Here is a 144,179-nt window from a genome sequence, read left to right as displayed (position 1 = left end):
ATTAAGAAGTGTACTACCTTATATTATACCCTGACATTAGTGTGTATAACCATACAATTGGTGGTATTGTATTTATTTCTATGTAGCTACAAAGTGGGCCCCAAGAATGATTTTCTTTGGTAGGCCCAGGGTGCTCCAGTCCGATGCTTGCTGGAAGTGTAGGTAGATAGTGAGAGAACATTTCACATGGAGGGCAGGTAAAGAGTGAGAGACAGACCCCGCACTTCACAGAGGGCAGGTAGAGAGTGAAAGAACCCTGCAGTACACATGGAGGTCATGTAGGGAGTGACAGAACTCCACAGTACACATGGATGGTCAGGTAGGGACTGACAGACCCCACACTACACATGGAGGGCAGGTAAAGAGTGAGAGACAGACCCCGCACTTCACAGAGGGCAGGTAGAGAGTGAAAGAACCCTGCATTATACATGGAGGTCATGTAGGGAGTGACAGAACCCCACAGTACATATGGATGGTCAGGTAGGGACTGACAGACCCCACACTACACATGGAGGGGAGGTAAATAGTGACAGACCCCTGTACTACATATGGAAGGCAGAAAGGTAGTGACAGACCCAACAATACACATAGACAGCAGGTAGGGAGTGACAGACCTCAACCTACACTTGGAGGTCAGGTAGGGAGTGACAGACCACATACTACACATGGAGGGCAAGTAGGGAGTGACCGACCACCGCACTACACATGGATGACAAGTAGGAAGTAACAGACCGCTGCACTACACATAGTGGGCAGGTAGAGAGTGACAGACCGCTGCACTACACAAGGAGGGCAGGTAGAGAGTGACAGAACCCCACAGTACACATAGAGGGCAGGTAGAGAGTGACAGACCCCATACTACACATGGAGGGCAGGTAGATAGTGACAGACCCAACAATACACATAGACAGCAGGTAGGAAGTGACAGACCCCAACCTACACTTGGAGGGCTGTAGTGCGAATATAAAAATGGCTATTTTGAGTCCATATTGAAATATATAGAATGAATTCTGTATATGACAGAGCTGCATTTACATAGTAACACAGTAACATAGTTTTGAAGGCTGAAGGAAGACCTTATGTCCATCTAGTTCAGCCTATTTTTAGTGCAGCTGTTCTGTACTGTTGATCCTGGGGAAGGCAAAAAACCCACAGAGTAAAAGCCAATTTTCTCCATAGGGAAAAAAATTCCTTCCCCTAAGCTGGGTCAACCATCTACCTATAATATTCTGTTATTCGTAACCTTCTATACTGTTACTCACAAGAAAAGCATCCATTCCTTTCTTAAATTCATTCAGTGAGTTGGCCATCACCACTTCCTCAGGAAGAGAATTCCAGAGCCTCACTGCTCTTACCGTGAAGAACCCTCTTCTATGCTGGTGCAGAACTTGTCTTTCCTCCAAATGAAGAGAATGCCCCCTTGCTCTTGTCACAGTCCTTGGTACAAACAGTTCATTGGAGAGATCTCTGTATTGCCCTCTGATATACTTGTACATACATATTAGGTCTCCTCTAAGTCTTCTCTTTTCTAGAGTAAATAGACCTAATTTTGATAACCTTTCTGGGTATTGTAGCGAACCAACTCCATTTATCATTTTAGTAGCCTGCCTTTGAACCCTTTCAAGTTCAGTAATGTCTTTCTTGAGCACCGGCGTCCAAAATTGCACACAATATTCCAAGTGTGGTCTGACGAGTGATTTGTACTGAGGGAGAATTATATTTTCATCTCGTGTCCCCAGACCTCTTCAAATACATCCCATGACCCTATTTGCTTTGGTGGCAGCTGCCTGACACTGGGCACTCCAATTTAGCTTCTTATTGACTAAGATGCCTAAGTCTTTTTGCATGTCTGATTTCCCCAGCAGTTTCCCGTTTAGTAAGTAATTATAGCATTTGTTTCTCCTTCCCATGTGCATAACCTTACACTTATCTGTGTTAAACCTCATTTGCCATTTTTCAGCCCAATTCTCCAATTTACTCAAATCTGTCTGTAGTTGCAAACTGTCCTCCTTTGTGTTAACTACCTTACATAGTTTTGTATCATCTGCAAATACTGATATTTTACTGTGTAAGCCATCCACTAGATCATTAATAAATATATTAAATAGTAGGGGGCCCAATATAGAACCCTGTGGTACCCCACTAGTAACCCTGGCCCAATGTGAGTATGCACCATTAATAACCATTCTTTGTTTTCTATCACTAAGCCAGCTACCTACCCATCTACACACATTTTCCCCTAGCCCAAGCTTTCTCATCTTACTTACCAATCTTTTATGTGGGACAGTGTCAAATGCTTTAGAGAAGTCGAGATAAATGACATCCAATGATTCTCCTTGGTCTATTTGAGAGCTTACATCCTCATAGAAGCTGATCAGGTTAGTTTGACAGGAGCGATCCTTCATAAATCCATGTTGATATTCAGTTAAACATTTATTAACATTGAGATATTCCATAATGGTATCCCTTAGAAACCCTTCAAAAATTTTACCCACAACAGATGATAAACTTACCGGCCTATAGTTTCCAGGTTCCCTTTTACACCCCTTTTTGAATATTGGTACCACATTTGCTTGCCGCCAATCAAAAAGAACAGACCCTGTTTCTATAGCGTCTTTAAATATAAGGAATAGAGGCCTGTTTATCACATTACTTAACTCCCTTAATACCCGAGGGTGAATGCCATCAGGGCCTGGTGATTTGTCAATTTTAATCTTACTAAGGCGGTTCTGCACTTCTTCCTGGGTAAGGCAGGTAATACTTAATTGGGAGTTTACATTATCACTCTGCATTTCCCCTGGCAAATCCTTTTCCTGTGTGAACACTGTTGAGAAAAAAGTATTTTAAACATTTGCTTTTCCCACATCGCTCTCTATGATTTCACCCTCATTGTTCTTTAAAGGGCCGACACCATCAATTTTAATCTTTTTACTGTTTATATAATTAACCCCTTCCTGACATCCGACGGTATATCCCGTCCATGGGACCTGGGCCCCTATACCCATGGACGGGATAGTACGTCGGGCGCGATCAGCGGCGCCCACGTGGTGAGCGCCGCTGATCGCGGCCGGGTGTCAGCTGATTATCACAGCTGACACCCGGCACAATGTGTCAGGGGCGGTCATGGACCGCCCCCGACACGTTAACCCCTTGCACACCGCGATCAAACATGATCGCGGTGTACCGGGAGTTAAAGGGAAGCATCGGCAGGGAGGGGGCTCCCTCCGTGCTTCCCTGAGCCCCCCACGGCAGCGCAATGTGCAGCGCTGCTGCGGGGGACTCCTTTCCTCCAGGCCCCCGAATCCAAGATGGCGACGGGGGCCTTCGGGGGCCTGAGGAAGCTGGCTTCCTCAGTGCCTGCAAAGCGCAGGCATGAGGAAGCCTTCTGCAGTGCCTGTGTCAGATCGCTGATCTGTCACAGTGATCTGTGATGTGACAGATCAGCGATCTGTCACAGGACAGTGATGTCCCACCTGGGACTATTTAATAAAGTAAAAAAAATAAAAAAAAGTGTAAAAATAATTAAAAAAAAATCGCCAAATAAATTAGAAAAAAAAAAAAAATATTCCCCCAATAAATCCATTTCTTGGAAATAATAAAAAAAAAAAAAAGTACACATATTAGGTATCGCCGCGTCCGTAACGACCCGCCCTATAAAACTGTCCCATTAGTCAACCCCTTTAGCGAACCCCTTAAAAAATAAAAATAAAAAACGAAGCAAAAAATAATGATTTATTATCATACTGCCAAACAAAAAGTGTAATAACGCGCGATCAAAAAGACGCATATAAATATCCATGGTACCGCTGAAAACGTCATCTTGTCCCGCAAAAAACGAGCTGCCACACAGCATCATCAGCAAAAAAATAAAAAAGTTATAGCTCGCAGAATAAAGCGATGCAAAAATAATTATTTTTTATATAAAATAGTTTTCATTGCATAAAACCAACAAAAACATAAAAAAAGACCTAAATGAGGTATCGCTGTAACCGTACTGACCCGAAGAATAAAACCGCTTTATCAATTTTACCGCACGCGGAACGGTGTAAACGCACCCCCCCAAAAGAAAATCATGAAACGCTGGTTTTTCTTCATTCTGCGTCCCAAAAATCGGAATAAAAAGCGATCAAAAAATTTCACGTGCCCGAAAATGGTACCAATAAAAACGTCAACTCGTCCCGCAAAAAATAAGACCTCACATGACCCGGTGGGTCAAAATACGGAAAAATTATAGCTCTCAATATGTGGTGATGCAAAAACTATTTTTACAATAAAAAGCGTCTTTTAGCGTGCGACAGCTGCCAAAAATAAAAACCGCCATAAATAGTAAATCAAACCCCCCGTTATCACCCCCTTAGTTAGGGAAAAATAATACAATAAAAAAAATGTATTTATTTCCATTTTTCCATTAGGGTTAGGGCTAGGGGTGTGTTGGGGTAGGGTTAGGGCTATGGTTAGGGTAGGGTTAGAGTTAGGGCTAGGGTTAGGGTTAGGGTTAGGGCTAGGGTTAGGGCTAGGGTTAGGGTTAGGGCTAGGGGCATGTTGGGGTTCGGGTTGGAGTTAGAATTGGGGGTTTCCACTGTTTGGGCACATCAGGGGCTCTCCAAATGCAACATGGCGTCTGATCTCAATTCCAGCCAATTCTGAGTTGAAAAAGTCAAATGGTGCTCCTTCCCTTCCAAGCTCTGCCATGCGCCCAAACAGTGTTTTACCCCCACATGTAGGGTATCAGCCTACTCAGGACAAATTGCAAAACAATTTTTGGGGTCCAATTTCTCCTGTTACCCTTAGGAAAATAAAAAATTGGGGGCAAAAATAACATTTTTGTGGAAAAAAATGATTTTTTTATTTTCACGTCCAAGCGTTATAAACTTCTGTGAAGCACTTGGGGGTTCAAAGTGCTCACCACACATCTAGATAAGTTCCGTGGGGGGTCTAGTGTCCAAAATGGGGTCACTTGTGGGGAGTTTCAATAGTTTAGGTACATCAGGGGCTCTCCAAACGCACATGACACCCGCAGACCATTCCATCAAAGTCTGCATTCCAAAACGTCACTGCTTCCCTTCCGAGCCCCGACGTGTACCCATACAGTAGTTTTCTCCCACATATGGGGTGTCAGCGTACTCAGGACAAATTGGACAACAACTTTTGGGGGTCCAATTTCTCCTGGTACCCTTGGGAAAATAAAAAAATGGTGACTAAAAGATCATGTTTGTGGAAAAAATACAAATTTTTTATTTTCACGCCCGGGCGTTATAAACTTCTGTGAAGCACTGGGGGGTTCAAAGTGCTCACCACACATCTAGATAAGTTCCTTGGGGGGTCTAGTTTACAAAATGGTGTCATTTGTGGGGGGTTTCCACTATTTAGGTACATTAGGGGCTCTCCAAAGGCAACATGACACCCGCAGACCATTCCATCAAAGTCTGCATTCCAAAACGTCACTACTTCCCTTCCGAGCCCCGATGTGTGCCCATACAGTAGTTTTCTCCCACATATGGGGTGTCAGCATACTCAGGACAAATTGGACAACAACTTTTAAGGTCCAATTTCTCCTGGTACCCTTGGGAAAATAAAAAAATGGTGACTAAAAGATCATGTTTGTGGAAAAAATACGAATTTTTTATTTTCACGCCCGGGCGTTATAAACTTCTGTGAAGCATTGGGGGGTTCAAAGTGCTCACCACACATCTAGATAAGTTCCTTGGGGGGTCTAGTTTACAAAATGGTGTCATTTGTGGTGGGTTTCCACTGGTTAGGTACATTAGGGGCTCTCCAAAGGCAACATGACACCCGCAGACCATTCCATCAAAGTCTGCATTCCAAAACGTCACTACTTCCCTTCCGAGCCCCGATGTGTGCCCATACAGTAGTTTTCTCCCACATATGGGGTATCAGCATACTCAGGACAAATTGGACAACAACTTTTATGGTCCAATTTCTCCTGGTACCCTTGGGAAAATAAAAAAATGGTGACTAAAAGATCATGTTTGTGGAAAAAATACGAATTTTTTATTTTCACGCCCGGCGTTATAAACTTCTGTGAAGCACTGGGGGGGTTCAAAGTGCTCACCACACATCTAGATAAGTTCCTTGGGGGGTCTAGTTTACAAAATGGTGTCATTTGTGGGGGGTTTCCACTGTTTAGGTACATTAGGGGCTCTCCAAAGGCAACATGACACCCGCAGACCATTCCATCAAAGTCTGCATTCCAAAACGTCACTACTTCCCTTCCGAGCCCCGACGTGTGCCCATACAGTAGTTTTCTCCCACATATGGGGTATCAGCATACTCAGGACAAATTGGACAACAACTTTTGGGGTCCAATTTCTCCTGGTACCCTTGGGAAAATAAAAAAATGGTGACTAAAAGATCATGTTTGTGGAAAAAATACGAATTTTTTATTTTCACGCCCGGGCGTTATAAACTTCTGTGAAGCACTGGGGGGGTCAAAGTGCTCACCACACATCTAGATAAGTTCCTTAGGGGGTCTAGTTTCCAAAATGGTGTCATTTGTGGGGGGTTTCCACTGTTTTGGTACATCAGGAGTTTTCCAAACGCGACATGGTGTCCGATCTCAATTCCAGCCAAAAACGTCAAATGGCGCTGCTTCCCTTCCGAGCTCTGCCATGCGCCCAAATAGTGGTTTTTCCCCTCATGTGGGGTATCAGCATACTCAGGACAAATTGCACAATAACTTTTAGGGTCCTGTTACCCTTGGAAAAATAAGAATTGAGGGTGAAAAGATCATTTTTGTGGAAAAAATATGATTTTTTAATTGTATGGCTTTATGTTATAAACTTCTGTGAAGCCCATGGGGGTTCAAAGTTCTCACCACACATCTAGATAAGTTCCTTAGGGGGTCTAGTTTCCAAAATGGTGTCATTTGTGGGGGGTTTCCACTGTTTTGGTACATCAGGGGTTTTCCAAACGCGACATGGTGTCCGATCTCAATTCCAGCCAAAAACGTCAAATGGCGCTGCTTCCCTTCCGAGCTCTGCCATGCGCCCAAATAGTGGTTTACCCCCACATGTGGGGTATCAGCGTACTCAGGACAAATTGCACAATAACTTTTAGGGTCCTGTTACCCTTGGAAAAATAAGAATTGAGGGTGAAAAGATCATTTTTGTGGAAAAAATATGATTTTTTAATTGTATGGCTTTATGTTATAAACTTCTGTGAAGCCCATGGGGGTTCAAAGTTCTCACCACACATCTAGATAAGTTCCTTAGGGAGTCTAGTTTCCAAAATGGTGTCATTTGTGGGGGGTTTCCACTGTTTTGGTACATCAGGGGTTTTCCAAACGCGACATGGTGTCCGATCTCAATTCCAGCCAAAAACGTCAAATGGCGCTGCTTCCCTTCCGAGCTCTGCCATGCACCCAAATAGTGGTTTACCCCCACATGTGGGGTATCAGCGTACTCAGGACAAATTGCACAATAACTTTTAGGGTCCTGTTACCCTTGGGAAAATAAAAATTGGGGTGAAAAGATCATTTTTGTGGAAAAAATGTGATTTTTTAATTGTACCGCTGTACGTTATAAACTTTTGTAAAGCCCTTGTGGGTTCAAAGTTCTCACCACATATCTAGATAAGTTCCTTGGGGGGTCTAGTTTCCAAAATCGGGTCACTTGTAGGGGGTTTCCACTGTTTAGGTACATCAGGGACTCTCCAAACGTGACATGGCGTCCAATCTGAATTCCAGCCAATTTTGCATTGAAAAAGTCAAACGTCGCTCCTTCCATTCTGAGCTCTGCAATGCGCCGAAACAGTCATTCCCCCCCACATATCAGGTATCTGCGTACTCAGGACAAATTGCACAATAACTTTTGCAGTCCAATTTCTCCTGTTACCCTTGGTAAAATAAAAAAAATTGAACCTGAATTATTTTTTTTATGAAAAAAAGTTAGATGTTCATTTTTTTTTAAATATTCAAAAAAATTCCTGTGACGCACCTAAAGGGTTAATAAACTTCTTGAATGTGGTTTTGAGCACCTTAAGGGGTGCAGTTTTTAGAATGGTGTCACTTTTGGGTATTTTCTATCATATAGACCCCTCAAAGTGGCTTCAAATGTGATGTGGTCCTAAAAATAAAATGGTGTTGTAAAAATGAGAAATCGCTGGTCAACTTTTAACCCTTATAACTTCCTAACAAAAAAAAATTTTGGTTCCAAAATTGTGCTGATGTAAAGTAAACATGTGGGAAATGTTAGTTATCAAGTTTTTTGTGTGCCGTATCTCTGTGATTTAAGGGCATAAAAATTCAAAGTTGGAAAATTGCGAAATTTTCAAAATTTTTGCCAAATTTCCGTTTTTCTCACAAATAAACGCAAGTTATTTGAATGAAATTTTACCACTAACATGAAGTACAATATGTCACGAGAAAACATTGTCAGAATCACCGGGATCCATGGAAGCGTTCCAGAGTTATGACCTCATAAAGGTACAGTGGTCAGAATTGTAAAAATTGGCCCGGTCATGAACGTGCAAACCAACCTTGGGGGTGAAGGGGTTAAAGAATAGTTTGGGGTTTGTTTTCCTTTCCTTAGCAATGAGTCTCTCAGTTTCCACTTTTGCTAAATGTATTTGTTTTTTACACATTTTATTTTTTTCTCTATAACTTTTTAATGCTTTTTCATTGCCTTCTTGTTTTAGCTTCCTAAATGCCTTGTTCTTGTTATTTATTGCCCTTTTTACATCCTTATTTAGCCACATTGGTGTTCTCCTGTTCCTAGCCCTTTTATTTCTGTACGGTATGGCTAGCTCGCAGTGGGTGTGTAAAACTGATTTAAATATTTCCCATTTATTTTCTGTGCTCCTATTTTTGAGGACATTGTCCAAATCAATTCGGCGAAGGTCCTCTCTAAGCTGATCAAACTTTGCTTTCCTGAAATTCAGCGTTTTCGTAACCCCCTTACAGGGCACCTGACTGAAGGACAAGTGGAATTGTATTATATTGTGGTCACTGTTCCCTAGGTGTCCATCGACTCGTACTTCTGTTATTCTATCTGGCCTGTTGCTTAAAATTAAGTCCAGAAGGGCTGTCCCTCCAGTTGGGCCCTGCACAAGTTGTGACAGATAATTATCTTTGGTTACTGACAGAAATTGGTTTACTTTCTAAGATACGCAGGTTTCAGTTTCCCAGTCTATGTCGGGGTAGTTGAAGTCCCCCATAATAATCACCTCATTGTGATTTGCTGCTTTGTCTATTTGTTGCAATAATACATTTTCAGTGGTTTCTGTTATGGCTTATAACAAACCCCTATGAGGATTTTATTACTTTTCTCTCCTTGTATCTCCACACAATAGAGACTCCACCTCTTCATTTCCCTCTTGTATATCTTCTCTTAGTGTGGGCTTTAAAGTGGACTTTATATATAGACAGACTCCACCCCCTTTCCTTTTTTTACGATCCCTCCTAAGCAAATCATATCCTTGCAAGTTACCCGCCCAGTCATAGCTTTCGTGTAACCATGTCTCAGTTATTCCTACTATGTCGTATTTTTCCTCATACATTACCAACTCCAGATCTTCAATCTTATTGGTCAGTCTTCTTGCATTGGTCAGCATGCAGGAAAGAAGTTTTGCTTCCTTTTTCTTAGCTTCCTTCTGAGTACCCTGTCTTGGGTCCTCTTTACCACGTCTAGTATCCTTGATTAGTTTGTCCTTCCGCTGCATGTTCTTGTCTGCTGTTTTCCTCCCATCCCCTCTTCTTCTAGTTTAAAGCCCTCCTGATGAGTGTGGCAAGTCTTCTGGCGAATGTGTGTTTCCCAGGTCTTGTGAGGTGTATCCCATCTCTTGCGTGAAGTCCATCGTAGAGGTAATTCACGCCATCGTCCAAGAATCCAAATCCTTGCTGCCTGCACCACCGTCGTAGCCAGTTGTTCACCTCTAGTATCCTATTCCATCTTCTGATGCCATGGCCATCGACTGGAAGGATTGATGAGAAAACAACCTGTACGTTCCGTTCCTTTATTTTCTTCCCCAGAATTTCAAAGTATTCGCAGATATTTGGTAGGTCATTTCTTGCCGTGTCGTTTGTGCCTACATGTATCAGTAGGAAAGGGTAGTCGTCCTTGGATTTGAGGATAGTTGGTTTCCTGTTGGCCACATCCTTGATTTTTGCTCCTGGGAAGCAGCATACTTCTCGAGCGGTTATGTCCGGCCTGCAGATAGTTGCCTCCGTGCCTCTTAGTAGTGAGTCGTCCACAACTACCATTCTTCTTTTCTTTCCGGACGCACTGCTTGTTGCTCGTGAGTGTTTTTGAGTGTCATTTGTTTCCGCTTTTGTTGACATAGTAACTTTTGTTGATACCAAACAGTCAAACAGTTACAGACAAGATAATGGTTATATTGACAATCTTGAGAATCTATGTTTGCTGTTTGTCATTGTAAAACATTAAGGTTTATTAACCTCCACCTGTGTTGATTTTATCTAAACCCATGTGGCTTTTATGTTGTTAGTGTTTATGACACATTGTCTGATGATGCCATGTTGTCTGTTTCATCCAACCTTGAAGGCCGGCCACTGGATGGGCTGGGTGAAGCTAGCTACATACTAGTGTAATTTATTATATAAGGCCAGAGAAACATGACTTAGACAGAAGCAAAAACTGGACACCTGTATGTGTACAGTGTTGATACCTGCATAAGTGGGGACGCCCGTGCAATGTTGTGAATCTTCCAGGGGTCTCTGTCTTAGTATTGCTTCTCTGATATTCCAGACGGATGATGTTTAAAAGCCTCTTGGTGATTGATGATGTGAGTATACTGTATATAGTTAATCTTCTTCTTCTTATTGTCTAATCATACCATTCCTTTAATTTTGTACCGTGTAATAAAATTGTGCTATATTGCAAGCAGTAGCCTTCTTTAAAGCCGTGTCCGAACCTTAGTGTTAAAAACTTGGCAATACAAGGGCAGGTAGGGAGTGACAGACCACCGCATTACACATGGAGGGGAGGAAGGGATTGACAAACCACACACTAGACATGGAGGGCAGGTAGGGAGTGATCGACCACCGCACTACACATGGAGGGCAGGTTGGAAGTAACAGGCCGCCGCACTACACATAGTGGGCAGATAGAGAGTGACAGACCACTGCACTACATAAGGAGGGCAGGTAGATAGTGACAGACCCCACACTACACATGTGGCGCCCCTGAGGTTCAGTCGCCACAGAGGTACTGCACCTCCTCCTGAGGTGTGGTGCCCCACCATCCAGGTAAGTTGGAGGCTCCTGACCACGCTCCAACACTCGCACCCCACACAACACAGTAGTTCAGCAAAGCCACATTGCGACTCCTTGCTTGGAGTGTAGCAGATCACCTTTGGTGGCTCCCTGCTTGGAACATGAAACATGCTGGGAGGCGGGTGGAGTTCAGAATACATAAAAGAGCGGGAATGTTTAGGATTACAGGTCAGTATGGGAGAGGAAGCCACTCAGAGAGGAGGAAAGAAGATCCCTGAGATAGGGATGGAGAAAGGAGGTGCTGCAGCAGACCACAGTGACCTGGGTCTGCTGGCATGGGAAAGGAAAGAAGGAGAAAGACATTGAACTGAAACCTGATCTTCCATAAGAGAGAGAGAGATTAGTACAGAACGAAGGAGTAAAAGGGAACAGAGGACATGCGTTAGAGGAAGAGCCCTGCCTAGAAGTTCAAGGCCGGGGCCCGGTCCCCGAGGTTGTATGGACACTAATGGTTCTGCAGCAGACACCGGTGGGGTAGTGGGCTGTAAATGCACTACTCCCATCTAAGACTTGGGCACAACAGCAACTTGGATAGTGAGCCGGGACTCAGGAGTGAGGACTCCCCGAAGCAGGCTACAGCTGTCTGCCGTACAAGTAGAGTTCTTGGGAACATCTGTCAGGAGGAACTCCAGTGTAACTCAGTACTAGGACATCTTCACTCTTAAAGGCGCTAAAAGAGGAGAAGTTCAGAAAGGTACATGTTGGCGGAGCGCTGGAAGAGAGCATTCCATCTGACCTGGAGGTTGATTGAGCCTCTGACCCGGAGAACACAGTACGGAGGCAGGCACCTGTGTGTACTACAGACCGTGAGTAAAGATTTGGAACTACAAGCCCTGGTGTCCTCCATTGATTCTTGCGTCAGCACACCCAGCACTGCAACATCTGGGTACCAGCTTCGACACTGCTTGTGCCTCTCCTCTAACTCCACATCTACACTGCCCTGGGGCTATAGTTTCACCTCTGGTGAGCTTCACTGTCTTGGCTGCAACACACCACCAGCTCCAGAGGATCTGCAAGCAGCGTCGGCTTAACATCTCACTTGCCGAACACCACAGGTGGCGTCACGAACTATTCCATTTACTACATTCTACCATTCAAACTCCCCCTATTAATTTGGCGCCCAGGGCCACAGACTGGGTCCCCGCTGCTGTGACACATCCCGACGACACCAGCCCGGTACCGAGTACCCCACAGCCCTGGGAGGGCGACCCACACATAGCGGGTTGGTAGAGAGTGACAGACCACTGCACTACACAAGGAGGGCAGGTAGAGAGTGACAGAACCCCACAGAAAACATAGAGAGCAGGTAGAGAGTGAGAGACCCCAAACTACACATGGAGAGCAGGTCCAGGGAGTGACAGCCTGCTGCACTACACATGGAGGGTAGGTAGGGCGTGAAAGACCCCGCACTACACAGAGGCAGGTAGAGAGTGAAAGAACCCTGCAATACAAATGGAGGGCAGGTAGGCAGTGACAAACCCCGCCTTACACATGGAGGGCAGGTAGAGAGTGACAGACCCCACACTACACATGGAGAGCAGGTAGGGAGTGACAGCCTGCTGCACTACACATGGAGGGCAGGTAGGGCGTGACAGACCCCGCACTACACAGAGGCAGGTAGAGAGTGACAGACACCTGCACTCCAGAAGGAGGGCAGGTTGACAGTGACAGACCACTGCACTATACATGGATGGCTGGTAGGGAGTGACAGACCCTGCACTACACATGGAGGGCAGATAGAGCGTGTCAGACCCCGAACTACACATGGAGGAAAGGTAGATAGTTACATATCCCGCACTACACATGGAAGGCACGTAGAGAGTGACAGACCTCTGCTTTACAGATGCAGGGCATGTAGACAGTGACAGACCCCTGCATTACACATGGAGGGCAGGTAGGGAGTGACAGACTCCACACAGAGGGCAGGTAGAGCATGATATAACCCACACTTGGCTAGGATGAGGGGTAGGCAGGGTAAGCACCTGCCTAGAGCACTTCCTCCTGCCTACCCAAGGGGTGCGCAGGCACAGAGGTGAGCAATGTCTGCCACTGTCACCACTCACCCCTCTCTCTGTCCCACGTAACGATCATCACCCCATTCATGTGCTGTATGTGCCGCATGGGACACGAGCAGAGGAACTGTCATCTCCCTTGCTCCGCCGGGATCTCCAGCAATACACAGGCCACATTTGGACTGCGCTTTGTTGGAGAATATGCACGCGCAGAGGACGTTGGTTGGCGCTGCGCAGTGTCATCGCGAGATCCAGCGTTCATTGATGCACGGAGAAGACGGTAGACCGGGAGCCTGGATTCTGTGAGTGTGAGCTTTTTTGTAATTCTTATATTACTGTTAAGAAGGGCATAAAATGGAGGGAGGTGCTGTGCAGAGGGGGGAATGAGCGGAGGGGCTGTGTGGATGGTGGGCGGTAAAATGATATAAAAGCTGTGCTGATGAGGGAATAAAATAAGTTGAGGGTCTGTGTAGATGGGGGAATAAAATGAAATGAGGGTCTGTGCTAATGAGGGGAATAAAATCAGTGTAGGGGCTGTGGTGATAGAGGGAATAAAATTAGGTGAGGGGCTGTGCTAATGAGGGAGAATAAAATTAGGTGAGGGGCTGTGCTAATGAGGGAGAATAAAATGAGGTGAGGAGCTGTGCTAATGAGGGGAATAAAATGAGGTGAGGAGCTGTGCAGATGGGGGAATAAACTGATGGGCTGTGTAGATGGGGTTTATAAACTGACTGGCTGTCCTCGAGCTACACACGGAACATAAGCATACAACAAAATGACATAACATTTAACCTGGGTATGGGTGAACAGTCCCAGTAACTGAGTTGAAGCGTGGATTACAGCCCAAAACCACTTCCAATTGTTTGGATCTTCCCTGAGTGCAGCTGCAGGGCACACAGACCATAATAGAAAATTCACTGCACTGGCTGTTTTAGATGGCTTCCTGCCAAGGCATGATGAACAGATTTTTCTTCTCAAGTTTAAGAGTCTTTTCAAGAGTTCTTGTAGTAGAAAATATATAACTACTGAAATCTCACATTAGTCCATGTGGGCACAATTTCTTTAACATTTTTAGTAACGTTACCTAAGACAAAGTTCAATGTAAGTACAACTCAAAACTTAATTATTAATCTTAGACTATTTACAAATAATTTCTGTAGGGAGAAGGGGTTTGGCCCTATGTGCTATGCTGTGATCTGCGCAAGATAGAAATACTAGATGACTTCCTACGACTCTTTAAACCTAACAATGGGTACAACAGGTTCACTGCTGACTATGGGCACGTTTTCTGATTCTGGTATTAGCGACTCGTCGCTTCCAGAACAATTTGGTGTCTCTGGTAAAGAACTACCACTGTGTTGTTAACTTGTAGCCAAGAACTAGGGAATTCACCTAGAACAGTGCAAATCTTTGTATCAGTCTTTTCTTTTAGCTGAGAGTCGTCCTAAGTACCTTGTCACACTAAGCGATATCGCTAGCAATATCGCTATAACTTGTGACGTTATAGCGATATTGCTAGCGATATCGCTGTGTCTGAAACTTACCTACGACCCGCTCCCCCGCTGCTTATTGCTGATCGCGCGAGAACAGGCTGGACCGTTTCTCGTCGTCAGCTTCCTGCGGAGCTTCCTGTGGAGAGACGAGCATGGAGTCGGGCGGGAGGACATCAGGATCGCCTAGTGTGACAGGTATGTAGCGACCCCCGTCCCCAGCGATGTCGCTGGTGAGATCTGCCTGTGTGGCAGCTCACTAGCGACCACTTAGCGATGTACCAGCAATCCTGACCGCGTCATATCGCTGGTCGGGATCGCTGGTGCATCGCTACGTGTGACAGTACCTTTATTCTCAACTCGTTCACGCAATTGTGCTGGACATACTTTCAGATTGTCTCTGGATACGGTGGTACACGTTTTTCCGCTGTCCTTGGAGATAGTACACACTTTGCTGTTGTCGTTGCTAGATGGTTGAATAGTGTAAGGCTGAGCATCCTATTGGTCATCTAACTTGTGGTTTCTTCTCTTTTTCTTCAGCACTTGTTCATCTGTTGGTAAGGGGGTTGCCACAGCATGTTTATTTAAGTTCCTTTCCTATTTTTGCCTAGCTTGAGTCAGACTTTCCTCTACACATTGCTGAACTTTTTGATACTGCAGTTGTCTTTCTGTATTCCAATCCGTGTCCAATTGGCTGGATATGGTTTCAGGAGTTAGGACTCCCATTTCCAGGTCGATGGGGAGTTTACCTGGCTGTGCACGTATCCAGTAAGCTGGGGCATATCCTGTTGCACTGGTTAGTATATCATTGTACATTTTGATCAAATCAGGCAATTTCTCAGGCCATTAGTTCCTTTCTTCTAGCGGTAAGATCTGCAATAAATTGATTACCAGATGGTTCAGTTTTTCGCAAAGACCTTTGCCTTGTGGATGGTGTGGTGTAGTTCTGATCTTTTTGCATCCGTAGAGGGAGCAAAATTCTTGAAAGACTTCTGCTTCGAAGACTGGACCTCTGTCTCTCAGCACTTGATCTGGGTAGCCATGGGGTCTGCAGAAATATTCTTGGAATACCTTTGCAGCTGTTCTTGCTGTTTGGTCTTTCACCGGAACGACCACTAGGAAACGGGAATAGTGATACACGGCATAGGTATACCCTGATCGACTTGGGGGTAGTTGCACGTGGTCTAAGGCCACCAGTTCCAAAAGTTATTTAGTGATGATGAGCTGCAAGGGGGCACTTTGATTTGCAGAATTCTTTCTTCTGAGACTACATGGGCCACCGCATTCCCTACACCACTGTTCAATAGACCGTCTCATACCTGTCCAGACGAAGCGGTCGCGGATGACTACTTCCAGCTTTATCCAACCAAAGTGTCCGCTTGATTGTGGTAAGCTTCCAAGACCATGGGCATGTCTTTTCTGGGGACCACGATCTGCCAGACCAGTTCATGCGTACGTGGGTTATTAGCTCTTCGGATCAACTTGTCTTCAAAAAAGAACAGCTTCTTTCTTTCCTCAACTGTTGGACATCTGCAGGCGCATCAGGAGCTGGAGATGAATTTGCTTCACCAAGGAGTTCTTTGACCATACATATAGCCAGGTCACAGCTCTGCATCTCTGCCCAACCTTGGTGAGGTAGTGGACTATGGGAAACTTCATGAACGGCTAGACTTCTCCCTGTCACATTGTTAGAGTCTTGGGAGGCACCATAGCGGTAGAATGCTGGCATCTCTATTTCTTCCAGGTCTTCGGGATCGTCTGCTGGGCTATATACCATGTGTGGCTGGGCTATATACCATGTGGTGCTGGGCTATATACCATGTGTGGCTGGGCTATATACCTTGTGGTGCTGGGCTATATACCATGTGATGCTGGCTGTATACCATGGTGCTGGGCTGTATACCATGTGTGGCTGTGCTATATACCATGTGTTGATGGGCTATATACCGTGTGTGGCTGTGCTATATACCATGTGGTGTTGGGCTATATTCCAAGCGTGACTGGGCTATATACCATGTGGTGCTGGGCTATATACCATGTGGTGCTGGGCTATATACTATGTGGTGCTGGGCTATATACTATGTGGTGCTGGGCTGTTTACCATGGGGTGATGGGCTATATACCATGTTTGGCTGTGCTATATACCATGTGGTGCTGGGCTACATACCATGTGGTGCTTGGCTATATACCATGTGTGGCTGTGCCATATACCATTTGGGCTGTGCTATATACCATGTGGTGCTGTGCTATATACCATGTGTGGCTGTGCTATATACCATGTGGTGCTGTACTACATACCATGAGGTGCTGTGCTGTATACCATGTGATGCTGTGCTATATTCCATATGGTGCTGGGCTATATTCTATGGTGGGCTGTACTATATACCATGTGGTGCTAGGGTATATACTATGTTGTGCTGGGCTATATACCATGTGGTGATGGGCAATATACCATGTGATGCTGTGCTATCTACCATGAGGGCTGGGCTATAATCCATGTGGGTCTGGGCTATATACTATGTGGTGCTGGGCTATATACTATGCGGCTGTGTTATATACCATGAAGAGTTACATTTAAATTATATTCTATGGGGGGGCTACATTATATTCTATGGGGAGGTGGGCTGTATTATATTCTATTTGGGGTTACATTATATTCTATGGGGGGGCTGTATTATATTTATTATATTCTATGGGGGGTGATTGCATCATACTCTATGAGGGGGCAACATTCTACTATAAGAGGAGGCTAAATTCTATACTATGGGAGGCTGCATTATATTCAATGGTGGGCTAGATTATATTGTATGAGGGCTTCATTATACTTTATGAGGTGGCTACATTATATTCTATGGGGGCTGCATTTTACTATATGAGGAGGGCTACATTGTATTCTATGGAGTGGCTATATTATACTATATAAGGGGTTGTATTATATTCTATGGGGGGTTACATTCTATTTTATGGTGGGGCTGCATTATACTATGTGGTGTGGCTGCATTATGCACTATGGGGTGGCTGCATTACATTCTATGGGGGTTACATTATATATTATGGCGGGGCTGCATTATGCGGTGGCTGCATTATACTTTAAGAAGGGGCTGCATTATATTGTATGGGGGGTTAAATTATATTGTATGGCGGGGCTGCATTATACTCTGTGGGGTGGCTGCATTATGCTCTGTGGGGTGGCTGCATTATACTATATGTGGGCTGCATTTTACTGTATCGAGGACTATGGGGAATACATTATATGAAGAACTAAGGGGTGCATTATACTATGGGAAGTGCATTGTACTACATCGATGACTATGGCGGTGCATTATACTATGGAGCACTATGAGGAGTGTATTATACTATATGGAGGACTGAGCAGTGTATTTTAATATATGGAGGACTGAGGAGAGTATTATACTTTATGAAGGACTATGGGGCACATTATATTATATTAAGGACTATGGGGTGTAAACTGTAGATGTGCTGCTGATAACATGATACTGTATCGTGATCTGTTAGTGATCCATTAGTGATGATCACTCTGTCCCCATCATTCTTTCTCAGACGGTGGATAGAGGCCGGGAAACAAGTGTTGAACGACTTCAATATTGTCGATGACACTCATATAGCGGCCTGAACTCAGCACATGTAACTACAACCGAAATTCTTCTGTGTGATGTGCAATATGGTAGCATTTGGGGCCCCACTTTGCCTAAAACCGGCCCTGGGGGAGGGATCGGAGTTGTGGCACTTGATGGCAGGGAGCTGATTTCCTGACAGATATTCTCTATTTTCTCTATAAAGTGGGAGGCCAGTTCATCAGCTCAGATGTCTGTGATAGGGCCTGTGTTTTTGGACTGAGGAGGGAGTGAAAAGTGTCAAAAATGTTTGGGGGGTTGTTAGACAGGAGATGAAGGTGGTGAGGTAAGTCTGTTTGGCAAGGAAAAGAGAGGGCAGCGTTATAGGTCCGTAACATAAATTTGTATTGGATAAAGTTATCTGGTGATCGAGCTTTCTTCCATAGGCGTGCGAAACTCCTAGAGCATCACTGGAGAAATCTAGTTTGCAATGTGAACCAGGGCTGTTTGAGGGGTGCCACTTGGTCCAGGCTGCTTCTGAGAGTGTCATTGTAGTGATGTACAGCCAGATCAGGACATGAAAAAGAGGATATTGGGGACAGTGATGAGTGTAGGCTTCTGAAAGTGTATGAGGGTTAATGGCTTGTAGATTTCTGAATCTGTCCCCATCATTCTTCGCCAGCTGGAGTACAGAGGCTGGGAAACAAGCATCGAATGACTTCAATATTGTTGATCAAGCTCGCTTAATGGCCTGAGCTCTGCGCATGTAAATGGTGATGGTGCAATATGTGAGCATTTAGTGCCCCACTTTAAACTTCTGCCCAGGGCCCCATTTTGTCTAAAACTTGCCCTGGTCCTAACTTACTGGCAATTGTGGGGTACATCTCATTCACCTGTAGACCGCAGACCAGTGCTTTCCCAAGATCTCCCTCCTCAGGAGATGCCACACATAACTAAGGGAACACGCAGTTCATTGTAACAAGCAATTTATTGGGCAGTTTAAGTTCATTAGACTGTAACACGCAGTTTCTGGTGCAACACTTATAATTGTTTCTTTAGAACAATATGTCTCCAGCATCACTCTACGTTACTCTTGCACTATCCTCACGTTATCGGATTTTCCAGGGATTTCCAGTCCAGTTCCTCAGTGCACAGGGCATCCTCTACCTTCTCTTAATGCAGTTTCACATGCTTTTCCTCCGTACACTAGAAGATAAGGCACTCTTGGCAGTATCTGTACCAAACCCTAGGCGCCGGATGTTGCAGGAATGTCCGCAAGAGATTCTAGTAAGGCATCCCACTGCTTTGAACGATAAGTGCCCTCCCACTGCAACTTGAACTTGACCTTGGGTACTGTACTTCCCTATCAGGAAGTAGTCCTCTTTTATTGGGGGGTCCCCCTCCCTCTATGGGCCAGTACTAAGCTTTAACTAAGTCTGTCCCTACAAACACAAAGTATTACATTTCCATATATTACACATACAGGCTTGGACTGGCTCACAGGAGAATCCTCCGGTGGGTCACTGTGCATTACGGGCCACCACCCTCTTATACAGCAGTACTTGGAAAAATAGCCTTTATTCACTATGTACTTACAGAAGCAGCATCTTATTCATGAAACAATCTTCCCAGTTCATTGTTATATAAATTTGTGATTGAGCATAATGTCACATTTGCAAGTAGCTGTAAAAGTGGGGCACTTAAGTTGGTTACTGGAGTTGGCAACTTGGGGGCCCTGGGCACCCCAGTCCAACACTGCTTGTGTCTCTTGTATTCTGCAGCTCTGTGTCCCCGTCTTCAGTCTTCTATCGGGTAGTTTTTTGTGTAGGACATATACTATTTTAGGGTACTGCTTCCATAACAATTTTAATGTAACTTGGAACAGGAGTAGACATTACGATACCACAATGGGTGAAGATTTATGTGGTCTACCTTCTGTAAATGGCACCCCCCCATAATTCCTGGTTCAACTTGTAGAGTACTGAGAGTAGTAATGATCACTCCCATCATTGCAACTGTGCAAAAATAAAGTGAACAGAAAAAAGATCCCATGAAACTTTTATTTTCTTTCTTATTTTTTTTTATTGGAATAGCAATAAGCAACACTGTAATAAAAATATTACGGGTCCTTTAAGAAATTAAACCATAATCACAATGACTCTCAGGTCAGTCCCTATACAGACCACAGAACTAGCTGTGGGCATTGAGGACCGGCTGAGAGCCACTGGACCATAAGATCCAGAGGAAGGCGAAGAAATCCCCCGGAGAGTTCTGCCTCAGGGGGGGAAAAAATTCCTTCCTGACCCCATTTGTGGCGATCGGATATTTCCCTGGATCACATCTGTCCTGCTGCATATTGCTGTATATCTGCACGTATTATAAGCTCAGGAGAGTCGATCTGGAAGGGAAAAGATAAATGCATCTTGCTTCTTGGAGCTAACAATCTAATATAAAATACACACCCTGCTCCTAGGAGCTTACACTCTAATATACAATAGACATATACCAATACTATACAATAGACATATACCAATACTATACAATACAAGAGACATATGCATATACTATACAATAGAGATATACCAATACTATACAATATACTTATACGAATACTATACAATAGAATTATACGAATACTGTACACTAAACATATACAAATACTATACAATAGATATATACTAATACTATACAATAGGCATATATGAATACTATACAATTTTCTTATACGAATACTAAACAATAGGCATATATGAATACTATACAATATACTTATACAAATACTATACAATAGATATATGCGAATACTATACAATAAACTTATACGAATACTATACAATAGACTTATACTAATGCTATACACTAAACATACAAATACTATACAATAGACATACGAATACTATACAATAGACATATATGACTACTATACAGTAGACATACACGATACAATAGACAAATACATATACTATACAATAGATATAGACAAATACTATACAATAGACATAGAAGAATACTATGCAACAGACATATACAAATGCTATGCAAGAGACATAGCCGTATGCTATGCAAGAGACATAGCCGTGTGCCATGCAACAGACAGACATATGCCATGCAACAGACATAGACGTATGCCATGCAACAGACATAGACGTATGCCATTCAGACATAGAAGTATGCTATGCAATAGACATACATGTATACTATACAATAGACAAACACATACTATACATATACTATACAATACATATACTATAAAATACATATACTATACATTACATATGCAATAAATGTATACATTTACTAAACAATACATATACAATACATTTACTGTACTATACACACACATACATAATAGAGTTGCAGACACCGATCAGGCTTTGATTAGAGTGTGATCAGAGTGGCATCAGTATTTCTTGGAGGTGGGGAGGGGGGGGGGGGGAAGTTTCTCCATTTTGTCAGTCTGTGAAAATCGAAGAGCATATATATGAGTGCATATGTATCAATAAATATATTTCTTTCTAAATATTTATTTCATTTCTATATATAGTATGTATACATAGCGCTGTGGAATTAATGGCACTATGTGAACGAGTAAAATAAATATATATGAGTTTGCTGTTCATGGTTTTGACGGATAGCACTCGTACCGATGATATTCTATGGGCCTGTGCAAATGTCAGATTTTTTGCTCGGACCCAGTGCTCCATGGAGAAAAAAAAAAAAAAAAAAAAATCGGAGACAAATCCGATTTTGATCCCAGTGTCAGATCAAAATCGGCAATGCAAGTCTTTGGGCCCATGAAAAAATTGGACTCCACTTGGATGACATCTAAGTGTGTCTGATTTTCACAGACTGACATAATTCAGAAGGTGGAGAAACCTTTTTTTCCCCCTCTCAACGCCCGAGAAAAACTGATGCAATTCTGATCTGTGCCTGATCGGAGTCTGCAACTCTTACGGCAGTTGCCGTTAAATCAATTCTGCTCATGATATCCTGTGGTTCCAGTTCTGGTCCTCCTGCTTCCTTCATGCTACTACGTTCTCCGTCGTTTCTGCTCAGCCTTCCTGCTGCACCAACGTCATGTGTCCGTTCTTCATTACAGCAGATCATTTGAACTAGATGAGACATAACACCTATCAGTACAAAAAAAGAGGATTAAATGGTAAGTTCTATTTAATGAATCATTCTAATGCACAAAAGAGTGAGATGTTTGCTGAGATTTTTTAGGGGTAAATAGTGCAGTTCTAAACTTCACAACAAACACCTCACAGCTACACAATGTGTGAATGGGGCCTTAGTGTTAATTGAGCAGCTACCTACTTGGACTTGTCGTCCTCAAAATGCTTCCGCTGGGGACACAAGGTGGTTCAGGATAATAACTTTATACATTCTGTACCAATTGTGATATGTATGATGTGATGTGTCCTGTGATCTCTATGATGTCATGTGCCCTGTGATGTCATGTGTCCTGTCGTAATAACTGCCACTGGTGTGTTGTGTATCAAGTTTCCAACATCAAGAGTAGAATTAATAAAGCAAACTCACAGGCCGCAAATAACCATCAGCCTCATTTTTTATTGAGTCATGACGCATATTAAAACCTAAGCATTTGCCCCCAATTTTTCTAGTCTGTATCACCTGCTTTTCTACGCACTAAAGGAAAAACACAGGACCCCATACTGCAATTCCTGACCACAATAAACCGTCAGTTCCTGGTCACCCCTGATCCAACAGGACCAAGAGAGCTGACAATGGAGAACTGTAGCAGTCTTCATTTAAATTTATGTTCTGATACCATTTTCACAGCATTAATGGCAAAGCTACCCAAAAATGGAACCAAGTGGAGTTGTCTCACTGCCCCACCCCTTCCTATATTCTTTTATTAGAGCACAAGGGTGTCATAGAGGGCAAAACCAGCCGATTGCTGAGGGTCTTCAAGACCAGTGACAATGATCAGTTGATCGCCAGCAAGTCCTCATTTAGGGAAGGGGTGGTCCAGAGTGGTAACTCCTGTTTGGCTGGGCTCACACTCGCTTAGAAAGAACCCAAATGTGCAGATTTTCCTTAGAAGCTGATCAATAGCATTTTTTTAAATCTTAGAATCATTATAAATTTCACAGGCTATAGCACTTTTTGATAAGATTTTCAGATGAATGATGCAGCTCTGAATCCCACTTTTAATCCCCCATCTAAACAATTTGTGAGTGGCGTCATAAGTGAAGAGTTCCCTACCTGGACTTGTTTCCTTCAAGCTGTCAGGCTCTAATGAAACAAGATGGCTCATGTGTTGCACTTTCCTCATTCTATGCCAATTGTGATGTCATATGATGTGTATGTGGTTTATGATGTCATCAAAGCTGACTGTTTAACCCCTGCCCACCCTATGACATACTTTGATATTGTGAACAGGTTATTTCAATGCTGTATGTATGAAACCAGAAGTTTACATACACTATATAAAAACACATATGCCTGTTTTTCTCAATATCTGACAAGAAATCAGAATAAATCTTTTCCGTTTTAGGTCAATTAGGATTACCATAATTATTAATATTTGCCAAATGCCAGAATAATGAGAGAATGCTTTAAGGCATTTTATTTATCTAATTTCAACTGTAGTATAATGCACCCCCCATAGGCAGACTCCGTATGGAATAATGCCCCCCCCATAGGCAGACTCTATACTATGTAATGAACCCCTGTAGGCAGACTCTAAATAGTATAATGCACCCCACATAGCCAGATACCATATTGTATAATGCACCACCCATAAGCAGACTCTATATTGTATAATGCACCCCCCATAGGAATATATACTATGATGCACTCCCCATAGGCCTCTATGGCATACTCTTTATGGTATACTGCACTCCCCATAGACAGACTCTATATTGTATAATGCACACCCCATAGGCAGATTCTATACTGTATAAAGCACCTACGTACGCAGACTTTATATTTTGTAATGCACTCCCCATAGGCAGACTCTATATGGTTAATAAGCACCAGGAGATCATTGAGTTTGTACCACAATATGGGTGCCAATCCTTAGCATATTATTAAGAAGTGTACTACCTTATATTATACCCTGACATTAGTGTGTATAACCATACAATTAGTGGTATTGTATTTATTTCTTTGTAGCTACAAAGTGGGCCCCAAGAATGATTTTCTTTGGTAGGCCCAGGGTGCTCCAGTCCGATGCTTGCTGGAAGTATAGGTAGATAGTGAGAGAACATTTCACATGGAGGGCAGGTAAAGAGAGAGACAGACCCCGCACTTCACAGAGGGCAGATAGAGAGTGAAAGAACCCTGCAGTACACACGGAGGTCATGTAGGGCAGGGTTCCCCAACTCCAGTCCTCAAGGCCCACCAGCAGATCATGTTTTCAGGATTTCCTTTATATTGTACAGGTGAAGCAATTATCACCTGAGCAATACTAAGGAAATCCTGAAAACATGACCTGTTGATGGGCCTTGAGGACTGGAGTTGGGGAACCCTGATGTAGGAAGTGACAGAAACCCACACTGCACATGGAAGGGAGGTAGATAGTGACAGACCCCTGTACTACATATGGAAGGCAGAAAGGTAGTGACAGACCCAACAATACACATAGACGGCAGGTAGGGAGTGACAGACCACCGCACTACACATGGATGACAAGTAGGAAGTAACAGACCTCTGCACTACACAAGGAGAGCAGGTAGAGAGTGACAGACCCCACACTACACATAGCGGGCAGGTAGAGAGTGACAGATCGCTGCACTACATAAGGAGGGCAGGTAGAGAGTGACAGAACCCCACAGTACACAGAGGGCAGGTAGAGAGTGACAGAACCCATACTACACATGGAGGGCAGGTAGATAGTGACAGACCCTGCACTTGGAGGGCTGTAGTGCGAATATAAAAATGGCTATTTTGAGTCCATATTGAAATATATAGAATGAATTCTGTATATGACAGAGCTGCATTTACATAGTAACACAGTAACATAGTTTTGAAGGCTGAAGGAAGACCTTATGTCCATCTAGTTCAGCCTATTTTTAGTGCAGCTGTTCTGTTCTGTTGATTCTGGGGAAGGCAAAAAACCCATAGAGTAGAAGCCAATTTTCTCCATAGGGAAAAAAATTCCTTCCCCTAAGCTGGGTCAACCATCTACCTATAATATTCTGTTATTCGTATCCTTCTATACTGTTACTCACAAGAAAAGCATCCATTCCTTTCTTAAATTCATTCAGTGAGTTGGCCATCACCACTTCCTCAGGAAGAGAATTCCAGAGCCTCACTGCTCTTACCGTTAAGAACCCTCTTCTATGCTGGTGCAGAACTTGTCTTTCCTCCAAACGAAGAGAATGCCCCCTTGTTCTTGTCACAGTCCTTGGTACAAACAGTTCATTGGAGAGATCTCTTTATTGCCCTCTGATATACTTGTACATATATATTAGGTCTCCTCTAAGTCTTCTCTTTTCTAGAGTAAATAGACCTAATTTTGATAACCTTTCTGGGTATTGTAGTGAACCAACTCCATTTATCATTTTAGTAGCCCGCCTTTGAACCCTTTCAAGTTCAGTAATGTCTTTCTTGAGCACCAGCGTCCAAAATTGCACACAATCCTCCAAGTGTGGTCTGACGAGTGATTTGTACAGAGGGAGAATTATGTTTTCATCTCGTGTCCCCAGACCTCTTCAAATACATCCCATGACCCTATTTGCTTTGGTGGCAGCTACCTGACACTGGGCACTCCAATTTAGCTTCTTATTGACTAAGATGCCTAAGTCTTTTTCCATTCTGATTTCCCCAGCAGTTTCCCGTTTAGTAATTATAGCATTTGTTTCTCCTTCCCATGTGCATAACCTTACACTTATCTGTGTTAAACCTCATTTGCCATTTTTCAGCCCAATTCTCCAATTTACTCAAATCTGTCTGTAGTTGCAAACTGTCCTCCTTTGTGTTAACTACCTTACATAGTTTTGTATCATCTGCAAATACCGATATTTTACTGTGTAAGCCATCCACTAGATCATTAATAAATATAATAGTAGGGGGCCCAATATAGAACCCTGTGGTACCCCACTAGTAACCCTGGCCCAATCTGAGTATGCACCATTAATAACCATTCTGTTTTCTATCACTAAGCCAGCTACCTACCCATCTACACACATTTTCCCCTAGCCCAAGCTTTCTCATCTTACTTACCAATCTTTTATGTGGGACAGTGTCAAATGCTTTAGAGAAGTCAAGATAAATGACATCCAATGATTCTCCTTGGTTCATTTGAGAGCTTACATCCTCATAGAAGCTGATCAGGTTAGTTTGACAGGAGCGATCCTTCATTAATCCATGTTGATATGGAGTTAAACATTTATTAACATTGAGATATTCCATAATGGTATCCCTTAGAAATCCTTCAAAAATTTTACCCACAACAGATGATAAGCTTACCGGCCTAGTTTCCAGGTTCCCTTTTACACCCCTTTTTGAATATTGGTACATTTGCTTGCTGCCAATCAAAAAGAACAGACCCTGTTTCTATAGCGTCTTTAAATATAAGGAATAGAGGCCTGTTTATCACATTACTTAACTCCCTTAATACCCGAGGGTGAATGCCATCAGGGCCTGGTGATTTGTCAATTTTAATCTTACTAAGGCGGTTCTGCACTTCTTCCTGGGTTAGGCAGGTAATACTTAATTGGGAGTTTACATTATCACTCTGCATTTCCCCTGGCAAATCCTTTTCCTGTGTGAACACTGTTGAGAAAAAAGAAGTATTTAAAACATTTGCTTTTCCCCACATCGCCCTCTACGATTTCACCCTCATTGTTCTTTAAAGGGCCGACACCATCAATTTTCATCTTTTTACTGTTTAATTATATAAAGAATAGTTTGGGGTTTGTTTTCCTTTCCTTAGCAATGAGTCTCTCAGTTTCCACTTTTGCTAAATGTATTGTGTAAAAAAAAAATAAAAATATTTTTTTCTCTATAGCTTTTTAATGCTTCTTCATTGCCTTCTTGTTTTAGCTTCCTAAATGCCTTGTTCTTGTTATTTATTGCCCTTTTTACATCCTTATTTAGCCACATTGGTGTTCTCCTGTTCCTAGCCCTTTTATTTCTGTACGGTATGGCTAGCCCGCAGTGGGTGCGTAAAACTGATTTAAAATATTTCCCATTTATTTTCTGTGCTCCTATTTTTGAGGACATTGTCGCAATCAATTCGGCGAAGGTCCTCTCTAAGCTGATCAAACTTTGCTTTCCTGAAATTCAGCTTTTTCGTAACCCCCTTCCAGGGCACCTGACTGAAGGACAAGAGGAATTGTATTATATTGTGGTCACTGTTCCCTAGGTGCACAACATAAAGAAGGATTTTTCCAGCGTCTCCAGGAGATAAAATAATTGCTTTATTGAGAAAATAAAATCTTCTTACCATCAGGTAAAAACGACATAAAGAGGCGTATGGAGGGGAGCAATTTCCTACGCGTTTCACCCTGAAAGGGCTTAATCATGGAATGCGTAAGAAAGGTCTCCAAGCAAATATTTAAACACAAGAAAACAGGTGAACCAATTAGATGAAAAACACACCCATTCGTTTAGCATGAAAAAACAAAACAAATTTAAATCAACTGTGCAAAGGATGGAGACCAACACAAAAAAAAATTTGTAATGACGAAAAAGATGAGGTAAAAATAACAAAAAAAAAAAAACACTAGTGTATAATGTAAACAGTTAAAAAAAAACAAAAAAAAAAAAAAAAAACACATTAATGTTATAAAGAAGCCATAGTATATTTTGATGGTGTTATAACAAGAGTCTTGCGATTCACAAACAATTTATGTACAATTTATTGTCAAAAAGGGAAAAAAAAAAAAAAAAAAAAATTAAAAAAATTACCATTTTTTTTTTCCTCTTTTTTCTCCCTGTTACTTCTTCCTGCTTTTGTTTCGCTCTTCCTACTTATATTCCCTTTTCTTTTGTTATGGGGAAAATAGAGTAACATGGAAGAGAAAGGGATGCCTAAGAATACTGCATGATTAGATCTCTCCTCTTATTCATACCATGCGGCACTCTAGTACCCAATTTGTAGATCCAGAAACACTCTCGATTGAGAATCTTTCTGCGGTGGTCCCCTCCCCTAGTTGGTTTGTAAACCAATGCCAATGAATGTAAGGGAATCCAGGCACCTATTATGAATAGTAATAAAGTGCCTCGAGACTGCAGAAACATTTACTGCGGAAGGATTTAGTGTATCAGACATATGTCTGCGTATCCGCTGTTTAACAGGACAAGTCGTACAACCTACATATTGAATTGAGCAAGAAGTACATTCAATAAGATAAACATTAGGGGTATTACAATTAATAAAATCCCTAATGTTGTAGGTTAAACCAGTAAACATAGAAGTGAATGATTTGCATTTCTTAACATGTTTACATGAAATGCAAAAATTATGCCCACAGCCAAAAAAGCCAGTACATGATAAAAGTAATTCCAAAAATTGGTTATTATTACTGACTACTAAACTAGGTGACAAAATATGGGCTAAATTGGGCGCCCTTTTTGCTACGAAATTAAATTTTATTTTTTTATAGAATATGGCAAAGTAAATTATCCTGTGATAAAATCGGTAAATGTTTTTGTATTATTTTTACAATATCCTTGAATTGCGGAGAAAAATTGGTAGAAAAAGATTATTGATGATGATTGATATTGTGTTTATTTTTGTGATGGTCTGAAAAGATCCGATCAATTTGATTCACTATCTTTTGGGCTCTGTTCAGACACCAGTTGGAACACCCCCTATGTTTAAGTTTGGTAATAGCTTTATTAGTTTCATGTGGGAGAAGATCAGACCTAGAACAATTACGTTTAAGTCTGATCAATTCTCCAATGGGGATATTTTTCACAGTATGTGGAGGGTGACATGAGCTGTCTAACAAAATGGAATTGGAGTCAGTTTCCTTATGGTAGGGAAGAATGTCAATTATGTTGTGGTTACCAAAAAGAGTCACATCCAAATAATTGATGGTATACGGATGGACTGAAAAAGTAAAATTTAAGGTTAAAAGAATTTTGATTGAGATGATTTATGAAGGAATGTGCTGTAGCAACATCTCCCTTCCAGATAAATAATAGATCAATATAACGTGTATAAAAAATTATATGTTCTGAAAAATCATCATCAAAAATATAAAATTCTTCAAAAATGGCAACCACAATGTTAGCAAGGGAGGGAGAAAAATTTCCCTCCCATGCTAACGCCACACTTCTGAAGAAAAAATTCCCCATCAAAAGAAAAATAATTGTGAGTCAACAAAAAATTAATAGCTGTGATAATGAAATTTTGAGTCTGTGGAGGATAAGGGCTATGTTTCCTGAGAAACACCTGAAGACAATCTATGGCTACATAGTGTGGTATAGACGGATATAGGCTGACAATATCACAAGTCAGCCACATATAGCCTGCTTGCCATGAGATAGAATTTAAATTGTTTATTAAAGATTTGGTGTCTCTCAGAAAGCCTGGCATGTCCCTAACTAAAGGTTGCAAAAAAAAAATATGATCTATCCAAGCACCCAGCTTTTCTCCAAGGGAACCTATGCCTGATATAATAGGCCTGAATGGTGGTGGAAAGATACCTTTATGGAGTTTGGGGAGAGCATGATGAATGGGGATAATAGGAAAATCCACTTTTAAATATTCATATATTTCCTGAGAAAAAAATGCCCCCCTCCAAACCATCCCGAAGTAATTTATCCATTTTACTTTTATAAAAATTAGTAGGGTCTCCCTGGAGATGTAGGTAGGTTTTCTCATCAGATAAATCATGATATTCTATTTTAAAATAAAGTGAAGAGTCCAGAACTACGACCCCTCCCCCCTTATCTGCTTCCCTAATAATTAAACCTGTGTTGGATTGCAGATCTTGCAGTGCCAGAATTTCTTGAGGATTAAGATTGTTTTTATCAATACTAGTATTTCTGTCCAGAACAACAAGATCTGCCTCCACCTTTTCCTGAAAGGTATCTAGGATAGATGGCCTAGACTGAACAGGGTAGAAAAAGGGGTTAGAGGTTGAAAAACTGTTCCCTAGGTGCCCATCGACTCGTACTTGTTATTCTATCTGGCCTGTTGCTTAAAATTAAGTCCAGAAGGGCTGTCCCTCTAGTTGGGCCCTGCACAAGTTGTGACAGATAATTATCCTTGGTTACTGACAGAAATTGGTTTCCTTTCTAAGATACGCAGGTTTCAGTTTCCCAGTCTATGTCGGGGTAGTTGAAGTACCCCATAATAATCACCTCATTGTGATTTGCTGCTTTGTCTATTTGTTGCAATAATACATTTTCAGTGGTTTCTGTTATGGCTTATAACATACCCCTATGAGGATTTTATTACTTTTCTCTCCTTGTATCTCCACACAATAGAGACTCCACCTCTTCATTTCCCTCTTGTATATCTTCTCTTAGTGTGGGCTTTAAAGTGGACTTTAAATATAGACAGACTCCACCCCCTCTCTTTTTTTTACGATCACTCCTAAGCAAATCATATCCTTGCAAGTTAGCCGCCCAGTCATAGCTGTCGTCTAACCATGTCTCAGTTATTCCTACTATGTCGTATTTTTCCTCATACATTACCAACTCCAGATCTTCAATCTTATTGGTCAGGCTTCTTGCATTGGTCAGCATGCAGGAAAGAAGTTTTGCTTCCTTTTTCTTAGCTTCCTTCTGAGTACCCTGTCTTGGGTCCTCTTTACCACGTCTAGTATCCTTGATTAGTTTGTCCTTCTGCTGCATGTTCTTGTCTGCTGTTTTTCCTCCCATCCCCTCTTCTTCTAGTTTAAAGCCCTCCTGATAAGTGTGGCAAGTCTTCTGGCGAATGTGTTTCCCAGGTTTTGTGAGGTGTATCCCATCTCTTGCGAGATGTCCATCGTAGAGGTAATTCACGCCATCGTCCAAGAATCCAAATCCTTGCTGCCTGCACCACCATCATAGCCAGTTGTTCACCTCTAGTATCCTATTCCATCTTCTGATGCCATGGCCATTGACTGGAAGGATTGATGAGAAAACAACCTGTACGTTCCGTTCCTTTATTTTCTTCCCCAGAATTTCAAAGTCTTCGCAGATAGTTGGTAGGTCATTTCTTGCCGTGTCGTTTGTGCCTACATGTATCAGTAGGAAAGGGTAGTCGTCCTTGGATTTGAGGATAGTTGGTATCCTGTTGGCCACATCCTTGATTTTTGCTCCTGGGAAGCAGCATACTTCTCGTGCGGCTATGTCCGGCCTGCAGCTAGTTGCCTCTGTGCCTCTTAGTAGTGAAATAAAAAAATAAATAAATAAAGATGCGCACTCGTGCTGTAGGAGGAGGTGCTGACTGAACGTGGATATAGCACAGGTAAAAGTCAACGGGTAGACAGTTGCACTCAAAATTGAATGTCACTTGCATCAGAGTCATTAAAGGAATTATGATTTTTATTTATTTTTTTTCCAATTAATCAAGAAAAGTGACAAAACACCGCAAACATGAGTATTACACGGTTACGTTTCGACCTATACCTAGGTCTCTCAAACCATACTGCAAGATAAAAATGCAAAGAAACACCAAGTTTACTTACCGGTAGCCGGTTTTTCCAGAGCCCATGACGGCACACATGAGAGAGGGGATCCGCCCAGTCAGGACAGGAACCCTACTGAAGATAAAAGGGGCGGTACCTCTCCCTCGCTTCAGTTGGTTTACAGAGCATGAGAGGCCCCCCGGGTTAGTACACATGGTAAAACTACCACATTATATCTAACTAAAAAAACACCCAAACTATAGTGCACACCAAAGGAGTAAAAAGGGGGGGGGGGGGAAATATACAGGTGCCGACATGGGCTCCGGAAAAACCGGCTACCGGTAAGTAACCTTGGTGTTTTCCCGTCTCCCATGACGGCACACGAGACTTTTGTAGAATAAGACACCTTAGGGAGGGACCACCGTTTGCAGCACCCTTCTACCAAAGGTTAGGTCAGTAGAGGAAGACAGATCAAGTCGGTAGTGCTTAAAAAAGGTCAAAGGTGAGGACCAAGTAGTGGCTTTACAAATTTGTTCAATTGATACCTCAGCCTTTTCTGCCCAGGAGGTAGCCATGGCTCTGGTGGAGTGAGCCTTGATGCCTTCTGGAACCGGAGCGCCACTTGCGGAGTAGGATAACAATGGCCTCCCTGATCCATCTGGCAATGGTACTCTTAGCTACCCCGTGCCCTTTTCTACTACCCTGAAAGGCTACAAAAAGGGACTGATCTTTCCTCCACTGACTAGTTACTGACATATTGTACTATGGCTCTTACATCTAATGTATGGAACTTTTGCTCCCCAGGGTTTCTAGGATTGTTACAGAACGATGGCAAGGAGATCTCCTGAGTCCTATGAAACTTTTGGACTACCTTGGGGAGATAGGCCGGGTCTGGTCTTAGAACCACTCGGTCCTCCAATATCTGTGTATATGGAGAACATATAGACAGAGCTTGAAGGTCGCGGACTCGTCGGGCTGATGTTAAGGCTACCAGTAAGACAGTTTTAAAGTGTAAGTAGCTTTGGTGACAGCTCTAGTAGTGGTTCTAAGGGGTCTTTGGGTAAGGCCTCTAAGACTAGGTTGAGGTCCCAGGGTGGTATCTTTGGGATAATGACCGGCCTTGACCTGCCACAGGACTTTATGAATCGGGACACACACCTATTGGTTGCCAAGTTGCAGTTATATAGGGCCCCAAAAGCTGAGACTTGAACTTTGAGTGTATTAGTGGCTAACCCCAGTTGTAGCCCCGACTGTAAGAACTCTAGGAAAGGTCCCACATCCCCCAAGGGTTCCCCCAGGAAGTCTAGCAACTTTTTCCACGTTCTACCGTAGATTTGGGATGTTATAAGTTTCCTACTTTTCAACAGGGTGGAGACTAACCCTGGAGAGAATCCCTGGCGACTCAGTAGCGCCCTCTCAAATTCCAGGCTGCTAGATGGAAGCCCTTCACCTGAGAGTGGACCACTGGTCCCTGGGAAAGCAGGTCTGGAATCTCCGGTAGTATCCATGGATCTGTCACTGACATGAGCCTCAGAAGGGAGAACCAAGGCCTCCTCAGCCAAAACGGAGCTATAAGAATTATTCTCGCTCGATCCTCCCTGATTTTCCTGACCACTACTGGGATCATTGTTATCGGGGGAAATGCATAGGCCAGGATGAACTTCCAGGGTATTTGTAGGGCATCTACTGCGAAGGGGTTTTCCCTTGGGTTTAGTGAGCAGAACTTTCTGACCTTCCGGTTCTGTGCGGTAGCAAACAGGTCTATTTCTGGTTTGCCCCAGGCCTGAACTATTTGATGGAAGACTTGGGGGTTTAGGGACCATTCCCCTTGTTTTAGGTGCCTGCAACTCAGGAAGTCTGCCTGTATATTTTCTGCCCCCTTTATGTGCAGTGCTGTGATGGATAACAGATGTTGTTCTGCTAGCTGGAAGAGTAGATCTGATATTTGCATGAGGCCCCGAGATCTTGTTCCCCCTTAGTGATTGATGTAGGCTACTACTGCTTGATTGTCAGTCATGACCCGGGTGTGGCGGCCCCGAAGTGAGGGAAGGAAATGTTTCATGGCTTTTTCCACTGCCCATAGTTCTTTTACATTTGAACCGTGATCCCTTTCTAGCGAGGACCAGGTCCCCTGTAGAGTGGGATCTCAGGTGTGCTCCCCATCCTGTGGCACTCGCGTCTGTTGTAATGATGTCCTCGACTGGTTTTTGCCATGGGACACCGGCTGTTAGATTCTTTTCTACAGTCCACCAGAGCAGGGAATCTATTACAGCCACTGAGAGACAGTTTGCCTTCTAAATGCCCTTTTAATTGTTTCTGTGCTGACAAAACTTCCCACTGTAGTTGGCTTACGTGGAACTGCGCCCATGCTACTGCGGGTATGCATGATGTCAGTGAGCCTAAAAGGGACACTGCGTTCCTCAGTGTCATATTTGGTCTTTGTATTGCTGTGCGAGCTAGGCCTCTTATCTTGGTCACTTTGCTCTCTGGTAGGAGGCAGCGTTGTTGCTCCGAGTCCAATATCAACCCTAGGAAGGATTGCCCTTTTGCTGGGGTTATCCTTGATTTGGGGATGTTTACTATCCATCCTAGTCCTACTAGAATTCCTATCACTTCCTTCACTTGATGTGTGCAGTGGGAATCCGACCTCCCTATTACCAGAAAGTCGTCTAGGTATGGGACGATCACTATGTCCCTGGAACGCAGAAAAGACATTACTTCGGCCATCACTTTGGTGAATACTCTGGGGGCTGTAGACAGGCCAAACGGAAGGGCTGCGTAGTGGTAGTGTTTCACCTGCCCCTGGACATGGAGCGCTACTCTCAAATATTTTTGATATTCCCGATGAATTGGGATATGATAGTAGGCATCTTTTAAGTCTATCACTGCCATGAGGCAATGCTGGAACAGAATCTTTGTGGCAGTGTTGATTGACTCCATTTTGAAGGAGCAATTGTCTACCCACTGATTGAGTCTCCTCAGGTTGACAATGGTTCTCCAAGAGCCGTCTGGTTTTTGTATTAAGAAGAGGGGGGAGTAGAACCCCCTTCTTTCTTCTTGCACTGGGACTTCCTGTAGGACTTGTTTTTTCACTAGTCCCAAGACTTCCGTCTCCAGGGCCAGTTGTTGCTCATGGGCTTTCCTTCTGGGTGTTATTATGAAGGTATGCCTGGGCAGACGGATGAATTTTATTTTTAAGCCGTCCTTGATTATACAGTCATGGCCAAGAGTTTTGAGAATGACACAAATTAATTTTTACAAAGTCTACTGCTTCATTTTTTCTAATGGCAATTTGCATATACTCCAGAATGTTATAAAGAGTGATCAGCTTAACAGCAATTACTTGCAAAGTCACTATTTGCCTAGAAAATGAACTTTATCCCCCAAAACACATTTCAACATCATTGCAGCCCTGCCTTAAAAGGACCAGCTAACATCGTTTCAGTGATGGCTCCATTAACACAGATGTGGGTTTGATGAGGACAGGGCTGGAGATCAATCTGTCATGATTAAGTAAGAATGACACCACTGGACACTTTAAAAGGAGGCTGGTGCTTGGCATCATTGTTTCTCTTCTGTTAACCATGGTTATCTCTAAAGAAACACATGCAGTCATCATTGCACTGCACAAAAATGGCCTAACAGGGAAGAGTATCGCAGCTAGAAAGATTGCACCTCAGTCAATCTATCGCATCATCAACTTCAAGGAGAGAGGTTCCCTTTTTGCCAAAAAGGCTCCAGGGCGCCCAAGAAAGACCAGCAAGCGCCAGGACCGTCTCTTAAAAGTGTTTCAGCTGCGGGATCGGGCTCCCAGCAGTGCAGAGCTTGCTCAGGAATGGCAGCAGGCAGGTGTGAGTGCATCTGCATGCACTGTGAGGCGGAGACTCTTGGAGCAAGGCCTGGTCTCAAGGAGGGCAGCAAAGAAGCCACTTCTCTCCAGGAAAAACATCATGGACAGACTGATATTCTGCAAGAGGTACAGGGAGTGGACTGCTGAGGACTGGGATAAAGTCATTTTCTCTGATGAATCCCCTTTTCGATTGTTTGGGATATCTGGAAAGCGGCTTATTCGGAGAAGACCAGGTGAGCGCTACCACCAGTCTTGTCTCATGCCAACTGTCAAGCATCCTGAAACCATTCATGTGTGGGGTTGCTTCTCAACCAAGGGAATGGGCTCTCTCTGTCTTGCCTAAAAACACAGCCATGAATAAAGAATGGTACCAGAATGTCCTCCAAGAGCAACTTCTCCCAACCGTCCAAGAGCAGTTTGGCGATCAACAATGCCTTTTTCAACATGATGGAGCACCTTGCCATAAAGCAAAGGTGATAAATGGCTCAGGGAACAAAACAGATTTTGGGACCATGGCCTGGAAACTCCCCAGATCTTAATCCCATTGAGAACTTGAGGTCAATCAAGAGACGGGTGGACAAACAAAAACCTTCAAATTCAGACAAAATAAAAAGCATTGATTTTGCAAGAATGGACTGCTATCAGTCAGGATTTGATCCAGAAGTTGATTGAGAGCATGCCAGGGAGAATTGCCGAGGTCCTGAAGAAGGGTCAACACTGCAAATATTGACTTGCTGCATTAACTCATTCTAACTGTCAATATAACCTTTTGCTACTCATAATATGATTGCAATTATATTTATCGGTCGTCCATGACAGCACCACCTGAGAGGGGATCCGCCCTTCAGGAACAGGAAACCTACAGATACAAAAGGGCGGCACCTCTCCCACGCATCAGTTGGTTTACTGTTCCTAGAGGACGGGACTTCCTTCAGATCATCCATCAGGGAGTCGCCGAGGGATTCCCAGGCCGGCTGACCGACCCAGGTAGCGAGGGGGTCTCCAAGCTCGGAGGCAGGAGGTGACGCTGCTGGGGTGCTTCTGAAGGCCAGGGATGGATACGACAGAAGCCCCCTTAGAGCAGCTGGACGAGGTGCAGGAGCACCCACAGAAACAGGCCACAGTGAAACCGCATGCGAGTGTCCAGCAGAAGAAACAGAAACGGACGGGCGAACAAAGCCACAGAAGTTCCTCCAGGCTAAAGGACCCTCCTGCCTCCCTCCATGATCCGGTACCTGCCTCATCTGCATGGGTAAGAGATCTCCGTGAATGTACCCTGATGCAGTGTTCCCTTATGTTTTGTTCGCAGGGGAGGAAAGCTACGGGAAAACAGGAGCACAGGGACGGCCACCCTAAAAAGTTGTGTCAGCCATGCGCAAGACAAACGGTAGGGGTGAAAGGGGACGTTGGCCCTGGGGTAGATTGACAGGCCCTTACACTCTCCCCCGTCCATACAGATAGCGGAAAAAACGCCGGACTTCACCACAAGCCTGAGGGACATCAGGACAGAGATAAAGGCCCTATCTAAAAAGGATTCCTCTAGGGGAAGAGAATGTAGTTTCTCAGGTTCAGAGTCCTCGACCACCCTAAGGATCGATGACTCTTCAGATTCCCCGGCCTCCACTTCATCTTCTGAGGAAGACTCGAGTCGATTCTGCTTCCCCTTAGACCAGATGGATAAGCTAGTTAAAGCAATAAAGGTCCACCATGGGGGTAGCAGACACAAAACCGGAACTTTCAGCTCAGGACGTGATGTTCGGGGGTCTAGATCCCAGGAAGCGGAAGGCCTTTCCATTAAACGATAAGGTCCAGAGCCTAATAGATAGGGAATGGAAGAGACCTGAAAAAAAGAGGCTCCTTACCTCCGGCCTTCAAACGGAGGTACCCGTTTGACGACCCAGTGGTAAAACATATGGGATAAAGCCCCTAAACTGGACGCGGCAGTAGCCAAAGCCTCCAAAAAAATCCTCCATTCCCTTCGACGACATGGCCTCCTTAAAAGAGCCGTTAGATAAGAAAGCAGACTCCTTTTTGAAGGGAACTTGGGAGATGTCAGCAGGTGCTCTAAGACCAGCGATAGCTGCCACATGTACGGCCAGATCCATGATGGTCTAGACCAATTGGATTCCCAACTAAAGGACGGAGTGTCAAGAGCTTCTATCAGGAAAACGCTGCCAATCATCCAAAGTGCGGCAGCTTTTTTGGCGGATGCTTCAGCGGACTCTGCGAGGATGGCAGCCAGAACTGCGAGTTTATCTAACGCAGCTCGAAGGGCCCTTTGGTTAAAATGCTGGCCGGGAGATATCCAGGCCAGATCACGGCTCTGAGGGCGAATATCTGTTTGGCCCAGTCTTGGATGAACTCTTAGAGAAAGCCGGGGATGATAAAAAGTTCCCCAGTCTACCGAATCCTTCCTACAGACGTCCCTTTACCAGGAAAGGCTATTTCCATAGAAGGCCGTCCAGAGATCAGGGCAGATGGGAGGACAGAAGGAGAGGTACAGGCTTCATGTTCGGAGGAGGGGGGCGTCAAGAAGGTCCAGCACGTGACACTAAAAAACCTCCCCAATGACTAGTTGCCCCGGTAGGGGGGAGACTAGCTGCCTTCTACCCAGCATGGTCCTTGATTTCCAATAGTAAATGGATACTGGGGGTGATAGCTGCGGGTCTACGCCTAGAATTCGCCCGGGTTCCCCAAGATCGATTTAAGGTCACCCCGCTCAGGTCTTCCACACCAGAACAAGCTGCCCTGGAGGCCGAGGTGCATGATCTCTGCCGTAAGGGGGTCCTGACGGTGGTCCCAGAGGGAGAAACGGGGAAAAGGTTATACTCCCCCCCCCCCCCCCCCCCCCCGTTCCTGGTCCGCAAACCAGACGGGTCCTTCAGAACTATAATAAACCTTAAATTCCTGGTCATACGCCCGTTTAAGATGGAGACAATTAAATCAACAATAAAATTACTGTTTCAAAACTGTTTTATGGTGGTCTTAGATTTAAAAGACGCTTACTACCATATTCCCATTCATGCAGCCCATCAGCGGTTTCTCAGAGTGGCGGTTCAGCTAGATGGGTCAGTACAACATTTTCAATATGCGGCCCTCCCCTTTGGGGTGGCAGTCGCTCCCCGTGTGTTTACTAAAGTTGTAGCGGAAGTTATGGCCCATCTACGTGAATCGGACATTCTTGTGATCCCCTACTTAGATGACTTCCTGATCGTAGGGAAAACAGCAAAACATTGTCTGGAACAACTACAAAGGGCAATGTCTGCCCTAGAGGGGTTAGGATGGCTGCTTAACATTAAATAGACTCGGTTACAGCCGGTGAGAGTCCAACAGTTCTTGGGCCTGATCCTAGACTCTGAGAAACAGGAATGCCATCTGCCCCCGGAGAAGCTTGTTCGCCTACACTATCAGGTCCTGAACGCTTGCAATAACCCTACCATGTCCCTCAGGAAAGCCATGTCCCTTCTGGGTTCCCTCTCGTCCTGTATCCCGGCAGTCCAGTGGGCACAGTTTCATACAAGAAAACTGCAGGGCGAGGTCTTAAGGCATCAAAGAGTCCTTGGGGGGTTACTTGGAGGGTCAGCTAACCTTGTCCCGAAACACAAGGGAGTCCCTAGAGTGGTGGCTAGTCAAGGATAATTTATCCAAAGGGGTCCCCTGGGAGTATGACATATCCCGCATAATCACCACAGATGCTAGCCCTTCCGGTTGGGGGGCTCATATGGGTGAGATTCTGGTACAGGGCCTATGGGAGCATCAGATAGAAATGTCATCTAATCTGAAAGAGTTGACAGCGGTAGAGCAGGCAGCTAAGGAGTTACTTGTGTATCTACAGGGCCATCATGTGCGAGTGTTCTCCGACAATCAGGTCACCGTGGCTTATATCAACCACCAAGGCGGGACTTGTTCCAAACCCCTGATGAATGTGGCAGAACAGTTATTCCGGCTAGCAGAGCAACATTTTCAATCTTTAACAGCTCTACATATAAAAGGGAAGGAAAATATCGCAGATTTCCTAAGCCGCAATCCACTAAAACAAGGAGAATGGTCCCTAAGCACCTCCATCTTTGACCTGATTGTCCCAATCTTTGTACAACCAGAGGTAGACCTCTTCGCTACCAGGGAAAACAGAAAATTAAAACAATTTTGCTCCCTAAATCCCAGAGAGAACCCCCTGGCGGTAGATGCCTTTCTGATAAAGTGGGACTTCGGGCTAGCATACGCCTTCCTTCCCCTATCGCTACTACCCCTGGTGATGAAGAAAATCAGGAGACAAAGCAAGGGTGATAGTTATCGCTCCATTTTGGCCCAGGAGGGCTTGGTTTTCTTGCCTCAGGACCATGTCAGTGTCCGACCCTTGGGTCCTTCCGGACATCCCAGATCTCCTATGCCAGGGCCCTGTGTTCCATCCTCAGGTGACTGGCCTACATCTGACGGCGTGGAGTTTGAACGGACACTACTGAAAGAAAAAGGCTTCTCCCCAGACCTGATAAGCACCCTACTTAAAAGTAGAAAAGTCATCACCACCAAAATGTGTCAGAATTTGGAAAAAATTCCTGCAGAACTCTGGAGTGGTTGCTGGCGCTTCAGCACCTGTAAACCAAATCTTAGAGTTTCTTCAGAAAGGTCTGGATATGGGGCTCTCCACTAGTACCCTTAAAGTACAAGTATCAGCCTTGGGGGCCCTCTTTAGCTGCAACATCACGGGTAATTACTGGATCAGTAGATTCATTAAGGCAGCAGGTAGATCCAGGCCAATAGCGAAGGATAGATTCATGCCGTGGGACTTGAACCTAGTCCTCATGGCTATGACAGAAGCCCCATTCGAACCCATTAGCTTCCATAAAAAACCTGTCCCTCAAAGTAGCCTTCCTGGTAGCTCTAACCTCAGCTCGTAGGGTAAGCGACATCCAGGCATTATCTAGACGTCCTCCTTATATACAGTTCAAGGACAATAGGGTAATACTCAGACCTGATCCGGCATATTTACCTAAGGTAGTTTCCAGCTTTCATAGGACACAGGAGATAGTCCTTCCATCTTTCCTCCCTAATCCAGCTAATGAGAAGGAAGAGAAGCTTCACACCTTGGATGTTAGGAAATGCCTCAGAATATCTGGCAGTTACCAATCCCTGGAAAAAAGATAATGCCCTGTTTGTCTCTCATCATGGCCCTAGGAAAGGTTGTAGAGCGTCAAAAAGTACACAAGCCAGGTGGGTTAGAGAAGCGATCTCAATAGCATACACCTCAAAAGGCAGGTCGCCACCCCGGAAGCTGAGGGCGCATTCCACCAGAGCCATGGCGACCTCGTGGGCCGAAAGGTCAGAAGTGTCCATTGACCAGATATGTAAGGCGGCTACTTGGTCCTCTTCGAGCACTTTTTATAGTCATTATAGGCTAGACTTGGGTGCTTCCACAGACCTCTCTTTTGGTATAAGGGTACTGCAGGCTGTAGTCCCTCCCTAAATAGTTTTACTCTCTGTAATTCTCTCAGGTGGTGCTGTCATGGACGACCGATAAAGTCTTAGTTACTCACCGGTTAACGGTGTTTTTCGGAGTCTATGACAGCACCCGTATATTCCCTCCCTTTAGTTTAAATTTGGGTGTGCACTTCTTCCTCTTGTATGTACACTGGTAAAGAATAGTTGTGTAAAGTACGGTATATAATTTTGCTATTAACCATTGTGGTCCTCTTGTGCTCTGTAATCCAACTGATGCGTGGGAGAGGTGCCGCCCTTTTGTATCTGTAGGTTTCCTGTTCCTGAAGGGCGGATCCCCTCTCTCAGGTGGTGCTGTCATGGACTCCGAAAAACATCGTTAACCGGCGAGTAACTAAGACTTTCTGTATGTGATAAAAACATCTGACAAACACACACATAAAAACCAGAGGCCAGCAGATCATGTGAAAATATAATATTTGTGTCATTCTCAAAACTTTTGGCCATGACTGTATTTAGGACCCATGTACTGGGGGAGATATTTGCCCAGGCGGAAAGGGAGAGAAAGCCTTCCCCCTACCTCCGGCCCAACGTCATTGGGGAGATTTTTTGGAGGAAGTGGAGGGCCCTTTAAACATAGCCCGATGCTCTTCTTTCTTTAAAGTCCCAGCTTTTTCTATCTCCCGGGGGACGACCCCTGTTAAATCTCCTCCTCCGAAAGGGCTGCTTTTTGGGTTCTCCCGGAAAAAGCTCTTCTTCCTATCCCCCGCATGATCCAAAATCTCTTCTAGTTTTTTCCCGAAAAGGAATTGGCCATCGCATGGAATGGAACCTAACCTATGCTTCGATTTTAAATCTCCGGGACACCCTTTAAGCCACAGGGCTCGTCTTGCCGCATTTGACAGACTTGCTGCTATAGCTGTCAACCTTGCAGTCTGCAGAGGAATCCGCTAGGAAAGCCGCTGCTCCGTACACCAGTGTCAAATTAGACAATTTCGTCCCTAGGAACTCTATCCTTGATCTGGTCCTCTATTTGTTGCAGCCAGACCATGAGGGCACAGGTACCAGCCATCGCTGGCTTCAATCCACCTGCTGAAGCTTCCCAGATGTGTTTTAGGAAACCGTCTGCTTTTTTATCAAGCGGGTCTTTCAACACGCCGGAATCCTCTAATGGTAGGGATACCTTTTGAGGATCTGGCTACGGCCCCATCAATTTTAGGGACTTTCTCCTAGGTTTCTGAATCCTTCTGCTCAAAAGGGTACCTCCTTTTTGATGTGGAAGGGAAGCCCCCTGACCTCTCCGGTTTTTTCCATTCCCTGTCAATTAGTGCTTTTATTTTATCATTTACAGGGAAGGTACGTTTTCGTTTTTCCTCCAAACATTACATCCTCTAATGATTTGGGAGCTTTTTCCTCTTTAAGGCCCATTGTAGCCCTAATAGCTTTGACCAGCTTTTCCACATCCTCCGCTAGAAAACATGGACGGCCGCCTATATCACTGTCCGAGGATTCTGGAGGACTGGGAGGAGGTGGAGGGGGAAAAGGGTCTATCCCGCCCCTTCTGCCTTGGCAAGGCCTCTGAATCAGAGCTCCTTCTACGGTTTCTCTTCTCTTTAAGGGCTGCCTTTAAGGAGCCTTTCACCTCCTGTTGTATTAACTCTTTAAGGCTAGCCACCAAATCAGGGGTCTCCTCCTGTATAGTTTTGTTTATACAGTCAGTGCAGAGGTCTTTCTGCCACTGATCTGCCAGTGGGTTTTTACATAGGGCGCATTCTCTATTTTTGGTTTTGCTGCTGGCTTTCCTTGACCCCTAGTGATCAAACAGAGAAAAAGGAACCCCGTTACCATAAGGGTGACATTCACGAAGATCACTCACCACCGCTGTCAATCAGGGGTACCGATCTCGGAGGCTCCTCAGATGCACTCGTGACGTTCCTCCTGGACGTTCCAGAGTCATGCCGATCGTGTTTACGACTGCCGCTTCCACCACTCAAGCAACTGCTCCTGGTATGCTGGCGGCTCGGCATCTGGCGAGTGCTCTTGCTGCTGCTGGTCTTGCCCCACTTCCATCCTGAAGCCTTGGGCATGAGTGCGTCTTCTGTGGTCATCCCCCTTATGTAAGGGGGATCCACTGCACTCTCCGCCTCCTCCGGTTACCCCACAGCCCCTCCCCCCCGCCATGCCGCCGGGATCTTCTTTCGCCGGCGTTGTTCTCCATGGGCGCTGCCATCTTGGATCGTCGGCACCGCCTCCCGACGTCACACGGGCACGCCCCTTCCCAGTGTGCCCTGCGCGTGACGTCAGAGGGGCGCGACCCGGAAGCGGCCGCCTCGTGCCGCTTCTGGGCCTGGCAGAGGGGGAGAGGGCGGCAGCCACGGCAGAGCCCCAGGATCCCAGCCGTGCTGCTTCTGCGCCCGCTCGGATGCTGAGCCCCCTGGGGACCCGCGGACAGCGCTTCCCCCTCCCAACGCGCAGCGCTCAGGAAAACCAGCCTGATATTCAACGCCGGCACGGGAGAGGGGCAGGTACGTGTGACCGCTGTCTTCAGCACACGGGTCCCTGTCAGGACAGGAAACCCAACTGAAGCGAGGGAGAGGTACCGCCCTTTTATCTTCAGTAGGGTTCCTGTCCTGACTGGGCGGATCCCCTCTCTCATGTGTGCCGTCATGGGAGACAGGGGAAAGAAAAAAAAAAAAAAAAATTACCACACTAAACAAAGTGATCAAGATAATGTACAAAAGGCTAGGGACATAGTGGACATAAATATATACAAAATTAATAAAATTTAAAAAGGGTGTATGCTGAAAAACCCTATAGATACAAAATGTATAAACATCTATATATGCACACATAGGACTACACATGGATCTGTGCAATAACAGGAATGCAGTGTAAGACAAGAAGATGGTCATAGGAGATATTGCAGACTATTGGCAAACAAATATACAATACTAATCATAATGTGCTTGGATAAATGGAAAAACGAAGCTGGGTGGTGGAGGAGAGCGGCTGGCTCAGGAAAGTATAGCAAACATGAGATACTAACCTCAATAGGAGTGTCAAGGTATATGCCACTACTTACCTGTCAGATGAGGCGATCCTGACGTCCTCCCGCCCGCGTCCACGCGTCACAGCAGGAAGCTGACGAGAAACGGTCCAGAACATTCTCGCACGATTAGCGATAACCAGCGGGGGAGTGGTCAGAGGTAAGTATCAGACATAGCGATATCGCTAGCATTATCACTATAACGTCACAAAACCAGTGATGTGATAGCACTTAGTGTGACGAGGCATTTACTCAGCCAAATCAAGAGGTTTCTCTGAATCAGATTCAAAGACTATACCAGCCAGGCTATTCCCACCTTGAAAATCCTACCCAAATGTGTAGTTGGTATAACTGAAGATACCTCCAATTAGAAATGTAATATAGTCCTAATAACCTATGAAGCTTACAGTGTGCAGGTCATGGCAGTAGCTCATTTTGTTATGGTTGCAACATGGAGTTGACATAACCATGGATACCCAAAGCTACTGCAATGGCATGCACATGGGGTAGGTGACAGATTGAGGAGCACTAGATTTCTAATTGGAGTAATTTCCCATTACACCTTGTGTATATTGAGATCCCATTGGCAAGATCATTTTAAGTGCATATGTGACTGAAGAGGTTTCCTAAGCCCCACTACATTAAAGTGGTTATCAAAATTATGAAATTTGATTTTTTTTTGGTGTCAATTTTCTTTATTAATACACAGTGAAAACAGATGAAGGGAAAGCAGATGAGTAAACAGGAACAAGACAGTCATTGTCTCACTTCAGCATTGTGGTTAGTCACAGTTCTGAAATAATGACTGGCAACATTCACATTAGTATTTGTAATCCAAAAATGCAGAAGTTGTGCATGCGTTTCTGCTGTACCTGCCCTCTGTTACTCTACTGGTGTGGGCTTATAAATAGTAATTTTAGGAATTTAACTTAAGGCCACATTCACACTATGAGCCTTGTTACTTACATTGTAGATTTTCTGTACCCATTATATTAGATTACTTGTGGTTGTATTGTCTTGTTACACTTTAAAAAAAAGCTGCTTTATTTGATACCAGGAGGTATTTTGAGAACAAGTTGCAGGTTTACCTGCATATAGTGCAGTTTTAAGGGGGAATATACATTCTCTTTAAACTGAGATGTAGATTTCCAACAGTGCAAGTTATTTTACACAGCAAACATCAGCAGGCATGAAATCTCTCTAAATCCCTTCCACTAGCTACGCAGTATGAAGAACAGCCTTTAAGGCAATGTCTTAGCTGAGGTAGTGACAACTGCATACAATATATTTTAAAGTTATGCGTTATAGGCCATTTTTTAATTAAAAAAAAAAACAAAAAAAAACCACACATTTGGCTTTTACAGACCATTTTCCCAATCAACGTCAGCTGAGGGAAGCTTACAAGAGGCAAAAAAGTTAAGCAGTCCCCACCACCAAAACAAAGAACCCATGCATTTAGGAGGTCCCAAAAGAGTGTACAACCTCCAAGATAAGCAGCTTCAGTTCCTATAAAGAGGACTTGGGGTGTTAAGATATATCTAGGCTAGGAGCAGTTACAAAGATACTTTAACATGACAACTTCCACTGTTGACTTTACAAAGCAAGTATATTAAATTCTTAGTTGGCTGCATGGCTATTAGCATGGGAGAAATCTTGCATTTCTTGAATGCCTGGGTTGTCATCAGTTTCTGAAGCAAAGTCATTGATGCTGAAGTCAGGTACCTAGGGAAAAAAAAAAAAAAAAAATAAAGCCATTATACCTAGATTTGTCAAACCAGACGATATGACTTACATCCAGCTGAAGGTTAGTGCTCATAAAACATTAAAGGATGATTTCACAAAAAAAATTACTTCAGGTTCAATTTTTTTTATTTTACCAAGTGTAACAGGAGAAATTGGACTGCAAAAATGATTGTGCAATTTGTCCTGAGCACGCCGATACCTGATATGTGGGGGGGAACCACTGTTTCGGCGCATGGCAGAGCTCAGAAGGGAAGGAGCGCCGTTTGACTTTTTCAATGCAAAATTGGCTGGAATTCTGATCGGACGCCATGTCGCGTTTGGAGAGCCCCTGATGTACCTAAACAGTGGAAACCCCCCACAAGTGACCCCATTTTTTAAACTAAACCCCCTAAGGAACTTATCTAGATATGTGGTGAGAACTTTGAACCCACAAGGGCTTCACAGAAGTTTATAATGCACAGCGGTACAATTAAAAAAAAAAAATCATATTTTCCACAAAATGATCTTTTCACCCCCAATTTTTATTTTCCCAAGGGTAACAGGACCCTAAAAGTTATTGTGCAATTTGTCCTGAGTACACTGATACCCCATATGTGGGTGTAAATGACTATTTGGGCACATGGCAGAGCTCGGAAGGCAAGCAGCGCCATTTGACTTTTTTGGCTGGAATTGAGATCAGACACCATGTCGCGTTTGGAAAGCCCCTGATGTACCAAAACAGTGGAAACCCCCCCCACAAATGACCCCATTTTGGAAACTAGACCCCCCCCAAGGAACTTATCTAGATGTGTGGTGAGAACTTTGAAGCCCCAAGTGCTTCACAGAAGTTTATAACGCCCAGGCGTGAAAATAAAATTTTTTTTTCCACAAAAATGATATTTTTGCCCCAAAATTTTTATTTTCCTAAGGGCAACAGGAGAAATAGGACCCCAAAAGTTGTTTTGCAAATTGTCCTGATTAGGCTGATACCCCATATGAGGGGGTAAAACACTGTTTGGGTGCATGGCAGGGCTTGGAAGGGAAGGAGCACCATTTGACTTTTTCAACGCAGAATTGGCTGGAATTGAGATCAGATGCCATGTTGCGTTTGGAGAGCACCTGATGTGCGCAAATAGTGGAAACCCCCAATTCTAGCCCTAGCCCTAACGGGAAAATGGAAATAAATTTTTTTTATTTTATTATTTTTCCCCAACTAAGGGGGTGATAACGGGGGGGGTTTGATTTACTATTTATGACGGTTTTTATGTTTGACAGCTGTTGCATGCTAAAAGATGCTTTTTATTGTAAAAATAGTTTTTGCATCACCACATAATGAGAGCTATAATTTTTCCATATTTTGACCCACCGAGTCATGTGAGGTCTTATTTTTTGCGGGACGAGTTGACGCTTTTATTGGTATCATGTTCGGGCATGTGACATTTTTTTGATCGCTTTTTATTTCGTTTTTTGCGACGCAGAATTTACAAAAACCAGCGTTTCATGAATTTCTTTTGGGTGGTGCGTTTACGCCGTTCTGGGTGCGGTAAAATTTATAAGGCAGTTTTATTCTTCGGGTCAGTACGGTTACAGCGATACCTCATTTAGGTGGTTTATGTTTTGGCGCTTTTATGCAATGAAAACAATTTTATATAAAAAAATTTTTGCACCACTTTATTCTGCGAGCTATAACTTTATTTTTTCGCTGATGATGCTGTATGGTGGCTCATTTTTTGCGGGACAAAATGACGTTTTCAGCGGTACCATGGATATTTATATGCGTCTTTTTGATCGCGCGTTATTGCACTTTGTTCAGCGGTATGAGAAATCATTTTTTGCTTCGTTTTTTTATTTTTATTTTTTAAGGGGTTCGCTTAAGGGGTTAACTATTGGGACAGTTTTATAGGGCGGGTCGTTACGGACGCGGCGATACCAAATGTGTACTTGTTTGTTTTTTTTATTTCCAAAAAATGAATTTATTGGGGAATATTTTTTTTTTTTAATTTGGCGATTTTTTTTTAATTATTTTTACACTTTTTATTTTTTTTTACTTTATTACAATGTCCCATGGGGGACATCACTGTCCTGTGACAGATCGCTGATCTGGCACTGAGGAAGCCAGCTTCCTGCAGGCCCCCGGAGGTGCCCGTCACCATATTGGATCCAGGGACCTGCAGGAAAGGAGTCCCCCGCAGCAGCGCTGCACATTGCGCTGCCGTGGGGGGCTTAGGGAAGCACGGAGGGAGCCCCCTCCCTGACGATGCTTCCCTTTAACCCCCGGTACACACCGCAATCGTGTTTGATTGCGGTGTGCAAGGGGTTAACGTGTCGGGGGCGGTCCATGACCGCCCCTGACACATTGTGCCGGGTGTCAGCTATGATAATTAGCTGACACTCGGCCACGATCAGCGGCGCTCACCACGTGGGCGCCGCTGATCACGATGACGTAATATTCCGTCCATGGTAATTAGGTCCATGGTCACATGGACGGAATATTACGTCAATTGTAGGTAAGGGGATAAAGTACGCCTGCGCAGGAGGACATCGTGTGAAGATGGAGGCGCCAAACCGTGACACCCATGGGACCAGACTGAGCCGAACACCAAGGTGAGTATAATCTGACTCTTGTCTTTCAGGTTACATCGGGGGCTTGTCTACAGCATTACAGAATGCTGTACATAAGCCCCTGAGGGCTGTGGCCATATAATATAGGCCAGATTCCCTTTAAATAAAGAACTTATACATGTTTGGTTCTTATGAACTAATGATGACCTGGAAAAATCATAATGGCAGGTCAGGTTTAGCTTTTAGGGATTGCACTTTTTTTGCAATTTCACTGCACTTGAAATTTTTTCCCCAGTACACAATGTTAAAGCCAATTGTGTCCTTCAAAAGTACAGCTTGTCCTGGAAAAAGAAAAAAAAAAAAAAAAAATACAGCAACACATCTGTGACTTTAATGGCCTTCAAGTAAGGCTAAGTGCACACGTACCGGAACTCCCGCGGAAATTACTGTGAGAATTCCGGAATTCCAGTCCGCGGGAAAAAAAAAAAAAAAAAAAAAAAACACGCATTTTAAATTCCCACGGTTTTCCCGTGGAAAAAATACAATTTTGCAAGCGTATTTAGCTTGCAAAATGCTAGCGTTTTCCAAGCGATCTGTAGCATCGCTTGGAGAACTGATTGACAGGTTGGTCACACTCGTCAAACACAGTGTTTGACGAGTGTGACCAACTTTTTACTACTGAGGCTGCCTATGCGGCATCAGTAGTAAAAGATAGAATGTAAAAAAAATATATATATATATATATATATATATATATATATATATATATATATATATATATATATATTTTCTCACCCTCCGACGTCCCACGCATCCGTTCCCAGTAATCCTTTGCGAAAATGCCCGCAATGACGTCAGTTCTCGCGGGATCGCGACGTCTCGCGGTCATTCGTGATGACATCGCGCGAATGACCGCGAGACTTTGCGATCCCGCGAGAAGGGACGTCATCACGAGCATTTTCGCAAAGGACTACTGGGAACGAGAGCGTGAAGAGAAGCAGGAAGGCTGCGCGGGACGTCAGAGGGTGAGAACAATAATATTTTTTAATTTTAAATTCTATTTTTTACAGGGATATGGTACCCAAAGCCTGGACAACAGTCTCCTCTCCTCCGGACCGTGGGTACCATCCGCAATTGTTCTGCTTACTTTCCGCATGGTGTGCACAGCCACATGTGGGAAGCAAGCGGAACAATGCATTCCTATGGGTGCGGGATCGCCGCGATTCCGCAAATTAATGAGCATGCTGCGGTTTTTACCGCAAAGCGATTCCGCTGCGGTAAATACCGCAGCATTAGCACAGCATTGCGGAATCCCATAGGAATGCATGGGATGCTTATTTTTCGTGGCAAAATCGCGTGGTTAAAACCGCCACGGAAACGCGAAAAAAAAACGCCATGTGTGAAAAAAGATAAAAATTGAGTTGGAAGCTTTAAGTGCTTTCCATGGTTACTCTGAAATCCCCAACATCTTCTTGCTCCCCACGTCGGCTACAAGCCAGTTTTGGATAGAAAGGACCTACCAGCCAATTAAGTGGAGTGTTGTTTATGAAGTAGTCCAGCACATCATCCATACCATCCTTTATTTTTGTGAACTTGTCCTTTGTGGTGGTTAAAAGGCTGTCAGACATTTCTCTGAATGAAGAGGCAGAGTGGAAGTTTTGGTAGACATCTGTAGCCATGGCGCTAACACTATGAACCTTGTTCTGAATGTTCTGTGGAAGACCGTGAACATTGGAGACCAGCGACAAGCATGTAGTCTGCAGGTGCTGAGTGAGATTTCGGGCAATAGTCAGGGTGCGGGATTCAGTTTGCTGTAATGAGAAATTGACAAGTTGTCTTTTCATTGTCCAGATGATGCCTAGAAAGCTTTGAGAGAGTAGTTACCTCTACACCCTCAGTGTCCCCACCAGCATCTGCTCCTGTGCCTCTTGTCCACTCCACCCACTTGTTGTATATCTTCTCCTGTGCATCATGGATCTTCTGATTTGCATCATTCATGTTCTTTCTTGCATATTCAATCTAAAAAAGTTATACATTTTACAGGAAACAGGTTGCATGCGACGTGTTAGTCCACACATCAGGGGTTATTTACTTCAATATGAAGTTAATGCTAAAACTGTCACATGAGATTATAAGGTAATCTGCCCCCATGATGGACTACTTAAGCAAAAGCAGGCAACATGAAATTCTTTAGGGCACCAAAGAAAAAAAAAAAAAAAAAAAAAAAAAAGTGTAATTGGGATCTTTAGAGTTAGGGTACCGTTACACCTAGCAATGTACCAGCGATCCCGGCTAGCGATATGACGCGGTCAGGATCGCTGGTGCACTGCTAGGTGGTCGCTAGTGGACGGGGATCGCTACTTACCTGTCAGACATGGCGATACTGCATCCTCCCGCCCGGCTCCATGCGTCGCTCGTCGTCACAGCAGGAAGCGCCGCAGGAAGTGGCCAACAAGGAATGATCCAGGAGCTTATCGCGCGACATGCAGCGATACTGCTAGCAATATCACTACTATGTCACAAAATCGGTGACTTTACAGCGATATTGCAGTGTGTAACGGGGGCTTTAGGCTAGTTTCACACTAGCGTTTATTCGACGCAGTGCACAGCGCCGCTAAGCCCCATCCGGTCATCGCCGCTTGCGATCTGCGCACCCCATCTTTAGCATAGGGTGCGCAGATCATGCGCTAGTAGGATTTTGGCATGCGCTGCGCACTTTTGAAGGTGTGCACCGAAATGCAACATTCTGCGTTTGGCACGCACCTTCAGAAGTGCGCAATGCACGTCAAAATCCTACTAGCACATGATCTGCGCACCCTATGATAAAAGATAGGGTGCGCAGATCGCAAGCATCCATGTGCGATAGTAGGCGGCAATGACCGGATGGGGCGGGGTTTAGTGGCACCGTGTCGAATAAACGCAAAGGTGAAACTAGCCTTACTTCCTACTTTGCATCCCCCGCTTTATTAAAGTCTAGCATTACAGAGACATGGTGGCTTTCCTTCAAGTACTGCACTACTTCTGTTCATGGGTTGTGTGTGACCTTGCAGCACATTTCAATTACAGTACCACAACCTGTAGAAAGGTCTTCTGGTGGCAGATTCAGTTAGACCACTTGACATGCAAACTGAATATAGATTTACACAGCAGCATTTAAAGTGAACCTGTCAGCAGTATTTTGCTCAGTAACATACAGTGTCAGTATACTAATTAACCCGTTCATGACCAGTGACGCCACAAAGGAGTCATGAAAACTGGTGCAAATCTGACCAGTGACGCCTATGTGGCGTCATGACTTTAAAGCCCCCCTGCGGGTCGGGTGACCTAGGTCACCTGACCTGCAGATACAGGGGGCTTTGTTCTTCACCATAGGGGGCGTGGCTTTGATCGCTCTGATTCACTTAACAGCCAGCGCGATAGTAATATTCCATCAATGAAAATTGATGAAATATTACAATCCAGCCATGTCCGATGCTGCTGTAGCGATTTTTTTTTTGAGGAAAATTTTTTTTTATTTTTACAGCTCTGCGTTATAAACTTCTGTGACGTGCTTGGGAGTTCAAGGTGCTCACCACACATCTAGATAAGTTCCTTGGGGGGGGGGGGGGGGGTTTCCACAGTTAAGGTACATCAGGGGCTCTGCAAATGTTAGATGATGCCCGCAGACCATTCCATCAAAGTCAGCATCTCAAAATGTCACTACTTCCCTTCCGAGCCACGGCGTGTGCCCAACAGTTGTTCCCCCCCCACATATGGGGTACCAGCGTACTCAGGACAAGCTTTAGGGGTCTAATTTATCCTGGTACCCTTGTGAAAAGAAAAAGAAAAATTGCGCACCAAAATATTTTGAGGAAAATTTTTTTTATTTTCACAGCTCTGAGTTATAAACTTTTGTTAAGCACTTGGGGGTTCAAAGTGCTCACTGCATCTAGATAAGTTCCTTAGGGGGTCTAGTTTCCAAAATGGGGTCATTTGTGGAGGAGCTCCAATGTTTAGGCACACAGGGGCTCTCCAAACACGACATGGTGTCCGCTAACGATTAGAAGTAATTTGCATTTCAAAAAGTCAAATGGCGCTCCTTCCCTTCTGAGCCCTGCCGTGTGCCCAAACAGTGGTTCCCTCCCACATGTGGGGTACCAGCGTACTCAGGACAACCTAGAAAACAACTTTTGTGGTCCAATTTCTCCTGTTAGCCTTGTGAAAATTGAAACTACTGTGCTAAAAATCATTTGAGGAAAGAAATGTTTTAATTCATTGCTCTGTTATAAACTTGTGAAGCACTTGGGGGTTCAAAGTGCTCACTACACATCTAGATATGTTCCTTAGGGGGTCTAGTTTCCAAAATGGGGGTCACTTGTGGGGGAGCTCCAATGTTTAGGCACACAGGGGCTCTCCAAACGCGACATGGTGTCCGCTAACGATTGGAGCTAATTTTCCATTCAAAAAGTCAAATGGTGCTCCTTCCCTTCTGGACCCTGCCGTGCGCTCAAACAGTGCTTTATGACCACATATGAGGTATCGGTGTACTCAGGAGAAATTGCCCAACAAATTTTAGGATCCATTTTATCCTGTTGCCCATGTGAAAATGAAGAAGTTTGTTGGAAAAATTAAAACGTCCATTTTTTCTTTCCACGTTGCTTTAGTCCCTGTGAAACACCTGAAGGGTTAATCTTCTTGAATGTAGTTTTGAGTAGCTTGAGGGGTGCAGTTTAGAATGGTGTCACTTTTGGGTATTTTCTGCATATAAACCCACAAGAGTGACTTCAAATGTGAGGTGGTCCCAAAAAAAAAAAAAAAAAAAAAAAAAAGCTGGTCAACTTTCAAACACTTAAAAAAAAAATTTGTTTCCAAAATTGTGCTGATGTAAAGTAGACATGTGGGAAATGTTATTTAGTAACTATGTTGGGTCACATAACTCTGGTTTACCAGAATAAAAATTCAAAATTTGAAAATTGTGAGATTTTCTAAATTTTTGCCAAATTTCTGATTTTTTTCACAGCTAATTGCAAAAATTATCTACCTAAATTAACATGAAGCCCAATATGTCACGGGTTATTACCTCATTACCTGGTCAGAATTGCAAAAGATGGCCAGGTCATTAAGGTCAAAATAGGCTGGGTCATGAAGGGGTTAAGATACCTTTGGGGATGAAATCTGTCTTGTGGTTGTTTAATCTTTATTTTCAGTTTAGAGTTTAATCTGCGTGCATGCATTGCTCTGATTAGGTATTCCATCTGTATGGCTTCTGACAGGTCACTGATCTGTGACCTGCCCCCTAGTTGTCAACATGTATATAACTAGAAATAGGCCCGATGCCACCACATTGGGAGTGGGGTGAAATTAACATCTGTGTATGCTTAGTGGTGCTGACAGGAGCAGCGGACATGTCTCACACCGTTTGCACTTTCCAACAAATCTGCTCTGGATCATTCCTCTATTTTTGGATTGTATGTGTTGGGTCATTTGACCCCTTTCACCCCTTGTGCACTGTATTTTGGCATCTGGTGTAGTGTTTCTTGAGCGGTGTTTCTCCTGTATGCTGTGTGTCTATTCACCCTATGTTGTCTCTTGTAAGCTGTTGTGACTATAATTGGAGGTGCTACAGTTTTATGCGATTGCCCGCTCCCAAAGTGGACAAAAAAAAAAAAAAAAAAGAGTGTATGTGGGGCTGGTGGAATTTACTGCTGACTGAGGTAATCCCCACGCAGGCACAGTTGACTGTTCCTTGCAGCCACAAACTGCAAGTGACATTGATGTCACCATTTCCACGCAGGCACAGCTGCATCGTTACTTCGCATGTGTGAGAATAGCGGTGACGTGAATGTCACTAGCGCAGGTAGTGGCCGCAAGGCTGTTCACGAACTGCAAGTGGGGCTGCAGTGGTGCCTCATGGGATTTAGTGACAGTGGCCAACTGGTGATTATATGTAGATTGATTAAATAAACCTCTTCTGCAGCAAGGTGGTGCCACTGGCGCAGTAGCCACTATCGGATCACTTCTATATACAGTACAGACCAAGAGTTTGAACACACCTTCTCAAAGTTTTCTTTATTTTCATGACTTTGAAAATTGTAGATTCACTCTGAAGGCATCAAAACTATGAATTAACACATGTGGAATTATATAATTAACAATAGATTGAAACTGAAAATATGTCTTATATTCTAGGTTCTTCAAAGTAGCCACCTTTTGCTTTGATTACTGCTTTGCACACTCTTGGCATTCTCTTGAGGAGCTTCAAGAGGTAGTCACCGGAAATGGTTTTCACTTCACAGGGGTGCCCTGTCAGGTTTAATGTGAGATTTCTTGCCTTATAAATGGGGTTTGGACCATCAGTTGTGTAGTGCAGAAATGTGGTGGATACACAGCTGATCGTTCAACTGATTAGACTGTTAGAATTTGTATTATGGCAAGAGAGAAAAAAAAAAAAAAAAAAAGCAGTTAAGAAGAAACGAGTAGCCATCATTACTTTAAGAAATGAAGGTCAGTCAGTCTGAAAAATTGGGAACACTTTGAAAGTGTCCCCAAGTGCAGTGGCAAAAACCATCAAGCACTACAAAGAGACTGGCTCACATGAGGACCGCCCCAGGAAAGGAAGACCAAGAGTCACCTCTGCTGCGGAGGATAAGTTCATCCGAGCTACCAACCTCAGAAATCACGGGTTAACAGCAGCTCAGATTAGAGACCAGGTCAATGCTACACAGTTCTAGCAGCAGACACATCTCTACAACAACTGTTAAGAGGAGACTTTGTGCAGCAGGCCTTCATGGTAAAATAGCTGCTAGGAAACCACTGCTAAGGACAGGCAACAAGCATAAGAGACTGGTTTGGGCTGGAGAACACAAGGAATGGACATTAGACCAGTGGAAATCTGTGCTTTGGTCTGATGAGTCCAAATTTGAGATCTCTGGTTCCAACCACAATGTCTTTGTGCGACGCAGAAGAGGTGAACGGAAGGACTCAACATGCCTGGTTCCCACCATGAAGCATGGAGGTGTGATTGTGCTTTGCTGGTGACTGTTTGGGGGATTTATTAAAAACTGAAGGCATACTGAACCAGCATGGCTACCACAGCATCTTGCAGCAGCATGCTATTCCATCTGGTTTGTGTTTAGTTAGACCATTTATTTTTCAACAGGACAATGACCCAAACACCTCCAGGCTGTGTAAGGGCCATTTGACCAAGCAGGAGAGTGATGGGTTGCTACACCAGATGACCTGGCCTCCACAGTCACCAGACCTGAACCCAATCGAGATGGTTTGGGGGTGAGCTGGACTGCAGAGTGAAGGCAAAAGGGCCAACAAGTGCTAAGCATCTCTGGGAACTCCTTCAAGACTGTTGGAAGACCATTTCTGGTGACTACCTCTTGAAGCTGATCAAGAGAATGCCAAGAGTGTACAAAGCAGTAATTAAAGCAAAAGGTGGCTACTTTGAAAGACCTAGAATACAAGACATATTTTCAGTTGGTTCACACTTGTTAATTATATAATTCTACATGTTAATTCATAGTTTTGATGCCTTCAGAGGGAATCTACAGTTTTCATAGTCATGAAAATAAAGAAAACTCTTTGAATGAGAAGGTGTGTCCAAACAAAAGCCACTATTGCGCAGGTGCCATTTTCCAAGTTTTTTTTAGCATCAGGATAACCTCAACCATAGTTATATGCACATTAAACATGTGATAATGCTGTAGCGCAGGTGCCATGGCCAGCTCCTGCCTGCAGAAGGTTGTTTTTCAGTATATCATTATGTTAACAGGGGGCAGGATCAGTGACCTGTCAGCAGTCTTCATTATGAACACTTGTCAGAGCACCACAAAAAGCCCCCCCCCCAAAAAAAAAAAAAACAAAAAAAAACACAAAAAAAAAAACCCCCAAGCATATCATTAACTCAAAACTGAAAAGATTAAACCACAAGACAGATATCAAGGCATCATTTTAATCATAAGGCACTGACCTGACACTGTAGGTTCCTGTTCACAGCCCTGCTGACAGGTTCCCTTTAAGGAAACTAATTGCCAACTAAGTGTATAGTTAAAGATCTGATGCATGCAAAGTTTTAGTCATCTGTCAAACATTTCATGAGTTTGAATACAGATTTACCAAATATACTAACCAAGTCAATGGTGTTCTGGAGTTGAGCAATGGCCTCCTGACTCCTGCATTTTGCATCCTTGATCCGGATCAAAGCCTGTTGATAAGAACGCTTGCTGGCCTTAGTAGAAAGGGATCCCAGGCGCACAAAGTAGCTAGGCTCATGTTTGGATACTTCAAAGCCTTCTGTCTTAGATGCTTCCTTTACTATAAGAAATTAGTTATGAGTGACGTATGATTTCAGTAGCCAATACGACTTAAGTTACCAAAGTGCATGTTCTAAAAGCAATCCCCACTTATTCTGTCCACCCAGATTGGTGGACAGTTGGCTTTCCATTAGTATGCCAAGTTTTGGCTTACCCAACTCCTCATCTGTTGGTGGCAGGTAGTGTTCCAGAAGAGATTCAGACCTCGTTAGTGCAGAATCCACACGGTTACTCATCATCTTCACTACATGGCTTCCCAGAACAGTGTTAATGCTTCCATTTACAACAGCCCTGGTCATCTCCACACCATCCTGCATAGCACCCTTCGTTTTATCCACTACTCCTGTGATACTATGGATTACAGCATCTCTGGCACCAACAACAGCTTCTGAGGCATTAGCCACAACCTAAGATATGCAAGATGGTACTTGTGTAATCTAAACTGAAGTGAAATGTAAGGTTCAGCATCATTTTAGCAGCTTACCTTTTCAGGAGGCTGATACAGAATAGGCAACTTCTCCTCAAGCTTGTCCAGTCCAACACAGGCCATATTGTTTGCCAGAGCAACTGTGAGGGGAAGAAAGGGACATCTGAAGCAGTAGTCATCTCTATGTAGAAGGCACCAGAGCTCTTCCAAGAGATACTGGAACTGTTGACATTTGGCCCAATTCCTGTACTAGGACAGGACAAGCTACATACCTAAAACAGCCTATATCATCATGTCAGAAGAATTTAGATTTCTTGTATTAGGACATATTGCAATCACCCCCCTCCCCCTGTAACTGGTAAGCATCCCCGGTGTTGATTTCTATTTATAGACAAAAACCCAGCATAAGTTGACAGTGGGCAGAGAATACCACATCCGACACATTAGATTCTTGATTGTTTTCCACAGTCAACAATACCTACTTTGAGGCTCGAGTTTCTGCAGGATTGGCATGGCACTGGTGATGGCCACAGACGTGATACTCCTCACACTTTTCTCTGCAACGCCACATACAGAGTTCAGGTAGGGATGGTTGTCTTTAGTGGTCACGTAGGCAGAGGACACCATGTCATAGGTAGAGCTCACCAGTGGGAGGTTCATTAGCCGTACCACCACATTCTAAGGGGAGGAAAAATTCACTTACATGGATGCTTTTAGTAATTCCACTTAAAATCCATTCTGTTGAACAAATCCTGGGAAGCACGGGAGTGCCATTATACTAAGTTTTGTCAATGAAACCACTTTCTGTATTGGAATCTTGTGTGGTTTCTCAGGATGGGCCACACCCTAGATCACCACTATTTAGCAGAAGTGGCATGCTTCAGTGCTTAGAGGAACAGACTCTTTACTCTAAATCAACTGGATTTTAAGAGTTATTGAGGCAGATTGTGATTTGTAGGATGACAATCAACCCTTTAACAAGTCTTGCATTATGACTGAGGATTAAAGCCAAATCAGAATCTCAATTTGCAGATAGTGTTTCATCAGTGCAAAGTGTGAGAACTGTTTTGGCTAGGTGAGAGGCTCTGGACTGGGGTCTAAGGGGTAAGGTTTCTCCTTGTGGAGAGTGACATACCAGTGCTGGCTTGCCAAGGTAAGGAGGCTTATTTGCTGTGCAATGCTCCTCTGGGAAATTTATAGGCATATTACACTTCCCAGAGGAGCATTGCAAGGCGAAGAAGCCTCCTTACCTTGGCAAGCCAGCACTGGTATGTCACTCTCCACAAGGAGAAACCTTACCCCATAGACCTGAGGCAGACAGATCACTATGGTTTTAATTCTTAAAGTACAAGCTAACGCGCGCCCCCCCCCCCCCCCCCCCTTCAGGACCAATTAGTTTTCACCTGCAGTCCTAACCAGGGTCACCTTATGAGTTATAACTCTGGAATGCTTCAACATATCCCAGTGACTATTTTGGGGCATGTTGTACTTTATTTGGTCAATGTAATGTGTCTATGAGTTTTAACACTTTTTAAACTATTTTGAATGGAATAACCATCTGGTTTCAGGGCATAAAGTTTGAAAACATTTACCACAAGTATACTTAACAAGCTTTTAACCTTCCCAACATCTGAAAATTATACACACACAGTCCTGATCAATGCAGTACACACCCCAAATGCCTGCACAAAGGGGGCTATGTAGGCGATTGCTGACAGTCAACACCCAGCTCAGTGGCAGGAGCAGTGCCCACACCATGCCTGGCACTATAACCCCTAAATGCTGCCATCACTGCATTTAGCGAGCAGGCAGAGGAAAGTCTTGCTGCCTTTGGATTGGAAACCCTGTGATACAATTGCGTGGTCCCAATTGTTGTCAAGGTGACCCAATGTAGTTAACTGGGTCACTAGGCACTTGGAAGCTAGCTAAGTCATGCACTGTCCATGACCTAACTTGTGTCTGCAGCACTGATAGTTGTAAGGTATTGCAAGGCTCTTGCATTCTTATACCTTATTACAGTGGTCAGGTTGCAGAAAGTGAAAGTCCCATAGTGGGAAAATGTAAAAAAAAAAAAAAAAAAAAAAAAAAAAAAAAGTTGTAGGTAGCTCTAGTATGTATGCATGTCCGGGATTGGCATCCGCACCGTCGCAGCTACAGCCACAAAATTTGGCATAGTCACATGGCTGGACCCCGAGAGCGTCCTAAGCTATGTTGTGAGGCAAAATTTTAACCCCACGCGTTCCAATTCACCAAAAAATTTTGCCCCCCCCCCCCCCCATCTACATAATGGGGAAAAAAAGTGTGTATCAAGCCCTGCCCCTCACTATGATGTCATAATGGTTGACTATGGGATGGAGGATGTGTGATGGGTATATGGGCACTGGACTATGGGATGGAGGATATGTATGATGGATATATGGGTGCGGTACTATGGGATGGAGGATAATTATACTTTGCTATAACTAACCACAGTTAGTTACTATGCCCGGGCAGCGCAGGGCTCTTCAGCTAGTTTTACATAATATTGAAACAAGTGTACACATTTGACATCACTGGCCATAACGACCTGACCTATAAGAGTTTCCCAATAGTCTTATTTGGCAAAAAACAAGCAGCCATACAGCTCAATCAGCAGAAAAAAAAAAAAAGTTATAGCTCAGAAGATGGAAAATTTTTTGACAAGAGTTGTGTGAAAGCAACAAACCATAAAGTGATATTAACCCCTTCCTGCCATCCAACATACTATCCCGTCCATGGGACCTGGGCCCCTATGCCCATGGACGGGATAGTACGTCTCAGCGATCAGCGGCGCCCACGTGGTGAGCGCCGCTGATCGCGGCCGGGTGTCAGCTGATTATCACAGCTGACACCTGGCACAATGTGTCAGGGGCGGTCACGGACCGCCCCCGACACGTTAACCCTTTGCACACCGCGATCAAACATGATCGCGGTGTACTGGGAGTTAAAGGGAAGAATCGGCAGGGAGGGGGCTCCCTCCGTGCTTCCCTGAGCCCCCCACGGCAGCGCAATGTGCAGTGCTGCTGCGGGGGGCTCCTTTCCTCCAGGCCCCCAAATCCAAGATGGCAACGGGGGCCTGCAGGAAGCTGGCTTCCTCAGTGCCCGCAAAGCGCAGGCATGAGGAAGCCTTCGGCACTGCCTGTGACAGATCAGCGATCTGTCACAGGACAGTGATGTCCCACTTGGGACTATGTAATAAAGGAAAAAAAAAAAAAAAAAGGAAAAAAAAATATATATATATATATATATATATATATATATATATATATATATATATATATATATAAAATATCTTTTTTTTCCCCCAATAAATTCTTTTTGAAAAAAAAAAAAAAAAAACAACAACCACAATAAAAGTACGCATATTAGGTATCGCCGCGTCCGTAACAACCCGCCCTATAAAACTGTCCCATTAGTTAACCCCTTTAAAAATAAAAAACGAAGCAAAAAAATAATTTATTATCATACCGCCAAACAAAAAGTGTAATAACGCACGATCAAAAAGACACATATAAATATCCATGGTACCGCTGAAAATGTCGTCTTGTCCCGCAAAAAAATAAAAAAAGTTATAGCTTGCAGAATAAAGCGATGCAAAAATAATTTTTTATATAATAGTTCACATTGCATAAAACCGAAAAAACATAAAAAAAAACGACCTAAATGAGGTATCGCTGTAACCGTACTGACCCGAAGAATAAAACCGCTTTATCAATTTTACCGCACGCGGAACGGTGTAAACGCACTCCACCAAAAGAAATTCATGAAATGCTGGTTTTGGTTCATTCTGCGTCCCAAAAATCGGAATAAAAAGCGATCAAAAAATGTCACGTGCCCGAAAATGGTAGCAATAAAAACGTCAACTCGTCCCGCAAAAAAATAAGACCTCACATGACTTGGTGGGTCAAAATACGGAAAAATTATAGCTCTCAATATGTGGTGATGCAAAAACTATTTTTACAATAAAAAGCGTCTTTTAGCGTGCGACAGCTGCCAAACATAAAAACCGCCATAAATAGTAAATCAAACCCCCTGTTATCACCCCCTTAGTTAGGGAAAAATAATAAAATTAAAATGTATTTATTTCCATTTTTCCATTAGGGCTAGGGTTAGGGGTGTGTTGGGGTTCGGGTTGGAGTTAGAATTGGGGGTTTCCACTGTTTGGGCACATCAGGGGCTCTCCAAATGCAACATTGCGTCTGATCTCAATTCCAGCCAATTCTGAGTTGAAAAAGTCATATGGTGCTCCTTCCCTTCCAAGCTCTGCCATGCGCCCAAACAATGTTTTACCCCCACACGTAGGGTATCAGCCTACTCAGGACAAATTGCAAAACAATTTTTGGGGTCCAATTTCTCCTGTTACCCTTAGGAAAATAAACTGGGGGCAAAAATAGCATTTTTGTGGAAAAAATGATTTTTTTATTTTCACGTCCGAGCGTTATAAACTTCTGTGAAGCACTTGGGGGTTCAAAGTGCTCACCACACATCTAGATAAGTTCCGTGGGGGGTCTAGTGTCCAAAATGGGGTCACTTGTGGGGAATTTCAATAGTTTAGGTACATCAGGGGCTCTCCAAACGCACATGACACCCGCAGACCATTCCATCAAAGTCTGCATTCCAAAACGTCACTGCTTCCCTTCTGAGCCCCGACGTGTGTCCATACAGTAGTTTTCTCCCACATATGGGGTGTCAGCGTACTCATGACAAATTGGACAACAACTTTTGGGGTCCAATTTCTCCTGTTACCCTTGGGAAAATAAAAAAATTGGGGACTAATTGATCATGTTTGTGGAAAAAATAAGATTTTTTTATTTTCATGCCCGGGCATTATAAACTTCTGTGAAGCCCTTGGGGGTTCAAAGTGCTCACTTCTAGATAAGTTCCTTAGGGGGTCTAGTTTTCAAAATGGGGTCATTTGTGGGGGGTTTCCACTGTTTAGGTACATCAGGGGTTTTCCAGTCGCGACATGATGTCCGATCTCAATTCCAGCCAAAAACGTCAAATGGCGCTGCTTCCCTTCCGAGCTCTGCCATGCGCCCAAATAGTGGTTTACCCCCACATGTGGGGTATCAGCGTACTCAGGACAAATTGCACAATAACTTTTAGGGTCCTGTTACCCTTGGGAAAATAAAAATTGGGGTGAAAAGATCATTTTTGTGGAAAAAATATGATTTTTTAATTGTACCGCTGTACGTTATAAACTTCTGTAAAGCCCTTGTGGGTTCAAAGTTCTCACCACATATCTAGATAAGTTCCTTGGGGGGGTCTAGTTTCCAAAATGGGGTCACTTGTAGGGGGGTTTCCACTGTTTAGGTACATCAGGGACTCTCCAAACTTAACATGGCGTCCGATCTGAATTCCAGCCAATTTTGCATTGAAAAAGTCAAACGGCGCTCCTTCCATTCTGAGCTCTGCCATGCGCCGAAACAGTCATTCCCCCCCACATATCAGGCATCAGTGTACTCAGGACAAATTGCACAATAACTTTTGCAGTCCAATTTCTCCTGTTACCCTTGGTAAAATAAAAAAAATTGAACCTGAATTATTTTTTTTGTGAAAAAGTTAGATGTTAATTTCTTTTTAAATATTCAAAAAAATTCCTGTGACGCACCCAATGGGTTAATAAAATTCTTGAATGTGGTTTTGAGCACCTTAAGGGGTGCAGTTTAGAATGGTGTCACTTTTGGGTATTTTCTATCATATAGACCCCTCAAAGTGGCTTCAAATGTGATGTGGTCCTAAAAATAAAATGGTGTTGTAAAAGTGAGAAATCGCTGGTCAACTTTTAACCCTTGTAACTTCCTAACAAAAAAAAATTTTGGTTCCAAAATTGTGCTGATGTAAAGTAAACATGTGGGAAATGTTAGTTATCAAGTTTGTGTGCCGTATCTCTGTGATTTAAGGCCATAAAAATTCAAAGTTGGAAAATTGCGAAATTTTCAAAATTTTTGCCAGATTTCTGTTTTTTTCACAAATAAACGCAAGTTATTTGAATGAAATTTTACCACTAACATGAAGTACAATATGTCACGAGAAAACAATGTCAGAATCACCGGGATCCATGGAAGCGTTCCAGAGTTATGACCTCATAAAGGTACAGTGGTCAGAATTGTAAAAATTGGCCCGGTCATGAACGTGCAAACCACCCTTGGGGGTGAAGGGGTTAAATGAGGCATTGCAGCAATTGTACCAACTTGAAGAAAAAACCTGCCTTATAAATTTTACAACATGTGAACAGTATGAAAATAGAAACAAAAAAATCCTGAGTTGCTGGTGTTTGTTCATTCTGCCTCTCAAAAATCAGAATAGAGAGAGTGATTAAGTAGTCATGTGCCTGAAAACCAGGGCTGTGGAGTCGGAGTTAGTTTTGGTTGGAGTCGGAGTCAGTAGAAATGTACCGACTCCAGCTTTAAAAAAAAAATGTATTAATATTTCATAATTGAACTTTCATATGAATTTTATAAATGTTACTCAATATATATACATGTTCTATCAAACTATGAACAACAGTGATAAGCAGTTCTGCTGGAGATAGAGACATTTCTTACTTCTTGTGTGTCACTGTTCTCCACTGCCCTTATCTAATCTTATACTTGGTTAACCTCATGCTGCCCCAACCCCCCTACTTACAATGTATGAAACTGAAAGTGAAAGTGTTGCAAATTCTTAGTAGTAAAGCTCCTCCTCTAGACTAGATCATACTAGGTGTGTGTCTTCCAAGCATCTCACAGCTGCCTGCTACTCAGAAGAGGAAGACTGTAAGAAGTATTATCCTTTCAACAAACTTTGCATCAGTTAACTGTGAGTACATGAGGAATAATAACAGTATTACTGACCACTATATCAGTTGTACGACCTGGCAATAATTTGGTACAATTGTTTTTAGGAAAAACAATTGTCATTTGGATTGTGAATGCAGAATTAAAAACCTGAGAATGTCAAAGAAGCATCACATTAAATCAGCTGTATTTGAACATTTCACCATCACTCAAGATAGAAAACATTATGTCTGTCAGTGTATGACAAATGATCCAGACGAAAACAAATGCTGTGAAGCCAAGATGAGTGCATATTCAGGCAAAGATAAAAATGCTCCTACCAGAGCTTCTAATCTAAAGAGACATTTACAGCGCTTTCATCCAGAAGTACTGAAAGCAGTGGATGAGAAAGACTGCATCCAAACCATTGAACCAGTGCCCAGCTCTTCCAGCCAAACAAAGGAGCAGAGAACTTTGCAGCCATCAGTTGCAAGATATTTTGTCAGTGACAAAGTTACTGTGACAATGACAGTAGATATAAAAAACAGATCATAGAGCTTGTTGTAAAGGATAGTGTGCCCATTTCATTATTTTCACGACCAGCTTTTGTGTGTCTGAATGGGGAAATGGCCCGCAAGCCTGGTGTTTCTCTGGAGAGAGAGAGAGAGAGAGAGAGAGAGAGAGAGAGAGAGAGAGAGAGAGAGAGAGAGAGAGAGAGAGAGAGAGAGAGAGAGAGAGAGAGAGAGAGAGAGAGAGAGAGAGAATTAGAAAATTAGTAATCGAAGAAGCTTTTAAACATAAGAACTTAAAAAAAAAACACTCAAGGGACGCTTTCTGTTTCTTAAAATGGATGCCTGAACACGTCACAGAGTGAACTATTTTGCCATCAATGTCCGATTTGTTTGTGACAAAAATGAAATAGTTACCAAGACATTGGCAGTAAAAGACACCAAAGCTCATCACACCAGTGAGTTTCTCCAGGTCTTGGTGGAAAAGGTTCTGCAAGACTATGAACTTAAAAAAGAGCAAGTTCTGTGGTAACTGACAATGCTTCAAATATGATAAGCACTATTAAGCTAATGAATGAGAGTAATGGTGACCAGCACAGCTAGAAGAACATTCTGGGTCCACAGACACAAATGTTTGAAATAGAGGAACACAGTATTGTAACTGAGGAGCAAACTGAAGTTGCTTCAGATGAACAGCAACATGATAGTTTAGATGATCTTGTTGAAACTGTGTCAATATGTTCTTTCATTCATCACATGCGCTGTGTTGTGCATACGCTACAGCTGGCTATAAGAGACAGTCTGCAAGAAGGACATGCTGCTGCACTGATTGGCAAGGTGAGTAAATTGGCTACTGTTGCCAGAACCCTTAAAGTTGACTCAATTTTGAAGAGACGTGCTGGAAAAGGGGCAATTATTGATCAAGCCACACGATGGGGCAGTACTTACTTAATGATTCAGCGCTTGGTTGAACTGAAAACCTTTGTAGACATGGCTAACCCTCAACTGACGCTAAATGAAAGTCAGTGGAATCAGGTGACTGAGCTGGAAAAATTGCTAGAGCACCCATTTACAGTGACTAAAAAATTACAAGCAGAGGACTTAACTCCAGGTATTTTCTTAAAGGAGTGGAAGAACCTGATGTTTCGCCTGTCCCAAAGAGGAGGGTTAATTGCAAGTGGCATTGCTACATCAATGAAACGGAGAGAGGAGCTACTATTACAAAATTACATTCTTTTGGCAGCTGTTTATGTAGACCCAATGCATCGGATTCTTCTAGATGATCAACAGCTAAGTAAAGGAAAAGAAGCTCTGTTTGAAATAGCAGTAAGGATGAACAAGAAGAATTTGGTCGTCCTGCCACATCTTCACCCTCATCATCAACTGATGAAGAATTTAATTTCGAAAAATATTTGGATCACAAGGACCGTGCAAAGCGTTCCCGCATAGAAGAGTCATCCCCATCAAGGAACACAGCCAGTACATTTCAGCAGAATTTTTCATGTGCACTAAAAGAAATTGAGAAATTTGACCGTTCATCAAAAATAACAGTGCAACAAGCGATTCCTCTGTATCCTGACATTGTCAGAGATGTTGCCCGAGTGGTTACCGCTTTGCCACCAACACAAGTTAGTGTAGAGAGGTTGTTCTCTGCTCTCAAAATAATTAGATCAGATTTGAGGGCATCCATGAAGGAGGATCTGACAGAGGCAATACTTTTTCTGAGGACAAGTTTATAGATTTCTTATTAACTGCATAAAAGTGTTTATTGCATATTTACTTACAGTTTAGAAAAGTTTATAAAAGTTATTTGCTATATTCTAATTGTATTCTAATAAATGTAGTTTTTGCTCTAAGTGGTCTGATTACTTATATGATGGTGAGAAACTGAATAAGCACAATGTTTAATATTTTACAACAGTAAATTTGTTGTTATGAACTGGCCATTTATGAAGGAGTCGGAGCCTGATAAAATCCAGGAGTCGGAGTCGCAACTGTGGCTTACCGACTCCACAGCCCTGCTGAAAACAAAAAAAAAAAAAAGAAAAAAAAGAAAAAAAAAAAAAAACCATGACCATAATTTAAGAGCTTTCATTGTTCTATATTTCTGACAAGTTGTGAAGCTTTATAGCTGGACATGTATAAACTTGATAAAGAAAACCTTAACCTGCTGTTGATTTGTTCATTCTGTCTCCTAAAGCTTGAGGTAAGGCTTTGAGCATGTTTATCCTGCAATGAGCTCCTACACTGGTGTTTTCTATGTAAATCTCTGAAAGTCTTAGTTACTCACCGGTTAACGGTATTTTTCGGAGTCCATGACAGCACCACCTGAGAGAGGGGATCTGCCCTTCAGGAACAGGAAACCTACAGATACAAAAGGGCGGCACCTCTCCCACGCATCAGTTGGATTACAGAGCACAGAGGACCACAATGGTTAATAGCATAACTTATATACAATACTATACACGACTATTTAAATTACCCGTGTACGTATAAGAGGAAGGAGTGCACACCCAAAATAGACTAAAAGGGAGGGAATATACGGGTGCTGTCATGGACTCCGAAAAATATCGTTAACCGGTGAGTAACTAAGACTTTATCGGTCGTCCATGACAGCACCACCTGAGAGAATTACAGAGAGTAAAACTATTTAGGGAGGGACTACAGCCTGCAGTACCCTTATACCAAAAGAGAGGTCTGTGGAAGCACCCAGGTCTAGCCTATAATGACTATAAAAGGTGCTCGGAGAGGACCAAGTAGCCGCCTTACATATCTGGTCGATGGAGACTTCTGATCTCTCGGCTCACGAGGTCACCATGGCTCTGGTGGAATGCGACCTCAGCTTCCCAGGTGGAGACCTGCCTTTTGAAGTGTATGCTACAGAAATTGCTTCTCTAATCCACCTGGCTAGTGTATTTTTTGACACTCTACAACCTTTCCTAGGGCCTTGGTGGGAAATAAATAGGGCATTATCTTTCTTCCAAGGATCGGTAGCTGCCAGATATTCTATGAGGCAATTCCTAACATCCAGGGTATGTAGTTTTTCTTCCTTCTCATTAGCTGGATTAGGGAGGAAGGATGGAAGGACTATTTCCTGAGTCCTATGAAAGTTAGAAACCACTTTAGGTAAGTACGCCGGATCAGGTCTGAGTATTACCCGTCCTAACCTGTATATAAGGAGGACGCCTAAATAATGCCTGGATGTCGCTTACTCTGCGAGCTGAGGTTAGAGCTACCAGGAAGGCTATTTTGAGGGACAGATTTTTAATGGAAGCTGATGAAATAGGTTCGAATGGAGCTTCCGTCATGGCCGTAAGGACTAGATTCAAGTCCCATGGCATGAATCTATCCTTCACTACTGGCCTGGACCTACCTGCTGCCTTAATGAACCTACGGATCCAGTAATTACCTGCGATGTTGCAGCTAAAGAGAGCCCCCAAAGCTGATACTTGTACTTTAAGAGTACTAGTGGAAAGTCCCATATCCAGACCTTTCTGAAGAAACTCTAAGATCTGATTTATTGGAGTTGAACCCCCAGCAACTATTTCAGAGCGCTGCAGGAACTTCTTCCAAATTCTAGCATAGATCTTGGTAGTAATGGCCTTCCTATTCTTAAGTAGGGTGTTAATCAAGTCTGGGGAGAAGTCTTTTTCTTTTAAGAGTGCCCGCTCAAACTCCACGCCGTCAGATGTAGGCCAGCCACCTGAGGGTGGAAGACTGGGCCGCGGGATAGGAGATCCGGGATGTCCGGAAGAACCCAAGGATCGGACACCGACATGGTCCTGAGGCATGAGAACCATGCCCTCCTGGGCAAAAATGGAGCAATGACTATGACCCTTGCTCTGTCTCTCTTGATTTTTCTCAACACCAAGGGTAGTAGCGATACGGGAGGGAAGGCGTATGCTAGCCTGAAGTCCCGCTTTACCAGAAAGGCATCTACAGCCAGGGGGTTCTCTCTGGGATTTTGGGAGCAGAATAGTCTTAATTTCCTTGGTGGCAAAGAGATCTACCTCTGACTGTCTCCATTTTTGTATAATCAGGTCGAAGATTGAATTGTTTAGGGACCATTCTCCTTGTTTTAGTAGGTTGCGGCATTTATGTCAACAGGACAAGGGATTCCCAGCCAGTCTCCCATGCCGGTACTGGCCCGGCCTCAAGCTGCTTAACGGCTGCGCTCTGACGAGGGCATGCACATTCAGCTTAGAATGGCTGTTCTGCTAGTTGGAACAACCGTTCTGCCACATTCCTCAGGGGTTTGGAACGAGTCCCACCTTGGTGGTTGACATAAGTCACTGTGACCTGATTGTCGGAGAACACTCGCACATGATGGCCCTGCAGATACATAAGTAACTTCTTAGCTGCCTGCTCTACTGCTGTCAGTTCTTTTCAAATTAGATGACATTTTTATCTGGTGATGGTCCCATAGGCCCTGGACTAGGACTTCACCCATATGAGCCCCCCAACCGGAAGGGCTAGCATCCGTAGTGACTATGGGGGATATGTCACACTCCCAGGGAACCCCTCTGGACAAATTATCCTTTTCTAGCCACCACTCTAGGGACTCCCTTGTGCTTCGGGACAAGGTTAGCTGGCCCTCCAAGTAACCTCCAAGGATTTTTTGATGCAGTAAGACCTCCCCTGTAGTGTTCTTAAATGAAACTGGGCCCACTGGACCACTGGATACAGGAGGAAAGGGAACCCAGAAGGGACATGGCTTTCCTGAGGGACATGGTGGGGTTATTGGCAGCGTTTAGGATCTGATAGTGTAGGCGAACAAGCTTCTCAATCTAGAATCAGGCCTAAAAATTGCTGAATTCTCATCGGCTGTAACCGAGATTTTTTGATATTAAGCAGCCAACCTAACCACTCTAGGGCCGACATTGCCCTCTGTAGCTGTTCCTTACAATGTTTTGCCGTTTTCCCTATAATCAGGAAGTCATCTAAGTAGGGGACTACTAGAATGTTAGATTCACGTAGATGGGCCATAACTTCCTTCCACTACTTTAGTAAACACCCGGGGAGCGACTGCCACCCCAAAGGGGAGGGCCGCATATTGGAAATGTTCAACTGACCCATTTAACTGAACCGCTACTCTGAGGAAGCGCTGATGGGCTGTATGAATGGGTATATGGTAGTATGCATCTTTTAAATCTAACACCACCATAAAGCAGTTTTGAAACAACAACTTTATTGTTGAATTGATTGTTTCCATTTTGAACGGCCGTATAACCAAGAAATCGTTTGAGGGACTTGAGATTAATTATAGTCCTAAAGGAGCCGTCTGGCTTGCGGACCAGGAACAGAGGGGAGTAGAAACCTTTCCCCCTTTCTCCCTCTGGAACCATAGTCAGGACTTTGTGGCAAAGCTCATGAACCTCGGCCTCCAGGGCAGCTTGTTCTGATGTGGAAGACCTGAGAGGGGTGACCTTAAATCGATCTAGGGGAACCCGGGTGAACTCTAGTCGTAAACCCGCAGCTATCACCCCCAGTATCCAGTTGCTGCTAGAGATCAGCGACCAGGCTGGGTAGAAGGCAGCTAGTCTCCCCCCACAGCATCTAGTCATTGGGGCGGTTTTTTAGTGTCACGTGATGGACATTCCTGGCGCCCCCTCCTCCGAACATAAAACCTGTACCTCTCCTTTTGTCGTCCCATCTGCCCTGATCTCTGGACGGCCTTCTATGGAAATATCCTTTCCTGGTGAAGGGGCGACTATAAGAAGGATTCGGGAGGCTGGGGAACTTCTTTTTATCGTTCCCGGCTTTCTCTAAAAGTTCGTCCAGGACGGGGCCAAACAGATATTCCCCTCATATGGAATGGAGCAGAGTCGTGACCTGGCCTGGATATCTACTGGCCAGCATTTTAACCAGAGGGCCCTTCGAGCTGCGTTTGATAACCCAGCTGATCTAGCCGCCATCCTTGCCGAGTCTGCTGAGGCATCAGCCAAGAAAGCCGCAGCACTCTGGATGATCGGTAGAGTTTTCCGACTGGATGCTCTTGGGGCTCCGTCCTTCAGATGGGAATCTAGTTGATCTAGCCAGACCATCACGGATCTGGCTATACAAGTGGCAGCTATCGCTGGTCTTAGGGCGCCTGCTGACATCTCCCATGTTCCCTTTAGAAAGGAATCCGCTTTTTTATCCAGCGGGTCTTTTAAGGAGGCCATATCATCGAACGGTATGGAGGACTTTTTGGAGGCTTTGGCTACTGCCGCGTCCAGCTTAGGGGCCTTATCCCATCTGTTTACCACTGGGTCATCAAATGGGTACCTCCGTTTGAAGGCAGGTGGTAAGGAGCCCCTTTTTTCGGGTCTCTTCCATTCCCTTTCTATCAGGCTCTGGACCTTATCATTTAATGGAAAAAGCTTTGTGTTTCCTGGGATCTAGAGCTCCGAACATTACCTGTGCCGAAAGCTCTGGCTTTGAGTCTGCTACTGCCATGGTGGACCTTATTGCTTTAACTAGCTTGTCCATCTGGTCTAATGGGAAGCAGAATCGGCTTGAGTCTTCATCCGAAGAGGATGAAGTGGAGGCCGGGGAATCCGTGGAGTAATTGTTCCTAGGGGCAGCTGAGGACTCCGACCCTGAGAAACTAAATTCTCTCCCCCTAGAAGAGTCCCTTTTAGATAGGGCTTTCATCTCTGTCCCTGTAAGGATGGGGGAGAGTGCAAGGGCCTGTCAGTCTATGCCTGGGCCCCCGTCCCTTTCCAACCCCTACCGTCTGTCGCACACATGGCTGACATAGTCTTTTGGGGTGGCCGTCTGGTAAGGGGCAACTACAGAGCGCACATTCCCTGTGCTTCTGTTTTACTGTAGCTTTCCTCCCCTGCGAAACCAGCATAAGGGAACACTGCATCAGGGTACATTCACGGAGATCTCTTACCCATGCAGATGAGGCAGGTACCGGATCACGGAGGGAGGCAGGGGGAATCCTTTAGACTGGAGGAACTTCTGCGGCTCTGCTCACTCGTCGGCTTCCACTCGTATGAGGCTTCACCGAGGCCTCCTTCTGTGGGTGCTCCTGCACGTCCTGCTGCTCTATGGGGGTTCTGTCATCCATCGCTGGGCCTTCAGAAGCACCCCGGCAGCATCACCTCCTGCCCTTTAAGGCCTCCCAGTATCCGGTCAGCAGGGCACTGGCGCGGCACCTCCCCCAGGAACCCTCCCGCGACCTTCCCCCGCAGGTACCGCGCGTCCCCCCGGATCGCCGCGCACACTAGGAAGGCGGCCGGCACCCGACTTCCGGTTTTGGCGTTCCCGGCCCCGCCCCTTCCACCGCGTCACTTCCGCCGCGCGTCAGAGGCCGCGGGAGCGCGCGGAAAGGAGCCGGCACGGCGCCCCCGGCTCCGGTATGCCCGCCGCCCCCATGCGCGCCAGCCTGCGCTTGGCGACCGGACGCAACCGCCGACCTGGCCGGAGGGGGTTTGAGACCGGACCCCGGGGGAAAATGCATCAGGAGGGGCCTGCATACATACCTGGTGCCCGCATTCTGGAGACGGCTGTCCACCGGACCCTTTGCTCCGCCTGCTCTAACCACTGCCGTGGCGACCTACCCGGCCCCACCGTGGCGCTTCCAGGTACCCCGAGCTTGACCGAGGTAGGAGATCCCCCCGCTACCTGAGTCGGTCAGCCGGCCTGGGAATCCCTCGACGACTCCATGATGGACGATCTGAAGGAAGTCCCGTCCTCTAGGAACAGGAAACCAACTGATGCGTGGGAGAGGTGCCGCCCTTTTGTATCTGTAGGTTTCCTGTTCCTGAAGGGCGGATCCCCTCTCTCAGGTGGTGCTGTCATGGACGACCAATAAATAGGCAATTCAGACAGAACCCCAGGCAGTAGATTCCTTATAATGAGGCAGATTGAGGCACTGGACACCATCCGACTTGTGATCTAGCGGTGTATTTTTATTAAGAGTGCTGTTGGCCATCTCTGGGTGTGTATGATAGGGCACTGAACAGCAGCCAGACAAAAGTAGCTTTGCTGCACTCACTGTAGTGAGCGACTCCCTCAGGGGTTCTCTGAATTACATCAGTTGAAGATCTAAACGGAAACCGGTGTAAGTGCTCAGCGAGGAGTGCTGGGTAAATGATTCCAAATGTTCCTAACAAAAGCTTCAACAAAAAAAAAAAAAAAAAAAAAAAAAAAAAAAAAAAAAAAAAAAAAAAAGGGGGGGGGGGGGGTATATTTACCTTCCGACGTCCCACGCTGCATTCCCGGGCCTCAGCGTTCCCAGCGATGCCTTGCGAGACCTGTGATGACATTGGTCTCACGTTGCTATAGTGATCTCACGAGACCGCTAGAGTCACGCGAGACTACGTCATCACAGGTCTCGCAAGGCATTACTGGGAACGCTGAGGCCCGAGAATGCAGCGCGGGACGTCGGAAGGTAAATATACACCGATTTTTTTTTTCCCTTTTATTTTTTATTCTTTTTTTTTTTTTCAGGGGTTATGGTACCCAGGGCCTGGAGGACAGTCGCCTCTCCTCCACACCGTGGGTACCAATCGCACATGAGACGCTTAACTTCCCGCATGGTGGGCACAGCCACATGCGGGAAGTAAGCGATTCTCATGCATTCCTATGGGTGCGGAATCGCGGCAATTCTTTGCGATTCCGCACAAAGAATGAGCATGCTGCGATTTTTTTCCCGCGATGTGCGATTCCGCCGCGGAAAAAAGCGCAGCATTAGCACAGCATGTGCGGAATGCCATAGGAATGAATGGGGGGGGGTGGGGGGGGCGTCATGTACAAGATTTTTAAACGTTTTCGCAGTGTTTTTGCTCCGAAAATTGCATCATGGGCACACAGCCTTAAAGTTACTCTGGTCAGGATTGTAAAGAATTTGGCCTGGTTATTTTTTTTAAATTAAAGAGCATATTATTTGTAGTGACTGATGGCCTTGCGATTGAAGATACCCAAAGCAACATTTTAAAGACTGAACCCCTCAAATGCATATTCAAGTAGTTAACCCTTTAAGGGCTTCAGCAGAATTAAAGTGTGGAAGAAATATAGAAATAAAAAGTTCTCCCACCAAAGTGTTAGTTTAGCCACAAACTTTGCCTTTTCAAAAAGACAACAGGAGAAAGTGGATGAAACAATCGACAGAGTTTAAGTGCACAGATACCCCCATATGTGGGCACAGGGCTCAGAAGGGAAAGAGCACCAAATTGGCTACAATTGATAGTGGTCGTCACACCATATCTTGTCTGCATAGCCCCTGATTTATGCACTCTTGTGCAGTTTCTTTCAAGTCCACTGATACTCAAAAAGCGGTGGAAACCTATTTGGGCACATGGCATGGCTGAGAAGGGAAGACCGACATGGCAGGACAGCAGAAACTCCCATAAGTGACCCCATTTTACAAGCTACAACCTTCCCCTCACCTAAGGGGGGGGGGGGGGGGGGAGTGGGCATGTTGACACCACAGAATTATTTTGTTGGGCAATAGAGGAAAAAAGAAAAAAAAAAAAAAAAAAAATTCTCAAACATGATTTCAGACCCAGGCTTTACATTTTCACATGAGGAAGTGAGAACTGGCAAAAAGGTTAATTCCTACTGAGTGTGGCAATAGCACATATGTGGCTGTACATTCCGGATTAGACACACAAGCAAGACTTGGGAGAGGAGTGCGATTTGTCTAAGGCCTCTTTCACACATCCGGTTTTCAGCATCAGGCGCGATGCGGCGAAAAGTGTAAAAACCGGATCCGGCGCCGGTTGCCACCGGATGCGGGTTTTCCCCCATTCAGTTTCATTATTGCCGCATCGCGCCGGATACCTATGCGGCGTATCCGGTTTTTGCCTGATCCGGCAAAAACAGCCTGTCCGGCGTCTGGAAAAAACGTTCCATGTAACGTTTTTTTGCAGCGCCGGACCGGCTTTTTCCACAGCGCATGCCCGGACGCTGTGAATGTTAACCCCACAAGTGCCCGGCGAGAGAGAGAGAGAGATCTCTCTCTGTCACCCGGACACTTGTGAGAGATCTCTCTCGCCGGGCACTTGTGGGGTTAACACTCACAGTGTCTGGGTGAGAGAGAGATCTCTCTGTGGGGTTAACCACACAAGTGCCCAGCAAGAGAGAGAGATTCTCTTGCCTGGACACTAATGTTAACCCCCCCCCCCCCCCCATGTCTCTCTCCACCCCCCCTCCCCTCTCCTATCCTCTCCTCCCCTCACCTCCCTTTCAGCAGCTGTCTCATTGGCTGCCTCTGTCCTGCGGCTCCTTTAATAATGTCCGAGCCGTATCATCTCGCCGCACACACATCCGGTGTCACGGCTGCAGGCCGGATCCGGCGGCCCGGCTTTTCGCCGCACGACCCCACACACCGGATGTGTGAAAGTAGCCTTAGAGACTAGTTTGTGGACTCCATATACAGAGCCTGGAAGTGTGAGAAGGGCAGAAACCCCCTCAAGTGACCCAGTTATTGAACTTACACCCCTCTGGGAACTTATCTACAGATATAGAAATTGTTTTGACTCCATAGGTGTTTGGTACTGATGAGCAAGCGGGCTTGCATAAGGTGTTATCTAAAGCATGCCCAAGTGCCAACAGAGCATCTTCAGCATGGTCTAATACAGTGTTGCAGTTGCCACAGCAGCATATGTTAACAGATGACAGACCCAAGTGGGGACTTGCTTTTTTAGGAATGATGTGAAGCTTTTATTGGGGAACATTTGGCACTCTACACTGAGCACTTTGGGGTTTCTGCATAAATATCAGAATGACGTGATCCAGATGAAACCCTTGAAGGATCCATTCACTATAATGAGGCAGCAGAGTTGCTCTGGATCCTGTTCAGAGGATCACAGAACTGTGGCATACTTAAACCATACACTGTCAGATCATAGGACTGACAGTCCAGCATCTCAATTTACATTATTATAGGGAATCTTCTGCTGGGGATTGTCTGAATCTCGCATTTACACAGAAATCCTGATGCAAGTGCTCAGCATAGAGCACAGGATAAGTGTGAGGTGGGCCTTACTGCAATCTTTAGGAGGCAGAACGAACAAAACAGCAGGTCAAGGATTTCTCACTTTTTTTTTTTTTTTTTATGCAGTTCCCAGTGCTGTATAAAGTGATTAAACTACTTTATTCACTAGGTTGTGCGATTAGTGATCTATATCCAATACCAGATTTAAATTATATTTGGCTGCTCTCAACCAAATGCTTTATTGCAAGGAAAGTTTTGTATTGCCATATTTTGAGAGCTATAGTTTAATATTCCTGCTGATGTCAGGTAAGGGCTTTTTTGCTGAACTGAGTTGGTTTTTATTGGTACTATTTTTTGGACACAGTTTGCTTTCTATTGTTATTTTTGGGAGGCATAGTGAACAAAAGCCAGTAATTAAGGTTTTTTTTTCTTATCACATTCACCATGTGGTAAAAGGGATAAGACCTCTTTATTCTTCACATCAGTACAGTGATACCACATTTATAATTTTGTGTACTGGCTTTTCAAATAAGCCATTTTATAGAGAGAAAAAAGAAAAAAAAAAAAAAAAAAAGCATTGTTTGCCATGTTTAAAGGGAATCTGTCACCTATTTTTTTTGACCATCAGCTGCCGGCACCGCCATCAGGGCCTTATCTACACCATTACAGAATGCTGTAGATAAGCCCCCCCCCCCCCCGACGTAACCTGGAAGAAAAACGAGTTCTATTATACTCACTCAGGGGTGGTCCGGGTCAGTTCCGATGGGTGTCACAGTCCAGTCTGGCACCTCCCATCTTCTAGCGGTGACATTCTTTACTTCCCTTCACTGCTCTGGCGCACTGCTCTGCCCTGTTGAGGGCAGAGTACTGCAGCATGCAGGCACCAGGAAAGGTCAGAGAGGTCCTGCGCACTGCAGGACTCTCCCCTCAACAGGCCAGAGCAGTGCACCTGTGCAGGAGCCGCGATGGGAAGCAAAGAAGAGGATGTCACTGTTAGAAGATGGGAGGCGCTGGACCAGACTGCGACGCCCTCTGGACCGCCTCCCGGTGAGTATAATCTAACTCGTTTTTCTTCTTTCAGGTTACATCGGGGGCTTATCTACAGCACAATGCTGTAGATAAGCCCCTGATGGCAGTGCCAGAAGCTGATAGGTGAAAAATAGGGTGATAGATTCCCTTGACGGCTTTTGCAGAAGGGGTTAACTAGTGTGACAGTTATACATTGGGTTGTTCTGGACATGGCAATACCATGTGGCTTTGTCATCTTATTTTGTATCTCAACTTTTGCTTCTACCTTTATGGGACTAACTTTTGTACTCCGATTGCTGGTATATTGAATTGTACATGCATGTGCTGCACTGACAGAAGCCTCTTACACCTTACTCAGAGCATGGTCTAACAGGCTTGCAGTAGCTGGGTGACCCGGGAGTAGACATAAGAGTGGACTCTTGAGATGTCAAAGGTAGCCCCCTCCCAGCCTTGTAAATGCTGCAACCGATAGTCATGGGATTATGCCCAGGGCAGTGCAGGCACTGCTCCTGGCAGTGACAGCCAGATCTCCACTTTAACCTAAGCCAGCTCCTGGTGGTGATAGAGTGATCCCAGCTCCTGTGTCCTACACAATTGCAATAATGTACCCTTAAGTTTAACTGCTTAGCGACTGAGCCAAATTTTAAAAATCTGACCAGTGTCACTATATGTGGTAGTAACTCTGGGACACTTCAACAAATTCCAGTGATTGAGACTTTTCTTCATGACACATTATACTTTATGAAAATGGTAAATTTAGGTTGATATGTTTGTGTTTATTTATAAAAAAATATCAGACATTTAACAGTGTAAATAGCAATTTTCAAACTTTGAATGATTCTCTTTAATTCAGATAGTCCTAGCAAAAAAATTAATAAATAACATTTCCCACATGTCTGCTCTACATCAGCACCATTTGTAAAATTGTACTTTTGTTAGCATTTTAGGAGCTTTAAAAATGTAGCATCAATTTTACATTGTTTCATGGAAATTTAGAAAATTTTTTAGGGACCTATCCAGGTTTGAAGTGACTTTAGGGGATAGAGATATATATATATATATATATATATATATATATATATATATATATATATATATATATAAACCACCCCAAAGTTACACCATTTTAAAGACACCTCGTGACATACTGAAAACTGTTATCAGACAGTTTATTAACCCTTCAGGTGCTTTTCAGGAATTAATACAAAGTGGCATGATAGGAATGAAAAAGTTGATTTTCACCACCTAATTGTCACTGACTTTTGAAAATGTTACTATAGCCAGCAGACACTAAGGCCGCTATGTGCTAGTGAATTTCCATGACAAACATCAGGACCACACAATCATGATCTCAGGGTGCCAATAGGGATAAAGAGGGACTCTCTTAAACATTTATATGAAGTAGTCAGTATTGGAAGCAGCATCCAAGGGGTTAAACAGATATGGACGGTACAACACTGATCGTGGCTGATGCAGCAAGTTGTCAGCTATAGTGTACAGCCGACAGCTGCTGGATTGTCACCTGTATGGGGATGCTAGTCTCTTATATCTCAGGTCAGTAAAAAGACGTATTGACGGTCATTAAGGGGTTAAGATTGGGAACCCCTTCCTAACCAAGACATCTGGGTAAGTCAGAGGTCATGAAGGGGTTGAAGAGAGCATGTCATGTTTCAACTGTTTATTAACCTGCAGTTTAATAGAGTACTAGAGCTGTGCGGCTGCCGCACTGACAGCCAGGCAGAGATTAATTCCTCCTGGCAGCCTTTGGCTTTCAGTCAGTCACTCCGTACATAGCAAATGGTGGCTGTAACCATTCCCCAGTACAGAGCGACCGCTGGCTCTACAGTGCGAAGCTGTCAGTGACTGACCACAGGCCATGTGCTGAGCAGTGACTGACGCCAAAGCCGCCATAACCGAGAGCTAAAGCTGGAATACACGCTTTGCTCCCAGCAGCAGCTTTAGAGTACAATTAACTTGTGGTTTTTAATTAGTACCCAACAGATTCCCTTTAAAGCGACTCAGAACAGGAACACTTAAAATGAAGTCCTCGTGCTCGGTGCTTCATGGTGGAGCTAATAATTTAAATATGGTACACCTCCCCTCCCACCTGTTTTTGTTAATCACCACCCTTGACTGGCAGCTCTGGTATCAGAGCCAGACAAGGACATAGGAAGGTCCATTTAAACACATCGGCAGCACATCCGATAGACAGGGAGTGCACGGCCAGGAATGTCGTCCATTTACAGTTGTTTATGGACAACGTAGTGGCCAAGACATGCAGTTAGATAGGCACTGAGCGAGAGTCAGACGTGAACCACTGCCAGTCTATGGATAGGAATCATTGACTAGGCTAGCTTACACCTCCTATTGGCAAGCCTTATGCACACCAGATCATACCCCCGTGTTGGCAAGGGCAAGCCACCAGACAAGCTTTAGACGCCCATTAGGACTGGGCACATTATATAGGCCTCTCTCCAGGCAGAGGCATGCAGATAGCACACTCCTTAGATCTGGTGGCTTTAACCCAACACATCCAAGGATTGGTACAAAACAAAAGTGTGTTTGGATTTAAAGATCAAAAACCCCATATTGAGGACCATAAACAGGGGACTACAGGGCCGGGCGCTAACGACTACACTTTACGCTGCGCTCCACAGCACGGTGACGGCTCAGATCTGGCTCCAGAAGGGAAGGAGTCTGCACTCACTTCAGAGAGGACAGCTGTGGCCTGCCATTATCCCCAGGTACAGAGTCCTCACAGGACAGGTCCCACACAGCATAGGGCCAGGCACTGGCAGCTGGCACCCAGGGGCTCTCCTGCTCATGAGTGGCCTCCCACGGTGACTACACAGGAGCCCAGACACAGCTCTGACCATGAGCTGCACGGAGAGCCACCCCTGTGTACAGGGCTCCATGCATGCCCAGCAGTCACGGGTCTATAGAGCCCAGGGTGGAGACAAACAGCAGCTCCTCAGCATCTCTACACCGGTATATAGGACAGAACACAAACCTGCTGCTGCGCCATCGTCTCAGCCATGTTGTCAGGGAAACACAAAAGATAAAACCAGCCAGTACCAAGAAAGCGCTAGCGCCACCTGCTGGACAGCTGACAACCCGGTAAGCACCTGCCGTTCACCGGAGTCAGCACGAACAGGAAGGAATGAGACTGATCACGCCTCAGGCGCCTGCGCGCTTATATGCGGCTAACCACGCCCCCTGTCTCCGGGAAGGCTCCCTGCTCGCTGCTGACTTGTGACGTCACGCAGTGTTCTCTCCTGACTGGTCGGAGGGCGCCGTGCAGCGGTCACACAGGGTATGACAGAGCAGCTGTGTGCTAGAGCGGTGAGCAGGGCCGTGTATGGGCTGAGGTCACGTGCACATATGGCGGTTATTGCTCCGCACAGTGCAGATAGTCCCAGTGGTTCTGCTGCCGGTGTAATTTCTCACTTCTCCCCATACAGGATACATGGCTGCCGGAGTAATCTCTCACTTCTCCCCATACAGGATACATGGCTGCCGGTGTAATCTCTCACTTCTCCCCATACAGGATACATGGCTGCCGGTGTAATCTCTCACTTCTCCCCATACAGGATACATGGCTGCCGGTGTAATCTCTCACTTCTCCCCATACAGGATGCATGGCTGCCGGTGTAATCTCTCACTTCTCCCCATACAGGATACATGGCTGCCGGTGTAATCTCTCACTTCTCCCCATACAGGATACATGGCTGCCGTGTGTAATCTCTCACTACTCCCCATACAGGATACATGGCTGCCGTGTGTAATCTCTCACTTCTCCCCATACAGGATACATGGCTGCCGGAGTAATCTCTCACTTCTCCCCATACAGGATACATGGCTGCCGGTGTAATCTCTCCTTCTCCCCATACAGGATACATGGCTGCCGTGTGTAATCTCTCACTTCTCCCCATACAGGATACATGGCTGCCGGTGTAATCTCTCACTTCTCCCCATACAGGATACATGGCTGCCGGTGTAATCTCTCACTACTCCCCATACAGGATACATGGCTGCCGGTGTAATCTCTCACTTCTCCCCGTACAGGATACATGGCTGCCGGTGTAATCTCTCACTTCTCCCCGTACAGGATACATGGCTGCCGGTGTAATCTCTCACTACTCCCCATACAGGATACATGGCTGCCGGTGTAATCTCTCACTTCTCCCCATACAGGATACATGGCTGCCGGTGTAATCTCTCACTTCTCCCCATACAGGATACATGGCTGCCGGTGTAATCTCTCACTTCCCCCCATACAGGATACATGGCTGCCGGTGTAATGTCTCACTTCTCCCCATACAGGATGCATGGCTGCCGGTGTGATCTCTCACTTCTCCCCATACAGGATACATGGCTGCCGGTGTAATCTCTCACTTCTCCCCATACAGGATACATGGCTGCCGGTGTAATCTCTCACTTCTCCCCATACAGGATACATGGCTGCCGGTGTAATCTCTCACTTCTCCCCATACAGGATACATGGCTGCCGGTGTAATCTCTCACTTCTCCCCATACAGGATACATGGCTGCCGGTGTAATCTCTCACTTCTCCCCATACAGGATACATGGCTGTCGGTGTAATCTCTCACTTCTCCCCATACAGGATACATGGCTGCCGGTGTAATGTCTCACTTCTCCCCATACAGGATACATGGCTGCCGGTGTAATGACTCACTTCTCCCCATACAGGATACATGGCTGCCGGTGTAATCTCTCACTTCTCCCCATACAGGATACATGGCTGCCGGTGTAATCTCTCACTTCTCCCCATACAGGATACATGGCTGCCGGAGTAATCTCTCACTTCTCCCCATACAGGATACATGGCTGCCGATGTAATCTCTCACTTCTCCCCATACAGGATACATGGCTGCCGGTGTAATCTCTCACTTCTCCCCATACAGGATACATGGCTGCCGGAGTAATCTCTCACTTCTCCCCATACAGGGTACATGGCTGCCGGTGTAATCTCTCACTTCTCCCCATACAGGGTACATGGCTGCCGGTGTAATCTCTCACTTCTCCCCATACAGGATACATGGCTGCCGGTGTAATCTCTCACTTCTCCCCATACAGGATACATGGCTGCCGGAGTAATCTCTCACTTCTCCCCATACAGGGTACATGGCTGCCGGTGTAATCTCTCACTTCTCCCCATACAGGGTACATGGCTGCCGGTGTAATCTCTCACTTCTCCCCATACAGGATACATGGCTGCCGGTGTAATCTCTCACTCCTCCCCATACAGGATACATGGCTGCCGGTGTAATCTCTCACTTCTCCCCATACAGGATACATGGCTGCCGGTGTAATCTCTCACTTCCCCCCATACAGGATACATGGCTGCCGGTGTAATCTCTCACTTCTCCCCATACAGGATACATGGCTGCCGGTGTAATCTCTCACTTCTCCCCATGCAGGATACATGGCTGCCGGTGTAATCTCTCACTTCTCCCCATGCAGGATACATGGCTGCCGGTGTAATCTCTCACTTCTCCCCATACAGGATACATGGCTGCCGATGTAATCTCACACTTCTCCCCATACAGGATACATGGCTGCCGGTGTAATGTCTCACTTCTCCCCATACAGGATGCATGGCTGCCGGTGTGATCTCTCACTTCTCCCCATACAGGATACATGGCTGCCGGTGTAATCTCTCACTTCTCCCCATACAGGATACATGGCTGCCGGAGTAATCTCTCACTTCTCCCCATACAGGATACATGGCTGCCGGTGTAATCTCTCACTCCTCCCCATACAGGATACATGGCTGCCGGTGTAATCTCTCACTACTCCCCATACAGGATGCATGGCTGCCGGTGTAATGTCTCACTTCTCCCCATACAGGATGCATGGCTGCCGGTGTGATCTCTCACTACTCCCCATACAGGATGCATGGCTGCCGGTGTAATGTCTCACTTCTCCCCATACAGGATGCATGGCTGCCGGTGTGATCTCTCACTTCTCCCCATACAGGATACATGGCTGCCGGTGTAATCTCTCACTTCTCCCCATACAGGATACATGGCTGCCGGTGTAATCTCTCACTTCTCCCCATACAGGATACATGGCTGCCGGTGTAATCTCTCACTTCTCCCCATACAGGATACATGGCTGCCGGTGTAATCTCTCACTACTCCCCATACAGGATACATGGCTGCCGGTGTAATCTCTCACTTCTCCCCATACAGGATACATGGCTGCCGGTGTAATCTCTCACTTCTCCCCATACAGGATACATGGCTGCCGGTGTAATCTCTCACTACTCCCCATACAGGATACATGGCTGCCGGTGTAATCTCTCACTTCTCCCCATACAGGATACATGGCTGCCGGTGTAATCTCTCACTTCTCCCCATACAGGATACATGGCTGCCGGAGTAATCTCTCACTTCTCCCCATACAGGATACATGGCTGCCGGTGTAATCTCTCGCTTCCCCCCATACAGGATACATGGCTGCCGGTGTAATCTCTCGCTTCTCCCCATACAGGATACATGGCTGCCGGTGTAATCTCTCGCTTCTCCCCATACAGGATACATGGCTGCCGGTGTAATCTCTCGCTTCTCCCCATACAGGATACATGGCTGCCGATGTAATCTCACACTCCTCCCCATACAGGATACATGGCTGCCGGTGTAATCTCTCACTTCTCCCCATACAGGATACATGGCTGCCGGTGTAATCTCTCACTTCTCCCCATACAGGATACATGGCTGCCGGTGTAATGTCTCACTTCTCCCCATACAGGATGCATGGCTGCCGGTGTGATCTCTCACTTCTCCCCATACAGGATACATGGCTGCCGGTGTAATCTCTCACTTCTCCCCATACAGGATACATGGCTGCCGGAGTAATCTCTCACTTCTCCCCATACAGGATACATGGCTGCCGGTGTAATCTCTCACTCCTCCCCATACAGGATACATGGCTGCCGGTGTAATCTCTCACTTCCCCCCATACAGGATACATGGCTGCCGGTGTAATGTCTCACTTCTCCCCATACAGGATGCATGGCTGCCGGTGTGATCTCTCACTTCTCCCCATACAGGATACATGGCTGCCGGTGTAATCTCTCACTTCTCCCCATACAGGATACATGGCTGCCGGTGTAATCTCTCACTTCTCCCCATACATGATACATGGCTGCCGGTGTAATCTCTCACTTCTCCCCATACAGGATACATGGCTGCCGGTGTAATCTCTCACTTCTCCCCATACAGGATACATGGCTGCCGGTGTAATCTCTCACTTCTCCCCATACAGGATACATGGCTGTCGGTGTAATCTCTCACTTCTCCCCATACAGGATACATGGCTGCCGGTGTAATCTCTCACTTCTCCCCATACAGGATACATGGCTGCCGGTGTAATGTCTCACTTCTCCCCATACAGGATACATGGCTGCCGGTGTAATGTCTCACTTCTCCCCATACAGGATACATGGCTGCCGGTGTAATCTCTCACTTCTCCCCATACAGGATACATGGCTGCCGGAGTAATCTCTCACTTCTCCCCATACAGGATACATGGCTGCCGGTGTAATCTCTCACTTCTCCCCATACAGGATACATGGCTGCCGGTGTAATCTCTCACTTCTCCCCATACAGGATACATGGCTGCCGGAGTAATCTCTCGCTTCTCCCCATACAGGATACATGGCTGCCAGTGTAATCTCTCACTCCTCCCCATACAGGATACATGGCTGCCGGTGTAATGTCTCACTTCTCCCCATACAGGATACATGGCTGCCGGTGTAATCTCTCACTTCTCCCCATACAGGATACATGGCTGCCGGAGTAATCTCTCACTTCTCCCCATACAGGATACATGGCTGCCGGTGTAATCTCTCACTCCTCCCCATACAGGATACATGGCTGCCGGTGTAATGTCTCACTTCTCCCCATACAGGATACATGGCTGCCGGTGTAATCTCTCACTCCTCCCCATACAGGATAAATGGCTGCCGGTGTAATCTCTCACTTCTCCCCATACAGGATACATGGCTGCCGGTGTAATCTCTCACTCCTCCCCATACAGGATACATGGCTGCCGGTGTAATCTCTCACTTCTCCCCATACAGGATACATGGCTGCCGGTGTAATCTCTCACTTCTCCCCATACAGGATACATGGCTGCCGGAGTAATCTCACTTCTCCCCATACAGGATACATGGCTGCCGGTGTAATCTCTCACTACTCCCCATACAGGATACATGGCTGCCGGTGTAATCTCTCACTCCTCCCCATACAGGATACATGGCTGCCGGTGTAATCTCTCACTCCTCCCCATACAGGATACATGGCTGCCGGTGTAATCTCTCACTTCCCCCCATACAGGATACATGGCTGCCGGTGTAATGTCTCACTTCTCCCCATACAGGATGCATGGCTGCCGGTGTGATCTCTCACTTCTCCCCATACAGGATACATGGCTGCCGGTGTAATCTCTCACTTCTCCCCATACAGGATACATGGCTGCCGGTGTAATCTCTCACTTCTCCCCATACAGGATACATGGCTGCCGGTGTAATCTCTCACTTCTCCCCATACAGGATACATGGCTGCCGGTGTAATCTCTCACTTCTCCCCATACAGGATACATGGCTGTCGGTGTAATCTCTCACTTCTCCCCATACAGGATACATGGCTGCCGGTGTAATGTCTCACTTCTCCCCATACAGGATACATGGCTGCCGGTGTAATGTCTCACTTCTCCCCATACAGGATACATGGCTGCCGGTGTAATCTCTCACTTCTCCCCATACAGGATACATGGCTGCCGGAGTAATCTCTCACTTCTCCCCATACAGGATACATGGCTGCCGATGTAATCTCTCACTTCTCCCCATACAGGATACATGGCTGCCGGTGTAATCTCTCACTTCTCCCCATACAGGATACATGGCTGCCGGAGTAATCTCTCACTTCTCCCCATACAGGATACATGGCTGCCGGTGTAATCTCTCACTTCTCCCCATACAGGGTACATGGCTGCCGGTGTAATCTCTCACTTCTCCCCATACAGGATACATGGCTGCCGGTGTAATCTCTCACTTCTCCCCATACAGGATACATGGCTGCCGGAGTAATCTCTCACTTCTCCCCATACAGGATACATGGCTGCCGGTGTAATCTCTCACTTCTCCCCATACAGGGTACATGGCTGCCGGTGTAATCTCTCACTTCTCCCCATACAGGATACATGGCTGCCGGTGTAATCTCTCACTCCTCCCCATACAGAATACATGGCTGCCGGTGTAATCTCTCACTTCTCCCCATACAGGATACATGGCTGCCGGTGTAATCTCTCACTTCTCCCCATGCAGGATACATGGCTGCCGGTGTAATCTCTCACTTCTCCCCATGCAGGATACATGGCTGCCGGTGTAATCTCTCACTTCTCCCCATACAGGATACATGGCTGCCGATGTAATCTCACACTTCTCCCCATACAGGATACATGGCTGCCGGTGTAATCTCTCACTCCTCCCCATACAGGATACATGGCTGCCGGGGCGTGGCCTGGAAGCTCATGGTGCAGGCTGCATAGTCAGGGAGCTCCTGCAGACACGAGCTACCACTCGGCTTCAAGCGGCTCAAACAGGCTGATTTTGTCACCTTTGTCTACTAGAGTACCCAGGGAGCACATAGCATGCCGCGAGGACCCCCGAAACTGCGCAGTAACCCGGCAAAGCTTACAGATTTCTACAGCAGGGAAGGGCTGCAGCAATCCAAGATGGCACCGGCATCTCACTCAGGCTCTGCATCCTCCCATCCCTCCTTTAGGGACATCAGAGACAGTGGCGATGGAAACAGAAGATATTCCTCTTACCCAGGCCACAATGCAGCGCCTCTTGTCCTCCCTCAGGAAGGCTCTCCATGACGATATGAAAGGTATGATTGGGGAGCTTAGGCAAGACATTGTTTCCCTGGGTGACTGCACAGACCATATTGAGCAGAAAATGGAATATGCGACTGCTCATAATGTCCTGGCTGATGATTACTCTGCCCTAGAGGAACGTTTTTCGACCCAGCAACTTAAACTATGGGATTTGGAGGACAGATCCCGCAGATGTAACATAAGACTTCGTGGTATTCCTGAGACTGTTACAGAGGCTGATCTGTCTGATCACTTTACGGCCTTTCTCAAAGAGGTTCTCCCTGATGCTCAATCCAGGCCCCTGGGAATAGAAAGGATTCACCGGGTGCCCAAACCCTCCCACATTAATCAATCTCTTCCCAGGGATGTGCTTGCCTGTCTCCACTCTTTTAGGGTAAAGGAAGATTTCATGCATGCAATGAGAGATCAGAGAACCCTTCCGGAGCCCTTTTCAAAAATTGCTGTTTTTCCGGATCTCTCGGCAGGGACCTTAGCCAGAAGAAGAGAGTTTGCGCCCCTGTGTAAGGTGTTAAGAGAAAATAGCATTCCTTATAACTGGGGTTTTCCGGTGAAGATCCGATTTGTGCATATGGAGACAAGATACGTTTTTCACTCACCTAAAAAGCTGGAACAAGCGCTTCGTGATTGGAACCTACTGGTCTCCCCAAAGAGGGGTAGTCCACAACCTGGCCAAGTACAGCCTTCGAGAAGAGTAAGAGCGGACTGGGAGACGGCAGGTTGACCTTCCTAAAACTACTCTAGGTGGCACACAGCCTTAAATTCTTCTTGTGGCCTCTGTCTGCAGATGGCTTTTCTTTCCCTGATGCAGCGTGGGAGAATGGTGTATTCAAAGGGACCTGGTTTTCCCTTTTTTCCCTCTCCTGATGCTGTTTATCTGCCCCATTGCAGTATTCATACTGCCTGTTACGTTTACATAGATGTTCTTTTTATTGTCTGTTTACTTGTTTCCCTCATTTTGAAGTGTATCCCTTTTTGTCGTCCCTGGGTGTGTCTGGTGAGACGTGTTCTCCACAGTTTCGAAACCTTTTTTACACATGACAGTGAAACTTGTTTCTTTAAATGTCAGGGGGCTTAACTCGCCGTTTAAACGCTCTATGTTGTGGGAGGAGGCTCGCCGAAATAAAGCAGATGTATAGTGTATACAGGAGTCCCATATGCTTGAAGGGGACAACCACCGGGTCCGTAGTCTCATGTATCCCACGGCCTTCTTTGCCAATAATACTTCAAAAAAAGCTGGTGTCTGTATCTTTGTTAAAAAGGATACTCCTTTTCAACTCCTCAATGAGATTGCGGACCCGGGAGGGAGATTTATTATTCTGAATTGTGTTATAGATGGTTCAGCATATTCTATTGTTAATGTGTATGCCCCTAACCTCTCCCCTGTGAAATTTATGAGAGAATTGTTAAAAGTTGTGGAGGTGGAGGCTAGAGGCGGAGTTATTATATGTGGTGACTTTAATGTTGTCCCTTCAAGGGCTTTAGACTGTTCACCGCGCTCAAAAGTGGGTCGAGGTGAACTGAGCTCTCTCTGTTTGGAAAAACATTTACATGATGTCTGGAGATACTTACATGCTACAGAGAGGGATTTTTCTTTCTTTTGCCATAGACACAGCTCCTACTCCAGAATTGACTACTTCCTAGTTGACAGCGGAACTCTCCCGGCATGTGTTTCGGCGGAGGTGGGAACAATCTCCTGGTCAGACTATGCTCCTGTCAGTTTGGAAATATCTGTGGGGTTTCGGCCACGGACTCCCTGGCAATGGAAACTAAATCCTGCTCTTTTAACTAGGCAGGAGGTGGGGACGGATGTGGAGGCGCAGCTGGCGGAATACTTCTCCATCAATGATAATCAGTCAGTTTCTGATTAAACTATATGGGAAGCCCACAAGGCTTTTGTTAGAGGCCTTTTTATACAAAGAGCATCCCAACTTAAAAGAGAGCGCGAGCACACTAGAGCGACCTTAGTGGCTGATTTGCAACGGTTGGAATGCATTAACAAGCTTAACCCGTCCCCTTTGGTCTCTAAACAACTGGCCTTAACCCGTTCACAACTCAGGTCCTTTCTATTAGATCAGCATGAGAAGTATTTGAGGAAAATGAAAACTTTTTATGCAATGGGGGACAGAGCGGGTTCATTACTTGCTAAACGTATCAAAAAGAGGGAAAGGTTGGCTCATATTGAGGCCTTGCGAGATCATTCCGGAACCCTTATACGTAACCCCATCGCTATAGCTGAGGTATTTGCACAATTTTATTCTAAATTATATAACAGAGGGAGATGTGAATACCCCGCTTCCATCACAGACAGATATCCAAACCTATCTAGATTCCATCTCTCTCCCAAAATTGTCGCAGACCCAACTTGAGGCCCTTAACTCTCCTTTCTCTTTATCTGAAATAAAGCAGGTTATAAAAACTACTAAACTTCATTCCGCCCCAGGTCCAGATGGACTTCCTAACGATTATTATAGACGTTTTTCTTCTGTTCTTGCCCCATACCTCCTCCGTACTTTCTCCTCGTGGCAAAGGTCTGGGTCGGTCTCTGCTATCTCCCTTCAGGCTACCATTGTCACTATACCCAAGCCAGGTAAATCTACAGAGGACCCGGGAAATTATCGTCCTATCTCATTACTGAACTGTGATGTAAAAATTTTTTCTAAATTATTGGCATCTAGATTGAATGTAATTACCCCGTCCCTGGTTCATCCAGACCAGGTGGGTTTTGTGGCCGGTAGGAGGGCTGGAGATGGCACTAGACGTATGATTGACGTTATTGATGTGGCTGAAAAGATGGGTGTCCCCGGTGTGCTTCTCTCATTGGACGCAGAGGCTTTTGACAGGGTACATTGGGGATACCTTAGCTCTGTCCTTAAAAAGTTCGGTTTTGATGGCCCAATATTGTCGGCTATTCTGTCGTTATACTCTAACCCTAATGCTAGGGTGCTATCTTCAGGTTTTTTGTCCTCCCCCTTCCAGATCACTAACGGAACCCGTCAGGGTTGCCCCCTGTCACCGATTATATTTTCTTTGGCTATAGAACCCCTGGCTGAGTCCATAAGATCTAACAAAAATATTTCAGGTTATCATATAGGTTCACACCACCATTTGATTGGCTTATATGCAGATGACATTATTATCACTTGTACTGACTTGCATAAATCTTTACCGGCTGTTATGACTTCTCTGTCCTTATTCTCAGCAATTTCCTTTTATAAACTTAATGCGACTAAGTCTCTTATTTTTCCCATAGCAGTCCCTTCGCCGCTTCAAGAGAGATTGAAAACAGAACTCCCCTTTACATGGCGGGATGACGGAATTCCATACTTAGGTATAACCCTTACCCGCTCAAAATATATCGCCTCAACTAACATGGGAAACTTGGTCTCAGCTCTAAATTCCGAAATCTCTAGACACCCTTTACATGGTTTTTCGTGGATAGCCCGAGTCCAAGCCTTTAAAATGTTTCTTCTCCCTAAAATTCTTTATTATTTTAGTTCCCTCCCTATTGTAATTCCTTCCAAATTCCTCACTAAACTCCAAAATATTACTAACCGATATATCTGGGCTAATAAAAAACCTAGAGTAGCGGGTAAAATTATGTATCTTCCATATATGGAAGGTGGCATGGGAGTTCCCTACATAGCCGGGTATTATAAGGCTGCTGTTTTAGAAGCGGTGAAAAAGTGGTGGTCAACCCCGCTTGAGAATTTGGGCTGGATTCAGATAGAATCGAGCTTTGTCGAAGGGTCCTCATTACGGTGCCTACTAGAGGCAGAATCGCTCCGGCCGACGCCTTATTCCCCTCCGCTAATTACAATGCAGGCCACCCTTGTAGGTTGGAGACGAGTGGTGGGAGATTGGATCTCACTGCCGCCGAGCCTGATAAATATCAAGGCCCTGTCCTTTCACATACCCTATATTGATCTGCTTCCCTGGATGAAGGCTGGTATCCACTCACTGGGAGATATGTTGTGGGAGGGTACCTTCTCGTCCTTTTCCAAATTATGCTCGAACTTCTCTGGTATAGAGAAAACGGTTTTCCAACACTTCCAAGTGAAACATTTATTATCATCAATACACCGCCTCTCCTTCCCCTTATTACCTGTATGCCCCTCTTCTTTTCAAAAATTTCTCCTATCCAACCCTCACCAGTACAAGGGCTTATCTGCTATATATAAAGCTTGTAATAACCTTTTATTTCCTATAAGACCAACTTATATGTCGCGTTGGGAGGAGGATTTATCTTTTCACGCCTCGGATGAAGAGTGGAGAGCGGGAATAAAAGCAATACAGCGGGCATCTAAATGTATCAACCACCTTGAGACACTAAAAAACATTCATCTTAGATGGTACTATCCCCCGATTATCTAAATTTGGAAAGAATTTCTCCCCTTTGTGCTGGAGACAGTGTGGAGGAAGAGGTACTTTGGCTCACATGTGGTGGAAATGTCCTAGTTTGACTCCCTTTTGGTTAGTTGTCTCAAACTTACTTAAATCTGTGACGGGTATTGATTTCCCTCTATCTCCTCAACTGGCAGTTCTAAATATTGGGATCGAAACACTTCCCCTAGAATTCGTACCCTTGGTCTCGAATATATTGATGGCTGCTAGGATTAGCCTTGCTGCTAAATGGAAGGCCCCGCTCCCGCCTACCCTCGCGGAGTTGGTGGTCAGACTTAACTCAACATTTCATCATGAGTACTTTCTTTCACTAGATGCAGGGGTCAGAGACAGGGTAATGAAGAACTGGGCGGGTTGGGTTTCCCACCCCTTGGCATCTCCCATAAAGTTTAGTACTTAGTCTATACATCGGATCGGATTAGGATTTCTTGAGTCTTACCGAATCCCCCCCCCCTCCCTTCCTTTTCCTACGGTCTCATTGTCTGATATTGTTAATTGTTATTGTTTGCATTTTTGTCTGTCTATATTATGATCTTTGGTTTTCTTTCTGTAAGATCATTTCTGTCTTTGAAAATTTCAATAAAAATTTATTGGATAAAAACAAGGATACATGGCTGCCGGCGTAATCTCTCACTTCTCCCCATACAGGATACATGGCTGCCGGCGTAATCTCTCACTTCTCCCCATACAGGATACATGGCTGCCGGTGTAATGTCTCACTTCTCCCCATACAGGATACATGGCTGCCGGTGTAATGTCTCACTTCTCCCCATACAGGATACATGGCTGCCGGAGTAATCTCTCACTTCTCCCCATACAGGATACATGGTTGCCGGTGTAATCTCTCACTTCTCCCCGTACAGGATACATGGCTGCCGGAGTAATCTCTCACTCCTCCCCGTACAGGATACATGGCTGCCGGAGTAATCTCTCACTTCTCCCCATACAGGATACATGGCTGCCGTGTGTAATCTCTCACTTCTCCCCTTACAGGATACATGGCTGCCGGTGTAATCTCTCACTTCTCCCCATACAGGATACATGGCTGCCGGTGTAATCTCTCACTTCTCCCCATACAGGATACATGGCTGCCGTGTGTAATCTCTCACTTCTCCCCATACAGGATACATGGCTGCCGGTGTAATCTCTCACTTCTCCCCATACAGGATACATGGCTGCCGGTGTAATCTCTCACTTCCCCCCATACAGGATACATGGCTGCCGGTGTAATGTCTCACTTCTCCCCATACAGGATACATGGCTGCCGGTGTAATCTCTCACTTCTCCCCATACAGGATACATGGCTGCCGTGTGTAATCTCTCACTCCTTCCCATACAGGATACATGGCTGCCAGTGTAATCTCTCACTTCTCCCCATACAGGATACATGGCTGCCGGTGTAATCTCTCACTCCTCCCCATACAGGATACATGGCTGCCGGTGTAATCTCTCACTCCTCCCCATACAGGATACATGGCTGCCGGTGTAATCTCTCACTTCTCCCCATACAGGATACATGGCTGCCGGTGTAATCTCTCACTTCTCCCCATACAGGATACATGGCTGCCGGTGTAATCTCTCACTTCTCCCCATACAGGGTACATGGCTGCCGGTGTAATCTCTCACTTCTCCCCATACAGGATACATGGCTGCCGGTGTAATCTCTCACTCCTCCCCATACAGGATACATGGCTGCCGGTGTAATCTCTCACTTCTCCCCATACAGGATACATGGCTGCCGGTGTAATCTCTCACTTCCCCCCATACAGGATACATGGCTGCCGGTGTAATCTCTCACTTCTCCCCATGCAGGATACATGGCTGCCGGTGTAATCTCTCACTTCTCCCCATGCAGGATACATGGCTGCCGGTGTAATCTCTCACTTCTCCCCATACAGGATACATGGCTGCCGGTGTAATCTCTCACTTCTCCCCATACAGGATACATGGCTGCCGACGTAATCTCACACTCCTCCCCATACAGGATACATGGCTGCCGGCGTAATCTCTCACTCCTCCCCATACAGGATACATGGCTGCCGGCGTAATCTCTCACTTCTCCCCATACAGGATACATGGCTGCCGGCGTAATCTCTCACTTCTCCCCATACAGGATACATGGCTGCCGGCGTAATCTCTCACTTCTCCCCATACAGGATACATGGCTGCCGGCGTAATGTCTCACTTCTCCCCATACAGGATACATGGCTGCCGGTGTAATCTCTCGCTTCTCCCCATACAGGATACATGGCTGCTGGTGTAATCTCTCACTTCTCCCCATATAGGATACATGGCTGCTGGTGTAATCTCTCACTTCTCCCCATACAGGATACAGCATGCTGCGATTTTTTTCTCAGACCGATTTTGGCTGATAACAAAAATCGCAAGTGAGATGTCACCCATTCACTAGCATGGGTCAGAGTGCAATCCGATTAAAAATCGGATTGCAATCGTCCAATTTTATCGCCAGTGGGTATGAGGCCTTTAGGTGAGAGACTCACTCGACTTTCTCGCATTGCAGTTGCAAGTGTGACCCCGACCTAAAACTGGGCGTACGTTATAGTGAATGGATCCTTAAGGGTATGTGCACACTTTGCGGCTTTGCCTGTGGAATTTTCTGTGCAGATTCTTCCTCTCTTGGCAGAAAACACAGGTAAAATTCTACGCTGTCCTGATGAGGATTTTCAAGCGTTTTTTTCAAGCGGATTTGTATGTATTTTTTGTAAGCTAAATAAAGATTTGTTATTTAACAAAAAAAAAGAAAAAGAATTGTGATGTAATTTCTTTGTCCAACCCCTTCTTTTACATACTTCATTGAAGACCATAATATCATCAAATGTCCATGTTCACATATATTTAACGACACAAAACAAATATAAGTGAATATTTATATATCTATATTCTATCTCTTTATATATCTATTGATAGATTATCTATCTATAGTGCCGGGTGCTGAGGCGCGAGTTTATCACAATTGTGACCCCGGGCCTTAAACGCAATATCTGCTTAATTAAAAAAAAAAAATGGAAAAAAAATTGCATGGGCTTCCGTGCAATTTTCCAGTCCAGAGAGGGAATGCCAGAAACTGGGGGCAGATGTTTATAGCCTGGGAAGAGGGTAATACCCATGGAATTTCCCAGGCTATTAATATAAGCTCACAGCTGTATAATTAGCCTTTACTGCTATTAAAATATGTGGACCCGTCAAAAAATGACGTGAGGTCCCCCTATAATTTATAGACAGAAAAGGCTATGCAGACAGCTGCGGGCTGATATTAATAGCCTAGGAAGGGGCGATGGACATTGGACCCCCCTGGCTACAAACACAAGCTCTCAGCTGCCCCAGAAATGGCGCATCTCGAGGTGGCATATGGAGTAATAGTTGGGGGGTTGATATCACCTTTGTATTGTAAGGCGACATCAAGCCCGGCTTAGTGATGGAGAGGGTCAATAAGATACCTATCCATTACTAATCCTATAGTTGTTAAGGGGTTAAATTAGCACAGTATTTTAATTAAATAAAACACTAAACACAGTTTCCCATCTTTATTATACTCCTAATTCCTGCGACGTCCTACATCACCTGTTAAAAAAAATAAAAATTTAAACAGCAAACTCCCTGTTCCGACGTAGTCCTTTTAATAACGAGTGTGCCACGATGATCTCCCCGATAGAGCTGTCACATCAGGAGATGTGACCGCTCTACAGGGCCTCCAGTGACACACTGACAGGAAATAATGACTCCTGCAGTGTTATCACTGAGAGTTCACTGGATTTCATGCTCAATTGACAGCAATGCTGTGTGAGAATTTTTTCCACCCAGTGGTGCCGCATGTGGCAACATGAGCTCCAGTGATCTCTGACGGCGGAGTGATCCACTGCGGGAGGATGCCTGCTGTCATTGTATCACCATAGGACCCTGGAGAGCGGTCACATCTGCCGATATGACAGCTGTATAGGGTAGATCGTCGTGGGACAATCGTTATTAAATGGATTTCATCAGAATAGAGAGTATTACTGTTGGTTTTTTGTTTTTTTTTACACTTGAACACAGCAGCCAGTTGATGGTACTACTACTGTCCCATCTTTGGCTAATGCTTTCACTGTAGCAGACATAGCCGGATGGGACTAGTAGTCCCATCGGCTGATGCCTGTCTACATACAGACCCGCATACACACACGCAAATATTCACCGCACACAGTCTCCGCCCACACTTCCTCCTCCCGATTTGCAGTTTCTCACACGCACCTCCGCAGCAAAACCAAGTCTTTTTAAACCTACGGTTTTGCAGATTTGCAAAAAGAATTGACATGCTGTGGAAAATAAAACACTGCAAATCCGCACGTATTTTTCCGCAGCATGTGCACACCAAATTCATGATTCCCATAGATTAACATTGTGCCTTACATTGCATATTTTGTGCAATGCTACATGTCCACAGTGCACCTATACCACATTTAGCAGAAGCATGAGCTGGGCGTAATGTACTGGTCACTACAACGGCTGTTTAGTATTGTGAGGAAAGAATCATAGAATCGTAGAGTTGGAAGGGACCTCCTGGGCCATCTGGTCCAACCCCCTGCTCAAAGCAGGATTCGCTAAATCATCCCAGTTAGATGTCTGTCCAGCCTCTGTTTGAAGACTTCCATTGCAGGAGAACTCACCACTTCTCGTGGCAGCCTGTTCCACTCATTGATCACTCTAACTGTCAAAAAGTTTTTTCTAATATCTAATCTGTGTCTCCTCCCATTCAACTTCATCCCATTGCTTCTAGTCTTTCCTTGTGCAAATGAGAATAAAGTTGATCCTTCTACAATGTGACAGCCCTTTAGATATTTGTAGACAGCTATTAAGTCTCCTCTCAGTCTTCTCTTTTGCAAACTAAACATTCCCAAATCCTGCAACCTTTCCTCATAAGACAGGGTTTGCAGACCGGTCACCATTCTGGTCGCTCTTTTCTGAACTTGCAGAGGGAGACATAAGCGCAATATAGGGTCTTATCCCACAAATACAGTAAGCGGTTTGACAAAAAATTGCTCACCTGATAGTAGGTATTCAATGTATGTATAGAAAAGGGCTGCCGCAGATCCACAAGTCGGTCACCAACTATATGAAACAGAGCTCTGCAAAGGAATACGTGGATTTCGTCCGCGCTGCCCAAATGATGGAATTCCAGAAGGTTAATAAAGTTTGACAGTGGTTTATTCTACACGTTTCAAGGTTTTTTTTGCAACCTCTTCTTCAGGAAATACCACATGAAGCATACATAGGTGGTGCATTAAGTACACACAGATTTCAAAAAAATGAGCTCCAAACAGTCAGATGACACATGTCAAAGTTTATAGTTGGCAGACAGTATAAAAATTCATAGTAAGAGTTAGAAGCTGTTCTTATATTGACATGTCTATTCTAATTTCACAGGTTGTTGAACAAAAGGAAAAATAAATAAGGAAAATTAAACAACACATATATACTGAGCAAGAAAAGCAAATCTCGGACACGAACTCCTAAAGATATGCCTCAGCTTCCTCTAGATCTGCCGCCTGACAATTAGACCACTCGGCTATACTAACAAGTTCCTGCAAGTGTATCCAATGTGGAAGAGACATATGTTGAAGAAAACCATTAGTTAAAAATTATATTGTAAGGATTTAATTTTAATCAATTAAAAATAAATGTTTTATTAATAAAAAATATAGAATATATTTTTTTAAAAACTTGGGTTCAGCTTATTATTCCTATTTAATGATGAATTATAATAAAGGGGAAAAATCCCTCATCTGCCAAAGCTCAGTGGCAGAGTGGGAAGGCGGCTGTGCTCCACACCTGCACCATTGCATACACCTTCAGGATCGTACCACAGGAGGAGCACTCAGCCCTTCTCCAAATACCACATGGCTGTTAAAAACTCCAGCACAGTCAGATTATACAGCTGCCAGTGTAAGTCACATACCAAAGTTTAACCCCTTCACTCCCAAGGGTGGTTTGCACGTTCATGACCGGGCCAATTTTTACAATTCTGACCACTGTACCTTTATGAGGTCATAACTCTGGAACGCTTCCATGGATCCCGGTGATTCTGACATTGTTTTCTCGTGACATATTGTACTTCATGATAGTGGTAAAATTTCATTCAAATAACTTGCGTTTATTTGTGAGAAAAACGGAAATTTGGCGAAAATTTTGAACATTTCGCAATTTTCCAACTTTGAATTTTTTTGCCCTTAAATCACAGAGATACGGCACACAAAAAACTTGATAACTAACATTTCCCACATGTTTACTTTACATCAGCACAATTTTGGAACCAAAATTTTTTTTTGTTAGGAAGTTATAAGGGTTAAAAGTTGACCAGCGATTTCTCATTTTTACAACACCATTTTATTTTTAGGACCACATCACATTTGAAGCCACTTTGAGGGGTCTATATGATAGAAAATACCCAAAAGTGACACCATTCTAAAAACTGCACCCCTTAAGGTGCTCAAAACCACATTCAAGAAGTTTATTAACCCTTTAGGTGCGTCACAGGAATTTTTTTGAATATTTAAAAAAAAATGAACATCTAACTTTTTTTCATAAAAAAAATACTTCAGGTTCAATTTTTTTTATTTTACCAAGGGTAAAAGGAGAAATTGAACTGCAAAAGTTATTGTGCAATTTGTCCTGAGTACGCAGATACCTGATATGTGGGGGGGAACGACTGTTTCAGCGCATGGCAGAGCTCAGAATGGAAGGAGCGACGTTTGACTTTTTCAATGCAAAATTGGCTGGAATTCAGATTGGACGCCATGTCACGTTTGGAGAGTCCCTGATGTACCTAAACAGTGGAAACCCCCTACAAGTGACCCCATTTTGGAAACTAGACCCCCCAAGGAACTTATCTAGATATGTGGTGAGAACTTTGAACCCACAAGGGCTTTACAGAAGTTTATAACGTACAGCAGTACAATTAAAAAATCATATTTTTTCCACAAAAATGATCTTTTCACCCCAATTTTTATTTTCCCAAGGGTAACAGGACCCTAAAAGTTATTGTGCAATTTGTCCTGAGTACGCTGATACCCCACATGTGGGGGTAAACCACTATTTGGGCGCATGGCAGAGCTCGGAAGGGAAGCAGCGCCATTTGACGTTTTTGGCTGGAATTGAGATCGGACACCATGTCGCGTTTGGAAAACCCCTGATGTACCAAAACAGTGGAAACCCCCCACAAATGACACCATTTTGGAAACTAGACCCCCTAAGGAACTTATCTAGATGTGTGGTGAGAACTTTGAACCCCCATGGGCTTCACAGAAGTTTATAACATAAAGCCATACAATTAAAAAATCATATTTTTTCCACAAAAATGATCTTTTCACCCTCAATTCTTATTTTTCCAAGGGTAACAGGACCCTAAAAGTTATTGTGCAATTTGTCCTGAGTACGCTGATACCCCACATGTGGGGGTAAACCACTATTTGGGCGCATGGCAGAGCTCGGAAGGGAAGCAGCGCCATTTGACGTTTTTGGCTGGAATTGAGATCGGACACCATGTCGCATTTGGAAAACTCCTGATGTACCAAAACAGTGAACCCCCCACAAATGACACCATTTTGGAAACTAGACCCCCTAAGGAACTTATCTAGATGTGTGGTGAGCACTTTGACCCCCCCAGTGCTTCACAGAAGTTTACAACGCCCGGGCGTGAAAAAAAAAATTCGTATTTTTTCCACAAACATGATCTTTTAGTCACCATTTTTTTATTTTCCCAAGGGTACCAGGAGAAATTGGACCCCAAAAGTTGTTGTCCAATTTGTCCTGAGTATGCTGATACCCCATACATGGGAGAAAACTACTGTATGGGCACAAGTCGGGGCTCGGAAGGGAAGTAGTGACGTTTTGGAATGCAGACTTTGATGGAATGGTCTGCGGGTGTCATGTTGCCTTTGGAGAGCCCCTAATGTACCTAAACAGTGGAAACCCCCCACAAATGACACCATTTTGTAAACTAGACCCCCCAAGGAACTTATCTAGATGTGTGGTGAGCACTTTGAACCCCCAAGGGCTTCACAGAAGTTTATAATGCCAGGGCATGAAAATAAAAAAATCGTATTTTTTCCACAAACATGATCAATTAGTCCCCAATTTTTTCATTTTCCCAAGGGTAACAGGAGAAATTGGACCCCCAAAAGTTGTTGTCCAATTTGTCCTGAGTACGCTGACACCCCATATGTGGGAGAAAACTACTGTATGGGTACACGTCGGGGCTCGGAAGGGAAGCAGTGACGTTTTGGAATGCAGACTTTGATGGAATGGTCTGCGGGTGTCATGTGCGTTTGGAGAGCCCCTGATGTACCTAAACTATTGAAACTCCCCACAAGTGACCCCATTTTGGACACTAGACCCCCCACGGAACTTATCTAGATGTGTGGTGAGCACTTTGAACCCCCAAGTGCTTCACAGAAGTTTATAACGCTTGGACGTGAAAATAAAAAAATCATTTTTTTCCACAAAAATGTTATTTTTGCCCCCAATTTTTTATTTTCCTAAGGGTAACAGGAGAAATTGGACCCCAAAAATTTTTTTGCAATTTGTCCTGAGTAGGCTGATACCCTACATGTGGGGGTAAAACACTGTTTGGGCGAATAGCAGAGCTTGGAAGGGAAGGAGCGCCATTTGACTTTTTCAACTCAGAATTGGCTGGAATTGAGATCAGACGCCATGTTGCATTTGGAGAGCCCCTGATGTGCCCAAACAGTGGAAACCCCCAATTCTAACTCCAACCCGAACCCCAACACGCCCCTAACCCTAACCCTAGCCTAACCCTACCCTAACCCTAACCCTAGCCCTAACCCTACCCCAACACACCCCTAGCCCTAACCCTAACCCTAATGGAAAAATGGAAATAAATACATTTTTTTTATTTTATTATTTTTCCCTAACTAAGGGGGTGATAACGGGGGGTTTGATTTACTATTTATGGCGGTTTTTATGTTTGGCGGCTGTCGCACGCTAAAAGACGCTTTTTATTGTAAAAATAGTTTTTGCATCACCACATATTGAGAGCTATAATTTTTCCGTATTTTGACCCACCGAGTCATGTGAGGTCTTATTTTGTGCAGGACGAGTTGACGTTTTTATTGGTACCATATTCGGGCACGTGGAATTTTTTGATCGCTTTTTATTCCGATTTTTGGGACGCAGAATGAACAAAAACCAGCGTTTCATGAATTTCTTTTGGGGGAGTGCGTTTACACCGTTCCGCGTGCGGTAAAATTGATAAAGAGGTTTTATTCTTCACGTCAGTACGGTTACACTGATACCTCATTTAGGTCGTTTTTTTATGTTTTTGTCGGTTTTATGCAATGAAAACTATTTTAGATAAAAAATAATTATTTTTGCATCGTTTTATTCAGCGAGCTATAACTTTTTTATTTTTTCGCTGATGATGCTGTGTGGCGGCTCGTTTTTTGCGGGACAAGATGACGTTTTCAGCGGTACCATGGATATTTATATGCGTCTTTTTGATCGCGCGTTATTACACTTTTTGTTTGGCGGTATGATAATAAATCATTATTTTTTGCTTCGTTTTTTATTTTTATTTTTTAAGGGGTTTGCTAAAGGGGTTAACTAATGGGACAGTTTTATAGGGCGGGTCGTTACGGACGCGGCGATACCTAATATGTGTACTTTTATTGTTTGTTTTTTTTATTATTTCCAAAAAATGGATTTATTGGGGGAATATTTTTTTTTTTTCTAATATATTTGGCGATATTTTTTAAATTATTTTTACACTTTTTTTTATTTTTTTTTTTACTTTATTAAATAGTCCCAGGTGGGACATCACTGTCCTGTGACAGATCGCTGATCTGTCACATCACAGATCACTGTGACAGATCAGCGATCTGACACAGGCACTGCAGAAGGCTTCCTCAAGCCTGCGCTTTGCAGGCACTGAGGAAGCCAGCTTCCTCAGGCCCCCGAAGGCCCCCGTCGCCATCTTGGATTTGGGGGCCTGGAGGAAAGGAGTCCCCCGCAGCAGCGCTGCACATTGCGCTGCCGTGGGGGGCTCAGGGAAGCACGGAGGGAAGCACGCGTGTTTGATCGCGGTGTGCAAGGGGTTAACGTGTCGGGGGAGGTCCGTGACCGCCCCTGACACATTGTGCCGGGTGTCAGCTGTGATAATCAGCTGACACCCGGCCGCGATCAGCGGCGCTCACCACGTGGGCGCCGCTGTTCGCGGAAGACGTACTATCCCGTCCACGGTCATACGGGCCCGGGTACCGTGGACGGGATAGTACGTCGGATGTCAGGAAGGGGTTAAAGAAAAAAAAATCACTCCTTCAGCAGCATTATTAACACCACCTGAGGATGTCAGAGGATGATTTCTTTAGGACAAAGGAATGATTGGTTATATACAAATATTTCTGAGAGGAATATTATTAACAAACTTAAAAAAAATAAATATACCAGTATTTATTTTCCTGGGTCCAAAGACAGTCCAGAAAGAGGAGAGGCGTTAATGCTCTGTAGAACTACTATTTCTCTGAGTGGAGATAGAATAGAAAAAATTGAAAGAAAATAAAAAAAATTAAAAAAAACAGGGTTTAGGTTACTCATCCAATTTTCTAACCGCAGCACCATCGGTTTATTCCTATTACTGTGAAGCACTAATAGTTAATAAGTCTCTAAATTTAAAGGGCTTTCTAGACATAAAGGAGTATGATGGAAATAAATATAATAAGACCACATCCCTTATAAAACATGAATAAGATCCTTTATAACAATTAAATAATCAACCCATCAGGTATTTTATGGTGAAATTCTTTAAAAACTCCCACAGAAAAATAAATATTAAAAGACATCCATAAATATTGAAAATATAAATAAATACATATAACAAACTCTATTAATAAATTAAATAAAAACCTCTGTGATCTCATTAAGACCCTGTGGTTTGAGGCGTCTTAATTTATAGATCCAATATACCTCTCTCCTGTTTAATTTCAGAATCCTATTTGGAATATGAGCAGGGATATGATCAATAGGAATAATTCTTAACTTATTAAAATCTTTCTTATGAACTAAGGTATAATGTCTCGAAAGACCATGGGTAAGAAGACCTTTTTTTATGTTGTGTCTGTGGGAATTCAGACGGAGATGAAGTTGTTGTGTAGTTCTTCCTACGTATTGCTTTCCGCAGGGGCATTCAATCATATAAATAACATTCAGAATTACAGTTTAGGAAGTAGGGTATATTGAATTTCTCTTTAGCGGAAAAGGAGATAATATCCATCATCTTATGCCCAATACTCTGGCAGCATAAACAGTTCTTAGTACCACATTTTAAAGTCCCTTTAATAGTGTTTGAAACATGCCTCTCATGGCTGTTGGTTACTGGCTTGAGGCGACTAGGTGCTATGATGCTCCTGATAGTAGGTGCTCTACGGTACGTTATTCCAGGATTTCTTGGGAGGATTTTACTGAGGACAGGGTCATCAAGTAGGATGTACCAATTTTTCTGTAAAAACTCGCGGATTTCCTTGTGTTGATTGCTATATTGAGTTATAAAATTCATGCAAAATTTATTATCAGTACCATTTTTAACATTATCCAACAGCGCTGTCTGTTTCAATTTCATAGAATTTTTATAGGCTCGTTTTACCAGATTTGAGGGATATTTCTGGGTTAAAAAAAATTTTTTCTGAGAGTAGCAGACTGGTGTTTAAAATCAGTATCAGTGGTACAGTTCTTTCTGATACGGCGAAATTGATTGTTGGGGATATTTTTCAGCCATTTAGGATAGTGCCCACTGCTGAAGTGGATGTAGCTATTAGAGTCAACTTTCTTAAAAAAGGTTTTACTACAGATCCTGTTATTTTCTACAAAAAGAGTGATATTTAAAAAGATAATGCTAAAAACATCATAAAAAGCAGTAAAGGAAATATCCCAGTTGTTGTTCATTTGTTGGATAAAATCATTAATATTGTTTTCTGTATTGTCCCAAACAAAAAATAGGTCATCAATAAATCTCTTATAAAATACAATATATTTTTGCCAAATTTCATTAAAAACAAATATTTCTTCAAAAAACCCCATAAAAAGATTCGCAAACATAGGTGCTACTTTCGAGCCCATCGCGGTCCCATTCGTTTGATGGTAAAACTCATTTTCAAATGTAAAATAATTATTTTTTAATATAAATTCTAGTCCCTTGGCTAAAAAGTTTTTTTATAAAATAGAGAGTCTCTCATCAAATTTAAGAAAGTAATAAAAACAAAGTAGTCCCACATCATGTGGGATATTAGAATATAGTGATGCTATGTCCATGGTTAAAAAAACATAACTGGTTTTCCAAGGGATATTTTGTAGTAGCGCCAGTAGATGAGAGGAGTCTCGAAGATGACTCTTGAGGTTAAAAACATGTATTAGCATGGTTCTATCAATGTATTGGGCCAAATTGGAAGTTAATGAGTTAATTCCTGCGATAATTGGTCTGCCTGGGGGGTTTTGCATGTTTTTATGTATTTTTGGGAGATGGTAAAAAAAAATGGGACACTAGGGTTTTTTATACTTAAAAAATTCCTTTCTTTTTTATTAAAAATATCCAACTCAAAATTTTCTAAAATGAATTCATTATATTTCACTATAGATGAAGTATTCTTTAAGGGAGAAATTAGGTGTTATTCAGTATGCTAATTTCATCTCAACCGAATAACACCTGTTTAATTCATAACTCAAACATGTCCAACACTGGCACTGTTCCTTTTTTGCCCCGGGTTTTCAAAAACTCACAAACAAATCAGTTTTTTCTTCCAAGAATGGGCAAAAGAAAAGGCATCACAGAGGTTCCAGGGAAGGGAGAAACAAAAATGAAAAAAGGGAAAATGACTTCCTTATAAAAGAATCCTCTTCTATGGAAGGAAAGGCAAAATCCAGCATTTTTAACCTGTCTGAAAGGTTAAATGAAAGTACATTATTATGTAAAGGTCTATCCTTTTGCCCAACTAATATTTCTAAAGAATTTGATCTTTTTTTTGCCTTGCAAACCTTTGTGAGAAAATTGTCTCTCAAAAGACATTTTTTATTAAGGAAAATTAAGAATATTAATACACCTGTTGAAACTAAATCTGAAACAGAAATTTTTTTTCATCTAGATGTTCCAGTTAAATCAAATTTTTTATCCTACAGAAGTCAAAGGTCATCATATCAGTGTCTTTTGTGACATTGTACTAAAACAACTAAAAAAAATTACAAAGAAAAAACTTCAATCTTTAGTAGTAATAAAAAACTCAATTTAAGTTCGGATTAAAAACTGGCAATGAAATCGGTGGCCTCTAATAAAAATATTGTAATCAGATCAGCCGACAAAGGCGGACGAGTAGTGATACAAAATCGCAAGGATTATATTAATGAATCTATGAGGATTCTTTCTGATGATAATTATTATAAAAAAAAGCACCCTTAAAGAATATACTTCATCTATAGTGAAATATAATGAATTCATTTTAGAAAATTTTGAGTTGGATATCTAATATATAAAGCTCAAAGTGTGTATGTATGTATGTATGTGTGTGTATGTATGTGTGTATGTCTGGGATTGGCATCCGCACCGTCGCAGCTACAGCCACAAAATTTGGCACAGTCTCACGTCTGGACCCCGAGAGCATCCTAGGCTATGTTGTGAGGTGAAATTTTAACCCCGTGCGTTCCAATTCACCAAACAAATTTGCCCCCATCTACATACTGGGGAAAAAGTGTGTGCGTGTCAAGCCCCGCCCATCATTATGATGTCATAATGCCCCTATTTGCATACTGGGGAAACAGTGTGTGCGCATCAAGCCCCGCCCCTCATTATGATGTTACAATGGTTGCCATGGCGACGCTGATGTCATCATAGGTTGCAAGCCCTGCCGCCGCTCATTATGATGTCATAATGGTTGACTATGGGATGGAGGATGTGTGATGGGTATATGGGCACTGGACTATGGGATGGAGGATATGTATGACAGGTATATGGGCACAGGATTATGGGATGGCGGATATGTATGATGGGTATATGGGCACGGGACTATGGGATGGAGGATATGTATGATGTGTATATGGGCATGGGACTATGAGATGAAGGATGTGTGATGGATATATGGGCACTCAACTATGGGATGGCGAATATGTATGATGGGTATATGGGCATGGGACTATGGGATGGCGAATATGTATGATCGGTATATGGGCATGAGACTATGGGATGGAGAATATGTATGATGGGTATATGGGCATGGGACTATGGGATGGAGGATGTGTGATGGGTATATGGGCACTCGACTATGGGATGGAGGATATGTATGATGGGTATATGAGCACGGGCCTATGGGATGGTGGATATGTATGATGGGTATGTGGGCACGGGACTATGGGATGGAGGATAATTATAATTTGTTATAACTAACCACAGTTAGTGTTTGTTATAACTAAGCACATGTTTTTAACCTCAAGAGTCATCTTCTAGACTCCTCTCATCTACTGGCGCTACTACAAGATATCCCTTGGAAAACCAGTTACCGGGCATAGTAACTAACTGTGGTTAGTTATAACAAATTATAATTATTCTCCATCCCATAGTCCCGTGCCCATATACCCATCATACATATCCACCATCCCATAGCCCCGTGCCCATATACCCATCATACATATCCTCCATCCCATAGTCCCGTGCCCATATGCCCGTCATACATATCCTCCATCCCATAGTCCAGTGCCCATATACCCATCACATCATCCATCCCATAGTCAACCATTATGACATCATAATGAGCGGCGGCAGGGCTTGCAACCTACGACATCAGCGTCGCCATGGCAACCATTGTGACATCATAATGAGGGGCGGAGCTTGATGCGCACACACTGTTTCTCCAGTATGCAAATAGGGGCATTATGACATCATAATGAGGGGCGGGGCTTGACATGCACACACTTTTTCCCCAGTATGTAGATGGGGGCAAATTTGTTTGGTGAATTGGAACGCGCGGGGTTAAAATTTCGCCTCACTACATAGCCTAGGACGCTCTCGGGGTCCAGACGTGCGACTGTGCCAAATTTTGTGGCTGTAGCTGCGACTGTGCGGATGCCAATCCCGGACATACACACATACATACACACACACACACACACACACACACACACACACACACACATACATACATACATACATACATACTTTGAGCTTTATATATTAGACTAGCTGAAGAGCCCGGCGCTGCCCGGGCATAGTAACTAACTGTGGTTAGTTATAGAAAATTATAATTATCCTCCATCCCATAGTCCCGTGCCCATATACCCATCATACATATCCACGATCCCATAGGCCCGTGCCCATATACCCATCATACATATCCTCCATCCCAAAGTCGAGTGCCCATATACCCATCACACATCCTCCATCCCATAGTCCCATGCCCATATACCCATCATACATATTCTCCATCCCATAGTCCCATGCCCATATACCCATCATACATATTCTCCATCCCATAGTCCCATGCCCATATACCCATCATACATATTCGCCATCCCATAGTCGAGTGCCCATATACCCATCACACATCCTTCATCTCATAGTCCCGTGCCCATATACCCATCATACATATCCTCCATCCCATAGTCGAGTGCCCATATACCCATCATACATATCCGCCATCTCATAGTCCCATGCCCATATACCCGTCATACATATCCTCCATCCTATAGTCCAGTGCCCGTATACCCATCACACATCCTCCATCCCATAATCCCGTGCCCATATACATATCCGCCATCCCATAGTCCCGTGCCCATATACCCGTCAAACATATCCTCTATTCCATAGTCCAGTGCCCATATACCCATCACACATCTTCCATCCCATAGTCCCGTACCCATATACATATCCGCCATCCCATAGTCCCGTACCCATATACCCGCCATACATATCCTCCATCCCATAGTCCAGTGCCCATATACCCATCACACATCCTCCATCCCATAGTCCCGTTCCCATATACCCATCATACATATCCTCCATCCCATAGTCCGGTGCCCATATACTCATCACACATCCTCCATCTCATAGTCAACCATTATGACATCATAATGAGCGGCGGCGGGGTTTGCAACCTTTGATGACATCAGGGTCGCCATGGCAACCATTGTGACATCATAATGAGGGGCGGAGCTTGGCGCGCACACACTGCTTCCCCGGTATGCAAATAGGGGCATTGTGACATCACAATGAGGGGCGGGGCTTGACACGCACACACTTTTTCCCCCAGTATGTAGATAGGGGCAACATTGTTTGGTGAATTGGAACACGCGGGGTTAAAATTTCGCCTCACAACATAGCTTAGGACGCTCTCGGGGTCCAGACGTGCGACTGTGCCAAATTTTGTGGCTGTAGCTGCGACGGTGCTGATGCCTATCCCGGACATACAAACAAACATACACACACACACATACACACTTTGAGCTTTATATATTAGATATAGCAATCAACACAAGGAAATCTGCAAGGTTTTACAGAAAAATTGGTACATCCTACTTGATGACCCTGTCCTCAGTGAAATCCTCCCAAGAAATCCTGGAATAACGTACCGTAGAGCACCTACTATCAGGAGCATCATAGCACCTAGTCGCCTCAAGCCAGTAACCAACAGCCATGAGAGGCATGTTTCAAACACTATTAAAGGGGCTTTAATATGTGGTACTAAGAACTGTTTATGCTGCCAGAGTATTGGGCATAAGATGATGGATATTATCTCCTTTTCCACTAAAGAGAAATTCAATATACCCTACTTCCTAAACTGTAATTCTGAATGTTATTTATATGATTGAATGCCCCTGCGGAAAGCAATACGTAGGAAGAACTACACAACAACTTCATCTCCGTCTGAATTCCCACAGACACAACATAAAAAAGGTCTTCTTACCCATGGTCTTTCTTTTCCAAACAGTTTTATTAACATTTTATAACAGAGCATACATAAATGCAATATCATGAGGCATTCATGACACATGAAAGAAAAAATAAAAACACAACCAGACTATAAATAATAATAAGAAGAACTCATGGAAACATTTCCAGCCAGCGAGACCATTTCTTTATAAAGGAAGGAAGACAGACATTCAGCAACGCCAATTTTTGCTCATACGACTTATGTAAAGTCAGCTTTGCAATAACATCAAGTGAAGAGGGCACTCGATTGAATTTCCAATAAAACGCAATTTCATTTTTAGAAACCAAAAGTAAATGAATAACCAATTTCCTAACAGAAGGATTCAAACGACTTGCTTCCAACGAGAGCAGGGCGAACCGAGGAGTCAGTGAAAAATCTGATTGATTTAAAATATGAGAAATAAGAGAGGAGATGTTGTCCCAAAAATGCCGAAGACGTGGACAAAACCAAAATAAGCCCATGGTCTTTCGAGACATTATACCTTAGTTCATAATAAAGATTTTAATAAGTTAAAAATTATTCCTATTGATCATATCCCTGCTCATATTCCAAATAGGAATATGAATTTAAACAGGAAAGAAGTATATTGGATCTATAAATTAAGAAGCCTCAAACCACAGGGTCTTAATGAGATCACAGAGGTTTTTATTTAATTTATTAATAGAGTTTGTTATATGTATTTATTTATATTTTTTAACCCCTTTCTGACATCAGACGTACTATCCCGCCAATGGGACCCGGGACGGGGTAGTACGTCTAGCGCGATCAGTGGCGCCCACGTGGTGAGCGCCGCTGATCGCGGCCGGGTGTCAGCTGATTATCACAGCTGACACCCGGCACAATGTGTCAGGGGCGTTAACCCCTTGCACACCGCGATCAAACACGATCACGGTGTACCGCGGGTTAAAGGGAAGCATCAGCAGGGAGGGGGCTCCCTCCGTGCGTCCCTAAACCCCCCACACCAGCGCAATGTGCAGCGCTGCTGCGGGGGGCTCTTTCCCTGCAGGTTCCTGGATCCAAGATGGCGACAGGGACCTTTGGGGGCCTGCAGGGAGCTGGCTTCCTCTGTGATTTAAGGGCATAAAAATTCAAAGTTGGAAAATTGCAAAATTTTAAACATTTCGCCAAATTTCCGTTTTTTCACAAATAAACACAAGTTATTTGAATGAAATTTTACCACTAACATGAAGTACAATATGTCAGGAGAAAACAATGTCAGAATCACCGGGATCCATGGAAGCGTTTCAGAGTTATTACCTCATAAAGGGACAGTGGTCAGAATTGTAAAAATTGGCCCGGTCATAAACGTGCAAACCACCCTTGGGGGTGAAGGGGTTAATATTTATGGATGTCTTTTAATATTTATTTTTCTGCGGGAGTTTTTAAAGAATTTCACCATAAAATACCTGATGGGCTGATTATTTAATTGTTATAAAAGATCTTATTCATGTTTTATAAGGGAAGTATTTTTAATGTGGTCTTATTATATTTATTTCCATCATACTCCTTTATGTCTAGAAAGCCCTTTAAATTTAGAGACTTATTAACTATTAGTGCTTCACAGTAATAGGAATAAACCGATGGTGCTGTGGTTAGGAAATTGGATGAGTAACCTGAACCCTGTTTTTTTTTTTTCTTTTAATTTTTTCTATTCTATCTCCACTCATCATGTCCACTGTTCAGAAGCTTAATGGTGCTAGGCAGCCGCACCCAGCCTTTTCACCAGGGTCACTCCTGTTCTTGGGTGGGGCATGGGCTGGCCCCTCCAACCATTTTCCAGCGTTCAGTGGGAAGGGGCAGCTGTCACTTGATGTACACCGCTCCCCCCAAGGGTGGGTTTGGCATAGCCCCTGATAGTCCAATTTGGCAGCGAAGTCCTGCTATTCTTTCAGGCACTTCTATGCCACAGCCATTTCTGCAAAGTCCTTTTTGTTCAAGGTTCTTCTAATTAAAGCCAGCAATCCCAAACAGTCCAGTTTTGTAATCCACAGTGGTTAATCTTCAACCCGTGCAGCTTGGGTCCTCCAAGTCTTCAGTGCAGTCTCACCGCTGACGTTGGTGGAGATGTACCTACAAGTGGCGTAGTTGGCAGGATCATGTGCCAACTGTGGGTGGTCCCTTTTTCGTCGTGAACAGGCAGGAGACAGATACTGGTGTACGTTCAACAGGTCCTCTTTATTGGCAGTCTTCCTGACAACCACAGCAACACGACAGCTTCTGTACACAGGCCCAGGTACCCTTCACCTTCTCTCCTAAAGTAACGTCCCTCACGTTTCTATCGCTGTGACTGCCCTAGGCCTACCACCACAGCACTCCGCCTGTCCAAGTCCATCCGGTATCCCGTCCATGGGCATAGGGGCCCGGGTCCCATGGACGGGATAGTACGTCTGATGTCAGGAAGGGGTTAAAGTGTGGCGGCTGTGGGATGTGTGTACGGAGTTGGCGCAAAGGGGGCTGATAAAAAAAAAAAAAAGCGAGTGTAGGTACGTGCGCTGACTGGGGGTGGTACCTTTTTTGCCGCAAAACAGACTGGCGACAGAAACGGTGTACATTCAACAGGTCCTCTTTATTGGCAATCCTCCCGACGACCACAGCAACACGACAGCTTCCATATACACAGGCCCGGGTACCTTTCACCTCTCTCCTAAAGTGACGTCCCTCTCGGTTCTATCACTGTGGCTGCCCTAGGCCTACAACCACAGTGCTTCGCCTGTCCGAGTCCGTCCGGTACCCCCGTGCATCTATGGTGTGGCTATCCTGTCAGGGCCACCCCCCTGACTGTTTCTTTCAGTCCCTCCCGGAGCTAGTCCGTCTCCTCCTGTGCAGCACTGAACTCCTCCGGGACTGGATTCTCTCTCCTTCTGGAACTCTCTCTATTTATTCCCTTGCCTGGGAATTCCGCTCCTGAGACCCCTGTAACTCCACCCACCATGACTCTACGGTTTCTTTAGCATTAGCTGCTGTTAAGTCCTTTCCCTGCTTTCTTTTGTCTCCCTCTAGTGGCCAAACCGCAGTACTGCACTGTCCTTTTCCTGCTCTTTGCCTCCCCCTAGTGGCCAAAATCAGGTCCTACACCATCTCTTCCTAATTCCAGCTGTTTCCCATATATATATATATATATATATATAGATATACACAAATTCACATCAAGTATGTTTACTGTCCATCTTAAATTTACTTTTCCTCCATAAAGGGGGTGGGGGGGGAAGAATTGGGATAGATGGAGATAGATTGGGCAGGGATGAGGAAACAGTTGTAGTGTTCCCCTTTGGCAGGGATTGTGGCACCATAATACCCAGCACATGAGCTCTTGATGTGACCGCTCTGCAGGAATTCTCAGCTAGATTGAGGACCCCTGCAGAGCAGACAGGTCACACCACTGCTGTGATCTGTCATCGGTGGGATCGATGTGATCATTTGATACCACCAATCTCTGCTGGCCTTGGTGACTATGGCAACTGCCTAGGATCAGAGCTCACAGCTCCAATTCCTAGGCAGGTCACCAGCAAGGCACAGAGTGGTCAATGTGTGACTGCCGCTGTGCCCTGTGATCATCATCGTTGATCGTGCCAACCAGCACCTGCTGGGCCTGTCCTACGATCGGTGCTATTACAGCGTGGTAATACCATTGCAATTGGCAGTTGTGCCAGTCAAGGTAGTTTTTGCCGATGCCTGGTGTTGCCAGGCTCCAGCCTAGGATCAAGTACATTGGTACTCGATCCTAGCCTGAGACCTCATTGGCTGAAATTAGGAGGCTGCGATTGGCTGTTCAATTCTGAACAGCCAGTCACAGCGCTCAGGAGGCCAACACCATTTCTTTAGGCTATGTGCACACGTAGATTTTTGGGTGTGGGGATTTGAGAGAAAACTGCAGGACAAAAGTCCTGTGGTTTTACACCTCATAATGGATGAGATGTAAAGCTGCAGTGTTTCTGCACCAAACAATTGACGTGCGGTGGATTGTAAACTACAGCAAAGACTGCGTGGAAAAATCTGCAGCATGTGCACTGTTTTTCCATTGAAAAATCAAGGTACTGTACAATGCAGCAAAATCTGCTGCGTTTCTGCAGAGCCAAAGCCGCTGCGGAAATGCAGATTTCACTATGTGTGCACATACCGTAAGATGCCATTGGAATTTTAATGTGAACACTGACTTACAGCAAGTCGTGGTATTGCATCAAAGGGCATGACGTACTATCCCTTCCATGGTCCGGGTCACCTGGATGGGATAGTATGTCAAATGTCAGAAAGGGGGTTAAAGCCAAGTTTAAAATGCATCCATCAAGATTCCCCATTCTGATGGCATTTAGTACTCTAGCCACTAACAAACTTCCAGAGGCCATTGGAGCATACAAAGCTACTAGGTAGTACTGTCCACAGACTAATGTTAGACATCTCATGAGCATTGAGGAAATCCTCAATGAATACAAGTAAAAACCAAAAAGAACATGTCAGACAATCAATGCAGCGTTTTATTTATACAAAAGTGCACAAAAAAGGAAACTGTACAGAGTGAGTGAGTGTCTATGCATTAGTGGTACCAGATTTGTGGAGATAAGCAGAAACATCCAAAAGTAAAACAAAGTCCAATGTTAGTGACAACTCCTTTCACATGGTCTATTGCCAGTACTGGCCCTTAGCTTAAGATAGCATTAATCCATTTAGGTGATCCAGTGTCTCAACAGAAGCTTGGATTTTACTCCTCTTTAATTGAATCTCCTATATCTGCTTCTTGCTCCCCACGTTGGCTACCAACCAGTTCTGGATAAAACCGACCAACCAGCCAATTTAGTGAAGTGTTGTTTATCGCGTAGATCAGCACATCATCCATACTAGCTTTTATTTTTGTGAACTTGTCCTTTGTGGAGGTTAAAAGGCTGTCAGACATTTCTCTGAAGGAAGAGGCAGAGTGGAAGTTTTGGTAAACATCTGTAGCCACAGTATAAACCTTGTTTTTAGTATTCTGTGGAAGACTGCGAACGCTGGAGACCAGAATCAAGCATGTAGTCTGCAGGTGCTGAGTGAGATGTTGTGCAATGGTTAGTACGCGGGATTCAATTTGCTGCAATTAGAAATTGACATGTTACATTTTAATGTACAAATGATGCCTAGCATAAGCCTTCTGAAGCAATGGCATTACCTCTGCATCCTCAGTGTCCCCACCAGCATCTGCTCCTGTGCCTCTTGTCCACTCGACCCACTTGTTGTACACGTTCTCCTGTGCATCATTCACAGTTTTTCTTGCATAAGCAAGCTTAAAAGAAGTAATACATTTACTTGGGTTCATGGAAGACAGGTGCAAGTACATGCACTGCAACTGGTTTATTTATCCCTCCCCCTATGAAAGTTACTGCCGAGAGCAGTCATCCTTGACTGGTACTGTCACACACCAGTCAACATTAAAGAGATCAGCCTTCAGAAGACTCATGGAGGTCATGACTGATTTTAAGACTACAAGTAGATTTACTAACCAGGATCACAGTGCTCTGGAGCTGAGCAAAGGCCTCCTGACTCCTGCATTTTGCATCCTTGATCCTGGTCAAAGCCTGTTGATAAGAACGCTTGTGGGCCTTAGTAGAGAGGGATTTCAGGCGCAGGTAGTAACCAGGCTCAGCTTGGGACACCTCAAAGCCTTCTGTCCTACTTGCTTCTTTAGCTATAAGGAAGGAGGGAATTATGTCCATATATTCAACAGCTTGCTACACAATTGTGAATTGTTGAGCATGCAGAAATTAACAGTGCAAGATCACTTGTCACAGCAGTCAATATATCCTTGACTTGTTCTGCTAAACCTGTGTTAAGGAGCAGTAATGTAGGTTCTTAAGGAAGCACTCCCATCAGTTTAATATACTGCAATCCTACATAGTGTCATGTGCTTGCAGTTGCTTATTTTGCCCCTCTACCTAATTTTTCCATTAGGTCTAGATGTAATAGAATATTCATCTAGTCTTGTGTAGAGACAGGAAGTCTATTTTCTGTCACTGAAAGACCCTGGTGGAGGGGGAAAGGGGGTTTAGGAGAAGCAGAGCAGCCAGGTGAGGAGTCAGAGGGATGACCCAAGAAGGAAAAAAAAAAAAAAAAAAAAAAATTGTTTCCAGCATCTACAAACTGTAGAAAATGGAAAACAATTGGGTAGAAAGTTATGAGCAATTTAAGGGAATCCATCACCTTTTCCTCCCCCCTATTGGCTGCTGGCATAGACATCAGGGGCTTATCTACAGCATCCTGTAATGCTGTAGATCAGCCTCCAATGTAACCTGAAAGAAAGACACGTTATATTATACTCACTGAGGTGGGTGGTCCAGTGGGTGTTGCCATCCTGTCCGGCACCTCCCTTCATGTGATGACATCCTCTTCTCCCATCCTGAAATGGCTCCTGCGCAGGTGCACGGCTCTACCCTGTTGAGGGCAGAGCAGAATTCTGCAGTGTGCAGGTGCCAGGCCTCTCCTGACACCTGTGCACTGCAGGACTCAACAGGTCAGAGCAGTGCGCCTGCGCCATTACAGGACAGGAAACGAGGATGTCATCACATGAAGGGAGGTGCCGGACAGGCCGGCGACACCCATCGGACACCTCGGTGAGTATAACATGTTTTTCTTCTTTCAGGTTACATCGGAGGCTTATCTACAGAATGCTGTAGATAAGCCCCGCGATGTCTATGCCGGCAGTTGAAAGGAAAAAAAAAAAAAAGTGACAGATTTCTTTTAATTACACAATGCTATATAAAATATAATGGCTGCAGTTTATTAAGAATAAAGCCTTGGATGCGTGCTTCATTAAAGAAACCCAGACAAGCTAGTATTTGGACTCCCTCAGAAAGTCAATATACCTTGAGCACACAAGTTGGCAGGCTTAGTAGGTTTTGGCTTACCCAACTCCTCATCTGTTGGTGGCAGGTAGTGTTCCAGAAGAGATTCAGACCTCGTTAGTGCAGAATCCACACGGTTGCTCATCATCTTCACTACATGGCTTCCCAGAACAGTGTTAATGCTGCCATTCACAACTGCCCTAGTCATCTCCACACCACCTTGCACAGCGCCCTTTGTTTTATCCACTACTCCTGTGATACTATGTATTACAGCATTTCTGGCACCAACAACAGCTTCTGAGGCATTAGCCACAACCTAAGATATATACAAGATGGCACTAGTGTAATCTAAGCTGAAGTGAAATGTAAGGTTCAGCATCATTTTAGCAGCTTACCTTTTCAGGAGGCTGATACAGAATAGGCAACTTCTCCTCAATCTTGTCCAGTCCAACACAGGCCATATTGTTTGCCAGAGCAACTGTGAAGGGAAGAAAGGGACATCTGAGGCAGTAGTCATCTCTATTTAGAAGACAGCAGAGATCTTCTGAGTTAGGCTGGAATCACAGTAGCTTATGGCATTTGATGAGACATCCCTGCTGGCATAGCAGCCCAGATGTCATCTGCTCCAACCATGCCCCCAGCACATTAGTAGGTTACTGCCAATATACATAGAAAGCTAAACCAGCACAACTGATCACAACTACTGCACCTAGAAAAATAAGTGATTCCTTGCATTATGGTGCTCAGAGGAGGTAGCAAAAAAAAAAAAAAAAAAAAAAACCTGGTGACAGCTCTACAGAGAAATCAGTCAGCCCCCTGTGAGTTTAAGGCCTCATTCACACAGATGAAAAAAGCACTACAAGTGTCAGCTGTGTTAAAAAAATGGATGCACAACACTAAGCCCTTTTCATCTGCCATCACAAAAAAAAAAAAAAGAAAAAAAAAAGCCATGCGTGTTGTGCATGGACGTGTGAACACCATAGAGCAAGATTGATCAGCATGGGTAACAATGATGTCTTCTGAAGGTGCAAGTTATGCAACCATTCCATCTGTCATTTTCTGATCTCTGCTGGTTTATTACAGACCACATTAACTGAATATGCAAGAATACAGTCTAGAGAACTGGATCATGAAACTTAATAAAACGGCAGCAATTATAGCTCAATGCAGTAAGAGAGACACAAGTACAAACAGTGTCCCACATAAGTTGCTAGTGGAAAAACCTACTTTGAGGCTCGAGTTTCTGCAGGATTGGCATGGCACCGGTGATGGCCACAGATGTGATACTCCTCACACTTTTCTCTGCAACGCCACATACAGACTTCAGGTAGGGATGGTTGTCTTTAGTGGTCACGTAGGCAGAGGACACCATGTCATAGGTAGAGCTCACCAGTGGGAGGTTTATCAGCCGTACCACCACATTCTAAGGAAGAGAAAAAGAAAAGCTCTTGAAAAATACTTGGAGGGTTTGCACAAACACCAATGTACTAATTATGATGCTGTGGGAAACACATTTCAGTAATAGTCTTACATAGAGAGCATGCAAGGGCCACTGGCTATGAACAGATAGTGGACAGCTCATTTATCTCTATAGAGCCTCATTACAGATCTAAGGCTGGAGTTACACAATGTGTGGGGAAAAAAAAAAAAAAAAAAAAAAAAAAAAAAGTGTTTTTCATGGACCAGAATCACACAGATGTTCATGAACAGTGCTCTGTATGTCATCCAATTGTAATGCCGGGATGCGATTTTCTCACATCTAAGCATGCGTGTGACAGCTATGTGGTGAGATTTTCTCGCTGGCATGCAAAAAAGACAACCGATCCCAATTTCAGGTTAAAACACAAACGAAAGAATAGATATATATTTCATAGAGTTCTAGATAGTATACTAGCCGCTAAATCAATTGCCAGCTTCTGTAAAATCATAACAGAGCCTAACATGAAGTGACACATGGTTTACATACAGTAAACTAATTTAGTTTTGGGTCTTTGACTATTAGATTAGTGTGTAAAATTTGGGACATGTAGGTGTTAAACAGGTAAATTTGTAAAAGAAAAAAAGTGTAGGCTCCTGCAGTAATTTTTCCACCTGAGAGGGAAAGCCAGTGACTGCGGGCAGATATTAGCCTAGAGAGGAACCATGGTTATTGAAGCTACCCCCCCCACCAGTTACAAACATCTGACAGCACCTTTTCTGGCACTAAGCCTCTATTCCTATTGCTTTAGTGGTGGCTCACGGGCTAATGTCACCTTGCTATTGAAAGGAGACATTAAGCCTGGTTAATAATGGAGAGGTGTCAATAAGAAACCTGGCCATTATTAATCCTATAGTAGTGAAGGGTTAAAAACTAAACTAATTATTTTAATGAAATAATTAGTTTTTTGTCCAAATTTATTATGCTGCCAATCCAACAGAATCCCTTATCCTGCAACAAAAGCCACCCACACAATATCCATACCTCTCCACAGTTCAGTCAGGTCCCCCTGTTGCAGCCCATCACAAGGGGTTAACTAGTTTACAACAGAAACCAGTGCCAAAACTACCGTCCCAGCTGTAAACCACTGCAGAATGAAATCATGTTGGCACAGGCACTCCGGCTAACCGGGGATGAACTAGTAAGCGTGGGAAAGTTTCTGAACTTTTTCCCCATGCTGTCAGTTTACCTTAGGTCAGCCGGGAACTCCACGCAGCCTCACTTACTACCGCTGACATGGACTGCAGCAGGGGACCTGACTGAATTGCAGAGAGGTATGATATTGCTGGTTCTTTATTTTTTTGTTACAGGATAAAGCAGGAGTCACACATAGCAGTCTCGCTAGCGAGATTGCTGCCGAGTCACAACAGCGAGTTCGCTGTGTGAGAGAGCGATCGGCCCCCCTGCTGGGATCGCTGCAAGTAACCTCTGGACATATTTTTCGTCGCTGGTCTCCCGCATCGCTGCGTGTGACAGGCGGGAGACCAGCGATCAGATGTTAAAAAAAAAAAAAAATAAATAGTTATTCTCACCTCCCGACGTCCCGCGCAGCCATCCCGCCTCTCTCCACGCTCCCAGTGATCCTTTGCACGAATGACATCGCGCTGCCGCAAGACTGACATTCTCGCAAAGGATTACTGGGACCGAAGCGTGGAGAGAGGCAGGATGGCTGTGTGGGACGTCGGAAGGTGAGCACAATTTTTTTTTTTTTTTTAACACACAGGGATATGGCATCAGCGCTAACGAACACAGCAATGTCGGGCGCTAGGCATCGCTGGTGAAGCTGTCTGTTAGACAGCTCACCAGCGATCACATAGCGACTTACCAGCAATCGTAACACGCTGATATCTTTGTCGGGATCGCTGGTAAGTCGCTATGTATGACTCTAGCACAAGGGATTCTGTGGATTGGCAGCATAATAAATTTGGTTAAAGATTATCATTTCATTAAAATAATTTAATTAGTGAGTGTTTAACCCTTTACTACTAAAGGATAAATAATGGATTGGTGTCTTATTGACACAGTCATTATTAAACCAGATTAACGTCACCTTTCAATTGCAATATGACATTAACCTCTTATTAACCCATGAGCCACCGCTAAAGGCAATGGGAATAGAGGCCAAGTGCTTGAATTGGCGCTTTTCCTGGGGCAGATTTTTTTTTTTAAGCGCCCCCCCCCCCCCCCCCCCCCTCCTCAATAACCATGGTTCCTTCCTAGGCTATTAATATCTGTCCTCAGTCACTGGCTTTCCCTCTCCCTTTCTGTGATTATAGTCTTGAATTTAACCCCTAGAGTTCAAAAATCTTCCTAACAAACTAATAAATTTAGTAAACACTAAAACATATAAATAGTTTTGATATGACATGGTTTACTATATGTATACCATATGTCAGGTTCTCTAGTGATTTTACAGAAGCCGGCAATTGATTTAGCGGCTATTATGCTGTGTAGAACCATGCAATAATATAGTATTCTATATTCTATGTGTATGTATCTATTCTTTATTAAACCTGTCAGTGTGATTTTACTGTATTGCGCACTGAGTTGCCGGCTTTTGTAAAGGACACCAGCGAATATTTCTCACAATTCACACGTATGCTCCATGTGTGATCTGTTTTTTACCCCAAACACAGACTTGTGTTGGCGAGTCTCAGGCATAATACCGTGCAAATCACAGAACTCTGCCATTCCCTCCGCACATATAATACGGACGAGAAGAAAAAAGATATATATATTGATGGGAGCTGCCCCATATATTAACATTAGGACGAATGCTATGAGATTTTTTTTTCCCCCTCACATAGCACTCATCCGTAGGTCTCGCTAGTGTGACTCTGGCCTAACACTGAGCCACAGATCAGCCATGTGCAGGATTCTCACTGGGGACACCAGTAAGCGCTGAGAACTATAGATCTACACCAGACCCCAGCCTGAAGGAGCCACACAGATCCCATACCTGGGACCATGCACAGCAGTCACCATCATATGGCAGAGCTGGGACATACTAAGAAGAAAGAGGAGGAATAAATAAGAATGAACATACATAACTTATAGGTCCAAAAATATGGAGAGGCATTACAGATTTCTTCTGCAACTTGGCCATCTGCAGTGACAGCATATGCTGCTTTGCAAGCTGAAGGGCAGCTGTCAGAATACTCATCGCTCTGCACACTGGGACGGTGTGTGAGGACAGCAGCAAGACTGCCATGGGCTGCTTACAAGCATTAAGCAGCTGATGGCATCAGAACAAGAGGCTGCAAGGGAGCACCAGGAAGTGTAATGGTTTTTTTTCTTAAAGTTTTCTGATGGGGCCCATGCATACCAGGAAGTTATAGAGAAGATTCTTCGTTGCCTTCCACACCCATGTACATGGAAAGCAGCAAATATTCATTTCTGTTTTGCAGCAGGCACATGAGTTACCCACAGTAGCCAGCTCCTGCTCCTATGACCCACTCCCCTGAGTCACCACCACAGCCAGTACATCTGGACTACAAGAAAGGCACAGCATGTTATAGTCCCTGATCTTTATAGGTGGGGAATGAACATGAAATATATGTAGATGATAGGGGAATGCACACATCCCATATAAACATGTTCATTCCCCACCCATCAAGCTCAGAGAATACAATATACACCTGTTTATATAGGATGTGTATTCATTCCATGGCCAAGATGCACAAGAAGTCTATTATCCCTACCCATGTTTCTGGGCCTATTAGTTATTTTCATTTCTTAATTTTTTTTTTTTTTTTTTTTAGTACAACCCAGCAAAAGCCCCACACCTGGGTGCCAACATCCTGCATGAGTGGGCATCTCACAAGACAAGGGGGCACACGGGTCATATACAGAGGGGGCTCACATGGCCTCTTCCCATGATACAATATAACCCTGTATTTAGACACAGGCACCATCTAACTACAGGACTAAGTGAAGGGGCTCGGAAAATACAAAACTCTATAAAAGGCAGCCAGCCACATCTATATAGAGCAGAGATCTCCCTCCACACCCTGTAATACATGTATATGCACACACCTAAGTGTAGCCAGCAGCCCTTCAGTAGCACTGCACATTACATAAGACAGAAGTAGTTATTACCTGTTGCTGCTGCACCGTCTCAGCCATGTTGCTAAGTGAAAAACCGCAAAAAGCTGAGACACCACCCCCTACTGCCAAACCACCACAGGTGCCAGTTGAGGCTCACCACCCACATGCGCTCTGCACAGAAAAGGGAGGACTGCCTGTTGCTCGGGCGCCTGCGCTCTTATAGGCGGTAACCACGCCCCCTGTCTCCGGGAAGGCTCCCTGCTCTCAGCTGACTGGTGACGTCACGCAGTGTGCTCTCCTGGCTGGTCGGAGGCCGCAGTGCAGCGGTCACACAGGGTATGACAGAGCACTGCAGCTGTGTGCTAGAGCGGTGAGCAGGGCCGTGTATGGGCTGAGGTCACGTGCACATATGGCGGTTATTGCTCCGCACAGTGCAGATAGTCCCAGTGGTTCCGCTGCCGGTGTAATGTCTCACTTCTCCCCATACAGGATACATGACTGCCGGTGTAATGTCTCACTTCTCCCCATACAGGATACATGGCTGCCGGTGTAATGTCTCACTTCTCCCCATACAGGATACATGGCTGCCGGTGTAATCTCTCACTTCTCCCCATACAGGATACATGGCTGCCGGTGTAATCTCTCACTTCTCCCCATACAGGATACATGGCTGCCGGAGTAATCTCTCACTTCTCCCCATACAGGATACATGGCTGCCGGTGTAATCTCTCACTTCTCCCCATACAGGATACATGGCTGCCGGTGTAATCTCTCACTTCCCCCCATACAGGATACATGGCTGCCGGTGTAATCTCTCACTTCTCCCCATACAGGATACATGGCTGCCGGTGTAATGTCTCACTTCTCCCCATACAGGATACATGGCTGCCGGTGTAATCTCTCACTTCTCCCCATACAGGATACATGGCTGCCGGTGTAATGTCTCACTTCTCCCCATACAGGATACATGGCTGCCGGTGTAATCTCTCACTTCTCCCCATACAGGATACATGGCTGCCGGTGTAATGTCTCACTTCCCCCCATACGGGATACATGGCTGCCGGTGTAATGTCTCACTCCTCCCCATACGGGATACATGGCTGCCGGTGTAATGTCTCACTTCTCCCCATACAGGATACATGGCTGCCGGTGTAATGTCTCACTTCTCCCCATACAGGATACATGGCTGCCGGTGTAATCTCACACTTCTCCCCATACAGGATACATGGCTGCCGGTGTAATCTCTCACTTCTCCCCATACAGGATACATGGCTGCCGGTGTAATCTCTCACTTCTCCCCATACAGGATACATGGCTGCCGGTGTAATCTCTCACTTCTCCCCATACAGGATACATGGCTACCGGAGTAATCTCTCACTTCTCCCCATACGGGATACATGGCTGCCGGAGTAATCTCTCACTCCTCCCCATACAGGATACATGGCTGCTGGTGTAATCTCTCACTCCTCCCCATACAGGATACATGGCTGCCGGTGTAATCTCTCACTTCTCCCCATACAGGATACATGGCTGCCAATGTAATCTCTCACTTCTCCCCATACAGGATACATGGCTGCCGGAGTAATCTCTCACTTCTCCCCATACAGGATACATGGCTGCCGGTGTAATGTCTCACTTCTCCCCATACGGGATACATGGCTGCCGGTGTAATGTCTCACTTCTCCCCATACAGGATACATGGCTGCTGGTGTAATCTCTCACTTCTCCCCATACAGGATACATGGCTGCCGATGTAATCTCTCACTTCCCCCCATACAGGATACATGGCTGCCGGTGTAATCTCTCACTTCTCCCCATACAGGATACATGGCTGCCGGTGTAATGTCTCACTTCTCCCCATACAGGATACATGGCTGCCGGTGTAATGTCTCACTTCTCCCCATACAGGATACATGGCTGCCGGTGTAATGTCTCACTTCTCCCCATACGGGATACATGGCTGCCGGTGTAATGTCTCACTTCTCCCCATACAGGATACATGGCTGCCGGTGTAATGTCTCACTTCCCCCCATACGGGATACATGGCTGCCGGTGTAATGTCTCACTCCTCCCTATACAGGATACATGGCTGCCGGTGTAATCTCTCACTTCTCCCCATACAGGATACATGGCTGCCGGTGTAATGTCTCACTTCTCCCCATACAGGATACATGGCTGCCGGTGTAATCTCACACTTCTCCCCATACAGGATACATGGCTGCCGGTGTAATCTCACACTTCTCCCCATACAGGATACATGGCTGCCGGTGTAATCTCACACTTCTCCCCATACAGGATACATGGCTGCCGGTGTAATCTCTCACTTCTCCCCATACAGGATACATGGCTGCCGGAGTAATCTCTCACTTCTCCCCATACGGGATACATGGCTGCCGGAGTAATCTCTCACTTCTCCCCATACAGGATACATGGCTGCCGGAGTAATCTCTCACTTCTCCCCATACGGGATACATGGCTGCCGGTGTAATCTCTCACTTCTCCCCATACAGGATACATGGCTGCCGGTGTAATCTCTCACTTCCCCCCATACAGGATACATAACTGTCAGTGTAATGTCTCACTTCTCCCCATACAGGATACATGGCTGCCGGTGTAATCTCTCACTTTTCCCCATACAGGATACATGGCTGCCAGTGTAATCTCTCACTTCTCCCCATACAGGATACATGGCTGCCGGAGTAATCTCTCACTTCTCCCAATACAGGATACATGGCTGCCGGTGTAATCTCTCACTACTCCCCATACAGGATACATGGCTGCCGGTGTAATCTCTCACTTCTCCCCATACAGGATACATGGCTGCCGGTGTAATCTCTCACTCCTCCCCATGCAGGATACATGGCTTCCCTGTAATCTCTCACTTCTCCCCATACAGGATACATGGCTGCCGGAGTAATCTCTCACTTCTCCCCATACGGGATACATGGCTGCCGGAGTAATCTCTCACTCCTCCCCATACAGGATACATGGCTGCTGGTGTAATCTCTCACTCCTCCCCATACAGGATACATGGCTGCCGGTGTAATCTCTCACTTCTCCCCATACAGGATACATGGCTGCCGGAGTAATCTCTCACTTCTCCCCATACAGGATAAATGGCTGCCGGAGTAATCTCTCACTTCTCCCCATACGGGATACATGGCTGCTGGTGTAATCTCACACTTCTCCCCATACAGGATACATGGCTGCCGGTGTAATCTCACACTTCTCCCCATACAGGATACATGGCTGCCGGAGTAATCTCTCACTTCTCCCCATACAGGATACATGGCTGCCGGAGTAATCTCTCACTCCTCCCCATACAGGATACATGGCTGCCGTTGTAATCTCTCACTTCTCCCCATACAGGATACATGGCTGCCGGTGTAATCTCACACTTCTCCCCATACAGGATACATGGCTGCCGGTGTAATTTCACACTTCTCCCCATACAGGATACATGGCTGCCGGAGTAATCTCTCACTTCTCCCCATACAGGATACATGGCTGCCGGAGTAATCTCTCACTCCTCCCCATACAGGATACATGGCTGCCGTTGTAATCTCTCACTTCTCCCCATACAGGATACATGGCTGCCGGTGTAATCTCACACTTCTCCCCATACAGGGTACATGGCTGCCGGTGTAATCTCTCACTCCTCCCCATACAGGATACATGGCTGCCGGTGTAATGTCTCACTCCTCCCCATACAGGATACATGGCTGCCGATGTAATGTCTCTCTTCTCCCCATACAGGATACATGGCTGCCGGTGTAATCTCTCACTTCTCCCCATACAGGATACATGGCTGCCGGTGTAATCTCTCACTCCTCCCCATACAGGATACATGGCTGCCGGTGTAATCTCTCACTTCTCCCCATACAGGATACATGGCTGCCGCTGTAATCTCTCACTTCTTCCCATACAGGATACATGGCTGCCGCTGTAATCTCTCACTTCTCCCCATACAGGATACATGGCTGCCGGTGTAATCTCTCACTTCTCCCCATACAGGATACATGGCTGCCGGTGTAATCTCTCACTTCTCCCCATACAGGGTACATGGCTGCCGGTGTAATCTCTCACTTCTCCCCATACAGGATACATGGCTGCCGGTGTAATCTCACACTTCTCCCCATACGGATACATGGCTGCCGGTGTAATCTCTCACTTCTGCCCATACAGGATACATGGCTGCCGGAGTAATCTCTCACTTCTCCCCATACAGGATACATGGCTGCCGGTGTAATCTCTCACTTCTCCCCATACAGGATACATGGCTGCCGGTCTTGGAACAAGAAATTCTAAGGGCTCAGGCCCTAGCTCCGGCAACCAGGCCAGGGTTTGTTCCAGATTTATTGCGGTCTAGACTTCTGCAGGAGTTTCATGAGTCTAGGTTGAGTGCTCATCCAGGTATCATGGCCACTAGAGAGGCAATAGCCAGGGGTTTTTGGTGGCCTTCACTAAGGTCCGATGTCAAGAAATTTGTTTCTGCTTGTGTGTGTGCCGTTCCAAAAGCTTGCATAACCGGCCGGCTGGGGAACTCATACCTTTACCGGTTCCTGATAGGCCATGGACTCATCTTTCCATGGATTTTATTACCGGCCTTCCACCTTCCAGGGGCAATACAGTGATCTGGGTGGTAGTGGATAGGTTTTATAAACAGGCCCATTTCATTCCCTTGGCAGCATTTCCCTCAGCAGAAACATTGTCAAGGTTGTTTGTGCAGCATGTGGTCTGATTGCATGGGGTACCCCTGAATGTTGCGTGTGACAGAGGTGTGCAGTTTGTGGCCAAATTTTGGAGGGCGTTCTGTATGAAATTGGGCATCTCACTCTCCTTCTCGTCGGCATATCACCCGGAGAGTAATGGTCAGACAGAACGCACCAATCAATCCCTGGAAAAAATTTCTCAGGTGTCTGACCTCCGCCAGACAGGAGGATTGGTGTGATGCGTTGCCATTGGCGGAATTCGCTTTTAACAACCGGGAGAGTCAGTCCACCAACATGTCCCCATTCCTGATTAACTATGGGTTCAATCCACATTTTGGGGAATTTTCACAGGTGGATTCCAGGGGTACAGGGGTCCGTTCAACGGTTAAAAAACCTCTGGGCTGAAGTCCAGCATAATATCTCTCGGGCCCAGGGGAGGTACAAATATTTTGCTGACAAAAAGAGAGCCTCGGGAGACATGTTTCAGGTGGGAGAGAAGGTTTGGCTTTCCACACGTAACATCAACTTGAAGGTACCATCAGCTAAATTGGGACCAAAGTTTAATGGTCCGTACGAGATTATGGAGATAGTCAACCCAGTGGCATATAATATCTAATGTGTTCCGTAAATCTCTGTTGAAATCCGTAGGGTCTGTCAAAGAGGACTCCGAGCCTGTTGTTCCTCCAGTGCTGGTGGAGGGTCAATTGGAGTATGAGGTTGGACATATTGTGGACTCTCGGCGGGTGCGCCGCTCTTTGCAGTACCTGGTCCACTGGAAGGGATATGGAACAGAGGAGCGCTCATGAGTCCCTGCTCGCTCTGTACATGCAGATCGCCTAGTTTGGGCTTTCCATGCCAAGTACCCGGGGAAGCCTGGGGGTCCAGAGGCCCCCCATTGAGAGGGGGATACTGTCATGATCCCAGTGCAAGTTTTTGAGCTGCACGTCAGGGGTTAATGTCTGGAGCTCAGTGCAGATTTTGACCTGCACACCTGGGGTTAATGATTGTGGCCTCTCTATGGTTCTGGAAGAGATTCTTAAACCCTTGGGAAGCTCCAATCCCTGTCAGTTATACTTTTGCCTTTGGCCGAGTGTGGTGACCTCTCTGTGCCTGTGCCTGTTCGTTGTTATAGCTTGTTTATATGGTTCTGACCCGGTTCTGTTCACCGTTGTGAGTTTGCCTGTTGATTCTGTACTTCGCTACCCTCCCTGTGTATGACTCATTGCCTGTGATCTGACTACTCTCTGCTCGCCCCTCTTGTACCTTGCAGCTATCTCTGTGTATGACTCATTGGCTACGTCCTGTCTATCCTCCCTGTCTATGCCCCTTGGTAACTTTGTCTTGCAGTTACCCTGTTAGGAGTTCTCGTGCAGCTCCAAGCTCTCTGGAGTTTAGGCCACGTCCCCAGCAGTCATGTGCTTCAGGTCCTGCTGTTCTGAAGTACGCACTTACTCGGCTGCTGCCCGCTCCACAGGTATCTTTGAGCACAGTTCGCTTTACTCAGGACACGTGCACTGGCTCAGTGAGCAAGTGCGGTGTTCTTGACAAAGTCACTTCCCATAGTATAATGCATCCCATAGTTCTTCTTATAGTATAATGTATTCCCCACAGTCCTCGATACAGTATAATGCAGCCCACATATAGTGTAATGCAGCCACCCCACATAATATAATGCAGCCCCCCTCTTATAGTATAATGCAGCCCCTCCATAGAATATATGGCAGCACTTTATATAGTATAATGTAGCCCCTCCATAGAATACAATGAAGCCCTCCTCATATAGTATAATGCATCCCCAATAGAATATAATGTAGCCCCCTCATAAAGTATAATAAAGCCCCCATACAATATAACCTAGCCCCCCATAAAATATAATGCAGCCCCCCATAGAATACAATGTAGCCTCCTCGTATAGTATAATGTAGTATTAATGTATAATAGAGTATGATGCGATCACCTCCCATAGAATATAATAAAGATAATACAGCCCCCCATAGAATATAATGTAGCCACAAATAGAATATAATACAGCCCACCTCCCATAGAATATAATGTAGCTCCACATATTACATAAAACAGCCTCCCCCATAGAATATAATGTACCCCCCATGGTATATAGCACAGCCACATAGTATACAGTGATATGCAAAAGTCTGGGCACCCCTATTAATGTTAACCTTTTTTTCTAACAATTTTGGTTTTTGCAACAGCTATTTCAGTTTCATATATCTAATAACAGATGGACTCAGTAATATTTCTGGATTCAAAAGAGGTTTATTATAGTAACAGAAAATGTGCAATCTGCATTTAATCAAAATTTGGCTGGTGCAAAAGTATGGGCACCCTTATCATTTTCTTGATTTGAACACTCCTAACTACTTTTTACTGACTTCCTGAAGCACTAAATTGGTTTTGTAACCTCATTGAGCTTTGAACTTCATAGCCAGGTGTATCCAATCATGAGAAAAGGTATTTAAGGTGGCCACTTGCAAGTAGTTCTCCTATTTGATTCTCCTATGAAGAGTGGCATCATGGGCTCCTCAAATCAACTCTCAAATGATCTGAAAACAAAGATTATTCAGCATAGTTGTTCAGGGGAAGGATACAAAAAGTTGTCTCAGAGATTTGTCAGTTTCCACTGTGAGGAACATAGTAAGGAAATGGAAGAACACAGGTACAGTTCTTGTTAAGCCCAGAAGTGGCAGGCCAAGAAAAATATCAGAAAGGCAGAGAAGAAGAATGGTGAGGATAGTCAAGGACAATCCACAGACCACCTCCAAAGACCTGCAGCATCATCTTGCTGCAGATGGTGTCACTGTGCATCGGTCAACAATACAGCGCACTTTGCACAAGGAGAAGCTGTATGGGAGAGTGATGCGAAAGAAGCCATTTCTGCAAGCACGCCACAAATAGAGTCGCCTGAGGTATGCAAAAGCACATTTGGACAAGCCAGTTACATTTTGGAAGTAGGTCCTGTGGACTGATGAAACAAAGATTGAGTTGTTTGCTCATACAAAAAGGCGTTATGCATGGAGGCTACAAAACACAGCATTCCAAGAAAAACACTTGCTACCCACAGTAAAATTTGGTGGAGGTTCCATCATGCTTTGGGGCTGTGTGGCCAATGCCGGCACCGGGAATCTTGTTAAAGTTGAGGGTCGCATGGATTAAACTATCAGCAGATTCTTGACAATAATGTGCAAGAATCAGTGACCAAGTTGAAGTTACGCAGGGGATGGATATTTCAGCAAGACAATGATCCAAAACACCGCTCCAAATCTACTCAGGCATTCATGCAGAGGAACAATTACAATGTTCTGGAATGGCCATCCCAGTCCCCAGACCTGAATGTCATTGAACATCTGTGGGATGATTTGAAGCGGGCTGTCCATGCTCGGCGACCATCAAACTTAACTGAACTGAAATTGTTTTGTAAACAGGAATGGTCAAAAATACCTTCATCCAGGATACAGGAACTCATTAATAGCTACAGGAAGTGCCTACAGACTGTTATTTTGGCAAAAGGAGGATCTACAAAAATTAATGTCACTTTTATGTTGGGGTGCCCATACCTTTGCACCAGCCAGATTTTGATTAAATGCAGATTGCACATTTTCTGTTACTACAATAAACCTCATTTGAATCCAGAAATATTACTGAGTCTATCAGTTATTAGATAAATGAAGCTGAAATAGCTGTTGCAAAAAACAAAATTGTTAGAAAGAAATAAGGTTAGCATTAATAGGGGTGCCCAAACTTTTGCATATAACTGTATAACACAGCCCACATAGTATATAACACAGCCCCACATGGTATATAACACAACCTCACATGATATATAGCACAGCACCACATGGTATACAGCATAGCACCAAGGTATACAGCACAGCCTCACATGGTATACAGCACAAGCCCACATGGTATATAGCACCATAGTATACAGCACAGCCCCACATGATATAGAGCACAGGCCCATGGTATACAGCACAGCCCCACATGGTATATAGCACAGCACCATGGTATGTAGCGCAGCCCCATATGGCATACAGCACCACAGGGTATACAGCGCAGCCCACCATTGGTATACAGCACAGGCCCATGGTATACAGTACAGCCCCACATGGTATACAGCACAGCACCATGGTATACAGCACAGCCCCACATGCAGTGGCGTAACTACAAAGTTATGGGCCCCGGTGCAAACTTTCAAATGGGGCCCCTCCATGCCAAAATACACGCACATCTCCGCTCCTTACACCTTGTACACGCGCGGTTCCGCTCCATACCCCTCGTACACGTGCGGCTTTGCTCCGTACACACGCAGCTCCGCTCCGTACACGTCGCACACACACGGCTCTGCTCCGTACACTTCGTATACACGTGGCTCCACTCTGTACACCTCGTACACACACGGCTCCGCTCTGTACACCTCGTACACACGGCTCCAGGCTCCGTTCCGTACACACATGGCTCCGCTCTGTACACCTTGTACACACATGGCTCCGCTCCGATCACCTCGTACACACACAGCTCCGCTCTGTACACCTCGTACACACACGGCTCCGCTCCGTACACCTCGTACACACACGGCTCCGCTCCGTATGCCCCATACACGCGCTGCTCCACTCCGTACACCTCATACACATGTGGCTCCGCTCCGTACACCTCGTACACACACGGCTCCGCTCCGTGCACACGGCTCTGCTCTGTGTACACACAGCTCTGCTACATTCCCCCTGTAAACCCCCACCCCCTGACCCCACACATAAACTTCCCGGACCCTCATCCAGCACCATGACAGCCTGCATAGCAGAGACCTGCAGACCCGAGGCTTCTGATCATGTGACCACTGACTCCTCCCCTCCTGTGACCTCATCACAAGTCCTGTGCCAGAAGAGAAGAACACAGCCTAGCGATGCAGTGGCTCGGTGCATGGGGGGCGTAGCAGCGGGTACCCAGACAGCGCGAGTGGGACCCCCGTCTCGCCAGGGCCCCGGCACTTGCCCGGGTGCTGACGCTGGCCCTGGCGCTATGGTATGTCCACGCACGTCCCTGCAAATTATGGGGCGCACTTTTAAAGGGCCCACACATTTAAAGGGGCAGCATTTTTAAAGGGCACCAGCGACCCTCAGGGCCCACTGGGCATTTACCCGGTACCCCGCAAGGCCAGACTGAGCCTGAATACAGTAGTCATGGATAACACCCATACCCGTCCGCATCTATCGGTAGAGAACCGTGAGCTCCCCCATACACATAGGGCTGTCGCCCGAGCTCTTCAGTATTGGCGGGTTCGACCAACTTTAGTCTAATGTGTATGATGGCCTTAAAGGGGTTGTCAGGCCCAAATCAGTGTAACTTGAGTATTTCTTCAGAAGAAGCCTAAACAAAATGTGCATTGGGGCAGCGGGGACAGCGTGTTGCCAAGTCTAATTCAGTAAGTTTACCCCCTTACTCCATACTTTATTTGAATTGGCTTGTTACAGCCCTCTTCTATATATGGGCTGAAACCCATGTTTAGTTGGCTAGCACATCGCACTTTACTTCCATGCTGCTAACAGTTTTTGTTTCTTTTTTTGCACTGCCAATAACACATATACTGGCTAATTAAAACTTATTTATTGGCCACATTTTGTCTGTATTTTGACAGCTTGGTCTAACTTCTAATGGTGTTATATGATCAGAAACCTGGAACTTAACTTAAAGATGCAAAAGGTGAACTTTAATGTGCAGTAGTACATAAATGTTTCGGTCTCATAGACCTCCAACAGTAGTAACAGACTGATTCGGAGTAATAATATGGGGACCGCTCCTTGTACACCAATATCTGTATATCTACCCACGGTTGACACCGCGTCGCAGATGATACATGCTCCATCCAGCCCATAAGAGCACGAGGACTTGTTACTGATGAAGGTCTGTGAGACCGAAACGTTTATGTACTACAATCTTAGACTGCATTAAAGTTCACTTTTTGCATCTTTAAGGCTATGTGCACACACTGGGATTGGTCTGCGGATTCTTTATCTGCGGAACCGCAGGTAAAATGACCTGCGGTTTTACCTGCGGTTTTCCCTGCTGTTTATCATCTCTACAATGGAGGAGATGGTAAACCGCAGCAGAATCCGCAGAAAAGAATTTACATGTCATTTCTTTCTGCGGATTCAAAACCGCAGCTTTTCCGCAGTTAAAAATCCACAGCATGTGCACAAAAAGTTGTAAATCCCATAGGATAACATGCTACTCAGAACTGCTGCAGTTCTGCTGTGGCCAAAACCGCAGTGGAACCGCAGCAAAAACCGCAGCGTGTGCACATAGCCTAAGTTGAGTGCCGGGTTTTTGATCATATGACACTTTACAGTTTGGGAACCTACCTAGACACCTGTCATAGTAGTGCTCGCGTTGTTTTTTCTTGTAGCTTCAAATGGTGGACATCTATTTTTTTGTCACCATACCTATACCTATATCCATGTACATTTTCTTTTGTTCCTATATCCTTACACTCGGCACTTTGTTTGATTTTTTTAATGTTTGCTACCAATATATTTATCTGGGGCTACACTGCTATATAGTGACTTAGTTGCTTACTGTATAATTGTATACTTTAGATTTTTGTGGCAACATTCTGTCCCTGTTTGTTTTGGGGTCCAGTAGTTTTTGCTAATTCTTACTATATTTTAACCCCTTAATGTCCACTGACGTGCAGAGTCCGTCATGGCAGGAGGAGGTAACTTCCAGCGACATGACGGACTCTACACTTCATGGCTTTGAACTGCCACTCCGTATAAACATGCAGTGACAGTTCAGTGCCGACAGCTGTCTATGACAGCTGTCAGGCACGGCAAGAGGTGCAGGGACACTTGCAGTCGGTCTCTGCACCCCAAGCGCTGTGATTGGTCAGTCAATCTGACTGACCAAACACAGCAGCGATCGGTCAGGAGAGGCTAAAATGTCAGCATCTCCTGCCTGATGATCAGTGCCAGGAGCTCAGCGCTGCAGTGGCTGAGCATCCTGCACTGACAGCTGGGAGCCGCCCCCGCTGTTAACCCCCTCACTGCTGCGATCGAGTGAGATCGCAGCGTTCAGGGGGGAGGCAGAGGGTAGGGGGCTTTCTCTGCCTCAGGTCGGCATCCCCGCAATGTAATCGCAGGGCCTGACCTGTGCTATGATGACCCGGAGGTTGTCATGACACCTCCGGGTCATATAGCTATGGAGAGCTGGTGAAACCATCTCAGCAGCTCTCAGCATAGGCATATTACATTACAATGCTGGAGCATTGCAATGTAATATACCGAAAGTGGAAGTCCCATGATGTGACAAAGTAAAAAAAAAACATTTTTTAAAAATATATGTAAAAAAAAATATTAAAAAATAATTTATTCCCTAAAAATTCCCCTAAAAATACACATTTTTATGTAAAAAAATAAAGTAAACAAAAAAATACACATGTTTGGTATCGCCATGTCCGAAAAAATCCGATCTATAAAAATGTCACCCTAGTTAACCCCTTCAGTGAACGTCATAAAAAACCCCACAAAAAAGTTGCAAATTATACTTTTTCCAAGCGGTATCATCATACTGCTTGGAAAAAGTGCAATAACACGCGATCAAAAAGACGGATATAAATAAACATGGTACCGCTAAAAACGTCATATTGTCCCGCAAAAAACGAGCCACCATACAGCACCATCAGCGAAAAAATAAAAAAGTTATAGCTCGCAGAATAAAGCGATGCAAAAATAATTATTTTTTCTATAAAAGTTTATATTGTGTAAAAAAACGCCAAAACATAAAAAAAGATATAAATGAGGTATCGCTGTAATCGTAGTGACCCGAAGAATAAAGCTGCCGTACTAATTTTACCACACGCGGAACGGAGAAAAAAGATTCCTGAATTGCTGGTTTTTGTTCATTCTGCCTCCACAAAAATCGGAATAAAAAGCGATCAAAACATGTTATGTACCCGAAAATGGTACCAATAAAAACGTCAACTCATCCCGCCAAAATCAAGCCAGCACATGACTCTGTCGCCCGGAATATGGAAAAATTATAGCTCATTAAAAATCATTTTTGTTGAAAAAAATATGATTTTTTTATTTTCACGGCTCTACGTTATAAACTTCTGTGAAGCACTGGGGGGGTTCAAAGTGCTCACCACAAATCTAGACAAGTTCCTTGGGGGGTCTAGTTTCCAAAATGGTGTCACTTGTGGGAGGTTTCTACTGTTTAGGCACATCAGGGGCTCTGCAAACGCAACATGACGCCCAGAGACCATTCCATCAAAGTCTGCATTCCAAATCAGCGCTCCTTCCCTTCCGAGCTCTACCATGCGCCCAAACAGTGGATCCACCCCACATATGGGGTATCAGTGTACTCAGGACAAATTGCACAACAACTTTTGTGGTCCTTTTACCCTTGGGATAATAAAAATTGGGGATGAAAAGATCATTTTTTGGAAAAAATATGATTTTTCAATTTTACGGCTCTGCGTTATAACCTTCTGTGAAGCACTTGGGGATTCAAAGTGCTCACCACACATCTAGATAAGTTCCTTGGGGGGGTCTAGTTTCCAAAATGGGGTCACTTATGGGGGTTTTCCACTGTTTAGGTACATCAGTGGTTCTCCAAACGCGACATGGCGTCCGATCTCGTTTCCAGCCAATTTGGCATTCAAAATCTCAAATGATGCTCCTTCCCTTCTGACCACTGCCGTGCGCCTAAAGATTGGTCTTCCTCCACACATGGGGTATCGGTGTACTCAGGAGAAATTGCACAACAAATAGTGTGGTTTATTTTCTCCTGATACCCTTGATAAAATAAAAAAAATTGTGTCTGAAGAAAAATTTTGGGGGAAAAAGGTAAAATGTTCATTTTTTCCTTCCACATTGCTTCAATTCTTGTGAAGTACCTAAAGGGTCAATAAACCTATTGAATGTGGTTTTGAACACCTCGAGGGGTTCAGTTTTTAGAATGGTGTCACTTTTCTGTCATATTGACCCCTCAAAGTGACTTCCAATGTGAGGTGGTCCCTAAAAAAATGGTTTTGTAAATTTTGTTGTAAAAATGAGAAATCGCTGGTCAACTTTTAACCCTTATAACTTCCTAACAAAAAAAAAATTGGTTCCAAAATTGTGCTGATGTAAAGTAGGCATGTGGAAAATGTTATTTAGTAACTATTTTTTGTGACATATCTCTCTGATTTAAGGGCATAAAAATTAAAAGTTTGAAAATTGCTAAATCTTAAACATTTTTGCCATATTTCCATTTTTTTCATAAATAACTGCAAGTCATATAGAAGAAATTTTATCACTAACATGAAGTACAATATGCCACGAAAAAACAATGTCAGAATCAGCAGGATCCGTTGAAGCGTTCCAGAGTTATAAGCAGATAAAGTGACAGTGGTCCGATTTCAAAATTTAGGCCTGGTCCTTAACCTACAAAATGGCTTGGTCGTTAAGGGGTTAAAGCGATATATTTAATAAAATCTAATTTTAAAAGAATTATACTCTCCGGTGGTGGTTTATTCACTTCCTCCTCTCAGTGTTCCAGGTCTAAACTTTGTGCTATTCCATGGGGAGTACCTATTTGGGCCGGTCCTGGATGATCTTCTAGAGAAAGCAGGGGACGATAAGAAGTTTCCTAGTAAGTTCCCTCCTACAGGCGTCCCTTCAGTAGGAGAAAATTTAACCGTGGGAAGCCTTCCAGGGACCGAGCCAAGTGGGATGATAGGAGGAAAGGTAGAAGGGTCATGTTTGGGAGCTCCCCCCTTGAACATAAGAAACCACCTCAATGACTGCTGGCCCAGGTAGGGGGAAGGCTGTCAGCCTTCTACCCTGCCTGGATTGAAATGTCCAATAGTGAATGGATCCGTAACCTGATAAGATCAGGGCTGAGGTTGGAGTTTCTTTCAATCCCACTGAACAGGTTTATGATAATTCCTTCCTGGTCCTCCTCCGCAGAACAACAAGCCCTGGAAGCAGAGGTCTTCGAGCTGTTGCATAAGGCTGTGCTGGTGGACGTTCCCTTGTCAGAGAGAGGTAGGGGGTTTTATTCCCCGCTCTTTCTGATTTGGAAGCCAGATGGTTCCTTTAGAACTATTATAAACTTAAAAGCTCTAAACCAGTTCTTGAAAGTGCACCCCTTTAAAATGGAATAGATTAGATCAGCAATAAAGCTAATCTTTAAAATCTGTTTCATGGCTTTGTTGGATCATAAAGATGCGTACTATCATGTGCCTATACATGCGGAGCATCAACTGTTCCTCGGTTGCGGTGGTCATAAAGGGCTCAATTAGACATTTTCAGTTTAAAGCTCTCCCCTTTTGTCTCGCAATCGCCCCTCAGGTCTTGATGAAGTTGGTGGCAGAGGTCACGTATCATCTATGTGCAAACCAACGCCTTGTTTATCCCCTATCTGGACCATTTTTTTTATTGTGGACAGGTCGGCTGATCATTGCTCGATGCAAGTAAAAGAGATAATGGCCACCTTGGAATGCTTGGGGTGGATATTGAACGATAAGAAGTCACATGTTCCTAGGGCTAATTCTAGACTCAGAGATTCAGGTGTGTCGACTACCAGCTAGTAAATTAGATAACATCCAGCATCAGGTGATGAACAGGAAACAGTCCCTCTATGTCCCTTAGAAAGGCAATGTCCCTTTTAGGGTCACTAACCTGCATCCCAGCAGTCAGGCGGGCTCAATTTCATACGAGAGCCTTATAATAGGACGTCTTGCTTAGTGACAAATCTCTTAGGCCTCTTTCACACTTCAGTTTTTTGCATCAGTTCAAATCCGCCAAAAAGTCATACAAGCGGATCCGTTGTTAACTGATGTGAATGGATGGCACAGGATCCGTTTTTAGACGGATCCTGAAAATGCGGAAATTTAAAGGAAATGCTGGCGAGAGAGAGAGAGAGAGAGTTTTTTTTTTTTTTTTCCGGCACCCAGAAAGAATTTCGGGTTAAATGAGTGTCTGGAGGATCCGCCAGAGAAAAAAAACGTTAGGCCTCTTTCACACTTCCGTTTTTTACAATCAGTCACAATCCGCCAGGTTTTGAAAAAAACGGATCCTCAAATTTTTTTTGAGGATCCGTTTTTTCCCCCATTGACTTGCATTAATGGCGGATTGTGACGGATTGCTGTCCGTTGCATCCGTTTTTTTTGAGGATCCGCCAAAAATTGCTGTCCGTCACCATTCTCAAAGATTTCAAAACGGAGCTTGTAACGTTTTTTTCTCTGGCGGATCCTCCAGACACTCATTTAACCCGAAATTCTTTCTGGGTGCCGGAAAAAAAAAATCAATCTCTCTCTCTCTCTCTCTCTCTCTCTCCTTCCTCTTCCCGGCCAGCATTTCCTTTAAATTTCCGCATTTTCAGGATCCGTCTAGAAACGGATCCTGTGCCATCCGTTCACATCAGTTAACAACGGATCCGCTTGTATGACTTTTTGGCGGATTTGAACTGATGCAAAAAACTGAAGTGTGAAAGAGGCCTTACAAGCTCCGTTTTGAAATCTTTGAGGATGGTGACGGACAGCAATTTTTGGCGGATCCTAAAAAAAAACGGATGCAACGGACAGCAATCCGTCACAATCCGCCATTAATGCAAGTCAATGGGGGAAAAAACGGATCCTCAAAAAAAATTTGAGGATCCGTTTTTTTCAAAACCTGGCGGATTGTGACTGATTGTAAAAAACGGAAGTGTGAAAGAGGCCTTAGTGGGTACCTGGTGGGGAAAGGAGTTAGGTAACTAATCTAACCTGAAAGAGCTTATGGCAGTGGGGCTAACTATAAGAAGGCTCCTAATATCCCTACAGGGTCATGATGTCAGGATCCTCTCCAACAATCAGATGATGGTGGCCTACATCAACCACCAAGAGGGAACCCAGTCCAGACTCTTAATAGAGGTGGCAGATCGATTATTTCAAGTAGCGAAGAACCAATTCCTGTCATTGACTGCTCTTCACATAAGAGGAAAAGAAAACAGAGCAGACTTTCTAAGCCGCAACCTACTCAGGCAGGGAGAGTGGGTACTAAATTGTTCTACCTTCGAGCAGATTGTGTGGATGTGGGGTCGTTCAGACATAGACCTCTTCAGCACCTAAAGAAACAAAGGTGGAGCAGTTCTGTTCTCTCAACCCCAGGGAAAAGCCACTGGCGATGGATGCCTTCCTGGTGTGGTGGTGGGTCGCCCTCCTCCCAGGGCTGTGGGGTACTCGGTACCGGGCCGGTCTCTCAGAGGGGATTGTCACAGCAACAGTGACCCGGTCCGTGGCCCTGGGCGCCCATGTAAAAGGGGTTGAGTTGGGAATAAAGTTTTTAAGTGATTCCTGACGCCACCTGTGGTGTTCGGCAAGGGAGGTGTTAAGCCGACGCTGCAGACAGATCCTCTGGGACAGATGGTGTGGTGCAGCAATGATGTTGTAGCCCTCCACAGGTAGGGCTTTTGGTCCCAGGGCAGTGTAGCGGAATGTTTAGGAAGCGGGTGCAGTGTTTGCACAGAGATGTAGGAGTGCTGAGGATGTTGCAGGAAGGAGGCAAAGACACAACAGGGTGCAGTTTCTTTACCTTTACTTGGCAAACACAGTCCAGGGTCCTGATTACAGATGGCACAGGAGCAGGCTAGCCTGGAAGCAACTCAGGAATCTCTCTATCAGATGGGTTGTGTAGTCTCCTTCCTAGCGCTGGCTTGAGGTACATGCAGTACAGTGTTACACTGAAGTTCCTCCTTATTGTCTCTTAGATCTACCTCGTATGGCAGACAGCTGTAGCCCTCCATCTCTCTTGGCTCACCCGTCGTTGTTGTGCCTCCGAGTCATAGTTGGGAATAGAGCATTTACAGCTTCCTATTCCTCTGGTTTCTGTTGCAGGACCTTCAGTATCCATACAACCATGGAGACCAGGCTCCAGATCATGCGCTCTCACTGGGAGGGAGCTCTCTTTCCTCTGCTCAACCTCCAGCTTCTCTGCACATGTCTACACACGTGGCCCTCCTCACACTAACTACCTATTTCCCCTCCTGCCCTCAGAGCGCGCTCCTCCCCCAATCCTGGTTCAGAGCTCCCTCTGCTGGCCTGGAGTGGGAACTGTGTTGCATGACATGGTTAACTGCTAGAGAGACCCTTCCTTGCTTCCAAGCATGACAGCACCCTCCCTGGAGGAAGGCAATGCCATTGTGGCGACCATACTCCTAGGGGCACCACATTCCCCCCTAGTGCAAGTCAGCACTCCTGGGCTGATGAAAAACATATAAAAATATAACAAATATAATTGTACAAGATTTTGAAAAATGAAAAATGTACAAAAACCACATGCTCCAAAAATAGTCCTATGATGATAAGTCCAAGCATCAATGTCCATGGTCCATTCCTGGGCAAATGGTGAACTATATACAAATTGGTACAATGTCCATAAAACAAAACTGGCAAATTCCAAAGGAAACTCTTACAGATTATCTGTAGGTACAAAACTTGAGAGTTACATATATACACAATTTCAACATTCACATAAACTTAGCTATATACGATATCTGATGGGTGGTATACCTTGTGTAGTGCAGGTAGACCTGCGTCTGACGAAGCCCCTGACGAAGCCACCTAGAGTGGCGACACGCATCGGGTCTCTGGCTCTACCTGCCCCACTTCAATTCTCATGGGTTTTGTATTGTGCTGATTTATATGTGTGGTTATCATTTGGGGTGGTTATGGAGAATTTCTCTGTCCACTTAGACCCTCTCTAGCCCCTAATGGTCTGGCTGATCTGGTCCTTGATGCTCCCTATGCCTGATCTTGGGATGGGGTACCTCTACGCATATATGAGGTCTATTTGGTGTACATTTCTATCTTTTTTGTACACCTCATAGTGATCAGCATCTTCTTGGGTTTACATTATCCCTTGTACTGTTTTTTGTAATTATTGGGTTAGAATTGCATCATTTTTTCTTTGTATTTATACATTATTGGTGTTTCTGACTCATATGCTCTATATTACCTATGTGTGGGCTTACTAATTCTCCTATTGAGAATCCTGTTTACATGGACCTAGGGATACAGCCATCATTCTCAGTGAGGGTGATAGTTGGTAGCAAGTGGGCTGCTCTATTATGAGCATTGTATTATTTGTGTATGTGTCACATTTGTGACCATTTTTAATGTTTTTAAGAATTTTTGCTGTTTGCTGTGTGTAATTAAATTTGTATTATATATGCTATGTCCTATTCAGGGTGATCCCCTGCTCATGGCCTATTTCTTTCTCTCCTTTTTGTCAAACATATGTTCTATTTAGGTCTAGGTTGGATCCCCTTAATTATCCTTTCGGTGGTGCCCCCATTTCTTTGTTTCTAATGTACTGGATACACTACTGGTGGTTCTGCATGGCACAGGGATACTAGATTGTCTGCGAACTCTTAGACTCACCATGGGTATAACAGATTCACCACTTGCAGGGCGAGGACTCTCCGGCTCCACTGCTGGTGTGGCATCTGCTGCCTGATTTTCCTGATCTTCAGGATTTTCTTGAGTCACTTCTTCCTGTGCTATCAGCTGGGGAAAGGTCAACACTGGCACCACTATCACATCATTTACTTTAGTCCAATTTGCAGGGAATTCTGCAAGTATGGTGCTGACCTTTTCTTCTTCCACGGGTTGGATGTCATTTTGTTCTTCCATTCTTACTTTTAGCTGGTCAGGGCATAATTTCAAATGATCCCTTGATACTGCTGCTGAGGTTTATCCTCCATCTTTACTAATAAGGCACAGCTTGGTATTGTCAAAGTTTGAGGGTAGAATGGTGTAGGGTTCAGCTTCCCATTGATCATCCAGCTTATGCAGTCTTCTTTTCCTCTTGAGGACTTGTTCTCCTGGTGACAAGGGAACTGCAGGTGCATGCTGATTGTAGTGCCTTTCTTGCTTTTGTCTTGCCTGGGCTAAACTCTTCTCCACACACTCTTGTACTCTTCTGTACTGTTGCTGCCTCTCTGTGTCCCAGTCAGCATCTGGGGATGTCACTTCTGGTGTCAGGACTCCCATGTCCAAATCAATAGGCAGTTTACCAGGCCTCACTCTCATCAGGTAGGCTGGAGTACAGTTGGTGGAATTCACAGGAATGTGGTTGTAGAGGTCTACCAAATCTGGCAACTTTTCTGGCCACAGATTCCTCTCCTCCAAAGGCAAGGTCTTCAGCAGGTCGATCACCACCTGGTTCATCTTCTCACACATGCCATTGGTCTGTGGGTGGTACGGTGTTGTCCGGATCTTCTTACAACCATACAAGTTACAGAATTCCTGGAACACTTCTGCCTCAAAAGCAGGACCTTGATCTGTAAGCACTCGCTCAGGATACCCATGTGGTCTACAGAAGTGCTGTTGAAAGGCTCTGGCTGCTGTCCTGGCTGTTTGATCTTTGACAGGCACAACTACCAGGAATCTTGAGTAGTGGTCCACGATGGTAAGAGCATAGATGTAGCCCGACCGGCTTGGGACCAACTTCACATGGTCCAGGGCAACCAACTCGAGTGGCTGCTTGGTCACTATTGGCTGCAGAGGAGCCCTCTGGCTGTTTCGATCCTTTCTGCGCAGGTTACATTGTCCACACTCCCGGCACCACTTTTCAATGGCTTTCCTCATACCAACCCAGTAGAACCTCTCCCGGAGCAAGGCTTCCAACTTCTTCCATCCGAAGTGTCCAGCTCAATTGTGGTATGTGGGTCGCCCTCGCACGCCCAGGGCTATGGGGTACTCGGTACCGGGCCGGTGTCAAGGTGGGAATGTGTCACAGCAGCGGTGACCAGGTCCGTGGCCCTGGGCGCCCAATATCAATGGCGGTGATATTAATGGTGTTAAAGTTTATTAGAATAGTTTGTGACGCCACCCGTGGTGTTTGGCAAGTAAGATGTTGAGCCAACGCTGCATGCAGATCCGCTGGGACTGATGGTGTGGTGCAGCAAAGATGGTGTAGCTCCCCACAGGTGGAGCTGTAGTCCCAGGGCAGTGTAGGTGCAATGGATGAGGAGAGGCGCAGAATGGTATGGAGGCTGGTACCCAGGTGTATTGGTGCGGGAATAACTGGAGGACACCAGAGTATGCGGTTCCAAAGCTTTACTCACTGTATGCAGTTCACTCAACTGCCTGCCTCCGTACTGTGTTCTCCAGGTCAGGGCTCCAGCCAACCTCCAGGCAGGATAGGATTCTCCCTTCCACACTCCGCCAACATGTACCTTACTGAACGACTCCTCCAATGCGCCTTTAGGTGCGAAGCACTCCAGTACTTAGTTACCCTGGAATGCCTCTCTCTAGGTGTACCTAGTCTTTACTTGTATGACAGACAGCTGTAGCCTGCTTCGGGGACTCCTCACTGCGTCCCGGCTCTCTATTCGGTTGCTGTTGTGTCCCAAGTCTATGATGGGAGCAAGGCTTTAGCGGCTCACTACTCCTCCGGTGTCTGTTGCCGGACATAAAAATCCAATCAACCTCGGGGACCGGGCCCCGGCCTTTGCGCTCTCTGGACTGGAAGGGTTCTCTATCTTTCTTCAACCAGCTTCCCGCCGTCCTATTCTCCTTCGTTCCGATCTGTTCTATCTCTCTTTTGGAAGGTTAGGTTATCAATCTTATCAGTCTCTTTCTCTGGTCTTTCTCGTGCCAGCAGCCCAGATCACTGGGACCTGCTGCAGCACGTCCCTCAGACACCCATCTTCTCTCTTCTCTCTCCTCTAACCAACTCCCTTTAACTCTCACTCTTCCCACTCTTTTATATCTAACTCCACCCGCCTCCCCAGCACCTCTCGTGTTACGAAGCCAGGGACCACAAAAGGCACCCTATGACCTTTCCAGCATAAAGCATGGATGGGTCCCTGGTGAACTATCCTGTGTGTGGGGTGCAGGTGTTGGAATGCGGAAAGGAGTTCCCAGCCTACCTGGATGGTGGGGCACCACACCTTAGGAGAAGGTGCAGTACCTCTGTGGCGACTGAAGCCTCAGGGGTGCCACATACCCCCCCCCGTTAAACACAGTACGTCCGCGGGCTGCAAGACAACAAAAGTACAATACAGGAACACACAAAATTTTTTAAATGCTATTCAACAATACTTATCTAATCTTCCTAATGTAGGAGGCACATTTCTTAAATGTTACAAACAGGTTAACTTCCTATCTTAGTATCAAAAATTTTCTTAAATGCAATTCTCAATTCAAAGTGCTATACTCAACACATTTTCTTTAGTACATTTTCTATCAATTATTCTCTTTTTCTTTCTTCTACTGGACGCAAGACACTGACCATCTACTCTTGGCCTGTCACCTGTCACTTTCAATTCTTCAGTCTTTATTCAATTCTCACATTCTATCTCAAAACTTTTCTAATTCCCTGTATCAAATATTCTATAAAAGACATTTACTTTTCACAAGACACACCATTATCAAATACGTTATGATAAAACATTCAAAGATTCTTGCAAAGTGCTGAACACTGCTCCCAGCCGGGCTTTCTTGCAGTGTCCCTTGAGGTAGACATCATTCTTCGAAAAGTGTCCATGCAAAAACATTATCTTCGCAAAGTGTCTTTATATGTAAAACCAAGAAAGGGCACCTAAAGAGGTGCAACTATTTACAATAAAAGTTTTTAGATCAATCAGCGTCTATGATCTCCACAGTTCCATTTCAAAAACAACGCTGCCAATCAAAAACTGGGCAACATGATGAGCAAAAAGACAAAGGCACAACTGGTGCAACAAACCCTCCTGGGTAATGAGATTTGGAAAATTATAATTCTTCTACTGGTGATCCCCTCCTCGGGTTCTGGAAGCTGAACTGGAACTGTTCTCATCCTGATTCTTTGCTATGGGGTCTTGAAACTGTGGTAAATGGAATCCATGATGTATCTCAATGCCCACCAACTGTTCTTCCTTAATAGGGGATTCCGTTGCTCTGATACGAGGTCTAGCTCCTGGGGCCTCTGCAGTGTGTTGGTGCTGATGAGCAACTGCCTGGGGATTTGGCATTAAAGGGATCCCGATATCACCGTCCCAAAACGATCCAGACCCCCCTCTGACCTGTAAATGTCGGATCGGGCACACCGGCTCCAACCGTACTCCCACCAGCATGGTCCTCCTCCTCCTCCCTATCAACCCATTAGGAAGGCCGGGGTATATACCTGGGAGTTCCCGGCGGCGCGGCCTCTGCTCCGGTGTAGGCATGGCGGCAGCGGGTGCGATCCGGTGAGACATCGGGGACGGCGGTGGAGCCAGCAGCAGCCCTGGTCCCGCAGGGGTCGCTGGCGGGACCTGCGCAGCCGCGCCAGGTCCGGGCAGGAGTTTCTCTTCCTCCGCTTCAGCTCCTGGAGCTGTGTATAACTCTTCCGGTATCAGCGGCAAAGAGGGGACGGAGTACGCTGCCGATGGCATGGCAGCGGCTCCGAGCTCTGCAGGGTCTGTCAGGAAAAGATCCGGTGCAGCAGCGGCAGGTACCGGTGTTGCGGGTACTGCAGGTGTGGGCCCTTCCTGGGCGCGCTGCAGGTTTAATGTCCATAGCGCTTCTCGCCTCAGTCGCAGGCGGTGTGTCAGCTGGATAATCTCGTCCTCCAGCTGTTGGGGATTCATTCTTGAGATCGGGTCGGAGCCTTCAGCCATGGCGCCAGGGAGATTCAGTTCCCCATGCTCCGCAGGCCTCCTTCCCTTGCTCTCCAAGATGGCGTTCTGACGTTCTTCCTCTTGCTCCGCCCTTCTGGTCGCCACTGGCTTTCTCTGCCCCTCCTTCCGGGGGCGGCGTCTTCTTCCCGCGCCTCCATACCAAGCCAGTATACGAACCCCTCGGAGGGAGGGCCATGCATCGGTCACATAGTAATTCAGGCAGGGATGACCCAAGATTCTTCACGGTCTTTTCTTAGGACCTCCCATCTCTTCACACCCTTCTTCTCTGTGCCAGCGGCCATTTCTAATGTCCATTTTACAGTCTATTAAATTTGGTCTTCTGCACATTTTCAAAAGTTGTAAATCTAAGGCACACAGAACCCGATGGCATCGGGTCTCGTCATCCTGTTCGTGACGCCAAAATTGGGTCGCCCTCGCACGCCCAGGGCTGTGTGGTACTCGGTACTGGGCCGGTGTCAAGGTGGGAATGTGTCACAACAGCGGTGACCCGGTCCGTGGCCCTGGGCGCCCAATATCAATGGTGGTGATGTTAATGGTGTTAAAGTTTATTAGAATAGTTCGTGATGCCACCCGTGGTGTTTGGCAAGTAAGATGTTGAGCCAACGCTGCATGCAGATCCGCTGGGACTGATGGTGTGGTGCAGCAAAGATGGTGTAGCTCCCCACAGGTGGAGCTGTAGTCCCAGGGCAGTGTAGGCACATTGGATGAGGAGAGGTGCAGAATGGTATGGAGGCTGGT

At 44.9% G+C, this 144,179-nt stretch overlaps 2 protein-coding genes across 3 annotated transcripts; both read right to left on the bottom strand.

The window, feature by feature from the left end:
* Positions 1-44,868: 44,868 nt before the first annotated feature.
* On the bottom strand, positions 44,869-120,274 carry LOC141047585 (perilipin-2-like). 2 transcript variants are annotated; one of them, XM_073542733.1, is made up of 8 exons: positions 120,142-120,274; positions 57,695-57,890; positions 57,270-57,352; positions 56,940-57,192; positions 56,602-56,786; positions 50,370-50,504; positions 50,006-50,296; positions 44,869-45,923 (listed from the first exon to the last, which is right to left on the bottom strand). In XM_073542733.1, the coding sequence occupies exons 1-8, from the start codon at positions 120,166-120,168 to the stop codon at positions 45,819-45,821; spliced, it is 1,275 nt and encodes a 424-aa protein (XP_073398834.1). In that variant the 5' UTR covers positions 120,169-120,274; the 3' UTR covers positions 44,869-45,818. The 2 variants fall into 2 exon arrangements, with proteins under 2 accessions (XP_073398834.1, XP_073398832.1); XM_073542731.1 differs by lacking the exon at positions 120,142-120,274 and adding an exon at positions 79,467-79,633.
* On the bottom strand, positions 112,212-120,279 carry LOC141047586 (perilipin-2-like). Its single transcript, XM_073542734.1, has 7 exons — positions 120,142-120,279; positions 115,794-115,989; positions 114,962-115,044; positions 114,630-114,882; positions 113,229-113,413; positions 112,898-113,011; positions 112,212-112,819 (listed from the first exon to the last, which is right to left on the bottom strand). The coding sequence occupies exons 1-7, from the start codon at positions 120,166-120,168 to the stop codon at positions 112,454-112,456; spliced, it is 1,224 nt and encodes a 407-aa protein (XP_073398835.1). The 5' UTR covers positions 120,169-120,279; the 3' UTR covers positions 112,212-112,453.
* Between the last annotated feature and the right edge of the window lie 23,900 nt (positions 120,280-144,179).

Source organism: Dendrobates tinctorius, unplaced genomic scaffold (genome assembly GCF_039654945.1).
Source record: "Dendrobates tinctorius isolate UK_male_01 unplaced genomic scaffold, ASM3965494v1 ptg000128l, whole genome shotgun sequence".
In the NCBI taxonomy this organism is placed as follows: Eukaryota; Metazoa; Chordata; class Amphibia; order Anura; family Dendrobatidae; genus Dendrobates; species Dendrobates tinctorius.
This window is presented reverse-complemented; position numbering and strand designations above follow the sequence as displayed.

Excerpts from the sequence above, each read along its gene's own strand:
- LOC141047585 (XM_073542733.1), bottom strand. The coding sequence starts at position 120,168 with ATGGCTGAGACGGTGCAGCAGCAACAG. Across the intron at positions 57,891-120,141 it reads AGACGGTGCAGCAGCAACAG|AATGTGGTGGTACGGCTAAT; the intron begins GTAATAACTACT and ends TCCTCCCCTTAG. Across the intron at positions 45,924-50,005 it reads ACACTCCACTTAATTGGCTG|GTACCTGACTTCAGCATCAA; the intron begins GTAGGTCCTTTC and ends TTTTTTCCCTAG.
- LOC141047586 (XM_073542734.1), bottom strand. The coding sequence starts at position 120,168 with ATGGCTGAGACGGTGCAGCAGCAACAG. Across the intron at positions 115,045-115,793 it reads GCAGAAACTCGAGCCTCAAA|TTGCTCTGGCAAACAATATG; the intron begins GTAGGTTTTTCC and ends TTCCCTTCACAG. Across the intron at positions 114,883-114,961 it reads TGTATCAGCCTCCTGAAAAG|GTTGTGGCTAATGCCTCAGA; the intron begins GTAAGCTGCTAA and ends TATATATCTTAG.